Source organism: Saimiri boliviensis, chromosome 4 (genome assembly GCF_048565385.1).
Source record: "Saimiri boliviensis isolate mSaiBol1 chromosome 4, mSaiBol1.pri, whole genome shotgun sequence".
Classification (NCBI taxonomy): Eukaryota; Metazoa; Chordata; class Mammalia; order Primates; family Cebidae; genus Saimiri; species Saimiri boliviensis.
In genome coordinates, this window is record NC_133452.1 from 10,602,200 (window position 1) to 10,746,378 (window position 144,179).

At 42.6% G+C, this 144,179-nt stretch overlaps 1 pseudogene; it reads left to right on the forward strand.

The window, feature by feature from the left end:
• The first annotated feature begins 92,394 nt into the window (after window positions 1-92,394).
• LOC101040157 (large ribosomal subunit protein eL8 pseudogene) lies at window positions 92,395-93,198 on the forward strand (annotated as a pseudogene).
• Window positions 93,199-144,179: the final 50,981 nt, after the last annotated feature.

The window sequence follows — 144,179 nt, forward strand, 5'->3', positions numbered from 1 at the left end:
TTGTTTTGGTTTGCAATTCTCTACTGATGTATGATGTGGACCCATCTTTTCAGATACTCGTTTTATCATTTGTATGTCTTATTTGCGAAGGTGTCTGTTTAGATCTTTGGCCCATTTTTAAATTGGGTTATTCATTTGCTCATTGCTGAGTTTTAAGAGTTCTTAGTATATTTTGTATCACAGTCCTTTCTCGGATGTGTCAGTTGCAAATATTTTTTTCCCAGTTTGTGGCTTGTCTTCTCATTCTCTTGAGAGCATTCCTTTTAGAAAAGAATTAACAAGGTTAAGGGGAAAATCTTACTTATTTATTCATTTTTTAAATTGACAAAATTGTATATGTTTATTTTGTATGACATGTGCTTTGAAATATGTATACATTGTAAATGGAGCTAATTAACATATGCATTTCTTCACATACTTATTTTTTGTGTGTGTGTGGTAGAAAGAGAAAAATCTTAAATGTTTCTGGGCAGAAAGAATGAGAAGAGCCTGCCTGGCCCTGGGCTTCATATTTGACACAGGTGATCGTCATCCTCCTGGAAAATTCTTTCCTTTTGTTCCTGCCTGCCAATCTCTTGGTATCTCTCCTTCAACATGTTCTTTTTTTTTTTTTTTTTAAGAAAAAACCCAGATATTTATATATTAAAAATATGAATATCTATTGACCTGGAAATTGTACTTCTTGGAATCTAATCCATAGGGGAGGGAAAAAAACACCAGAGGCAATGACACATGAGTCAGGACAGGATGTCTCCAGTGGCCCACCTGCAGAAAACCTGTAGACAGAAGGCAGATTTATTATTAGGAAAACGGTCAAACAATTGATGGGATATATTAAAGTATTATGCAAGCATCACAAAGGATAAATAGAGCTAAACCAGTTGATTTGATGGTGTTGAGTAAGAAAAGCAAGATTCAGAAAATGATGTTTAATACGTTGAGTTGAATATCAGTCTTTCCACGTGTAGTCTATGTTTACATGCATAAATACCTGTAACACTAGAAAGTAAGCTCAAGCAACAAGAGACTTTGCTTATTGTTCACCACAGTATCCTCAATGTCTAGAAGAGAGTGAGAAGTGTAAAGGTGGAGAAAAAAATCAGAAAGGCAGATACTAACCTGAGGTATTACCAGTATATGAACAAATGGGTAAAAACAGTCCAAGAAAACAAAATTTCCCCTCTCAAACCAAATAGCATATGTATTACCACACTTATATGTTTATGTTAAATTCTATGTATGTATGTTTGAAGAAATTTTTAGAAAGCAAAACAAACCAAAAAAGTTCATACAAAGTTTACATTTTACTTTATTATGTATTTTGCTTGTGCAAAATGTTTATCTTCATTTTAACTTAAAAAATGTTAAAGTAAAACATATTCAGTTACTTACAGGGAACCCTCTCAAAAGATTCCTTCTCAAGTCAAACAGTGACTGTGATATTAAAGAATGATTAATATTTAGATGTGGGAGCAGTACTGTGCTTATGTCAAACCACAGACCCTCAGCAAACTCCTGATCTTTTTGAAACACATACTGAGGTATTTGGATGAAATGACAGGGTATGTGAGTTTTGCTTTAGTGTGGCTGGAATGGGGTAATGGCACATGGAAGAAGATTGTCATGTGTTGACAATTGTTCACGCAGGAGGATGGGTTCATTATATTATTGTAATTATATGATTGCAATGATATACTATTATACCATTGAAATGATACACTATTACACTATTTGAATGATAGACTCTTTTGATATTGAAATTATATCTTATTATGCTATTGAAATTCTCCATATAAAATGTTTAAAACTAAAACCTTACAATTTCCAATGATCAACTCTCTTTATCTAGCTTTCAAACTTATATTTTACAGTAAGAATCTATTTTAGAAAGTACCTCAAATCTTAACTGTTAGCTTTGTACTTGTTAATTCAGATTATTATTTGGAGTATTATTACTTCAGAATAATATCTGTTCAATAAATCAACTTTGAGAGTCATTCTTGGCCGGGCGCGGTGGCTCAAGCCTGTAATCCCAGCACTTTGGGAGGCCGAGGCGGGTGGATCACGAGGTCGAGAGATCGAGACCATCCTGGTCAACATAGTGAAACCCCGTCTCTACTAAAAATACAAAAAATTAGCTGGGCATGGTGGCACGTGCCTGTAATCCCAGCTACTCAGGAGGCTGAGGCAGGAGAATTGCCTGAGCCCAGGAGGCGGAGGTTGCGATGAGCCGAGATCGTGCCATTGCACTCCAGCCTGGGTAACGAGTGAAACTCCGTCTCAAAAAAAAAAAAAAAAAAAAAAAGAGAGTCATTCTTTATTATTAAGGCAAAAGCAGAGATCAATTTACCTAATTTCACTTTTTTCTTTTCTTTCTTTCTTTTTTTTTGAAATGGAGTTTCAATCTGCTGCCCAGGCTAGGGTGCATTGGCACAATCTCAGCTCACTGCAGCCTCTGCCTCCCAAGTCCAAGTGATTCTCCTGCTTTAGCCTTCCTAGTAGCTGGAATTATAGGCATGCACCACCACCACACCTGACTAATTTTTTATAGTTTTAGTAGAGATAGGGTTTCACCATGTTGACCTGGCTGGTCTTGAACTGCTGACTTCAGGTGATCCAGCTGACTTGGCCTCCTAAAGTGCTGGGATTACACACGCCTGGCCTAATTTCACCTTTTGTCAGATGATTTTCTCTTTTTCACTTGAAAAAGGTAACAGTTCCACTCTACATGGGAAAGTTTTGATACCCACTTTTCCTGGCTCCACCTTCCGTCAGTGTAGTATCAAAATCACTTTTTGTTTTCTGTACAAATTTCTTAAAATACAGACATCTTAAACGGTTCTTTTGTGTTATTTGATCAAAAAAGGTCCTCCTTCTAGTAACCAGCCAATCACCCAACAAAGGCAGCCAATAAGGCAATCAATCAATCAATCAATTAGTGGCATTATGAGGAACAGAAAGGCAGGAGACAGGTTCTCTAACAAGAACTTGCACTTTTGCCAAGGAGATGAATCTAATTATTGTCATTAGCTGATAAGTTTAGGACTAAATTCTGTGGAAAGACTGCAGATGCCAAAGCTGGTCCTTTAATGAATGCCTCTTCCACTACCCTTTTGTCCTGAAGACCAAAGTTTTTCACAGGCGTTCTTTCTACCCTTGATGCTTAGGATGGCTCCACAGGAACAAGTGGCTGGAAACTAATATATAACAGATTTCCATTTCCCTCCTGCCACCCATTCCTTCATCTTTAAAATGAAGGTGTGACTAAGAATGACATACTTCTATGGATGCTAGAAATCCGTCAGGCCTAGGAGGCGTCCAGGGCCTTCAGTTGACTCTTACCATAACCTGCCAGACCACACCTCCACTTCCGGCAGGGCAACGCTTCCACTTCCGGCAGGGCAACGCTTCCGCCTCCAGCAGGGCGGTGGCTCACTCCAGAGAAATTACCTCAGAACAGGACGAATGTGTTGGGAGAGGGTCGGCGTTTGTTTTCGAGAGAGTCATTGGACCAGAATAAAGGGGTAAGAGAGTGAAATCAGAAAGACTTAGAGCATTTGGAATTCTCTCGGTTCCGACTTCTATACGGTGCCCTCGTAAGGCGGCCGATTCTCTTTTTTTCTGAAGCTCCCAAATCTCTGGTTTGCCTGTTGGTCTTTTTGTTTTCAAAGCCCACACCTTGACTGATGATGCAAATCACTTGTTAAACTTTTGTAAGGTTTGGTGACGGGTTTCTCTTAGGCTGTTGTTTTGGTTGTAGACAGCAGAAAACCCAAATGAAGTGGCTTATGCGGTAAGACCGATCACCTCGCAGACAAGAGGTTATGTTGGGTGAGCTGTTTGTGTTCCTAACTCTCCTCCAAACTGTGCGCCTCTATGCCCCCACCTTGCCTACCTAAAGATTTCGTTTGTTCCATTATCACCCTTCCCGTCTTCAAAATCCAGTTTCCATTCTGCTGAATAGTGTTATACGTAAGCAAGGCGACACACGCCAAAATCCTGAAAAATAATTTTTAGAATCTATTTATGTTTCATGAAACCCAAAGTATCCAAAATATTATATTTCAACATGTAACCAATCTTTATATCACAAATGAAATATGACTAGATTATGACTCGGTAAGTACAATAAAGAGGAGAAAGTAAAGCAAGTGGACAGAGGGTGATGGGTGAGGAGGGGGCTATTTTCGCTGGACTAGTTTGCACGGACTTTGAGCAGACACAAGAAGGAAGTGAGGACGGAGCCAGGAGAACAGAGAGCACATGGGAGGCAGCCTCAGCTGAGGGAAGGCAGTGCAAAGGTGTGAGCAGGGACTCCTAGGCAGGCCTGGGGTCTAAGGAACACCAAGGAGGGTCATGCTGCTTGAGAGAGGTGAAGGGAAGAAGGAGGGGCTGACGTCAGAGAAGCAGGGTCTAAGGTCGACAGGAAGGGACTCCCAGGGTACTGCAAGGACTCGCTTTTAACCTGAGCAAGGTGAGCAGCATGGAGGGTTTTGAGGAGGTGAGTGATGTGATCTGTTCCACACCAAGTGGGCAAGACAGGAAGAGAAGGGGGATCCTGCAGGTGAGTCGAAGGCTGCAGCGAGGCTCCAGGTGAGACGTGGTGGCGCTTTGAACTAGAGTGGCAAGGAGCTGTCAGAATCTGGACATAATTGGAAGATTTTTTGGTGCTTGGGAAATGTCAGGGAAAGAGAAGAGTTGAGGATCCCTCCAAGATTTGGGGCTGGAGAAAACAAAAGAATGGGGTTTGCAACGTGAATTTTGGAGCTGGACAGGCATTTGCATCCTGGTTCCACCACCCATTGGTGGACATCTCTCAGCCTCGGTTTCCTCATCTGGAAAATGGGGTTTATATTATCTACCATGTTGGATTACTGCAAGAATTAGTGAAAATATGTGTACCGTTCTTAATACTGTGCCTGGCACATAGGGAGCACAAATAAATGGTCATTATTTTCCTCAAATCTCAAGTCTCAGCTGGCCCTGCTGCTGGGCAGGTGGTTCATAACTGGTTTCCTAGGTGCTGTTGTTATATTCTGAAGCTCCCATTTTCTAAACCACCATCTTGGAAGCCCTTGCATATCATGGAAACTCATTTCTGGCTTATTGATACACCAGTTGGGTAGATGTGAGGTATATTATCCATTGTCTTAGGGTTCAGAATTTGCTAAAATCACAGGCTTGTGGGTGTGATGTCATGTTAGTAGAGACATGCTTTGCACTACAAAGGACATCTCAGTGTGTAGTTGGAAGTGCTCATTCAGAAGACCATTTTGCCAGATACCATCTACCAGTTCCTGAGCCTGTGGGTTGTCAATGATCACACTCTTACCAGCCCTGCCCAGCATTCTCAGGTTTACCGACACTGAAGCTCCTGGATAAAGGTCTATGAACTGATGCTGGAGGTGGAACCTGCCCTTTGGGATCCACCAGCTCACTCTGAAGGTGACAACTTCACCTCTGAGGAAGGGAGCTTTCTGTAGACATTAGTGAGACACACCCAGGCTGAAGCTCTGCCCACTCATCTCCACCCAGCACACTCACAGCAGATCTAAGGTTCTGCTGGTGCCATGAAACATACTTCTCAGAGAAGTGATGCCTGTCCAGTACTTGTTTTTGCTTCACCTATGGGTCCAGCAGGGGCAGGTAGGGCCATCACTTGCACAGACCTGATTGCCAGATTGAACGTAGCAGACTGCGGTGCTGAAATCATTGTGGTCATCAGTGGTAAACTAGGTATTGAGTCATCCAGTGTCTCAGAGATTCTCAAAAACGCAGCTATTGTATAAAGCAGTGATTTCCAATACTTTGTAAGGAGGGAAACATTGTCTGTCACTTGTGTGGTTTATCGTCACCACTCCCCACCTTTGATTGCTGAAATGCATCTTTCGCTTTATTTTGGTAGATATAAGTTGATATTTTTTAAAAGCAAATAAAACAATGGACATTTCCATTTTAACATCAATATGCATTTTTCAAATTTTGTGACTGCTTCTACTTCTAAGTTACTCCACTCCTTTGAAGATAACGGAAAACGCCTTGCAGTAAAGAGAAACTGGATTATTTTTGTGAGAATTCATCCCTTCCTGTGTTCCGTTTCTGCCAGCTTTTAGGTTGGTTTCATAGAGAATTTGTCCTGTCATTTCACACACTGGCATTTTGTGGAATAAAGGGGAACTGGAACAAAGGTGAATTTCACCTTCCCGGGGCACCTCAAGCCTTCCCAGGAAAGAAAAGTTTTGTCCTCCTGTTTCGGCGCTCACTCATAAATGGCTGTGCATTTATCCTTAAATGTTTACTTACCAATTGTTAATTAACTTCTCATTTGCATGTCTTAGTCCTCAGTGAGAGAGTAGGCTCCTGAAGGACTGGGATATTCATTTCTTTCTTTCTTTCTTTTTTTTTAAAATACTTTATGTATTTTATTGGTATAAATCTTTGTTTTTTTTTTTTTAATTGCATGTTAGGTTTTGGGGTACATGTGAAGAACATGCAAGATTGTTGCTTAGGTACTTCTTTTGGTTTCAAGTGACAGGAATTCAATGTGTATGCCTTAAGCAAGGGATGGGCTTTCTGGGCTGTAAGTGGGAAAGTCAGGGATGCCCCAGAGAAATCTGGTTTTGTTTGCCGGGGCTTGTTCTCATTCTGCATTTCTCATCTCCACTTTTCCTTCTGTGCTGGTTTTCTTTTCTCTTATTTTAGGTGGTTTCTACATGGTAGGTGGTGGGGTGGGCAGAGGAGTGAGTAGACCCAGTTGCACACGGTTACAGACTTTTATCACCCAACTATTGTTTAAGGAATCTGGCTGGCCTTTGTCGCTGGGTCCTGGGAAGAAGCTTCTAAACTGTTGGAATTTAACGAGTCATAGGAATGCCTTTGTTATTCATTGTGGGCTGCTTAGACCACACCTGATTTATACCAAAGAGGTGACTCATGGTCAGCCTCTAGATAGTTTCAGGATGGGGGCTGCTTAGCCAGAAAAGCCAACCTTTAGAGAGCTGGGGCTGTGAGCCAGAGATATCAGCCAACCTCCTCAGAGGGTAGGGTAGTGGAGGCTGGGTTCAATCACACAGCTGATGACTCAGGCTATCAGACCTACAGAAGGAAACCCCAATAAAAACTTTGGTGATCATACGTCCGTGTGCTGGAGGGTGATGCCTCCTGAGGACATGGGAGCTTCAAGTTTGGAGCCTCCCTGACGTCAGCCCATGTGTCTCTTCATTTGTGTGGTCCTTATTTGCATCTTTTTGCTATCTGGAATCCTGAGTATAGTGTTTTCTTAAGTTCTGTGAGTTATTACAGTGAATTATCTAACGATTATTCTTGATCATTTGTGGGAAACTTTATATTTGTAGCGGTTGTTCAGGAGTGTGGGTAGCCCTGGGACTTCTGAACTTGCAGCTGGTGTCTGAAGTGAGGGCAGTCTGTGGAGGATTGTGCCCTTAACACAGAGCACAGGATAGTTAGTGTCAGAACTGCATTGCACCAGCTTGGCAGATGAAGAGATATCTTTTCCTCTTAACATCCAAATGGAAAGCTCCATGCTAAGACTTTGAACAGACGGGGTAATGCTGCCGACTTTGAGACTGGAGCTGAATTGTACGGGGAGGAACGGTCCTGCAAAGGAGGGGGATGCTGTAGGAGAGGAATTGGGAATGGTGCTGGGTGAGAGGGCAGTCGTTGTCTGCCATGGCACAGAGCCCACCTAATTTGATGACCTCCCTCAGCATATTGCAGAGATAGTTGGTGTTTACCAAATGCCCACTTGCCTCCTTACATATGTTGGCCTTCTTTGCAGTTAGGTCAGGTTCACATGATTACTTCTGGCCGATGGGCTGTGAGTAGAACTGATGGGGGTCAATTTCAGGCAAAGGTAGTTAAGAACCTGGAGTCCTTTCCCATCTCTCTTTCTTTGCTGCTGTGACTCCAGCAGCCAAATGTTCCAGACGACACACCACAAGACAGAGGAGGGCCACCACCACCTCATGTCAGTCTTTTTTACTTTTTAAGTTCTGGGGTACATGTACAGATCTTGCAGGATTGTTACATAGGTACACACGTGCCATGGTGCTTTGCTGTCTCCATCCCCCCGTCACCTAATGTTAGTCCTCCCTAATCTCCCCTGCTATCCCTCCCCTAGTCCCCACGTCCCAACAGATCCCAGTGTGTGATGTTCCCCTTCCTGTGTCCGTGTGTTCTCATTGTTCAACCCCCACTTATGAGTGAGAACATGTGGTGTTTGGTTTTCTGTTCTTGTGTCAGTTTGCTGAGAATGATGGTTTCCAGATTCATCCATGTCCCTGAAAAGTACATGAACTCATCCGTTTTTATGGCTGCATAGTATTCCATGGTATATACATGCCACATTTTCTTTATCAAGTCTATCATTGATGGGCGTTTAGGTTGGTTCCAAGTCTTTGCTATTGTAAACAGTGCTGCAGTGAACATACATGTGCATGCATCTTTATAATAGAATGATTTATACTCCTTTGGATAGATACTCAGTAATGGGATTTCTGGGTCAAATGATATTTCTATTTCTAGATCCTTGAGGAATCACCACCCTGTCTTCCACAATGGTTGAACTAATTTACACTCCCACTAAAGTGTAAAAGTATTCCTTTTTCTCCACATCCTCTCCAGCGTCTGTTGTCTCCTGATTTTTTAATGATTGCCATTCTAATTGGCATGAGATTGTATCTCAATGTGGTTTTGATTTGCATTTCTCTAATGAATGGTGATGATGAGCTTTTTTTCATGTTTGTTAGCTGCATAAATGTCTTCTTTTGAAAATTGCGTATTCATGTCCTTCACTCACTTTTTGATGGGGTTGTTTTTTTCACATAAATCTGTTTAAGTTCTTTGTAGATTCTGGATATCAGCCCTTTGTTGGATGGGTAGATTGCAAAAATTTTTTCCCATTCTGTTGGTTGCTGGTTCACTCTAATGATAGTTTCTTTTGCTGTGCAGAAGCTCTTAAGTTTAATTAGATCCCATTTGTCTATTTTGGCTTTTGTTGCCAATGCTTTTGGTATTTTAGTCATGAAGTCCTTGCCTATGCCTATGTCCTGAATGGTTTTGTCTAGGTTCTCTTCTAGGGTATTTATGGTGTTAGGTCTTATGTTTAAATCTTTAATCCATCTGGAGTTAATTTTTGTATAAGGTGTAAGGAAGGGGTCCAGTTTCAGGTTTCTGCACATGGGTTGCCAGTTTTCCCAACACCATTTATTAAACAGGGAATCCTTTCCCCATTGCTTGTTTTTGTCTGATTTGTCAAAGATCAGATGGTTGTAGGTGTGTGGCATTACTTCTGAGGCTTCTGTTCTGTTCCATTGGTCTATATCTCTGTTTTGTTACCAGTACCATGCGGTTTTGATTACTGTAGCCTTGTAGTGTAGTTTGAAGTCAGGTAGCATGATGCTTCCAACTTTGTTCTTTTTGCTTAGGATTGTCTTGGCTGTGCAGGCTCTTTTTTTGGCTCCATATGAAGTTTAAGGTGTTATTTTCCTATTCTGTGAAGAAGGTCAATGGTAGCTTGATGGGATAGCATTGAATATATAAATTACTTTCGGCAGTATGGCCATTTTCATGATATTGATTCTTCCTAACCATGAGCATGGAATGTTTTTCCATCTACTTTTGTCCTCTCTTATTTCTTTGAGCAGTGGTTTGTAGTTCTCCTTGAAGAGATCCTTCATGTCCTTTGTTAGTTTTATTCCTAGGTATTTTATTCTTTTTGTACCAGTTGTGAATGGGATTTCACTCATGATTTGGCTCTCTGTCTGTTATTGCTGTATAGGAATGCTCGTGATTTCTGCACATTGATTTTGTATCCTGAGACTTTGCTGAAATTGCTTATCATCTTAAGGAGATTTTGGGCTGAGATGATGGGGTCTTCTAAATATACAGTCATGTCGTCTGCAAATAGAGACAATTTGACTTCCTCTTTTCCTATATGAATACCCTTTATTTCTTCTTCTTGCCTGATTGCTCTGGCTAGAACTTCTGATACTATGTTGAATAGGAATGATGAGAGAGGGCACCCCTGTCTAGTGTTGGTTTTCAAAGGGAATGCTTCCATCGTTTGCCCATTCAGTATGATATTGGCTGTGGGTTTGTCATAAATAGCTTTTATTACTTTGAGATACATTTCATCAATACCTAGTTTATTGAGAGTTTTTAGCATAAAGTGCTGCTGAATTTTGTCAAAGGCCTTCTCTGCATCTATTGAGATAATCGTGTGGTTTTTGTCTTTCGTTCTGTTTATGTGATGGATTACATTTATAGACTTGCGTATGTTGAACCAGTGTTGCATCCCCGGGATGAAGCCTACTTGATCGTAATGGATAAGCTTTTTGATGTGCTGTTGCAGTCGGTTTGCAAGTATTTTATTGAATATTTTTGCATCTATGTTCCTCATGGATATTGGCCTGAAATTTTCTTTTTTAGTTTTTTCTCTGCCAGGTTTTGGTATCAAGATTATGCTGGTCTCATAAAATGAGTTAGGGTGGATTCCCTCTTTTTGTATTTTTTGGAATAGTTTCAGAGGGAGTGGTACCAGCTCCTCTTTGTATATCTGGTAGAATTTGGCCGTGAACTCTTCTGGACCTGGACATTTTTTGGTTGGTAGGCTATTAAGTGCTGCCTCAACTTCAGGCCTTGTTGTTGGACTATTCAGGGTTTCAACTTCTTCCTGGTTTAGTCTTGGGAGGGTGTAAGTGTCCAGGAATTTATCCATTTCTTCTAGATTTGCTGGTTTATGTGCATAGAGATGTTTGTGGTAATCTCTGATGGTAGTTTGTCTTATTGTGGAATTGGTGGTGATCTCCCCTTTACCATTTTTTATTGCATCTGTTCAATCGTTCTCTCTTTCCTTTTTTATTAGTCTGGCTAGTGGTCTATTTTATTATCTTTTCAAAAAACCAGCTCTGAATTTATTGATTTTTTGAAAGTTTTTTTGTGTCTCCATCTCCTTCAGTTCTGCTTTGATCTTAGTTATTTCTTGCCTTCTGCTAGCTTCTAAATTTTTGTCTTGCTCTTCTAGTTCTTTTAATTTTGATGATAGGGTGTTGATTTTAGATCTTTCCTTGCTTCTCATGTGGGCATTTAGTGCTATAAATTTCCCGTAGACATTGCTTTAAATGTGTCCCAGAGATTCTGGTACATTGTATCTTCATTCTCATTGGTTTTGAAGAACATCTTTATTTCTGCCTTCATTTCATTATTTATCCAGTAGTCATTAAGGATACTGTAGTTTTTCAGTTTCCATGTAGTTGTGTGGTTTTGCATGAGTTTCTTAATCCTGAGTTCTAATTTGATTGCATTGTGGTCTGAGAGACTGTTACAATTTCTGTTCTTTTGCATTTGCTGAGGAGTGATTTACTTCAAATTGTGTGGTCTAGTAAGTGTGATGTGGTGCTGAGAATAATGTATATTCTGTGGATTTAGGATGGAGAGTTCTGTAGATGTCTATTAGGTCTGCTTGGTCCAGATCTGAGTTCAGGTCCTGAATATCTTTGTTGATTTTCTGTCTTGTTGATCTGTCTAATATTGATAATGGAGTGTTAAAGTCTCCCACTACTATTGTGTGGGAGTCTAAGTCTCTTTGTAGGTCATAAGAACTTGCTTTATGTATCTGGGTGCTCCTGTATTGGGTGCATATATATTTCGGATAGTTAGCTCTTCTTGTTGTATTGATCCCTTTACCATTATGTAATGCCCTTCTTTGTCTCTTTTGATCAGAGACTAGGATTGCAACCCCTGCTTTTTTTGTTGTTGTTGTTCTTTATTTGCTTGGTAAATCTTCCTCCATCCCTTTATTTTGAGTCTATGTGTCTCTTTTCATGTGAGATGGGTCTCCTGAATACAGCACACTGATGGGTCTTGACTTTTTATCCAGTTTGCCAGTCTGTGTCTTTTGATTGGGGCATTTAGCCCATTTATCTTTAAGGTTAATATTGTTATGTGTGAATTTGATCCTGCAATTTTGATACTAGCTGGTTGTTTTACCCGTTAGCTGATGCAGTTTCTTCATTGTGTTGATGCTTTTTACCATTTGGTGCTTTTTTGCAGTGGCTAGTACTGGTTGTTCCTTTCCATGTTTAGTGCTTCCTTCAGAAGCTCTTGTAAGGCAGGCCTGGTGGTGATGAAATCACTCAGCAATTGCTTGTCCATAAAGAATTTTATTTCTCCTTCACTTATGAAGCTTAGTTTGGCTGGATATGAAATTCCGAATTGAAAGTTCTTTTCTTTGAGGATGTTGAATATTGGCCCCCAGTCTTTTCTGGCTTGTAGGGTTTCTGCTGAGAGATCCGCTGTGAGTCTGATGGGTTTTCCCTTTGTGGGTAACCCAACCTTTCTCTCTGGTTGCCCTTAGCATTTTTTCCTTCATTTCAATCCTGGTGAATCTGATGATTATGTGCCTTGGGGTTGCTTTTCCTGAGGAATATCTTTGTGGTGGTCTCTGTATTTCCTGGATTTTAATGTTGGCCTGCCTTGCTAGGTTGGGGAAGTTCTCCTGGATAATATGTTGAAGAATGTTTTCCAGTTTGGATTCATTCTCTCTGTCACATTCAGGTACACTGATCAAATGTAGATTAGGTCTTTTCACATAATCTCATATTTCTTGTTGGCTTTGTTTATTTCTTTTAACTCTTTTTTTCTCTAATCTTGCCTTCTCATTTTATTTTATTGAATTGATCTTCAATCTCTGATATCCTTTCTTCTGCTTGATGGATTCAGCTATTAAAACTTGGGTATGCTTTGTGAAGTTCTTGTGCTGTGTTTTTCAGCTCTATTAAGTCATTTATGTTCTGCTCTAAGCTGGTTATTATAGTTAGCATTTCATCAAAGCTTTTTTCAAGGTTCTTAGTTTCTTTGCATTGGGTTAGAACATGTTCCTTTAGCTCAGAGAAGTTTGTTATTACCCACCTTCTGAGGCCTGCTTCTGTCAGTTCATCAAACTCATTCTCCATCCAGTTTTGTTACCTTGCTGGTGAGGAGTTGTGATCCTTTTTTGGAGGAGAGGTGTTCTGGTTTGTGGTGATTTCATTCTTTTTGCACTGGTTTCTTTGCATCTTCATGGATTTATCTACCTTTTTCTTTGAAGTCAGTGACTTTTGGATGGGGTCTCTGAGTGGATGTCCTTTCTGTTGATGTTCAAGCTATTTCTTTCTGTTTTTTAGTTTTCCTTCTAACACTCAGGCCCCTCTGCTGCAGGACTGCTGGAGGTCCACTCCAGACTCTGCTTGCCTTGGAATCACCCATGAGGGTTTCAGAACAGCAAGGATTGCTGACTGTTCCTTCCTTTCATAGTTTTGTCCCAGAAGTGTACCTGCCAGATGTCAGCCAGAGCTCTCCTGTATGAGGTATCTGTTTGGATATATGGGGGTCAGGGAGCTGCTTTAAGAGGCAGTCTGACCCTTATTAGAGCTCCAGTGCTGTCCTAGGAGCTCTGTTGTTCCCTTCAGAGCTACTGCACAGGGATGTATAAGTCTGCTGCAGTGGAACTCACAACCATTCCTTTTCCCAGGTGCTCTGTCCCAGGAAGGTGTGGCTTTATTTATAAATCCCTGACAGGTTGCTGCCTTCTTTCAGAGATGCCCTACCCAGCAAGGAGGGAGTCTAGTCACAGTCTGCTTGCAGAGGTGTTGCTGAGCTGCTGCAGGCTCTGTCCAGCTGCCGTGTGAACTTCCTTGTGATTTTGTTTATACAGGTAAGGTTAGAACTGCCTTGGTAATGGTGGACTGCCTCAGTAATGGTGGATGCCCTTCCCCTCCACCAAGCTTGACCATCCTGGGTTGAGCTCAGACTGCTGTGCTGGCTGTGAAACGCTCAAGCCAATGGGTTTCAGTTTGCTGGTCTTTGTGGGGTTGGGATGTGCTGAGCCAGATCACTTAGCTCCTTGCCTTCAGCTCCCTTTTTTTCAGGGGAATGGGTGGCTCTGTCTCACAGGCATTATATGCACCAGTTAAAACAGCTGCCCAGATTTGTGCTGGAAACCCGTGGCGCTTGTTGGCCTGGTGGGAATCTCCTGGTCAGTGGGCTGTAAAGACCATGGGAGAAGTGCAGTATCTGAACCAGAGTACTGGAGTGGCTGGAAAAGTCCCTGATGGCCTCTGTTGTGGTAGGTGGGTCCTCTGGCCCATTGCACTTCCCAGGTGAGGCAGTGTCCCACCCCGCCTCGGTTTGCCCTCCTTGGGCTACACTCACTGTCCAACCAGTCCCATTGAGATGAACTTGGAACCTCAGTTGGAAATGAGATCACTTGCCTTCTACATCACTTTCGCTGGGAACTGCGCTCCAGACTGCTTCCTATTCGGCCATCTTGGTGGAAGTCCCCCATGTTGGTCTTAAACTGTGTTAAACCCAGTGAGATTTGAGAGTTGTGGTAGGCAGAATAATGATCCCCCAAAGATCTTAGGTCCTAATCCCTGGAACCTGTAAATGTTACTTTACTTGGAAAAATGATTCAATACTTTGCAGGAATAATTAAGTTAAGGATCTTGAGATGAGATTATCCCGGATAATCTGGGTGAGCCCTAAATGCCATCACAGTGTCATTACAAAAGAGAGGCAGAAGGAGATTAGTCACACACAGGACAAGATTATGTGTCCCTTAGAGGCAGAAACCGGAGTGATGTGGCCTTAGCCAAGAAAACATATTCTCTCATAGTTCTGGAAGCCGGAAGTCTGAAATCAGTCCCACTGGGCCCAATTCAAGGTGTCTGCAGGGCCAGCCTCCCTGTGAAGCTCCAGGAAGACTCCTTCCTCTTCCAGCTTCAGGTGGCTCCAGGCATTCCTTGACTTGCTGCAGTCTTTGCCTCCTCCTTCGCACGGGCTTCTCTGTGTCTTCTCCTGTAAGTCTGTGTTATCTTCTCTCCTTATAAAGATACATCACTGGATTTGGGGCCCACCCAGAAAATAAAAAATGATTTCATCTTGAAATCCTTAAGTTAATTTCATCTTCAAAGACCCTTTTTCCGAATAAGTTGACATTCACAGGTCCTGGGTGGACGTAGCTTCTGGGGGCCGTCATCAACCATCCTGAGATACCAATGCCTCTGAGAACAAGTCTGGGATGGGTTGTGTCTCAAAAATATAGACTCATAAAAGACTTTGTTCAATGAGCAGTTGCTGTTTATCTAAATAACATATTCTTGAAGGAATATGAACCCTATCTTCTTGTTAGTACAGATATTGACTGATGATTGCTTTATGGCAAACACACAAAACCCAGAACTGCCTGTGTATTGTTTGTGAATGTTTTGCATTATGTTAAACCTATGTCCTAGCCACTATCCACTTTCTTGGCTATGTGTTATTGGCCGGAAATGTCATCAGTATGTCTGACATGCTAACACTGCTGATGGCAGTTGGGATACCTCAGTTCTTGTCTTCTTAGTTTAAAATAATTTAAACAAGAGACATACTGCAAAGGAGATGTAGCATAATTTATTGCAAAAGAGAAAGAATATTTTGAAAGTTAGGGGCAGAATGGCAATATGCCCTGAGAGAGATTGGATTTAGGGTGGGCTGCTCATAAGGATGAGACAGGAGAGACTGACACTAGGAAGGCTCCCTTTATGGGAGTCCTACATGATTACTCATTAGGAAGTGGAGAGAGGTGTTGCTGGTAAGCACGTTCTGGGTGGTCCTCTGGGCGTACATACACAGTAGCTGTACATGCTTGTTCACATATCTCAGTTCTCATTAGCATCTTATAGCTCTTCCCAGGCTGTGTTTTTTACTGTTAAAATGAGCAAAGGGTCAGTTTGAGGACAGGTAAAATCAAAGGGCACATGCCTTCTATAGTGGAAATTCTCCACTGAAGATAGCTTTGCTTAAAGGAGCTCACTAACAATGTGAATGCTGAGGGTTAATTATGTAGATTGTATAGTCACCATGGTTGCTGTATCCTGAGGACACTTGACTACCTAACTTTCCTCAATCCCATTCTCATTATGATGGTTTGATTGATTCCTGCAATAAAGATGAAGTGTGGCTGGGCACGGTGGCTCACACCTGTGGTCCCAGCACTTTGAAAGGCTGAGGTAGGAGGATCATGAGGTCAGGAGATTGAGACCATCCTGGCCAACATGGTGAAACCCTGTCTCTACTAAAAATACAAAAACTAGCTGAGCATGGTGTTGTGTGCCTAAAATCCCAGCTATTCGGGAGGCTGAGGCAGGAGAATTGCTTGAACCAGGGAGTCGGAGGTTGCAGTGAGCCAAGATTGTGCCACTGCACTCCAGTGTGGCAACAGAGTGAGACTTCATCTCCAAAAAAAGAAAAAAAAAGATGAGGTGCTAGGTGAATAGGTCATGACTAAATTCTAGGCTCCAAATAAATCAAAGGACATCACAAACATGGCGTGTTTACTTAGGGCACTGGCCCCAAACCAGAGGTTGACCTAAAATACCATTCTAAACATCTTGAAGTCTGAAATCATTTGGTTCAGTTGAATAGAGTGACATTAGGCGCTTCAAATTTTGATGGCTTAAATTCTAAAATTGAAGCTAGGTGTGGTGGCCCACACCTGTAATCCCAGTATTTTGGGAGGCTGAGGTGAGCAGATCATCTGAGGTCAGGAGTTTGAGACCAGCCTGGCCAACACGGTGAAACGCTGTCTCTACTGAAAATACAAAAATTAGCTGGGTATGGGGGCAGACCTGTAATTCCAGCTGCTTGGGAGGCTGAGACAGGAGAATTGCTTGAATCTAGGAGGCAGTGGTTGCAGTGAGCCAAGATCATGCCACTGCACTGCAGCCTGGGTGACATGAGCGACACACCATCACAAAAATAAAAATAAAAAATCATGTATTATTTGCTCCAAAGAAGCACAGAAATTTAGAAAAGTATCTAAAGGTTTGAACTGTTTTTTGGTATCTCCATTTAAAATATTTTAATTTTAAAACAAAATATTTTGATTTGGGGTCAACTTATAAATCAGGCTCAACCAAAAACCATAGAGAGTCTATGGTTGAGGTAGAAAGAATTCTACATCCTCTGGAGACCTCAGCACCATTCCTGGGTCTGCAGCTGGATTGCTGTGTAAGCTGGTGTAAGTTACTTAACCTCTGTGAGCCTCATCTAACACTCATCTAACGCAGTGAAAGTAGAGTGTTAGAGTAGTTGATTTTATTTTATTTTTTTTTGAAATGGATTCTTACTCTGTCACCCGGGGCGGAGTGCAGTGGTGCGATCTAGGCTCACTGCAACCTCTGCCTCACAGATACAAGTGATTCTCCTGCCTCAGCCGCCCAAGTAGCTGGGACTACAGGTGTGTGACACCACATCTGGCTAATTTTTTTATTTTTAGTACAGATTGGGTTTCACCATGTTGGCCAGGCTGGTCTTGAACTCTTGACCTCAGGTAGTCCACCCACCTCGGCCTCCCAAAGTGTTGGAATTACCGATGTGAGCCACCATGCCATGTCTAGTTGATTTCTAAGATTCCTTCCAGCTCTAAAATCCTGATTCTCTAAAAGGGGGTGATTTTATAATGGCCCACCCAGGTGAAAGTGAGCTCTCTGAAACATGCCTCCTCTCAGAGCTAAGAGAGCATGCCACTGCAAGCCATCTCAACATAACCACTGACCAGGGCAGGCCATGAGGTACAAAAATACAACAGAAACTTGGACTGGCACTGGTTTATTTCCAAGATGTGTTTTTCCATTTTCTCTGGAAAGTTTGCTCTTACATTCAGTCAACTGGTAAGCAGCACTGAGGCCCTTCTTCTTGGGGAAGTCTTTGGAGTCCTGGTCCCCTGCTGAGAACACCTCCTATTCCTTATTTCCTCCATAAGCTCTTCTAAGGGAATGCTGGCTATGGCTGAGTCCCTACTGTGTCTTGCTGCAGTGATAAAGGCTCCTTCTTCAGGGCCCTGGTCAATTGGCCTGGACACCTTTCTGTTCTGTTGGGAGGTACGGTGTCCCTCCCAGCACACGAAGAGTGTGTCCACAGAGGACGCCCAGGGAGAGGGGAGTGTGTCTGAGGGGAATGGCGGGCTCATGATAAACTAGATGAGGGAGGCGTTGGACGGTTTCCTGATGGTGACAACATACAGCCACTTGCAATATTTTGCCAAAACAATATTCCATAGCTCAAGGAATGTCACGGCCTTCCAAGCCAACTGCCTCACATGCTCAGGCCCAGATGACTTCATGTGGATAGTGACAACTGGTTGTGCTGTAATAAATGGCTCTTCAGCTATTTAGCACAGGGCCTGCCAGATTTCATGTTTTCTCTGTTTTATAGGTTGGAGGTATGGAAACCAGAGGCTTTCCTTTGAGAAATGCATTTTTCAAACTTGGGAAGCTTAGGGGAATTTCAAGTTGTGTTTTCTTGGTTTTGTTTTCCTTATGATGTTTGATACCCTTTGGAGGGGAAGAACAAATTATCCTAATTTTGTGACCTCCCCACTTTGAAGATCCCCAGAGAAGATTGGTATGCCTGGCCCTGAGAGTGATGAGTACACCGATAGGGATCTGAAAGTAGTTTTATTAAATCTGGGTGTCGCATGGGTGCTGCTTAGCGCCTTCAGGTGCTTCCAAGATCAGATGCTCTTGGCAACGTGGGACCCAGAGTGTGTCCAGGGTAGGACTGAAAATCACTAACCCTCCCAAGACCAGGAAAATCTCCACTCGAGTGAGAAGAGACAGTCAACAGGTACCAACACCAAGATGACAGACACTGAAACCAACTCAGGAGGATTTTACTAAAGAAGAGCTTAATTATGGAAGCAAGATAGTTGTGAGGAATGGTTTTCAAGACGTGGGAGTGTCAGCCTTAGAGTTGTCTAGAATCAGGTTAAATTTGAGAGAGGCAGAGGAAAGCAAAATGCAAATAATTGGAGCAGAGCTAAGACCCCTTCATTAACCAGGTAGAGACCAGCAGGTCATGCAACCAGGCCAAAGGCAGTGAGTGACCTCCTACAGTTCTGCACAGGTCAGTTTCCAAAGCATCACTAAGATGAGGGAGCAAATGAGGGTTCAGCTATGGGGCCCAGGCAGTGCTCAGGGACAGTGCAGACCAGGCGACTACCTGGAGAAGATGGTTCATTAGGGGTGAGGGAGATGAGGAGTCCCACCCAAACTCAGGAGCCACTCACTTGGAGCAGAGTGGGTCTTTGGCAGTCAGCTAGTTTTGGAGGTTTTTCTATGAGCTAGAATGCAAATATCTTTGTTCTCAGCAGGATCCAACCTGTTGTGTGTGTTTGGATTTTATAGTATATGGACAAAAGGGTTGATATAGGGATGAATACACAGGGTCACGGTGCTTCCTTGGTGTCTCGCAATTTACTGACCACAACACACACACAAATACACATGATTCAAAGCCTTTATGATTAGCTGCAAGAGCACAGAGGAAGGATTCATAACCTGACTCATTCGTGTTAAGCTTGGGGTAGAATCAGTGGTTTGTGTATGTCAGAGGAACAAGTTGCATCTCAAGCTCCTGTGACCAAGCTGTGGCATGGCTGTCATCAGCCCTGCTCTCCCACACTGAGATTGTCCTCAGCATCATCCCAAACTCTACCTGGAAAGCAACTCTTCACTTTCTCTCTCTCTTTTTTTTTTTCTTTTTCTTTTCTTTCTTTCTTTTTTAAAAAAATTATCTCTAAGTGAGAAAGTGCCTACGGGTCTTCATTTCAATATCAACCTCAAATCCAAAGTGTATGGGCAATAGAGGTTTCCTCCCCGCATCATTCCCAGTACTAGGATTGCCATACTTGTCTCCATTGACCTCTGTTTTCTTTGCAGAGCCTTTAGCATACACTGTACTATAAATTACACCCACACTCGTGCACGCGCGTGTGCACACATGCACACACACCAGGTTGGATAATACTGAGAACAAAGATTTTTATATTCTGGCTGACAGGAAAACCTCCACAAATAGCTGACTGCCAAAGATCCCCCTGTGCTCCAAGCAAATGGCCTTTTGGGTTTGGGCTGGACTCCTCGTCTCTCCTCATCCTTAATGGACTGTCTTCTCCAGGTAGTTGCCCACACTGCACTGTCCTTGAGCACTGCCTGGACCCCATATCTGAACCTTCACTTTCTTCCATACATTGATGATACCTTGGAGATCAACCTGTGTGGAATTAAGCTGGAGGTCACTCATTCTCCTTGGGCTGGTTGCAAGACTGGCTGGTCTCTACCTGGTCAAGAGGAGTCTTAGCTCTGTCCCAGTTGTTTGCTTTTTGCTTTCCTCTGCCTCTCTCCACTTTACTCTGATTCTAGAAAACTCTAAGGCTGACACTGCCACATCTTGAAAACCATTCCTCACAATGATCTTGCTTCCAGAATTATACTTTTCTCCAGTCTGAGACTGATCTGCATTGTGTTCATAGTTGAGTCAATGCAGCTTAAACGTCTTCCTGCGTATGTGTCGTCACCTTGGTGTCGGTTTCTATCAACGGTTTCTTGTCACTTAAGTGGGGGTTTTCCTGGTTCTTGGTATGACAGGTGATCTTCAGTCATATTCTAGACACTTTGGGTATCACTTGTGAGATTCCTGATCCCATTTACTCTTCTTTTTTGGAGGCGGTCACCCTACTGAAGTGCACTGTGTAGGTCCAGGTAGGAGCGGATGTCCAGCTCTCACTAGGCTCCACTGATATCGGCACAGCCCGAGTGGAGTGCCAGCTGGCTCTACCTTGCTTTGCCTCATTTTGCCTTGTAGCTGATGGGTGGGGGTAGAAGTTTAGCTTTTTGCTTGGACTGCACTGCTGATACCAGGGGTGGAGAGAGGGAAAAGGGAGATTGTTGTTGTATAATACAGAGTTTGACTGGCTTTTGTCCCTGGTTCCTGAGAAGGAGACTCTAAATCTTTGGAAATTCCCAAGTAAGAGGAGTATCTGTTTTTCATGAGCCCCTTGGATCACACCTTAGTTTATGCTGAGATGAGAGGGGTGGGGTTTTGGGCCAGCCTGACCTTAAGGAGAGGAGGGGGCATGGAGATTGAGTTATCATGTAACCAGTGATTTACTCAACCATGCCTATGTCATGAAACTTCAATAAAAACTCTGGACACTGAAACTGGGCTGCTCTGTCTTGACTGGAATCAGTCTGATTGTATAATTGATCAGCCAAGTTGAGACACTTGGGGAGTGAAAAATGGTTCTGTTAGGATACCTTAGCAACTGGCATGACATGAAACAGGGTCTAAAGTCTTTGTTCCTGGATAATATCAAGTAGGAATCACTTTGTCACTTTCACTCAAGTCCTGTCCACAATTTCAGGAGCCCCACTCTATCAGATGATGCTCAGGGTCTTTCTTCTTTTCTTGGCCACTCATGTGGAATTGCCATGGAGCACCTGCCCTTCTCCCTTCTGGTTATAGTACCCATGCAGGGCCGGGGATGATAACCACAAAAGTGGGGTCGGAGGCTGCCCCAAGACTAAGCTTTTTTTGCTGCTTTTGGGGCATGGTCAGTTGACCTCCTGGGAAGGCCAGCAGTCCCTGGCAGCACTTTGTGCACCGGCATTAAGATTGATTAGCCTGTGCTACTCACTTTTAGTGGCATGTGATTCTTCTGGCCACAGGTCTTTTGTCTTTAAGGTTATGTGGTGCTTATTGCGGAGCTTGTTTATTGCTTCAAGTCGTCTCCACGTCTGCTCTTAGAAGGCCTGTCTCATGGCGAGTCCCTGCTGCTTACCAGACCCTCCAAACCTGCTGGGTCCTGATCAGTGTGCCTTTATTGGATGCTGATTATTTATACTTCCTCTGGAATCAATACTATAGAGAAGGACCCTCTGCCTTTTCCAGATACTGTCTTGTCTCAGTTATGCAGAGAAAGACCCTCTATGGATATAATAGGGACTGGGCCAGTCATAGTCTAGAGCAAATTGGAATTACTCTTCAATTTCCTTAACTGAGCCAATATATATTAACTACACTAGAAATTATTAGGGGAAGGGGCAATATATATTAACTGCACTAGAAATTATTAGGGGAAGGGCCAATATATATTAACCACACTAGAAACTTAGAGGAAGGGGCAATATTTCATGTGGTTCTTAAGATTTTCAGCCATGCTGGACAGGGCATATATTAAAATCAAAGTTTAAGATAGAGACAATAAACTTAATTCCAGACTGATGTTAGACTGTCAGTATATTGACTGAAAGAGCTGGGAATCTGAATGGCATGTTAAGACTTCACTTTTGGATAAATTTTTGTACCCTTGATGTCTAGAAAACAAGCTGTCAAAAAGGCTATTTGTGTTATTTCTAAGAGACCAATTTATAGCTAATTTTGGTGGCAGACATAGTATAATACTGTTAGTGCTTAGGCTCACTACGGATGGATTATGGAGCCAGAATGCCTGCGTTTCAGTCTCAGCTCAGCCATTTAACACCTTTGTGTTTTTGATTCCTCTGTAAAAAATAACAGAAGCTACTTCATTAAGTTGTGAACATTTATATATGTGCATACATAGTACTTAGAATAAGACCTGGTACAAAGTATTTGATACAAGTTAGCTCTTACTCATTTGAATGAAAATGCATAATATATATCAGTTTTTATAGCATTTATAAAATCCACAAATTGCATAAGCAGAGTATTTTAATATGAAAAAGAAGAAACCACTAGCATTTGAAAGCATGAAAGATTGTGGTTAAAGCCAACTTAAGAGAAGCTTGCAAAGAAAATCCCATTAGACTGAGGATTGAGTTCACGAGCAGAAAGATATTGCCTTTCTAGGGTTACGGTCCAGCACTCTTTATTGAGAAAGGGAATGTATACTGGCACAAACTCTTTGAAGGGCATTTTGGTAATGTTTAGCGTTTTTTCTTTCTTTTTTTTTTTTTTTAAAGAAAGCTTATATCCTTTCGTCTAGTAATTTTACTTCTAGCACTGTGTTCAAATGAAATAAGGATGCAAGCTATATTTGTTTATAAGGATGATCATTGGGGCATCACATATAATAGACACAATTAAAAAGTAACATATCTTACAATAAGGGAGTTTTTTGTATGAAAAATGAAGTTCTGTACATTTATAATTAAGCAGCCATTAAAAGTAATGTTGAAGCAGACAGGGAGCTGTGGCTCACGCCTGTAATTCCAGCACTTTGGGAGGCCAAGGTGGGCGGATCACTTGAGGCCAGGAGTTCAAGACCAGCTTGGGCAACATGGTGAAACTCCATCTCTACTAAAAATACAAAACTGAGCCTGATGTGGGGGCGTGTGCCTGTAGTCCCAGTTACTTGGGAGGCTGAGGCATGAGAATCGCTGGTACCCAGGAGGTGGAGGTTGCAGTGAGCCAAGATAGTGCCATTACACTCCAGCCTGGATGACAGAGCAAAACTCTGTCTCAAAAAAAAAAAAAAAAAAGTAATGTTGAAGCTTATTTAATGATGAGAAAATGTTAAGAGTGTATTTTTAAGTGAAGAAAAGTTTAACAAACTCCGTTTAGTATGCTGTTCATAAAAATCTCCCCTTTGCCTGCCCGCCTCTTCCTGCTTTCCTTCCAGCACCAGTCCCAGGATGGAGGCGTGCATGCCTCCGGCATGTGGTCATCGCACCCCAGCCCGAGTCACTCCATCATGGACTGCAGAGCCAACGGTTGCCCTGTGGCCCCCACACCATGGATTTAAGCGACTGTTCATGCCCATCACGTGATAGCAAGTGAATGCTCAAACTGTTTCAATAGGAAATAAAACAGTGTTGCTTTTCTGTTCATTCTTTGATGTACTAGAAGGATGGAATGCAAAGTATTTCTCTATGCCTCTTGGAGAATTTAAGAAATTAAATCCTCTTTGCCTTTGAGGATAAGGCAACTTATGTTTGGGTTGCTAATGATTAAGACTTGAGATTTGATAGGCTGTTAATATCTACTGTGGCAAGAATAAGAGGGAGGAAAAGGTTTGAGGTAAGAAGCAGTTTATTTTGGAGAAAAAGGAGCAGGTATTGCCTTACAGTGTAAGCAGGGAGAGGTCTTTGACTGTCTGACAGCCGCATGGTCTGGTGACATGGCAGGACTTGTATCCTGAGCCTCATTAACAAAACGACTGAATCCCAAATGTGACACAAAACAGCAGAGGGGCCGTGGGCAGAGGGGAAACATGTTTCAGAGATAACATATGTGGAAGAGAGGAGCCCTCAACTATGTACTCCCCCTGCAGTGGCAGGGATTTGTATTCAACTTTAGGATTTGAAAATTTCAGAAGTGCGCTTACTGAATCTCTGCTGGGGGACACAGGGACCGGGCAGCAGTTTCAAATACTCTTTGAGACTGTTCAACAAGCTCAGTTTATAAACCACCTCTATTTCTTACGCTGTTTTTGACTTTACAGAATTATTTCAAATAAACTTCTCCAGCCTGGATATCCATTCAAATATAAATAGTTTGGGCCAGGCATGGTGGCTCACAGGTGTCATCTCAGTGCTTTTGGGGGGTAAGGTGGGAGGATCCCTTGAGGCCAGGAGTTTGAGACTGTCTTGAGCAATATAGTGAGATCCCGTTGCTACATAAAAATTGACAAAAGATTAGCCAGGCAGAGTGGCATGTGCCTGTTGTCTTACCTACTTAGGAGGCTGAGGCAGGAGGATCCCTTGAGCTGAAAGTTAGAGGCTGCAATGAGCTATGATCCTGCCACTGTTCTCCACCCTGGGCAACAGACTGTAACAAAACACCAAAAAAAACTCAAAACAGGAAACCAAATGTAAGCAGTTTATATTTCAGATGGGTGAACACAGTATCTTACAAGAGAATAACTTAACAAGAGAGGAAAATACAACAGAGAAAAACAAAAACCCCTTCCCTTGTGAGCGAGAACAGGACACTGACTAGTTTTATCTTCCTCGGACCTTCCTTCAGGGGATGAGTCAGCCCACCAAAATCCTGTTCACTTCCTTAGCTGTAATATACAAGCTTCCTTTCAACAAAGACAAAGCCGTTTTTCATCTTCGTAATTGAGTAAACAAAGTACTGTTAGTTCCTGGTGATGTGCTTTTCTACATTAAGGCAAACACTCACCATGGAATGGTGGAAACGAGAGGGTGGCAGCGAACAGCAGAAGTACTATCCCAGGTCTTTGTATCCCCAGAAGACCCCAGCTGTGGTGCAGGGTAGAGAGACTGTCAGGTCCTCCAAGAAGCTCCTGTTCCACCCACACCTGAGGTTTTGTTTGTTTTTTCGATAGATGGAGTTTTGCTCTTGTTGCCCAGGCTGGAGTGCAACGACGCGAACTCAGCTCACCGCAATCTCCGCCTCTCTGGTTCAAGCAATTCTCCTGTCTCAGCCTCCTGAGTAGCTGGGAATGTAGGCACCCGCCACTATGCCCAGCTAATTTTTGGTACTTTTAGGAGAGATGGGGTTTCACCATGTTGGCCGGGCTGGTCTTGAACTCCTGTCCTCAGTTGATCCGCCCATCTTGGCCTCCCAAAGTATTGGGATTAGAGGCATGAGCCACTGCACTGGGCCCACACCTGGGTTTATACCTCCCAGTTTTTTCCCCACTATCTTGGAGTCTGGTTCCACACCTGCCTACCCACCACGGGCAAAGAAGCTTGGCCCAGGCCTGAGTGTTAACTGCAACATGGGTGAATCGGTGGTCAGTTTTTCAGGACTGTTTTTCCCAGTAGATCTCGGTTCACTGAAACCTTCACCTCCTAGGTTCAAGTGATTCTCCTGCCTCAGCCTCATGAGTGGCTGGGATTACAGGAGCCCACCATCATGCCAGGCTAATTTTTGTATTTTTAGTGGAGATAGGGTTTCGCCATGTTAGCCAGGTTGGTCTGAAACTCCTGATCTCAGGTTATCTGTCTGCCTTGGCCTCCCAAAGTGCTGGGATTACAGATGTGAACCACCACGCCCGGCCTAAGATTTCATTTTTGATCTAAAAGAAATTCCAGGGTTTCATCATCAAAAATTAGGTTATTATTGATTTTGTTTTAGGTTCTCTTTATCAGAAGAAGGAAGTTCTCTGTTCCAAGTTTGCTGAGAGCTTTTTTAAATCATGAAAGGATGTTGATCATTGTCAGAAGCTTTTTGTATCATTAAGATAAATGTATAATTTTTTCCCTTTATATTCTTAATGTGGAGAATTGCATTGATTCATCCTACCACCTTGGCCTCCCAAAATGCTAGAATTAGAGGTGTCAGTGTGCCCGGCCTCTTTCTTTCTGTTTGTTTTCTTTTCCAAAACGAAGGCACTTAAGATCTACCCTCATAGCAAATTTCAAATATATAATACAGTATTGTTAACTGTAATCACCAATCTGCGCATTGGACCTCCAGAACTCATTCATGCTGCATACTGAACCTTGGTACACTTTGACCAATATCTCTCCCAATTCCTAGCCTTGGGAACCACCATTCTACTTTCTGCTTCTCTGATTTTGACTCTTTTAGATTCTATGTGTAAGTGAGATCATGCAGTATTTGTCTTTCTGTGTTTGGCTTATTTCACTTGACATAAATGTCCTCCAGGTTTATCCATGTCATTGCCAATGGCAGGATCTCCTTTTTTTTTTTTTGAGATGGAGTCTTGCTCTGTCACCCAGACTGTAGTGCAGTGGCGTGATCTCTGCTCAGTGTAGCCTCTGCCTCCCAGGTTCAAGTGAATCTCCTGCCTCAGCTTCCTGAGTAGCTGGGATTATAGGTACGTGCCATCACACCCAGCTAATTTTTGTATTTTTAATAGAGATGATGTTTCATCATGTTGGTCAGGCTGGTCTTGAACTCCTGACCTCAGGTGGTCCACCCACCTTGGCCTCCCTAAGTGCTGGGATTACAGGCATGAGCCACCATGCTTCGCGAGCAGCTTCTTTTTAAAGGCTGAATAGTATTCCTTTGTGTGTGCGTGTGTGTGTGTGTGTGTGTGTGTGTGTGTGTGTGTGTGTGTAATATTTTCTTTATCCATTCATCAGATAATGGACATTTAGATTGTTTCCACATCTTGGCTATTTCAGTAATGTTGCAGTGAAAACAGGAGTGCAGCTATGTTTTTGAGATCCAGACTTTACTTTCTTTGGATGTTATGTTTTTCTGAGGGATTGCTGGTCATATCATAGTCCTATTTTCAGTTTTTGAGGGATCTCCATGCTGTTTTCCAATACGGCCATATCAATTTACAGTCCCATCAGTGGTGCACAAAGATTTCTTTTTCTCTGTGTCCTCACCACACATTTGCTGTTAACTGAGCTTTGACAAAGGTGAGAAGAACGCAGAATAAGGAAAGGATAGTCTCTTCAATAAATGGTGTTGGGAAAGCTGGATATCCATATGCAGAAGAATGAAACTTGGACCTTTATCTCACACAATATACAAAAATCAGCTCAAAATGGATTAAACACTTAAATCTGAGACCCAAACTGTAAAACTAAAATAAAAAACATAGGGAAAATGTTTTTTGACATTGGTTTTAGCAACAATTTTTTGGTCATGACTCCAAAAGCACAGGCAACACAAGCAAAAATAGACAAATGAGTTTGCATCAAACCAGAAAGCTCTGCACAGCAAAGGAAAAAAAAACCAACAAATTGAAAAAGCAACCTACAGAGTGGGAGAAAATATTTGTAGAATATGTGTCTGATAAAGGGTTTATATACTAAATATAGAAGGAACTCATACAACTCAATAGAAAGAAACCCCAAATAATCGGACTCCTTGTTCTTAATCATGCAATATGCTGTTATCCTCACTCTTGCTTTTTTCTTCCTCTGCTTCTTACTTACCTGTGTTATACTGACCTCAAACAATGGGTTGGGAGGCATTTCCTCACTTTCTGTACTCTGGTTTAGTTTGTACAAAAATATAACTATCTGTGCCTTGATTGAGCTATTGATTCAATTTCTTTAATGGTCATTTCATTATTAAGGTTTTCCATTTCTTCTTAACTCAGTTATGGTAAGTTATATTTTCTCTAGGAATTTGACCAATCTTCAAGGTTATAAGTTTTATTTGTACAAAACTTCCCAGTATTCTCTCTGTCTCTCTTTTTTTTAAATATTGGCAACACTGGAAGCTATGTCCCTTATTGTGTTTATAGTTTCTCTCTTTTTATCAATCATATTTACAAGTTACCATTTTATTAGTCTTTGCCCCTTTCTACTGTATACTTCTTTTTAGTTTTGTTACTTTTTCTTCATGTCTTACTGATAGGAACAGGACGCAGGGAAATTCTGGGGAGAAGAGAGAAGGTCCCCGGTGAGAGCCCTACCCAGAAGCCCAAAAGCCTTATGCCATGCCCCAAAGTGAGAACTTACATTCCTGTTTTTCTGCTCAAATGTTGCCTTTTCCAAAACCACCCGGGACCTGCCTCCCTCCTCTTCCTGTGCCCATAAAAACCTCAGGCTCAGTAAGCAGAGAGAGGAGAAGTAGCTGAACATTGGAGACTATGGCTGGATGTCAGAGAGAAGTGGCTTGACTTCAGAGGGACAACTTGATGGTGTAGCTTTGGAGAGGAGTCTGGCTGGGGACAGCTTGACTTCAGGGGAAGATTACCTTCCTACTGTGTCCCCTTTTCAGCTCTCTTTCCTGCTGGGAGCCACTTTCATCGGCAATAAAATCCCCACATTTACCATCTTCGACTTGTTCATGTGACTTAATTCTTCTTGAATGCTGGACAAGAACTCAGGTGCTGTGAGTGCAGGTGCAAAAAGCTGTCACACTGACCCTTCTTCCTCACTGGCAGAAGGTAACTGCCTCATGTGAAAAGGCAGAGGGTCTACTAAGCTGTTAACACTTAAGCAATCCAAAGATGGCAGAGTTAAAAGAGCACTGTTAACACTTTTCTTCTGGGGCTTCGGGGGCGTAGGCATCCCCACAGACACTGCTATGGGGCCAGTATGGAGTTTGCTCTTGCTGGTGCCCAAAAGCACTTGCCCCAGCTCTCTCACCCACTCACCTGCATGTCTGCCCTCCCCGCCACAAGGGGTGGAATGCAGTAGGTTTGAATGGGTGGAGTCTGTCTCTGCTGGTGCTGAGTGGCTGGCTGAGTCCAGCACTGCTCATATACTCTAGTTCCTGCCTGCAAAGGGGTCAGGGAAATACCGTGTTTCATTACAGTTTCCTTTTCCTACTGAATTGCAATTTATTTTGCAGTTCTTTTTCTGACTTCTGGAGATATATGCTTACATAATGCATTTTCAGCCTTTATTCCTTACTAATCTAACTGTTAAAGGCCATAAATTTCCATCCAAGTTCTATTTTATCTACATTTGAAATGTTTTGATACAGTCTTAATATTTTCAATTTATACATCATTTAAAAGTGTTTCCTAATTTCAAAAAAATGTTTAATGGTGATTTAAAATTACCAATGTCTTTTAACATATGGTGATTATAGTTATTTTTGTTTTTGACTTATATGTTATAAAATGTGTTCTGGTATGATACCAATTATTTTAAATGTGTTGAAACTTGCTTTATGTCCCAACATATGGTCAGTTTTTAATGTATATTCTGTGTAACTATTGGGTGCAATGTTCTATCTGTCCATTCGGTCAAGCTTTCTAATTATTTTGTTTTTGAATAGTCTCTGTCTTAATGATCTTTTCGAATACTTGGGCTCTCAATTTCTGAGAGTATTACATGAAAATCTTGTTACTACTGTGGTAGATTTATCTATTTTTACATTTCTCTATTTTGAGGCTTTGTGATTAAGTGTATAATAGTTTCCAATTATTTAAACTTGCTGGCAAATTAAATCTTTTATTATAATATAGTGATCCTTTTTACCTTTTGCAATGTCCTTTGCTTTAAAGTCCATTTTTCCTAGAGTACTATAACTACGTGGTTTTCTTTTGACTAGTATTAACCTGCACATATATGTTTATCCTTTTCCTTTTAATGTTTCTGTTTTTATATGTTTTTTTATGTGTGTCTTTAAAAATGTCTATTAATCATTGTCTTTTAGTTGGAGAACTGAATCTGTGTATGTTTATGGAAATTGCTGATATGTCTGGGTTTACAGCTCTACAGTATTGATTACTTTGTGATTTCTACTTGTCTTATCATTTCCACATTCCTTTATCACCTCTTTCTCATCTTCTTTTCGGCTGATTGGCTGGTTTTCCTAATTTTTTCTGTAGTCGTGTAAAGTTATGCACTCCACTTCTAGTCTTTCCGTGGCCACCATGGAATTTAACATGTGCAATTAATTCGTCATAGAAGAAAGTTAATCAACATCTAAACCCTCTCAGCAAATATGTGAAGTCCTTAACATGCTTGTTTCCATTACTCCCATCTAGGATTATGCTCCTGTTATTGTGTATCTTAATTGTTTTGTTTCTTATGACCCTCAAAGAACATTGTTATTATTATCCATATTATCTCATTCTTCTTTTCATTTTATATGTCAGTCTTTTTCTGGTTTTATCCACATATTTCTCCTTTTCTTTGCTTTCATTTCTTTTTGTATCTCATTCTTTCCATCTGGGATAATATCCCTTTTTCCTGAAGTACATCCTTAAGAATTTCCTTTAGTGAGGCTCTGCTGCTATAAACTCTCTCAGTCTTTGCGTTTCTTAAAAGACTTGTATTTTTCCCTGGTCCTTGAAAGATGTTTTTGATGAATACCATCTTCTTTTCTTATGCCATTATTTATCTTTCTGTTAAGTTTGTCTGTAACAGATGAGCATTTAGAATCTACCTTAGTGTGGCGGCCTCATATGGAGACAAGCTGGACCCTTCCATAGCTCCTGGGCTTAAAGAAAACTGCAACAATTCCTCCCTATTCATTGCATAAGATGGCTCTCTTACTGAAGCACCGCAGAGCTGGAAATGTTCACATCTTGATTAAAGCACATGGTTCTAGAAGTCTTTTATTAAAATGCGGCTTTTCATGGGAAGGGAAAAATAGTTATTTCTCACAGTCAGCCACATGTGGTGAGTTAATTCATAGAGTGTTCTATGACAGGGCCAGGTAATGATGGAGTGAGGTCACGTAGGGATAAACAGGAAAATTATTCTTTTTTTCTTTTTCAGAAAATTAATTTTTAAATGTAAATTAAATTTGTTTTGTGTTTTGTAACTGGGTCTTTCTCTGTCACCCAGGTTGGTATGCAATGGCACCATCACAGCTCACTTCAGCCTCAAACTCTTGGGCTTACGCAATCCTTCTGTATCAGCCTCATGAGTAGCTGGAATTACAGGAGTGGACCATCATACCCAGCTCATCTTTCTCTCTTTTTTTTCCTTTCCTTTTCTTTCTTTCTTTCTTTTTTAGATGGAGTCTCACTCATTGCCCAGACTGGAGTGCAGTGGCCCGATTTTGGCTCATTGCAACCGCTGCCTCCCGGGTTCAAGGGAATCTCCTGCCTTAGCCTCCCGAATAGCTGGGATGGCAGGCACATGCTACCATGCCCAGCTCGTTTTTTCTTTCTTTGCTTTTTCTTCTCCTTTTTTTTTTCTTATTTTTGTTTAGGCTGGTCTTGCCATTTTTTTTCCCCCCAGGTTGGTCTTACACTCTTCAAGTTTTTCTCCTGCGTAGGCTTTTCAAAATGCTGGAATTATAGGCGTGAACCACCATGCTTGGCCCAGAAAATTAATTTTGTAGGAGGAAGGAGGACAGATATCAAACAAAGGACACAGCCCCAAGAGACCTGTCCAGACTGAGGAAACAAGGTACAATCTAGAGGGCAAAGTGCTGGAAGGAGAGCACTGGTTCCAGCGGTGGTGGCGGTGGTCAGGCGCGGGGAGTGCTGACTGCATGCTTCAGTGTGTTTCTCAATGCCCCAACTCCGACGCCCTCACACCATGCCTCCCTCTTCTTCCTCGGGAGGCATCCTCATCTCCAGTTTAACAGGAGTTTTAAAGTATTAGATAAGAACATTCTCCACTAACCTTTCCTGTGCTCTCATCTCTCTGAGAACTTGGCCCACAAGCTGCTCCTTCCCCTTCACCTGACCACCAGCTCTTTCCTCTCTTGCTTATAAGCAAGCTTAAATGAATCCCATTAAGAAACAAAAAACAAAACCCTCTAATCTTACAAATGCAATACAATGTTCACTATAAAAGTTTTGGAAATATAGAAATTTACAAGTAATTTACAACAAAAAGATAATCACCTCTAGCAGTTTTGCATGTTACTTTTTGAATTTGTTTTTTTATGTGCGTTCTCTCCCTTTTCTTACCTACAAAATGAGACTATGGTAGGAGGCGAGACATGACTGTGGAGGTGGGGCTTGGACACCTGACCTGATTGAGGACTAGCTAAAACAGGTCCCAGCCAAAGCAGCGTTCTGTAAGACACAACCACCAGTGGGCCATGTCAGTTTACCATTGCCATAGCAACACCTGAAAGTTACCACCCCTTTCCGTGGCAACCACCTGGTGAGCTGGAAGTTACACCCTTATCCTAGAAGTTTCTGTGTAAGCCACCCCTTAATTTGCATATAATTAAAAGTAGGTATAAATATGAATGAGCACTGCCTCTGAGTGGCTCTTCTGTGCATACTGCATGAAGGATATACTTGGTGCTACTGTACACTGATGCTTCAATAAAAGCTGCTGGTTAGCACCACTGGCTCACTCTTGAACTCTTTCCTGGGCAACACCCAGAGCCTTCCTGGGCTAAGCCTCAGTTTTAGGGGCTTTCCTGTCCTGCAATGTAGGATGATAATGTAGATCTAATCCTAATTTACTTTGTTTTCCTGTGGAAACATCTTTCTCTGTTGCTGTGTTCCTTCTGTCTTTGCAGGGTCTTCTTTTCCCTCAAAAACATTAAAAGTCTGTACTTCCTGTCTATACTTCCTCCATCTCATTTAGTCCTCGGGCTCTTGAAAACTGTGTTCTACACCCCCACACTCTTGGGCCCTGACTAGGAGCTGAGAGATGGTGTCGGTAGCCTTGGCAGGAATGCTTTTCATTCCTCATCTTATAGAACTTGTAGTGACAGCTGTCACTATTGGTTACTGCCTCTTGGAAACTCTCTCTTCCCTTAATTTTTATGAAAATGTCACCCTGCTTTCCTATTTCTCTTTCTTCTTAGAATACATCTCTAGCTTCTTGGTGTAGTCTTGCTTGTTAAGTGCTAGTGGTCTCCATGGATCCATTCTTGTTTTTTTTTTTTTTGTTTTTTTTTTTTTCCCTCATTCTCCAGTCTCTCGAGGCAATCAAATCTCTATCACTGATTTTATCTCAAGTTCAGACTTCTTTCATGAGCTCCAAACCCACACAGCTGGGTATATCATTGGCACATCAAACTCAACATGCCCAAAGCAAAACTCATCCCTGCATTGCAGGAGGGTTTAATGGGCCATCCTAAAAATGGCAGGTGTAGTTCTGTCCACATTCTTTTGGCTGGAACTCAGGCATACAGGTGTACCCAACAGCAAGGGAGGCTGGCTACATGCCCTGAAGGACATATTACATGGCAAGAGACATGTTACATGGCAAAAGTCCTCAAAAGAAGTGACTTCTGGGTCTATTGATGAACAATCAGAATGACAAAATCAGAGTGCCCTGGAAGTAGTTTTTCAGGGAAGTCTGACATGAAGCCACTCTGGAGATTATGCAAAGAGAGGTCATAAAACAAGGGCAGAAATTAAAAGCGCACATCAAACATGATTTGCACATCCATGAAGTCATCCAGAATGAGCTCATTGAAAGAGCATGAGATCAGGAGGAACATCTCCAAAGTGTCCAGATGGGACTCTTCTCAGCACAGGGACTCGCAGTGTTCTTTCAGGAGGACACCCAGCATAGGCTTAGGTAAGAGTTGGCATGCTTTCACTCATCACTGTCTTTTTTTTTTTTTTTTTCCATTTCAGTTGCAAGCTTGAAAATGTTTTATGCTTTTCAATTTCTGGTCATTTTCAAAGATAGCTGAAGTATTTCAGTTCTCTTTTTAATCTTGATCCCTCTCCATGACTTTCTCCATCTATTCTCTCGTCTTTTCCTGTACAGTATCTTCTAGAAAGTGTGGCCTCAGAAGATGGAGGAGGCTTAGTGCACACATGGCCTGGATGCCTGCCCTTGTGTTCCCTTCACTTCAGCCATCAGCTATTTGGTGACTATGCGGTGCAGGGCATCAGTCCCATCAGACCAACTATAGGTGCCTTAGTTAGGAAGGAAAATTCTTATAACATCTCTGAATATTTTTTTACCTGCCAAACAAATGTGAAATGAATCATTCTTCACAAACCATCCTACTTTTTTTTTTTTTTTTGAGATGGAGTCTTTCTTTGTCACCCAGGCTGGAATTCAGTGGCGCCATCTTGGCTCACTGCAACCTCTGCCTCCCTAGTTCAAGTGATTCTCCTGTCTCAGCCTCCTAAGTAGCTGGGATTACAGGGGTGCGCCACCACGCCCAGCTAATTTTTGTGTTTTTAGTAGAGGTGAGGTTTCACCATGTTGACTAGGATGGTCTCTATCTCTTGACCTAGTGATTCACCCACCTCAGCCCCCTCAAAGTGCTGGGATCACAGGCCTGAGCCACCACGCCCAGCCCCCATTCTGTTTTTAAAGATGTTTAATGAGAGATTTTTTTGAACTACTTATCAGGTAGATTTCTACAAATACAAAATAATAATGCAAAAACTCCACAGGTATTTGTTTTTTTCTTTGTTTTTATTTGACAAGTGGCGAATCATGCTTGTCATTTAAATGTAGACACAATTATTAGGTTATCTATCATATTAATGATATTTGAGTTTTTCATTTTATGCCCTTTAGGATACATGAAAACACACACTCACAGACACAGACACACACATACACACACACACCAACTACAAACATGAAGGGGAGAAAAAGCATGGAACCCAACCAAATTTCCACACTCCAGCAATGTGTCATTCATTCTTTTAATAAAGCTTTAAGAAATATCATGATGATATGAACTTGAAACATCTCAGGCATTTTCTTTGAGGCCCATGATGTTTCACTGGTGATGTAAACAGCAGAAAACAGGGGCTGCTAAATGATCAAATTATGGAGGCTCAGGGCTGTTTTTTCCCACAGGAACACACCAAATGACGATGACAGTGATCTCGCTCCACTGGAGGGGAGTGACATGCCGTGACGTAGCTGTATTCATCCACTGATGCTTGGCTGTGTTCAGTGCACTGTTTATCTAACAGAACTTCAATACACTTCTTACTAATGCTGATACTGGGATTAAATGTAATTACTCTCCACCGGCTAATCACCTCCTGAATAAGGACAATGGGGCCAAAGCACTTCTCCTGCTTTCATGATACGAACTGTAGCAGCTTGGAGATGCATTTTCCAGTTGCATCCCTGGTACAGTAGAGATCTGTTCACTTGCTTTCTGTAGTCCTACCGTGTCTTGAGGTAGAAGGAAACGGAGGTGATAATAACACTCATGGGAAGAGACAACAGAGCGTGGGTCTCCCGTGCCTCCTGAGGAGGCTGCAGTTTGTTATTTTTCCAGAACACAAATGTTTGCAGCAGACACAATAGCGTGATGACAGTATGCATTCCATGCCACATGCAGAAATGGATGTGATGTGTTTCATGTGTCTGTTGAAGGCCTTGGGGGTTATGGGTCAGGAGAGTGGAGAGATTACTTTCAAACAATGAGGCCCTTTGCTCCCAGTGACATATCTTTGAGTATCTTCTCATGGAATTTGGCAACAGTGCTGAAAGCTGAAGATTAAGAATTTATTGAAAAAAAGATAAACCAGGGACTTTAACTGCTGAGAATATCTGCAGTCATTCCTACTTGCAGACCTCCCAGTTTTATATAAATCAGTTTCTTGACAGTTTTGGCCTATTTCCTACGTAATAGGAATCTTAGAAATGTTCACATAGGTTAACCCTCCCTCTTTCATTTCTTTCCAACAATGAAGGCACATATTAGAAAGCAAGCGTTTCTTTTCTTTCTCTTAAGTGTTGTTATTAGAGAAAACGGGCTGCTCCAGAAAGTGAAGTATGAGTTTAAACTGATGGTTAGGGCAATGCTGATCCATCATAAATAGGAAATGGGGACTTTCTGTTGCACATCTACTTTATAGCACATAAAAAATGTTTTCTCAAATTATTCATATTCTTAAATTCTTTTTGGTTGTATTGTTTCTACCTAAAATTCAGGATGGCTAAACTTTGGGCTCTGTGTCTTAAGCTTTGTTTTTGGCTTTAATGAAACTCTTAATTGATAAAAAAAAAAAAAAAAGAAAAGAAATTAGGATTTAAATGTTTATTTCTTGGCTTGGTCCTAAAAATTGGTGTGCTACTTTCTTAAGGAACTTTAGAATGAAATAAACCAAATAACAACAACAAAATAAAACTTCTGTATCTTTTCCAAATAAGACAAAGGTCTTCCCTCACTGGGGAAAGATTCCAAGGATCCAGAGTAAGATAAATTGCATTACATTTTTAGATAATTATCAAATATTGATAATCTGTAATGTTGTTGTGGAAAGTGTGCTACTTAGACTGTAGTACATACACGGGCTTTGAAATAAAATAAGCCTGGATTTAAGTGCCAATTCTAGTATATGCTATGCTCCTCAAGTTTCCTATCTACTCAAAGCCTCAGTTTTCTCATCTTTAAAATGGGAATATCGATACAAATCATTCTGATCGACTGGGAGAGTTAAATGAGAAAATGTGGCTGGGTATGGTGGCTCACACCTGTAATCCCAGCACTGTAGGAAGCTGAGGCAGAGGGATCCCTTGAGGCCAGGAGTTCAAGACCAGCCTGGGCAAAGTAGCAAGACTCCCAACTCTACAAAAATTTAACAAAATTAGCTGGGAATGGTAGCATGCACCTGTAGTCCCAGCTGCTTATGAGGCTGAGATGGGAAGATCACTTGAGCCCAGGAATTTGAGGTTAAAGTGAGCTGTGATTATGCCGCTGTACTTCAGCCTGAGACAGACTGAGACCTTATCTCTAAAAAAAATGTGAAAATGTACATAAAACGTGCCATGTGCAGGTAGTAAATGCCTAATACAAGTAAGATATTCCCATTTATTTGAAACAGTCTGCTTCATACAACCACATCTTATACAGACATTCCAGAGATGCTCAGAGGAAGGAGATGGGGAAAAGTAGGTAGCTCTTGGATTGAACAGCTGGAGACTTGTAGAGGAAAGCAAATAGAAGCACCAAAGTGATGAGAGGTCAAGGAAGATGCAGAGAATTGTTTGAAGGAAATGACTCAGGCAGACACCATCTAGGAGTAAAGTTAGTCTAATTGGTCAGAACGTTCTTATTTCAGTAGTACTTGGGAAGGAGGTCAGGGGTTGGGGCATGGTTTCAAGCACCCTGACAACTACACAGTATTCTCAAAATATTTTGTATGTATCAGTTGGTGGCCCGAATGACTTGACAAATGCAAAAAACTGTTCAGAGTGGAGTTAAACATTTTTTTTTTAAAGAAGAATCTAGGAACTTTGTTGCTGCACATAAATGGGCCATAATGTGTTTTGGACACAAATAATTGGCCAGTGATTCCAGGTAGCTCAGTCCTGTTTTCTAAAGGGCATGAACCTGGATGTTCGAGAACGTAGTATAAGAGTGTCTAAGGAGGGTTGGGGATTCATTGTCACTTTTTTTCTCTCACTCGCTCTTAGCAAACGATTTCTGCCTGATCTTTGTGATCATTTGATAATTCAGGTATGAACTATTCATTTATTTATTCCCTTTCAGGAAACCTGTGGTGATGAGGGATGCTGGAATGGGCAGGGGGCAAGTCCCTGGTGAAGACTCCAGAGAAAGGAGCTGTTTCTGTGTGGGACCTGCAGGTTGGAGTGATTTTGGTCAGTGTCATCCTTTCGTCATCTCACTTGAAAATGGGCAGGGATGCAGGGCAGCCTGGGGCCACCTACAGGAGTTTCTAGTGGCTGCCTGTTTCACCCAGTATCAAAAGAAATGTGGCCTCTCATAAAAGGGAGGGGAGTTTTGACATGAGCGTTTGCTTAACATTTCATTGAGTCAGTTTATGGTATATTCCATAAAAGCATACTAGAAATTATTTCTCCCTGGGGCTAGACTCTATGGACTTGAATTCTCTTTTACTGCCTAAACTGGTAGAAAATCTCCTTCACTAAAAGAAAAACAGGAAGGAAAGAAGAAAGGAAGAGAAGCCCACAAACATCCAGAAAACAATTAACAAAATGATAGGAGTAAGTCCTTACTTATTAATAACAATATTGATAGTAAATGGACTAAATTCTCCAATCAAAAGATCTATGTGGCTGAATGGATAAAAAACAAGACCTAATGATCTGTGGCATACAAGAAACACACTTCACTTATAATGACACACATAGACTGAAAATAAATGTATGGAAAAAATTTTCCATGCAAACAAAAATGAAAAAAGAACAAGAGCAATTAAACTTATATCAGACAAAGATCAGTTTGAAGACAAGAACTATAAAAAGAGACAAGGTCATTGTACAATGATAAAAGGGCCAATTCAGCAAGAGAATATAACAGTCGTAAATATATATTCACCCAATGCTGGAGCATCCAGATATATAAAGCAAATATTATTAAAGCTAAAGAAAGAAATAGACCTCAACAGAATAATAGCTAAAGACTTCAGCACCCTACTTTCCACATCAGACACATCATCCACATAGAAAATCAACAAAAATATTGGACTTAAGGTTACTGCACTATAGACCAAATGGACCTAATAGATGTTCATTGAACATTTCATTTCATGGCAGCAGAATATACATTCTTTTCCACAGCTCTTGGCTCATTATCAAGGATAGGCAATATATTAGGCCAAAAAACGAGTTTTAAAAAATTCAAAAAAATAGAAATAATATCACATATCTTCTCTGATCACAGTGGAATAAAACTAGAAATCAATAACAAGAGGAATTTTGGAAACTATACAAATACCTGGAATGTGCTCTCAATGACCAGTGAGTCAATGAAGAAATTAACAAAGAAATTAAAAAATTTAATAAAACAATTGAAAATGGAAATACAGCATACCAAAACCTACGGGATACAGTGAAAACAATATTAAGAGGAAAGTTTATAGCAATAAGTTCCTATATGAAAAAGTAGAAAAACTTCAAATAACCTAATGATGCATTTTAAAGAACTAGAAAGCAAGAGCAAACCAAACCCAAAATTAGCAGAAGAAAAGAATAATGATCAGAGCAGAAATAAATGAATTTGAAGCAAAAACTATACAAAAGATTAATGCAATAGAGTTGGTATTTTGAAAAACAAAAAACAAAAAACCAACAAATAAATTTTAGCCAGATTAACTAAGAAAAAAGGAGAAGACTCAAAATCAAAGATGAAAAAGGAGACATTACAACTGACACTGCAGAAATTCAAAGGATTATTAGAGACTACTATGAGCACCTATACGCCAAAAAAATTGGAAAACCTAGAAGAAATGGATGTTTCTAGACACATGCAACCTACCAAGATTGAACCATGAAGAAATCCAAAACATGAAAAGACCAATAACAAGTAATGAGATTGAAGCTGTAATAAAAACTCTTATAGCAAAGAAAAGCTCGTGACCTGATGGCTTCACTGCTGAACTCTTCCAAACATTTATAAAAGAACTAATACCAATCCAACTCAAACTATTCTGGAAAATAGAAGAGGAGGGACTACTTCCAACCTCATTCTATGAGGCCAGCATTATGCTGATACCAAAATCATGCAAAGACACATTAAAAAAAAAAAAACAAAGAAAGAAAAAGGAAAAGAAAAAAGAAAAGAAAAAAAAAAAACCTACAACCAAATAGACACATTAAAAAAAAAAAGAAAAAAAAAAACCTACAGACCAATATCCCTGATTAATATTGATGCAACCTGAAGATTCCACCAAAAAACTATTAGAGCTGATAAACAAATTTGGTAAAGTTGCAGAATACAAAATCAACATACAAAAATCAGTAGTATTTCTATATGCCAACAGTAAACAATCTAAAAAAGAAGTCAAGAAAACACATTTACAATAGCTAGCAATAAAATAAAATACCTAGGAATAAACTTAACTAAGGAAATGAAAGATCTCTCCAATGAAAATTGTAAACATTTGTGCAAGAAATTGATGAAGACATATACAGAAATGGAGATATCTCATGTTCATGGATTGGAAGAATCCATGTTGTTAAAATGTTCATACTACCCAAAACAAGCTACAGATTCAGTGAAATCCATATAAAAATACAAATACCAATGGCATTCTTCAAAGAAATAGAAAAAATAATCCAAAAATTTATTTGGAACCACAAAAGACTTAGAATAGTCAAAACTTTCCCAAACAAAACTGGAGAAAGCATTATGACCATACCTCTACAATACAGAGCTATGTAACTAAATAGCATGGTACTGGCATAAAAACAGTAGATTAATGGAATAGAATATAGAACCCAGAAATAAATCCATACACCTAAAGTGAGCTCATTTTCAACAAAGGTGCCAACAACATACACTGGGGAAAGGAGAGTCTTTTCAATATATGGTGCTGGGAAAACTGGATATCCCTATGCTGAAGAAGAATGTAACTAGATACCTTTCTCTCACTATACAAAAGTCAAATCAAAATGGATTAAAGACTTAAATCTAAGACCTCAAACTATGAAACTGCTAAAAGAAAACATTGGGGAAATTCTCTAGGACAATGGTTGGGGCAAATATTTTTTGGGTAACAGCCTACAAGCATAGACAGCCGAAGCAAAAAATGGACAAATGGGGATCACATTAAGTTTAAAAGCTTCTGCACAGCAAAGGAAACAATCAACAGAGTTGAGAGACAGCCCACAGAATGGGAGAAAATATTTGCAAATGCTCCATCTGACAAGGGGATTCAAAACCAAAATATCTAAAGAGTTCAAACAACTCAATTGGAAAATATCTAGTAATCCGATTTAAAAATGGGCAAAAAATTTGAATGGACATTTCTCAAAAGAAGTTGTACAAATGGCAAACAGGTTATATGGAAAGGCTCTCAACGTCACTGGTTATGAGATAGATGAATGTTAAAACTACAGTGAGATAGTGTCTCATCCCAGTAAAAATGGCTTTTATCCAAAACAAAACAAAACAAAAAAAACAAAAAAAAAAACAAGCAATAAAATAATGAATGCTGGTGAGGATGTGGAGAAAAGCAAACTCTTATACACTGTTAGTGGGAATTAAATTAGTATAGGCATTATAGAGAAGAGTATAGAGGTTCCTCAAAAGACTAAAGCTAGAACTAGCCATATGATCCAGCAATCCTACTGCTGGGTATTTATCCAAAGGAAATGAGATCAGTATGTTGAAGGGGTATCTGTACTCTCACATTTGTTGCAGAACTATTTACAATAACCAAGATTTTGAAGCAACCTGAGTGTCCACAAACAGATGAATGGATTTTTAAAAATGTGGTCCATATACACAAGGAACTACTATTCAAACATAAAAAAGAATGAGATTCTGTCATTTTCAACAACATGAATGGATCTGGAGCATAGTATGTTAAGTGAAATAGGCCAAACACAGAAAGACAAACTTCTCTTCTAATTCATTTGTGGGAACTGAATATTAAAATAATCAAACTCACGTAGACAGTAGAATGATGGTTACCAGAGGCTGGGAATGGTAGTGGGGGTGTGGGTAGTGGGGATGGTTAATTGGTACAAAAATATAGTTAGAATAAATACTAGAAGAACTAGTATTTGATAGCACAACAGGATGATTGTAGTCAACAATATTTTACATTTAAAAATAACTAAAGAAGGGCATGGTGGCTAATGCCTGTAATACCAGCATTTTGGGAGGCTGAGGTGGGTGAATCATGAGGTCAGGAGTTCGAGACCAGCCTGGCCAACATGGTGAAACCCCGTCTCTACTAAAAATACAAAAAAAAGTAGCTGGGTATAGTGGCAGGTACCTGTAATCCCAGCTACTTGGGAGGCTGAGGCAGGAGAATTACTTGAATTCAGGAGGTAGAGGTTGCAGTTAGCCAAGATCACACCACTGCACTCCAGCCTGGGGGACAGAGTGAGACTCCATCTCAAAACAAAACAAAAACAAAACCTAAAAGAGCATAATTGGAATGTTTGTGACACAAAGAAATGATAGATACTGGATACCCTGTTTACCCTGATGTGATAATTATACATTGCATGCCTGTATCAAAATACCTCATGTACCCCGTATACACTATGTACGCACAAAAATTTTAAGAATGAAAAGAAGACTACATCTGTATGGCTATTAATGTCAGGCTGAGCTGCTTAGATCAGGATTATCTTACTTCCCAGACAAGGAACTCAGCCTGACATTAATAAGGAATGTAAGGAACCCCTTCCCTGCATAGGAGCTGAAATAATTTCCAGGAGATTTTTTGATAGCTCAGGTAAAAGAAGTCCTGGGCCTTTTGGACTTTGGTGGCAGCAAGGTGTCCACAATCCTTGTGCCTTCCATACGTTGATTTACCATGTGTGGCTTTAATTTTCAAGGTGACGTCATTATCCCATCCCACTAGCTCCAGACCCTAAACTTTCTTCCACATGACAGGAAGGTGGAAGGAGATGGGCTTACCTTCCTAGTAAAGACATTTTCTAGAAGTCACGCACAACATCTTTGCTTATATCTCACTGACTGAAACTTAGTCACGTACCACCCTTACCTTCTACAAAGGCTGGAGAATCAATGATCCCAAATAAAACATGGGGTTCCTACTTCTCAGGAAGAAGAGGGCCATTGAGACTGGGGGGCACTTAAAATTCACTGCTGGACCATGTATGTATAATCATGACCTAACTAGTGTTGAAATCAGCTTCATGTCTTATCATTTATCAAATAATTCCTAGGAATGTCATAAATATATTCTTTCTGGACATTAGAGTCTCTGACATATGTAAAAGACACAACTCCTAGCAAATTGGTGAAATGGAGGTCTACTTTAGTGCCATGGTAAATTGTTAGTGTAAGTGAATGCATGTTCCTTTGTTACCTTATAAAATTACTACTGCCAAAAGAATTTCCTGATTGCACTGATATCGATTAAGGTGTTTATCAAATTTATTTATTTGATACTATTTGCAAGGATTTGTGCTAGGCCCTGTGGAGAACAGTTTCCTTGAAGGAGGCTATAGGAATTGAGTAGAATAGTAAAGATTATTTTGGCCAGGTGTGGTTGCTCACATTGTAATTTCAGTACTCTGGGAGGCCAAGGTGGAAAGATTGCTTGAGGCCAGGAGTTTGAAACCAGCTTATGCCACATAGTGAGATTCTGACTCTACAAAAAATTTTTAAAAATTAGCTGAGCATCATGGTATGCATCTGTAATTCTAGCTACTCAGGAGGCTGAGGTGGGAGGATTGCTTGAGCCTGGGAGTCTGACAGTGCAGTGAGCTATGATTGAGCCACTGCACTTGAGCCTGGGTGACAGATCAAGATCCCATCTCTAAGTGGGGGGAAAAAGGTTATCTCATGCAAACTTTAAAAGTGGACAATAAGAACATAAATGGAATTCTAACAATCAAGTTATTTTAATTGAATTTCATTTTTCTTTTTCTAGGGCATCTCTCAGAACCAGCTGCGGTTCAGAGAACTCCCTATTCAGGTTATTAATTGATGCTGCTAAGCTGAGATATTATCCCATGTTTACCTTTAATTGGCATATTACATGCACATGATTTCTTTTTTTTAATACTAAATGATTATTATGTGAAATTTATTTATTTATTTATTTAAATTGCATTTTAGGTTTTGGGGTACATGTGAAGAACATGCAAGATTGTTGCATAGGTACACACATGGCAGTGTGGTTTGCTGCCTTCCTTCCCCTCACCTGAATCTGTCATATCTCCCCATGCTATCTCTTCCCACCTCCCCACCTCCCTGTCCCTCCCCCATTTCCCCCCAATGGACCCCAGCATGTAGTGCTCCCCTCCCTGTGTCCATGTGTTCTCATTGTTCAATACTCACCTGTGAGTGAGAACATGCGGTGTTTGATTTTCTGCTCTTGTGTCAGTTTGCTGAGAATGATGGTTTCCAGGTTCATCCATGTGCCTACAAAGGATGCAAACTCATCATTTTTGATGGCTGCGTAATATTCCATGGTGTATATGTACCACATTTTCCCTATCCAGTCTATCGTCGATGGGCATTTGGGTTGGTTCCAGGTCTTTGCTATTGTAAACAGTGCTGCAATGAACATTCGTGTGTAGCACATGATTTCTTACATGTAAACTGTACTTAAGTGCTTGAGTATGTTTTGAATATTGTTCATTTTCCTTCACAGAAGAAAATAACTATTTTCCATGAACAAAACATTGATGAAGATCAAACTTAACAACTGCTTTTCATAACAAATTTCAGGGGCAGCATTTTCTGCTAAGAGTCTGTTCATCTTCAGGAAATCAGTTCATTCACACGGGGTGCCCATGAGGAAGTTCTGAGTGAAGTGAGGGAGAATTCTGGTGAGTGAGAGCGTCCGACTCTTCCTATTCCATGAGAGTGGGAACTCTTACACTGAAGGGCAAGAGCAGGTCAAAGGTAGCTTACACCAGATCTGCTTGACCAAGAAGAGCAAAGGAGAAGGGGCAGGTGGATAATTCAAGGGCTAATAAAGAAAGGAGATTAATTAGAACACAAACAACTAAATGCATCCAGTGGCAGGTGCCGAGAGGGACTTGTGTGGTGGCCATCATGTCCCCACCTCTGTACCTGTAGGGTTTACCTGGTATCTATATGGCAGGCTGCATTAGTTTACCTAATTATATTTCCTTTATCCCATCCATGGGGTTTCCTTAGGCAAATCATTGCGTGAAATTGTAACTTTTTAGAATGGCAGCCATGAATCTCTGCCCAGTCATTTTCTTTGATAGTGTCTGTGGTTCTGGCATTAGGACAAGCTAGGTCTGGCTGCATGTGTTGGGGGACCAATATCTTTTTATATACTACTTACTTCTGATATTTTCAACATAATTTACTTTGTACAAAGCTATAACAATGCTATAACAATCTTATTTATTTATTTATTTTCACCTGTAAGTAGAAATAGCAATGAGCTGGTGAGTTGATAACGTTATTTAGTAAATACAGAAGTGAAGGCATGAGCTATTTGCTCAGCAGGAGTATGCACACGGCACAGCTTGAGTCCAGTTCTTACCATGGTTCATTGTTGAACTTTCTCATAGAGAAGGTCCATCCTACACTGGAATATTCCAGGAAACATTCTGTTTTTTTCTTGTTAAAAGACTTTGTTTTTTAGAACACTTTTAAATTCACAGCAAGCAAAATGCAATGAAAGATTCAGAGATCCCCATATCCCGTCTGTCTCCACTCCTGCACCCCCTCCCCTCCATCTCCATCCCACACCAGAGTGATCAATTTGTAACAGTCAATATGCCCGCACTGATGTCATTATTACTCAAAGCTGATCGTATGCCTAGGCTTCACTCTTGATGTTATACATCCCATGGGTTTGGACAAATGTATAATGACATGTGTCCACCATTGTAGTGTCATACAGACTAGTGTCATTTCCCTGAAGTTCCTCTGGGCTCCACTGATTAATTCCTCCCTGCCCTCAGCTCCTGGCGAACACTGATCTTTTTCCTGTGACCATAGTTTTGCCTTTTCCAAAATATTGTATAATTGAAATCCCATAGTATGTAGCTGAGAGTTTCATTTAAAAAAAATACAAACTTCACGGTGTTTGCCAATCAATGGGACCCGTTTAGAACATGAAAGTGGTTTCATGATAATAAGCTTTTTAAAAAAGAGTGTTCTGTTCTTCTAGACATGTTAGATGAGAAGCTCCATTTCCTAGTGGGTCTTTGGCTCATTGTCAGCAAAGTAACTACTGAAAGTGCAGCAGCTCTGGGAAGATGAGAGAGATCGGGTGTATTAGGCTGTTCTTGTGTTGCGGCAAAGAAATCCATGAGCCTGGGAAATTTATAGAGAAAAGAGGTTTAATTGTGTCACAGTTCTATAGGCTCCAGCATCTGCTTCTGGTAAGGACCTCAGGAAGCTTACAATCATGGCAGAAGGCGAAGAGAGAGTGGGCACATCGCATGGCGAGAGCCGGAGCAACAGAGAGAGAGAGAATGGGGAGATGCCACACACTTTTAACAACCAGATCTCACAAGAACTTCCTCACTATTGTGAGGACAGCACTGAGCCATTAATAAGGATCTGTAACCTGTGATCCAGAAGTCTCCCACCAGGCCTCACCTCCAGCACTGGAGGTCACATTTCAACATGAGATTTGGAGAGGACAGACACCCAAACCACATCAATGGGTCTCAGCAAGGGGCTCCATCAGCTGCCTCCGACTTGTCTGGAAGGTGGCAGACGTGGGCAGTTCCTGCCTTGCTGAAGAGGGCTACACCGCTGAGCGAATGCTCTGAAGCAGAGGGGCATTTGGTGCAGCTGCAGTTGTCTGAAGTGACTTGTGTATTCAACCTTGCAGATCCTGAGCTATGGGGTTGTTCCTATGTAGTTTGATGTGGTGTTTGGTCCATGAGTGAACACTGAGGTTGGTCTACTTCTTCGGGGACTAAGGGATTCACCTGCTGCTGAGAGGATGCAGCCAAGGCAGGCATCCTGGATTCTGCCTCCTGATGCATGGATGACCTCGAAAGAGATACCATTAAAAAGTCACCCACCTATCCCTTCCTCACAGCCTCCTTTTCTGTATTTTTCTGCAACAACCAGGACAAATGTTCAGGCCCTGTTACTGCAGATTAACACCAATGGGAAATTTCCTTTTCTTTACTCTTTTATGGCTCTGTTTTCTCTGTCTGCCTGAGATGCTTTGCCTCATTTACTCCCTTTTGGGTGGATTAGGAGAGGGTTCTATGATTTTTGTTTTGGTTCATTTGAGAAGCTTCCAGGTACTTTGACAATCTCCTCTATCATACCTTCTGCAGAGTGGTCCGGTTAGAATGGGCATCTTCAGAGGGAGGCAAAAGCCAGATACACCTGGCCAGAGGAGGTGTCAGAAGACCATGAGCTGCTGGGGTTGGTCAGTGCGTGGCTTTGATCTTGTATTGTAATGATCCCCATAACAGAACCCTAGATGGTGGGACTGAGCACTCGGTTCTGTAATACAACACTGTGCTGATTCAGTACTGTAAGGGTTGTCTGAAGCAAGTAGCTCAGAGGCCTTTTCATGAGAGAGAAAACCACCAGAAATGCTGATTTTGTCCATTGGACAATAGAGCAAGCCATCAGAATAGCTGATATTGATCCATCAGAAAATTGACCCTGGGCTATAGGTAAGTTTAAGGTCATTCAGTTTGCGTGGATGCAGAATCACTGTATTCCCATTATGCACCCTTCAATCTACTCTTCGTTTTTTTTTTTTTTTTAAAAAAAGAACTTGACTCTAATTCTGCCCTTCCTTGGATGCCTGTTATAATATGTGGCTTACCTCTTCTTCAGCCCTCTGATGTTAGCCTGAACAGGAGAGGATCAGCTCCCCGGAGGTGGGATGCCCTGTGTCAGTGTTCAGGAAGTATGGAGAAGCAGGCACCAGGTTTCACCACACACTGGACATTGCTTCTTCAAGGCAAATAGCACACTTTAGAAGAGATGAACACAGAGAGGAGGTGATAGGGAGGACCCACACAGGGTGCAATGTGCTTAATCAAAGCATCCAGCCCCAGAATCAGGCTGCCTGGGTTCAAATCCCAATTCCTCCTCTTGCTAGAAACCTTACTGCAGATTACTCTCTGAGGCTTGGTTTCTTCATTTTTAAAATAGAAATCACAATGGAGCTTTCTTCTTGTGGGGATTATGAAATTACCCATGCAAAGCTCATAGTGTAAACCCTGAATAAACAGGAGCTATTATTATTGTTAAAGGGCGGGGCAAGGAGTCCTCAGAGCCTTGTTTCCATTCCTGTCTTAGCCTTTGTTATGGGTTGTCCTGATGGCTCTTCACATTCACTGCCAACTCCAGATCAACCTCATCTGATGTTCTATTCCTCCTTGTCTGGCAGGCAAGGCTGCCTGTACAGCCATTTTCACCCTGAGTCCTGGATTGATTTACAGTATCCATGCCATCTGCCATGCGTGCTGTGAAGGCAATATGCTGAGGCTGTCATCACTGCCCTTACTGTACACCCTGTAGAAGGAAGGATTTCATTATGAAGAACCCTCCCCAACAGGTTGGGTGCCAGCCCTCTGCCCACTGAGTTCTGATCCTGAGCAGGGCTGCTGGACTTCCTCTGTTTCCCTGATGTGGGCATCTTTGCCTTAGCCTGCCTGACTTTGCACATCTCTGCCCTTCCATTGAACTCTCCCAGGTCTCCTGTTGGCTGGGGTCATGGTCCTGACCACAGACCTCAGCCACACCACTCCATAGATCAGACTGAGAGTGTACCCTCCACACCTGCTAGTCAACTCCCTTAACCCAGTGGGGCCTGAGGCCAGAGCTTCATTCATGCCTCATCTAGGGTGGGCAATGTGTGGGTGAAGTCATGAATTCAGGTCAAGTTGCCCTCAAGGTAGGCAAACCAGGATCTGTGTCTGGAACTGCAGGGTGTGAGGTCAAGTGGGCAGTGGGTGGAAAATCAGAACGTGGAGCCAGAGCAGAGGCTTACGGACTCCGCTTCTTGCCTCTTTGGTCTTTGTCTTGTGTTTTGGTATTTCTTTGGCAACTTGGTCGTGTGGCAATTTTCAACCACATCCCTTGGAAGTGTCTCCCTTAAATCTCTTTTATGGAATGATCTAGACAGGGTTCCACTGGACCGACTGCTCATCAGGCTGAAGGCATAAATGTGCCAGCCAACGAACCTCTTCAAGATGAAGTGACACAGGAACACATGGCGGACACGTGGAAGGCTCGTGTAAAGTTTCATAAAGATGAATGTCTAAAGCAATGTGACATGTCTGCCATCACTTAACTTTGAACGTGTCGCTTCGGAACTTGAAACTGTGGTCCCTGCATCTCTGCAATGGGCGCTCTTTCCTTGCAGTGCTGGAACTTCGCCACCGGGGGCAGCAGCTCTCAAAGCCCCCTCGGGCGTTCAGACTCCAAGAGGATCGCATATCCTCAGACCTGCATCCCGGCGGTGAACTCTCCAACCCCTACTTGCATGAAAACCACATATTTAAAACTGTATGTATTGAAAGTTTTACAGTATATTTTAAAAATCCAAAGTTTTTAAAAGAAAGGAGCTCCTAATTCTACTAGCTTCTATATTGATGTCATTAAAAAACAGTTATCATTTAAAACCACTGAGTCTAAAACTGCTCTAATATTTGACCTCAGAGCAAAAATTCAGTTGGTCTTAGTCTATAGATACGGGACCTGCAATTACCAGTGACCCCTGTTCCCCAAATGAGGGATAGGAGATTTATTCACTATGCTTAGATTATTCAAGCTGATCTTAATCAGTATCTTTTTTTTTGAGACGGAGTTTCGCTCTTGTTGCCCAGGCTGGAGTGCAATGACGCGATCTCGGCTCACTGCAACCTCCGCCTCCTGGGTTCAGGCAATTCTCCTGCCTCAGCCTCCTGAATCAGTATCTTTAATTAACGGGTCATCTATGAGGCAGCTCTCTGTTTTATGACTGTTAGTTCTCCCTGTCATGCGAAGATAAAGGAAGAGAAGAGGCTGCTCATTTAGCTCCATTACACCAAGCTCTGACTTCTCTGAAATCAGAAGGGAGGGACTTTCCACTTCACTCTTAAGTCAGAGGGAAGCAGCTCTTTCTCATCAGCATGTCTCCTAAGAGAAACTGGTGGAGGGCTCAAGGGCAGGGGGTCCTTGCAGCCTCCGAAACAGAGCCCCACATTCTATGTGTAAATGGGAATGTGTATTTTCTGTAAAGAGGGTCCAACGCTTTCCGTGAGGAACTCACAGGGGTCTATAACCACGCCCACCCCAAGGGTGACGTCTCTGGGCAGTGCTACTGGTAACACATAGGTGGACGCTATATTGATCAGTTTTCTATCAGCTGATAGAGCGCATCTGCAACCTTTATAAACTGCTTCTGAGGCCGGATATTCCAGGAATCATTTTCTGAAGCTAACTTGAACCTCCTCCCAGATACTATTTGGAACAATATTTAGGAAATTTTAAAACAGAGTTCTGCTACTTTAATGATATCATGCAAGCCAGATAATTTTCTAAGCTTAAATTTTAAATAGAACATTTAATTTATAATTTTTGACTATGAAAGTAATACATTTATTGTACAAAATTAAGCAAATATAGACAAATATAAAAGTAAAAAATTCACTTTTTAATCTACCACTGAACTTTTGAGAACATTTAGTTGTATTTTAAGATTAAATTCTAAGTTTACACATACAGGGATAGTATCAGAATGCACAGAAAAATATATTGTGAATTTTTCCTATTTTGTAAATATTTTCTGACATTATTTTAGTAGTTGAGTAGTTATTATAGTTTGGATATACTGATATATATTCAACTAATTACTGTATTAATATTATTTTCCAGTTTTATGTAATTAGATGAACACATAAACATAGGCATGTAAACAACTAATATTTGGTAAGCAGTCGTTTTTTAGTTACTATGCTAACATAGTGTACATGATTTTGATTATTTCTTTTTTTTTTTTCTTTCTTTTTTTTTTTTTTGAGATGGAGTTTCACTCTTGTTACCCAGGCTGGAGTGCAATGGTGCGATCTCGGCTCACCGCAACCTCCGCCTCCTGGGTTCAGGCAATTCTCCTGCCTTAGCCTCCTGAGTAGCCAGGATTACAGGCACACGCCACCATGCCCAGTTAATTTTTGTATTTTTAGTAGAGACGGGGTTCACCATGTTGACCAGGATGGTCTCGATCTCTTGACCTCGTGATCCACCCGCCTAGGCCTCCCAAAGCGCTGGGATTACAGGCTTGAGTCACCGCGCCCGGCCTGATTTTGATTATTTCTTAATATAACTTGTGATTTGATGTTACTAGCCCATTTAATGGATCAAGAATTCCATTAGGCTTAGAGATATCCAATGCCACAGAACCATTAAACAAAGAAGCTAGAATTAGAGCTTCTTTGTTAAATCCCATGTGGAATTTTGGACTAAAGCATATGATTTTTTATTTTTTATTTTTTTTTGAGATGGAGTCTTGCTCTGTTGCCAGGCTGGACTGCAGTGGCACAATCTCGGTTCACTGCAACATCCACCTCCTGGGTTCAAGTGATTCTCCTGCCTCAGCCTCCTGAGTAGCTGAGACTACAGGTGCGCACTGCCACACCCAGCTAATTTTTGTATTTTTAGTAGAGATAGAGTTCACCGTGTTGGCCAGGATAGTCTCAATCTATTGATGTCATGATCCACCCACCTTGGCCTCCCAAAATGCTGAGATTACAGGCGTGAGCCACCGCACCAGGCTAGATAGGAATATTTTTTAAGCCTTTTAAGACATAATCAAATTGTTCTTCAGCTGTGAATTTACAGCAGTACTTCCATTTTTAACAGTTTCTAGGGAGAGAAACTCTATAACATCTCTTAATAGTCCTGACACAGGAGCAGAAAATCAAACACCGCATGTTCTCACTCATAGGCGGGTGTTGAACAATGAGAACACATGGACACAGGGAGGGAGCACTACACACTGGGGTCTGTTGGGGGGAAATCGGGGAGGGACGGGGAGGTGGGGAGATGGAGAGAGATAGCATGGGGAGAAATGCCAGATACAGGTGAAGGGGAGGAAGGTAGCAAATCACACTGCCATGTGTGTGCCTATGCAACAATCCTGCATGTTCTTCACATGTACCCCCAAACCTAAAATGCAATAAAAAAAAATTAAGGCCATCAGACTTTTTTTTGTCCAATAAATTAAGTACCTTAAAAATTGTATATATTTAAAGTTTACAACGTATTTTGATATACCTTTCATCTTTTCCTTCTTCCTTCCTTCCTTCTTCCTTTATTTCTCTTTCCCTTTCTTTCTTTTCTTTTCTTTTTTCTTTCCTTTCTTTCTCTTTTCTTCCTTTCTTTTCTTTTCTTTCTTTCTTTTTCCCTTCCCTTCCCCTTCATTTCCCTTTCCCTCTCCTCCCCTCCCCTCCCCTCCCCTCCCCTCCCCTCCCCTCCCTTCCCCTTTCCTTCCCTCCCCTCCCCTTCCCTTTCTTTCTTCTCTCCTGTCCTTCCTCTTATCGTTTCCTTTCTCCTGTCCTGTCCTTTCCTTTCCTTCTTTTTGACAAAGTCTCACTTTGTTGCCCTGGCTAGAGTGCAGTGGCTTGCTCTCAGCTCACTGCAGCTGTGGCCTCCTGGGCTCAAGTGATCCTCTCACCTCAGCAGTCTGAGTAGCTGGGACTACAGGCACATGCCACCATGCCCAGCTAATTTTTGTGTTCTTTTGTGGAGATGAGGTTTTGCCGTGTTGCCCAGGCTGGCCTCAGACTCCTGGGATAAAGCAGTCTGCCTGACTCGCTCTGCCAAAGTGCTGGAATCACAAGTGTATTCCGCCATGCCCAGACTGATGTATTTATTTTGATATACATTTACATAGTGAAGTTATTACTGTAGTCAAGCAAATTAGCATACCCAGCATTCCATGTAGTTACCGTTCTCTCTCTCTTGTCATAAGAGTATTTAAACGCTACTTTCTTGGCAAATGACCAGTATAAAATACTATATTATTAACTATAGACTTCATATTATACATCAGATCTCTTATTCATTCTACATAACTGCAGCTTTGTACATTTTGCCCTACACCACTCTATTTCCCTGTGCCTCTGATAACTGGTTTTCATTCTCTGTCTTCATGTACTGTATGTGATTTCTTCAATTAAGCAGAAATATAAAATGACACAATATTTTTCTTTCTCTGTCTGGCTTATTTCAATGAGCATAATGGCCTCTAATTTCATCCATGTTGTTGCAAATGGCAGGGTCTCCTTTTGAAAGACTGCGTGATACTCCCCTTAGTATAAACCACAATTTCTTTATTCCTTCATCTGCCAAGAGACTCTTTGGTTGTTCCAACACTGCTCTTGTCTGGATACTTCTTCCCTCCAAAGCTCATGCTGAAATTTAATGACCATCATATAGTAATAAGAGGTGGGACCTTTGAGAGGTGATTAATATCCTTATAAAAGGGCTAGTTTTGCCCCCACTTGTCCGTTTGCCCTTCTGCCTCCCACCACATGATAATGCAGCAAGAAGACCATGGTCAGATGCTTGTGCCTTGATCTTGGACTTCCCAGCCTCTAGAACTGTGAGAAAAGTAAACTTCTGTTCTTTATAAATTACCCAGGCTCAGATATTGTTACAGCAGCACAAAAGAGACTCACACACGTATCTTGACTATTATGGTGAATAATGCTGCAATGAACATGGCGTGCAGATAGCTCTATGAGGGGTTGATTTCATTTTTTTTAGTATATACACAGAAGTGGGTTGCTGAGTCATGTAGCAATTCTATTTTTAATTTTGGGGAAAACTTACATGTTGTTCCATACTGATGGCACTAATCTACATTCCAACACCAGACATTTCTAGATTAACCAACTTCTGTTTGGCTTTTTGTCTCTTATTGATTCTTTTAAAAAGTGAAGAAAATGATGGCATCTTTAATACTCTTTGAGTAACTGTAAAACAGTCCTTTAAAGATATATTTTTAAAAACATATATATTTGCATCAGGCCTTTTTCTAAAAAATTTTGGGATGGTCACAGTAGTGCTCAAGGCTTGTTTCCTGTAATTCTTTATCTTTTCTATGTAAGATGTGTTTTCCATTCCCTCTCACTTTTTTCCTTTTTCTGACTTGTTTTAGTGCAGCTTTTTAAACATGCAAAGATCTGAGTTGGATTTAATACTATAGGAATTGAGACCAAAACTGATGGTAATGGAAACATGATATTTTGGCTTTTGAAAGTAGTTGTGTTCTCATAGTTGCATTTCTTCCTGCTGAGCTATACCTTTTGAATCTTTATCCTCTATGCATATGTGATGATAATTCGAAACCTCATTCCTGGAAAACTTCAGGTTTTTCCCCACTTTGAGCCATTTGTCTGAATTCATTTGGGTGCCTGAATCCCGCCTCTCTTTCCCAAGATGCCCACTCCCCTGCTTCACGCAGCAGCATCTACCACACTAATTGTGGGGATCCTCCATGCTGTTCCAGGTCAATGACAGAGAAATAAAACTGCACAAATTATGAGGCTGACCTCTGGCAGACATTGCTGGACACGTTCTCTGGACGCTGGTCATAAGCCATGGATAACTCAGTGTTGGATGCAGAAGTATATGGTTGTCAGCCAGCCCCAGACCACGTGAAACCCGCCACCAGCAACTCATGCTTATTTCCAAAAGTGCAAGGAGGAGAACCAGAACATCAGCTCTCTCCTGGAGGATGAGGAGCTCTCTCTGCCACCACCCTTCTCTGTGATGGCAGGAAGTCGAGGTCTTCACTGCATCTTAGCTGCATCCATCCATCCATCCATTGCGGGGCTTGGATGGCTTTCTTTAAAGCTCTGTGTGGTTCTAAAAATCTCCAGTTCCCGTAGAAAACTGACCCATGTTCCAAGCCTATCTGCCTCTTCAGAGGCTTTGTCTCCTCCACCTTTACCCTTCTCTCCTGCGTCTGCCCCCTCCCCTTTTCAGACCATCTCTCGTAGGCTACCATAAGCTCCCATCTCTTCTAGGTAGAAAGCACAAAATCTTCCTGGATTCTGCATGATGCCTGGCTACCTCTCTGTCTCTTCTTCATTACCTCTATAACCCTTTTAACTCCACCGCCCTCTTTCTTCCATCTGGATTGAGATGGTAGAATTGTTTTGGCTAAGGCAAGCTGTCACTTTCCATGTGCAAAGTCCATTGAAGAGTTTATAACCTTATCACACTGGATTGATTTCCCAGCAGCGTTTGACATGATGACTCTTTCCTTCTCAACACTCGTCTATGTCGCATGCTTGTCTGCCTTCCACCCCGCAGGCCATTTCTTCCTCCATCTCCCTCCCGAGCTCATCTATCCACTCTAATGGCTGGTGTATCTAAGGCTCCCATCTCCTACCCGTCTCTCTCCTGCCACATTTCCCCCTAGATAATCTCATTTTGGTCCTCGTTTTAACCTGACCCTAAACACATGTTAATGGTTATTCCTGTCTGTACCCCTGACCACCCCACAATCTTTGAACACGTTTTCAGCCATCTCTGAGCATCTTTCCCACAGGAAGCTTAGAAACAAAGTGTCTAAATCCATGGCCTTCCCTCCAGAGCTCTTCTGCTCCCTGCAGTCCCTCCTTCATGGGGTGGTACCATCATGTGCCTCCTCAGGCTAGAAATGCCAGATTCTTCCCTGTCTCCCGTTTCCCCTCCAGTCAACCTCTCTGCTCTCCTACTGTAACCCCTAACTCTCAGAATCTGCGTCACTGCTCTGCAGCCCTGCCAGCGCCATGGCACCAGCACTGTCCCCTCTCCCTGCCAGTGTCCTGCCCCCACTCTCTCCCCGGAGCCTGTTCTCCACATGGTCACTACAGATCAGCCCGAGAAGACGATGGCTTCTCAGCCTCTCTGGCAAGCTGTTAGGGGTCATGTATGTCTTTGTAAAGTTTGTGAAAAATATACAGATATTCTGAAGACAATTGCAAGGGCTTCAGATAACTCCGTTTCTGGACACTGGGTTAAGACCTTCTGCCCTACAGGCTTGAGTTGCTTGACATGGTAGGTGGAGACTTTGCAGGTCCAGTCTACCCTTCATGGTCCAGCCTTGCCCCCCTCACTCCCAGACTCATGCATTGTGTTCCAGCTCCCCCAAACCAAGTGCAGGCCCCTAAGCCCCCAAACCAAGTGCAGGAGCCTAATCCCCCCCAGGCCGTCTCCTGCTTCCAGTGCTGTCCACTGGGCTGCTTCTGCCAGGAGTGCCCCAGGCCTCTCTGCCTGGCTAGTGCCTGTGCCTTCTTCAAGGATCAATTCCTTCTGGAATTCTTCCTTAAGCCCCATTCTCTCCCCCTGACCCCCACTTCTACCATCCTCAGTCTCTTTGCTGAGTCCATTGTGCCTTCTTTGAAACTTCAAAACAAGTAAAATAACACAGCAGTGGGGTATGTAGGATCATCCAAAGCAATGCGTAGCTTGCTCTTAGCATCCTGCCTACAGAGGCAGAAGTATTCTCTCTGTCCTTCTTACGAAAGGGTCTGCAGGGGTTGGTCCAGCCCCTTGGAGTTGTTGGCAGTGGGGCTAAACAAAGGAAGATTTTAGAGCTTCAGTCCCTCGGATCTCTCTTTAGTTGGCCAGAGCTTGCTTTCCCATATTGTATATGATTAGTCACCGAGGTGGAAAATTGAATCCATCTGTGAATGCTGGAAGAGGAACCTTCAAAAGGGTGAGGCCAAGGGTTCAGCCATGAGCAATTCCTAACCTAGGAGACTTTTTCAACATTGTCCTTAGTAAACGAATAATGAAGATTAATAAAGAATGTGTAATCATTATTCTTTTCCTCTCAGCTCAGCCCTTCCTTCACATCACCATAAAAATTGATGCCACACACCCTCCTGGTGCACGCTACTGTCCAGGAGGGGCACTGGGGCCTCTTGGGTCAGAGGGTGGCCAGGAATAGATGCTGTCAGATACATTGAGACAGAACACACATTGAGAAATGGATGGGAGATACTTTTATGATGAAATGAGAATAAAAGGCAGTGAAAAATTCCCAAGGGTGAATGAGCTGTGGAAGCAAATAGAAAAACCATTATTAAGTGGGCAGAGGAGAATGGGACATTTGGATGGAAACTGTTGACCCAAATATGGAATTTTCAGACATTTGTCTCTGGCATGTATTATCTTTAGTATAAAAATAGCAGTGACGTTAGGTCATAGATTTCTGAAGCTTTGGGAAGTAGAAGGTAATTGAGACTACAAGGTAGCAGAGATCTTTTAATTCCTGCTCTACACTGGTAGAAGGGTGACCTTGAACTGTCATCAAAGCTCCAGGCCTCAGTGTCCCCATCTGTACAGTGGGGAGCTGACCTGTGTGATCTCACACATCACTTCCAACTTGGAAATTCTGTCATTCTGTGACTATGGATAGAATTGCAGTGCCTCAGGCAGTCTAGAAATAAACTATTACACAAAATTAAAACGAGATAAGCTAACAAAATTAGGAGAGGCTCAGTTAACCACGGGGGGTTAGCCTTCAGCTAAATGAGGAAAGAGGTTGTCTTATTTTTGTGTAATTTTGTTTTATTTTGTCTGCCTTCCACTCTGTGTGTTAGAGCCCTGCCACCCTGAGTCCCCTCACCCCAGACACGGGAGCTGTCATGGCCCCCTCTCTCTGACTGTCAGGACCCCAGCCCTTGGGCCCCACTCACTCTGATTCTTGGAGTCCCAATACCTGAGGTCTCCATCAGGAGGTGTTGGCTAGGGGTTTGGTAGTCAGGGGAGCTGCCCCTTTCCCAGCAAGCTCAGCTCTGTCCCAAGCAGGAGCAGCACAAGAGCAGGCTCTGCAGCAGGCAGAGAGCCCGGCGGTCTCTGGGCACCCACACCAGACTCCCATCTTCGGGCCTCGATCTCGCAATTCCATCACTGACAAGTGAAGTCAGTTGACTTATATCTATGTTAATAGGACAGTGCCAGTTTTCCTCTGCCAATCCGAGAAGGCTGCTGAGATGCTGCAGTGCATGCATGTGAGATGGCCTCATGGCCTGCAGATCCCTTCCTGGTGTCGGGTGGTGTTCTCGGCATTCTTACTGACCCAGGCAGAAGGTGTGCCAGCTGTGCAGTAACAGAAGGAGATGGGAAGCAGGCGCTCTGCTAGAATCATGCTTCTAACCACCATGTGAGAAACTGGCGCGCTGGAGAGAGTGAGATCCTCCCCTGCCCTGCATCACACATATAAGTGCCATTCGTTTTGCTCCAGCTCTGTGCTGCTGGCTTTATATAGCATGGCTTTCCAGTGGGCAGGCTGGGATGGACCTCAGAAAGATGAAGGCATTTGTCCAAGTTTGCATGGTTGGTCTGCAGGAAAGCAAGACTTCAGGCCCAGTTTTGGTCTGGTTCTGTCTGACTGCAAAGCCCCCAGAGCTCACAGCTCAAATTCCGGGATCTGTTGTTCACAGAGAAAAGTTTTAGCATCTTCCAGCATCTGAGCGTTGGGCATGTCAGGCACACTCCTACCCCTGGACCTTTGCACTGACCATCCCCTCTGCTGGGAATCCTCTTCCCTTGATTATTGGCATGGCTCACCCTCTCCTTTCCTTAAGGCCCGCTTACCCATGATGCCCTTCCAGACTATTTAAAGTCCCAGCCTCTCAGCCCATGCTGCATCCCTCTCCCCTTCTCTGCTTTGCGTCTCTGCTCAGCATTTGTTGCCACCGACACCCTTCATACCGGCATTCCTTAGGGCTGACTCTCACTCTCCAAACCTAGGAACTGGGCTCCAGTTTGGAGAGCAAGGGATTGAATTTCACTTCTTTGTTTTGTTTACCACTGCCCTCCACTGTCTCCATGGGGCCAGCAGTGCCACCGCCTGGACCAGGGTCTGGGGCCCAGCAGGTGCTGCTCGATGGGCACTGAGTGCCCGTGTATGTCCACCACAGGGGCTGGAGTGGCAAGGGCAGGTGTGCAGCGAGGGCGAGACACAGCAAGGGTTCAACAGCAGACTGAGTGGAGGAAGTTCTGGCTTTTCTCCCCAGAGGCACTGGGCTGCCCGGGACCATCAACAGCATCTCTCCAAGGTCGTGAGTCCCCTACCACCGAGGCAGGAAGGGAGCTGCGAAGGCACGGAAGGAACTCACAAAAGCTGCAGCCCAATCAGTACTCATTTTTGTAGCACAGAGCCGAGAGCGTTTTCCACTCATTCACAACTTTATTCTGAAAGTTGGTCTTGAGTCCCTGGGCACCTATGAGGTGTTGCCATAATAGTGCCAAGACCATCAAAGGTGGTGAGACAGACTGGGGGACGTGGTGTGCTCAACGCAGAGGGGCCCCAGGTAAAGTCTGTCTCTCCCTGTGTCCGTGGTTCCCTGAAGTCTATCTCTAGAACACCTCCACCCCATGCTGCTCGGCACTTGTGAGCTGACTAGTTCACTACTGGGTTGTGAGGTCTGATCACAGTGGAGTGGATACAAGCATGAGCATGGGGACCAGAACGCCTGGTTAAATCTTCGCTCCAACATTTACTAACAGTGCGTCATTGGTCACATCACTGAAAGTGTCCTGTGCCTCTATTTGCTCTTCTGTAGAACGGGCGCATTAGCATAGTCTCTTTAGGGTTATTGTGAGGATTAAATAAATAGAAATATATAGACACATTGGACCTGAGCTATTACATGTTGTCTAGTAATAGACATCTGCATAGCAGAGTGGCTGCTACATAGTAGGTGCTCAGTGAGAGTCCACTGGAGAGCTGGGAGGAACGACGGGATAGAAGCACATTTGGAAGTAGCTAACTTCACTACTGAAGCAGATGTCAGGGTGGAGGCGTGGCCCTCACAGCACAGCTCTCAAACAGGAGTGGGTTTTTAGTCAGCCTCTGGCAGCCTGATCTCAAAGCCAGGGCCCGGGAAATAAACCAAGACAATTTCTGGTGATTAAAACAGAAAAGGGGATGGACTGAGTTTGTAAATATAACTGCAAACACACACTTGGTAACTAAGCAATTTGGCAAAGATTCCCACCCTCGAGACGGAATTTTCCCTTTGAAAACTAAATAATAGCACACAACGATGATTTCATGCAGGGCCCTGGGTGTGGGTCTGAGAGGGGCTGTCTTTTCACGGATGGCCTGCAAGGCCCTGAGAGTCAGGTCACACACAAATGTAGGGTCCCAGTCACTACTGGGCACAGTGGGTGGCAGGTCACTCCAGACTGGGGTCTTTCCATCCTGCCCCTCTGTGGCCACTGCTCTGTTGGGCCATTGGCCCTGTCTAGATTTTTTTTTTTTTTTTTTTTTTTTTTTTAGATGGAGGCTTGTTCTGTCACCCAGGCTGGAGTGCAGTGGTGCAATCTCAGCTCCTTGCAACCTCTGCTCTGCTCCCGGGTTCAAGTGATTCTCCTGCCTCAGCCTCCTGAGTAACTGGGACTACAGGCAGGTGCCACCATGCCCCACTAATTTTTGTAGCAGAGACAGGATTTTACCCATTGGCCAGTCTGGTCTTGAACTCCTGACCTCATGATTCGCTTGCCTCAGCCTCCCAAAGTGCTGGGATTATAGGCGTGAGGCACCATGCCCAGTTGGTCCTATCTAGATTTGATCCCCTGTCTGTCTTTCTTTCTCCTTCCTTTCTTTTCTTTCTTTCTTTCTTTCTTTCTTTCTTTCTTTCTTTCTTTCTTTCTTTCTTTCTTTCTTTCTTTCTTTCTTTCTTTCTCTTTCTTTCTTTCTTTCTTTCTTTTTCTTTCTTTCTTTCTCTTTCTTTCTTTCCTTCCTTCTTTCTTTCTTTCTTTCTTTCTTTCTTTCTTTCTTTCTTTCTTTCTTTCTTTCTTTTCTAAATTTAATTTTTTTTTTAAGACAGAGTCTCTGTTGCCCAGCCTGTAGTGCAGTGGTGCAATCATGGCTCACTATACCCTCAAACTCCTCGGCTCAAATAGTCCACCTGCCTCAGCCTCCCGAGTAGCTGGGACTACAGGTGCATACCACCACGCCTGGCTAGTTTTTAAAATATTTTGTAGAAATGGGGTCTTGCCAAGTTGCCCAGGCTGAGCTTAAATGCCTGGGCTCAAGCTATCCTCCCGCCTTGGACTCCCAAAGTGTTGGGATGACAGGCATGAACCACCAGGCCCAGCTTTCCCTGCATTTCCCGCTAGGCATGCACTACCAGCTGTGGTTTTCTCAGTTACATTTATAACCCAGGCATTTTGCAAGCTTTTGCACGTGTGTCTTTGCTCTTTCCCTGCATTAGGGGTTATTTGGAGCCAAGGGTGAGAGGACAGAGGTGCAGGAAACACCTAGCGGCTGCGCCATCTCCATCCTGCACCAGAAGCACGATGCTTTCACTTCTTGACCTCACAGACCAAGGGCAGGTGTCCTGCGCCTGCCCTCCATTCTCGCAGCTCAGGGTGCTGGGAGCTGCTCTGCTGATTCTGCGGGTCTCCAGAAGAAAGTCTCTGCTCATGAAGAAGGAATAGCTCCCCATTACACCATGCTGTTCTGTTTTCCTCAAGGGAAATCACTTCCTCACAGAACGTTATGTTTCTTCCATTTCTCCTTCAAACAACCGTTGTCCTCTTACATCACTTGTCATCACTGACCACAAATTGACTCGTAGAACTTAAATCACTTACCCAGGAGCCTAAATATGGGAACTTACTACACAGATAGATTAGGATACCCAAGTTCAAAATCGATCATGTTTTTCTTTCTTTCTTTCTTTTTTTTAGGGTGAAGAAAACATCCTGTGAGTTCATCTATGACTAGTTTAAGTTTTTTTCCGGTAAGTTGCACTTAAGATCATATTGGGCAGGGCTGATATTAGAATATTCATCTTCTACTCAAACCCACGACAGAGAAGTTGATCAATTTCCAGAACAGCTCTATCTGTTTATAAAAATTGCTGAGGTTTTAAGGCCAGGTTCTTTCAGAAATATCCTCCTATTCTAAGAATCGAAGATTCTAATGAATCTTTGAGCCATATTTTATATAGATGGAGCCGGAGTCCTTATGGGATTAGTGAGACTCCAGTATTTTTCTCTCTCTTTTTTTAGTGGATTGTGAGCACCGGAGTTTGAGTCCCCAGGCAAGGTATTTGGTAGGGCTGCTGTTAGTACAGGCCAAGTATTTAGTGATGTTTCTGGATCCAAGGATTCCTGGGATATGCACATGTGTATCTACACACACACACACACACACACACACACACACATACGCGCACACACACACAGGGCATGTTTGCTCCATAGATCACCAGGAGAATAACCGTGACAGGGCAAGTGTGGTCTCATATGTGTGTGTGGGGGGTGCTGTGACCCCAGACTCAGTGATTGCTGGTCATGACAGTGTCCAGGCCTCACCATCTGTGGCCTGAGCTCTGACTCCAGGCACTCTGAAGAACACAACAGAGCTCTCATCTGTGAGCCATATGAAATAGATACACAATTCTCACAGTCCAATTCTGCCCTCTCTGTAGCAGGGGACAGGTTAGCATGACCACACCTCAAGGAGCTAGCTTATCCAGGATCATCCCTGCCCTTGTGGGGAGCCAGACGTTCCTGCATGTTGGGATTTGACAGGTAACCCAGGCTTCATCTGCATCTGATTTTTTTGGGGGCATTTTTCTTCCACGTGTCTGGCATTTCCATCGTTAGTCACCCATTTTGGGGGGATCCTTCCTTCTAAATCATTTTTGGTAAAATGCACTCACGGTCTCTGCATCATATTTGCTGGCTGATATTAGCAGAGGTAGGACCATGAGGGAAGAAGGTGCGCATAGATGATGAGGTTATGTGTGAGTAGAATATGTAGATCTTAAACAACAAGGACAAAGGAGGGCAGGAGACACTGGCAGGGAGTGGAGACAGATGGGATACGGGCACTCCAAGAGCAGCTCACATTTAAACCTCCTGTTACCTCCCTCTCCTGTTCTAAGCCCAGATGGACCTGTGGGAAGAGGCTGGAGACACAGCCTGGGGTAGGCTAGGGAGGACGGCCACTCAGGACCCCCTGGAAGCGCCTTCACCCTCTAGTACTCTTTAGGACCCAGACCCATGTGTACAGTGGGTCCCTTTTCTGGCTAGAAAGAAGTTGATGTGTCCCCTGTAAGAGGGGCCATATATCAAGTTTGGACATAGGATTTCATGAAAAAGTTCCCTCAGTGCATGGTGCTTTTGTGTTTATGGTAAGGTTTCAGTTATGCTACTGTGCTCTGAGAGATGACTATTACTACTTCTTTGTTTCTTGCTCAATCACGGAACTTGCCAGTGATTATGGCAGAGATCAAATCCAAGCAACTTCATTCCTTTTTTTTTTTTTTTTTTTTTTTCCCAGACAGGGTCTCACTTTGTTGCAGGCTGGAGTACAGTGGTGTGATCAGGGCTCACTGTAGCCTCAACCTCCCTAACCCAAGCAATCCTCCCCCCTCAGCCTCCTGCATAGCTGGGATTGCAGGCATGCACCACTATGCCCTGCTATTTTTTTTTTTTATTGTTGTTGAGTTGTTGAAACAGGGTCTCCTTATGTTGCCCAGGCTGGCTTTGAACTCCTGGGCTCAAGTGATCCTCCCACCTTAGCCTCCTGAAGTCCTGAGATTACAGGTGTGAGCCACTGCACCCTACCCAGACATTCTGATTCTTGATTTAGTGATGTTTCCAGAAACTTGTTTCTTCTCAGATGTTGGGGGTAGGTAAGTGATTAAAAGCACAGAGAGGTTGGGTGCAATAAGAAGCCAGGCTTCAAGAGTCCACTTATCAGGCTGATGACGGCCACACTTTTCATGAGTTTGGCCACTTCTTCCTCTCTGAACTCTCAGACACTTCCCAATACTAGCTGGAAAGTAAAATCCTAGGCTACCCTCAGGTACCTGTGTAGGAGATGTGAAAACAGAATTTTGCCATTATTGTGCTGGACAAAGGAAAACACTAATAAATAGAAAATCTGATCACACTAGTATCTGAAGTACCCAGCACTCTACCTGGTATATAGTGTAGGTGCTCAAAAAAAGGTCCCTTTTTCTTTTCCCAGAGGAGATGCATACTGTTATTAAAAAAATCATACCTTGAGCATAAGTAGTAATGCGCTGATAATGATTCTCTAGAGAAAAGAGCCCTAATGGGTAGCCTTTGCCAAATTCAGTGTGTGAACACCCTCACCAGGCTGCTTTCAACTAGTCACGGGAAATTGTGGAACACAGAGCTGAAAAGAAAGGTGTGGTTGGCTTTTGCAGCCCAGCACCAGCCCAGCACACCGTGGGCCCACGTCCTGAATTGTGAATCTAACAAGACATAAAGTGTTTCTGAGCCAGAGAGCCAGGCACTGCACCTTCCGGCTGTGGTGCTATAGCCGGTGTGTGTAGATGGTGATTCTTAGCTCAGAGAACAGTGGGAAGAAGAATGCAGTGGCAGGAACCCCTGATCAGGCAGGTAGAGAGGGCCGGAGAGAGGAGAGCTCTCGGAGGTGCTGAAGACCTGGAGCTCATCCCCCATCTGGGAACTAGTGTTTGTGATTTTATCTTCTGGTTTATTTTGAAAACACACAATCAAAAGTGAACCTCAAACTATATAACCTAGGAAAACCTCCTGAGGGTCTTGCAGAAGCTTCCACATATTGTAACATGGCAGGGTGTGATAACTTTCAGCCAAGACAGAGCAACAAGGACTAGATCTGCCTTCCTCCCAAAAGCAGCTAATAGACCAGACTGACCAAATGCAGAAAATGATGATGTTTAGGCATTGGACACCAGGGAGTGAAGCGATCTGGAAGGGCTCCCTGAGGGAGGGAAACAGACAGAGTTCTGTGATCCCGCAGCTTTCTGCCTCAAGAGAGTTAAGGGAGGGGACCTGTGAGGAGCTGGCGGACTCCCTGACTTTGGGAGATGGAGTGTAGATTACAGGGAGGCCAAGATGGCTAGAGTTTAAGGGAAGAGTCTCAGAAATGAGAGCTGCATAGAGAGAAAACACAAGAGATGTGAAGAGGGTCCCCTTGAAGAATTTGGCTGAGTCCTTGAAAGCATACACAGGTGAGCCAGTTGCTAAAGGCTGAGAAACCACTGGAAAGGAGGAGAGTTCACACCGGGGCAGGGATGGTTGTTTTCCTATCAGCCAGAGAAGAAAAGCCTTGTAATTCATGGGGCATTGGGAAGACACAGAAGAGCTTTGACTCAGCGATGGGGGGAAATTAGCCCTAGATTGAAGGCTGCTCTGGTCCCCCTTTAAAAAGCTTAAAAGTAAGCCTCAAAATGATTAAACTATTTCAGAGTAATTTAACTGTCTTCCAACACAAAGTTCAAAAATATTTATGGGAATTCATTCTATCTAGCATTCAACAAGACAAAATTTACACTGTTATCCATAAAAATGATCAGCTCTGCAAAGAAGCAGCCAAGAACAACTCACAAGGAAAAGAAAGTCGATCAGTAGAAAGAAGCCTGGAAGTGAGGCAGATGAGACTCTTCAATTAGACAGGGACATTAAAATAGTTTCCGTAACTGTATTCCTTATATTTAAGATGATAGAAGCAAAAGATATTTTCTATTAGTAGAGACATGGAAGATATTCGCAAGACTCACCCGGAACTTCTAAATATAAAACATATAGTGTCTGAGATAAAAAAAATCTGCAGGAGGAATTAACAGCAGATTAGTCACTGTAGAAGAAAAAAGTCAGTGAACCTAAAGATACAGCAAAATGAAACACAAAGAGAAAAAGTATGGCCAAAAAGTGAACAGTGCATCAGTGAGCTGGGAAACGGCACTGAAGTGAAGGGGAATGGCTGCTGGGGAGAGCATCGGGGAGGAAGCTAATCAGACATTCCATGGGGACCAGGAGCTAGTCTAGACCCCAAGCACAGAGCACCCACCTAATGGAAAAGTGGCCAGACTATTCTACATGTAGGTCCTGGCCCTCACTTCTTCTCACAGGACAGGGCCACCAAACCTGGGACTCCAGCACAACCACCCTGCCCCTGCCTGAACAGTTTAATCGCAGACAGCCCAGCAGTTAAAGTAACACCCACATGCAGAGATGAGAAAGAACCAATGCAAGAATGCCAACATGCAAATGACCAGAGTGTCTTACGGCTTCCAAATGATCACACTAGTACTCCAAGAAGTGTTCTTAACCAGGCTGTGTTGGCTGAAATGGCAGAAATGGAATTCAGAATATCGATGGGAATGAGGATCATCGAGATCTTTCAGAGAATTGCAAAACCCAATTCAAAGAAACTAAGAATCACAATAAAATGATCAGGAGCTGAAAGATGAAATGGCCAGTATAAAAAAATAACCTAACTGCTCTGATAGAGCTGAAAAACACACTACAAGAACTTCACAATGCAATTACAAGTATTAACAGCAAAACAGACCATTCTGAGGAAAGAATCTCAGAACTTGAAGACTGGCTCTCTGAATAAGTCAGTCAGACAAAAATAAAGAAAAAGGAATGAAAAGGATCAAACAAAAATCTGAGAAATACAGGATTCTGTAAAGGCCAAATCTATGAAATTCTGGCATCCCTGAAAGGAAAAGGAAGAAACCAAACAACCTGGAAAACATATTTTAGGATATCAGCCATGAAAACTTCCCCAATCTTGTTAGGGAGGCCAACAGTCAAATTCAGGAAATAACGGAAACCGCCCCCCAAAGATTCTACAAGATAATCCCCATAATCATCAGATTTTCCACAGTCAAAATGAAAGAAAGAATGTTAAAGGCAGCTGGAGAGAAAGGGCAGGTCAGCTACAAAGGGAACCCCACTAGGCTAACAGCAGACCCCTCAGCAGAAACCCTAAAAGCCAGAAGATATTAGGGGCCTATATTCAACATTATTAATGAAAAAAATCGTCAACTAGGAATTTTATATCCAGCCAAGAATTTCATATTCAGCTTCCTCAGCGAAGGAGAAGTAAAATCCTTTTCAGATAAGCAAATGCTGAGGGAGTTTGTTACCACCAGACCCACCTTACAAGAGATCTTGAAAGGAGCACCAAATGTGGAAAGGAAAGACCTTTACCAGCCAATACAAAAACACATTGAAGTACACAGACCTCAATACAGTAAGATCATTATAAAGCAACCACACAAACAAGCTGGCATAATAACCATCTAGCAACACAATGATAGGACCAAATCCATACACGTCGATGCTAAACTTGAAAGTAAATAGGCTAAATGACCTATTTATTTATTTATTTATTTATTTATTTATTTATTTTATTGCATTTTAGGTTTTGGGGTACATGTGAAGAACATGCAAGATTGTTGCATAGGTACACACGTGGCAGTGTGCTTTGCTGCCTTCCTCCCCTTCACCTATATTTGCCATTTCTCCCCTGCTGTCTCTCCCCAACTCCCCACCCACTGCTGTCCCTCCCCTATTTCCCCCCAACAGACCCCAGTGTGGAGTGCTCCCCTCCCTGTGTCCATGTGTTCTCATTGTTCAACACCCGCCTGTGAGTGAGAACATGCGATGTTTGATTTTCTGCTCTTGTGTCAGTTTGCTGAGAATGATGGTTTCCAGGTTCATCCATGTCCCTAAAAAGGACACCAACTCATCGTTTTTCATGGCTGCATAATATTCCATGGTGTATATGTGCCACATTTTCCCTGTCCAGTCTGTCATCAGTGGGCATTTGGGTTGGTTCCAGGTTGTTACTATTGTAAACTGTGCTGCAATGAACATTCATGTGCATGTGTCTTAACAGTAGAACGATTTATAATCCTTTGGATATATACCCAGTAATGGGATTGCTGGGTCAAATGGAATTTCTATTTCTAGGTCCTTGAGGAATCACCACACTGTCTTCCACAATGGTTGAACTAATTTACACTCTCACCAACAGTGTAAAAGTGTTCCTATTTCTCCACATCCTCTCCAGCATCTGTTGTCTCCAGATTTTTTAATGATTGCCATTCTAACTGATGTGAGATGGTATCTCAGTGTAGTTTCGATTTGCATTTCTCTAATGACCAGTGATGATGAGCATTTTTTCATATGTTTGTTGGCCTCATGTATGTCTTCTTTTGTAAAGTGTCTGTTCATATCCTTCACCCACTTTTGAATGGGCTTGTTTGTTTTTTTCTTGTAAATCTGTTTTAGTTCTTTGTAAATTCTGGATATCAGCCCTTTGTCAGATGGGTAAACCGCAAAATTTTTTTCCCATTCTGTTGGTTGCCGATTCACTCTAATGACTGTTTCTTTTGCTGTGCAGAAGCTGTGGAGTTTTATTAGGTCCCATTTGTCTATTTTGGCTTTTGTTGCCATTGCTTTTGGCGTTTTGGTCATGAAGTCCTTGCCTATGCCTATGTCCTGAATGGTTTTGCCTAGATTTTCTTCTAGGGTTTTTATGGCATTAGGTCTTATGTTTAAGTCTTTAATCCATCTGGAGTTAATTTTTGTGTAAGGTGTCAGGAATGGGTCCAGTTTCTGCTTTCTGCACATGGCTAGCCAGTTTTCCCAACACTGTTTATTAAACAGGGAATCCTTTCCCCATTGCTTGTTTTTGTCAGGTTTGTCAAAGATCGGATGGTTGTAGATATGTTGTGTTGCCTCCGAGGCCTCTGTTCTGTTCCATTGGTCTATATCTCTGTTTTGGTACCAGTACCATGCTGTTTTGATTACTGTAGCCTTGTAGTATAGTTTGAAGTCCAGTAGTGTGATGCCTCCCGCTTTGTTCTTTTTGCTTAGAATTGACTTGGCTATGCGGGCTCTCTTTTGGTTCCATATGAAGTTTAAGGTTTTTTTTTTTTCCAGTTCTGTGAAGAAGGTCATTGGTAGCTTGATGGGGATAGCATTGAATCTGTAAATTACTTTGGGCAGTATGGCCATTTTCACGTGATTGATTCTTCCTAACCACAAACATGGAATGTTTCTCCATCTGTTTGTGTCCTCTCATTTCGTTGAGCAGTGGCCTGTAGTTCTCCTTAAAGAGGTCCTTTACGTTCCTTGTTAGTTGTATTCCCAGGTATTTTATTCTCTTTGTAGCAGTTCGTTCTTGATTTGGCTCTCTTTAAGTCTGTTATTGGTGTATAGGAATGCTTGTGATTTTTGCACATTGATTTTGTATACTGAGACTTTGCTGAAGTTGCTTATCAGTTTCAGGAGATTTTGGGCTGATGATGGGGTCTTCTAGATATACAATCATGTCGTCTGCAAACAGAGACAATTTGACTTCCTCCTTTTCTATTTGAATACCCTTTATTTCTTTTTCTTGCCTGATTTCTCTGGCTAGAACTTCCAGTACTATATTGAATAGGAGTGGTGAGAGAGGGCAAGTTTGTCTAGTGCCAGATTTCAAAGAGAATGCTTCCAGTTTTTGCCCATTCAGTATGATATTGGCTGTTGGTTTGTTGTAAATAGCTTTTATCATTTTGAGATGTGTTCTGTCAATACCTGGTTTATGGAGGATTTTTAGCATAAAGGGCTGTTGAATTTTGTCAAAGGCCTTCTCTGCATCAATTGAGGTAATCATGTGGTTTTTGTCTTTGGTTCTGTTTATGTGGTGAATTACATTTATTGACTTGCGTATGTTGAACCAGCCTTGCATCCCGAGGATGAATCCTACTTCATCTACTATCCTATCCACCTACTATCATGGTGGATGAGCTTTTTGATGTGCTGTTGCAATTGGCTTGCCAGTATTTTATTGAAGAATTTTGCATCTATGTTCATCATGGATATTGGCCTAAGTTTTCTTTTCTTTTTAAGTCTCTGCCGGGTTTTGGTATCAGGATGATGTTGGTCTCATAAAATGATTTGGGAAGGATTCCCTGTTTTTGGATTATTTGGAATAGTTTCAGAAGGAATGGTACCAGCTCCTCTTTGTATGTCTGGTAGAATTTGGCTGTGAATCCATCCGGACCTGGGCTTTTTTTGGATGGTAGGCTCTTAATTGCTGCCTCAACTTCAGACCTTGTTATTGGCCTATTTAGGGTTTCGACTTCTTCCTGATTTAGGCTTGGGAGGAGGCAAGTGTCCAGGAACTTAACCATTTCTTCCAGGTTTACTAGTTTATGTGCATAGAGTTGTTTGTAATAATCTCTGATGATGGTTTGAATTTCTGTGGAATCTGTGTTGATATCCCCTTTATCATTTTTTATTGCATCTATTTGGTTATTCTCTCTTTTCTTTTTTATTAGTCTGGCCAGTGGTCTGTCTATTTTGTTGATCTTTTCAAAAAACCAGCTCCTGGATTTATTGATTTTTTGAAGGGTTTTTTTTGTGTCTCTATCTTCTTCTGTTCTGCTCTGATCTTAGTTATTTCTTGTCTTCTGCTAGGTTTTGAGTTTTTTGGATCTTGCTCCTCTAGCTCTTTCAATTTTGATGGTAGGGTGTCGATTTTTGATCTTTTCTTGCTTCTCATGTGGGCATTTATTGCTATATATTTGCCTCTAGAGACTGCTTTAAATGTGTCCCAGAGATTCTGGTATGTTGTGTCTTCGTTCTTGTTGGTTTTGAAGAACATCTTTATTTCTGCCTTCATTTCATTGTTTATCCAGTCAACATTCAATAGCCAGTTGTTCAGTTTCCATGAAGCTGTGTGGTTCTGAGTTAGTTTCTGATTTCTGAGTTCTAACTTGGTTGCACTGTGGTCTGAGAGACTGTTTGTTATGATTTCCATTCTTTTGCATTTACTGAGGAGTGATTTACTTCCAATTATGTGGTCAATTTTAGAATAGGTGTGATGTGGTGCTGAGAAGAATGTATATTCTATGCATTTGGGGTGGAGAGTTCTGTAAATGTCTATTAGGTTTGCTTGTTCCAGGTCTGAGTTCAAGTCCTGAATATCCTTGTTAATTTTCTGTCTTGTTGATCTGTCTAATATTGACAATGGGGTGTTAAAGTCTCCCATTATTATTGTGTGGGAGTCTAAGTCTCTTTGTAAGTCATTAAGAACTTGCCTTAAGTATCTGGGTGCTCCTGTATTGGGTGCGTATGTATTTAGGATCATTAGCTCTTCTTGTTGCATTGATCCTTTTATCATTATGTAATGTCCTTCTTTGTCTCTTTTGATCTTTGTTGCTTTAAAGTCTATTTTATCAGAGATGAGAATTGCAACTCCTGCTTTTTTTTTTGCTCTCCATTTGCTTGGTAAATCTTCTTCCATCATTTTATTTTGAGCCTTTGTGTATCCTTGCATGTGAGATGGGTTTCCTGGATACAGCATGCCAATGGGTTTTGGCTTTTTATCCAATTTACCAGTCTGTGTCTTTTGATTGGGGCATTTACTCCATTTATATTTAGGGTTAATATTGTTGTGTGTGAATTTGATACTGCCATTTTGATGCTAGCTGGCTGTTTTGCCCATTAGTTGATGTAGATTCTTCATTGTGTTGATGCTCTTTACCATTTGGTATGTTTTTTAGAGTGGCTGGTACTTGTTGTTCCTTTCTATGTGTAGAACCTCTTTCAGGAGCTCTTGTAAAGCAGGCCTGGTGGTGATGAAATCTCTGAGTACTTGCTTGCTCACAAAGGATTTTATTTTTCCTTCACTTACGAAGCTTAGTTTGGCTGGATATGAAATTCTGGGTTGAAAGTTCTTTTCTTTAAGGATGTTGAATATTGGCCCCCACTCTCTTCTGGCTTGTAGGGTTTCTGCTGAGAGATCTGCTGTGAGTCTGAAATGACCTATTTAAAAGGTACAGAGTGGTAAGCAGCATTAAAAAGCAAGACCCAATGGCATGCTGTCTTTAAGAGACCCATCTCATATGCAATGCCACCCATGGGCTCAAAATCAAAAGAGAGGAAAATCTACCAAGTCAATGAAATAGAAAAGCAAGGGTTGCAGCCTTAATTTCACACAAAACAGACTTTGAATCAACAAAGATTAAAAAAGACAAAGAAGAGCTTTACATAATGGTGAAGGGTTCAATTCAACAAGAAGACCTAACTATCCTAAATATATATACACCCAACACAGGAGCACCCAGCTTCATAAAGCAAATTCTTAGAGACCTACAAAGACATTTGATCTTTGACAAAGCTGACAAAAACAAGGAATAGAAAAGACTTTCTATTCAATACATGGTGCTAGGATAACTGGCTTGCCATATGCAGAAGATTGAAACTAGACCCCTTCCTTACATCATATACAAATATCAACTCAATATGGATTAAAGACTTAAATGTAAAACCCCAAACTACACAAATCCTGGAAGACAACCTAGACAATACCATTCTGGACATAGGAACTGGTAAAGGTTTCATAATGAAGACACCAAATGCAATTGCAACAAAAACAAAAGTTGACAAATTGGATTTATAAACTTAAAACTTCTTCAAAGCTGAAGAAACTAACAGAGTAAACAGACAACCTACAGAATAGGAGAAAATATTTGCAAACTATGCATCTGACAAAGGTCTAATTTCCAACATCTATAAGGAACTTAAACAAATTTACAAGAAAAAAGCAGCCTCATTAAAAAGTGTGCAAAGGATATGAACCAACACTTTTCAAAAGAAGACATACATGCAGCCAACATATGGAACAAAGTTCAATATTACTGATCATTCGAGAAATGCAAATTAAAACTACAGTGAGATACCATCTCGCACCAGTCAGAATGGCTATTATTAAAAGGGAAAAAAATAGCAGATGCTGGTGAAGTTGTGGAGAAAAAAAATGCTTATACACTGTTGGTCAGAGTGTAGGTTAGTTCACCCATTGTGGAAACAGTGTGGCAATTCCTCAAAGAGCTACAAACAGAACTACCATTCAACCCAGCCATCCCATTACTGGGTATATATCCAAAGGAATAGAAATCATTGTGCCATAAAGACACATGCACTTGAATGTTTATTACAGCACTATTCACAATAGCCACGTTGTAGAATCAACCTAAATACCTATGAATGGCAGATTGGATAAAGAAAATGTGTTTATATATCATGTACTATGCCAAAAAAAAAAAATGAGATCACGTCCTTTGCAGGAGCTTGGATGGAACTGGAGGCCATTATTCTTAGCAAACTGACACAAGAATAGAAAACCAAATGCCGCATGTTCTAACTTACAAGTGGGAGCTAAATGATGAGAACACATGGTCACATAGAGAGGAACAACAGACACTGGAGCCTCCTTGAGGGTGAAGGGTGGGAGGAGGGAGAGGATCCGAAAAAATAACTGTTGGGTACCAGGCTTAGTATCTGGGTGACAAAATAATCTGTACAACAAAATAATAGGCATGAGTGTACCTATATAACAAACCTGCATATGTACCTCTGAACCTAAAATAAAAGTTTAAAAAATAAATAAATAAAAATGCTTGGACCTATGCCAGGTCTACCAAATCTGGATTTCTCAGGGAAGAGCCAAGTGTATCTGTCTAAAGTTTTTACATAATTTAAAAGTTACAGAAAAGATGCGATAATCACACAAAAATTCATAAATGACCTTACCCAGATGATCGAAGTGTTAACATTTTACTCCATTTGTGTGTGTGTGCACTGTTTCTCTCTCCATGTATTTAGTATATGTGCACATATATTATATCTATGCATATTCTACGTATATATTTATATTTGTGTATAAGCTTTTCTTCTGAGCCATTTAGGAGAAAGTTACAGATATGATGCCTCTTTACTCTTAAATACCCTTGTTTCATAAAACTAAGGAATTATGCACAGTGTGATTATTAAAATCAGGAAATTAATATCAACACAATATTATTATTTAATTTTAAAACCTTATTAGATTTTGCCAGTGGCCCTAAAATACCTTTACAGGAAAAGTAAATTCAAAGTGGTGTACTCCATTGCCCTGCCTTGTTAGCCTCTGTTAATCTGGAACGGTTCCTGAGACTTCGCTTATATTTCATGACATTGGCGCTTTTGAAGAGTGCAGATCACCGATTTTGCAAAATGACCTTCAATTTGGGTTTGTGTGATGATTCCTTGTGATTGGATTCAGGTTGTGCACCCTGGGCAGTTGTGCAACAGAAGTGAACATGCAGCCTTCTCTGAGCCTCAAAGAAGGAGGATCCTGCTGCTGATCAGTTCCATCACTGACAATGGAATCTCTCATTTGGTTAAGGTGTCCCTACCAGATTTTGCCATCATAAAACTATTTTGAATTGCTCTGTAATTAATACGTGTCTTGAAGAAAGATGTTGAAATAATGTAAGTCTCCTGGAATCCTGATAACATGCAACCACTGGTTTTGGCATTCCTTAAAGGGAAATCTCCACTTTTAATAAGGTTTTCAGGGGGTTCTGGCAGCCCCAGCCTGGCTGGTCTGAGCAGCAGTTCTGGGAACCTCGGCACTCCCTGCGCGGTGAGCTCTCTGAGCTCACCGTGGTCTGTCTATCTGCGCAGATTGCAGAGCTTTGGTCTGTCCCTCCGGGCAGTCCCAGTATTTGGCCTACTGTCTGGTTCACAGCAGGGTCCAATGAATGGGTGTGGAAAAAGAGAATCAGAGGCAACTGTGTGTTCTCTCTGGGGTTGTGTGTCATTATTGGTAACATAAGGGTGGTAACTAGTTAAGCCTTGACATTTCATGATTGTATAGGTTTTGACATCCCCCACTGAGGTGGTTAATTCCATTATACAATGCTTTATTTCACATAGTAGACTGGGGTTATTTTTGTCATTGGAAAAAAAAAAGAAACCAAGATATAGTCCACAGCTCAACACAAGCTGTAGGACATGAAGGTTGGAATGAGTTCATTCAGATTCATTCATTCAGCAGATGTTCATTGCCTGCCTTCAGTGTACCAGGCACTGCTACAGGGGTTGGGAATCCACTGGTCACAGTGGACATGGTCTTGCCCCATGAATGATGCAGCCCAGCAAGGCTAAGAACTGCCCCTTTACTCTGTTCTAGTCTAGCACTTGCTGATGAGTGAGGACAGGTTCCCAGGAACAATACCGCACCATGAATCCTGATGCAGATACAGCCCAGGAGCCTCCCAGGAGGTAAGCAAAGCTGTATGATGTCTAAAAACGACCTCTCAGGAAGAAAGCCATTCAGAGTTGCTTGTTAAATTTCTCATTAGCATTACTCTTCTAAACTTACATACTTTGTATGGAAAATACTTTTTGCATTGTTTTTAAAGTAATGAGAATCTGATTACAGTCCAGTTTTACTTCTCAAACCAGCCTGTAAGGTGAGAGCCAAGATAAATGCTTGAAACTTTCTGACTCATAAGTCAAGTTCAAGTCACTTATATACAGATGAAGTTTCCAGAATAAAATTAGTGAGGTCATGATAGTGAGTTAATTACCATAGTGCTGGCGTGTACATTACAATTTAGATGAGTAAACTAATGTCCTGCAATAAACATTTATGAAAAATACAGTTTCCTGAAACAAAATAGTGAGGAAACGCAATTTTTTTCCATAACAAGCATGCAAAGCAAATGTAACTTAGAGATTAAGGGTTGCATTCCTGAACAGAGAGTAATAAGGCTTTTAGAACTTAAAAATCAATCTCTCAGGAGAACGTCTTGCAAACAAATTAGCCTCCTTTCAATTTGACAAGATACCAAATAAGAATTTGTTAAACTGGTTAGTGTTTATATTCTTAAGTGTCCCTGAGAAGTTTGACTTCTTAATATTATCCACCTTCTATTGTAACCTTGTAATGAGATGTATAAACCACTAACTCTGTGCTTTGTATTCTCGAAATACTTGTGTTAAGGTTTCCTCATTCTCTCAGAGTATGTTGAAGCTATGGCCTCTGCCATCAATTATACTCTTAAGCAAAGCTGAATATGAGAATATAGCACCTTGCAAGGAGCTGTGATTGCACCACTGCACTCCAGCCTGAGACATGGAGCGAGACCGTCTCAAAAAAAGAAAAAAAGGAAAGAAACAGAATAGAGCACTTACTGTTTTCTGTTTCTACACATCATATTTATTGATGTGCAGATATTCTACTTCTTAAGTCTTTAGTACTCTGTTGTTTATCACATCCGACCTATCAAACTACTTACCGTATTTCACACAAAGCTAATAGTGATACAGTGTGAGTCACGTATTTCAGGGGTCCTTGCTTTTCTCTATTTCTGCCTCTTTACATGATTCCTTTGCCTTCTGGGTCTGATCAAATCTGTCACATTCTTCAAGGATGTTTCTCTTTGTAGGCTTCCTCAGCCGCTCCAGGTAGAAATAACTTTCCAAGCATTATACTTGCACAATGACAACATTCTGTGCTAACATGTTGGTTTCTCCAGCTAGAATATTTGTTCCTTGATGGTAAATATCCCATCTCCTTCATTTTTGTGTCTATGGTCCATAGTCCAATTCGTGGCATTTAGGAAGTGTTTGGTAAAAGTTAGTTGAATAAATACAACAGTGAACGAGGGAAAGAGATTTCAGAAGAAAATGCTTGTCTGAGTCAGTGGTGATGGCCAATGGCCAGGCATTGATGGGAGCTGGGAGGATATATTGCGTGTGTTGTGAGAGTTAGCAAGGATGGGAGGTGCCTGGGCCTGTCTGTCAGGGGCATTCGAACCAGAGCAATTCCATCTTGAATAGGAGCTGGGTAAAATAAGGCTCAGACGTGCTGGGCTGCATTCCCAGAGGGTTAAGACATTCTAAGTTCACAGAATGAGATAGGAGGTTGGCACAAGGTACAGATCATAAAGACCTTGCTGATAAAACAGTTGCAGTGAAGAAGCCAGCTAACACCTACCAAAACCCAGACGGTGATGAAAGTGACTGGTCATCCTCACTGCTACAATCCCATCAGCACCATGGCAGCTTACAAATGCCATGGCAACATCGGGAAGTTACTTTATATAATCTAAGAAGGGAGGCGTGAATAATCCACCCCTTGGGTAGCATATCATCAAGAAATAACCGTAAAAATGGGCAACCAGCAGCCCTGAGGGGTTGCCTGTGGAGTAGCCATTCTTTATTACTTTACTTTCCTAGTTAACTTGCATTCATTTTGTGGACTTCCCTTAATTTTTTCTTGCGCAAGATCCAAGAACCCTGTCTTGGGGTCTGGATCCAGACCACTTTGCAATAACACCGCCAGTTTCCAGCAGTTCTGCTCTCTTGCCTTAGAGGTAAGTTCTTTCCACTGGGTTGTCTGAAACAGGAGCTTTCTGGAGGCATCTTCTCCTGGGTGACAGAATGCAGATTGTTCCTGTCTTGGTTCCTTGATATTTCCTGTGGACACTCCCATGTTCCCAGCAGAAATCCCCCCAAAATTCAAAGAATAGTTAAACCTACACCATGGAATCCGAAATTACTTATAACATGCCAATGTGATATTTAATTAAATCTGACAAATGAGCTACATGAACTCACCCTCCTTTCCATCTGAAGCTCCTCTAAATAGACAGGAAACGTCTATGGACTTTCAAGTACAAAGAATGCCAGAGTGGAGATAGCAGTGTTCAGGCACATCTTCAGAAAAAGCAGCTGGCAGAGAGGTATCTGCTTTAACAGAGGAAAGAAACTTACAAAATAGTCGTCACAAAGGAGGAGCTGGGAGGAGCCAATCAGACCCAAGTCTCAGACCCTTGTCAATGACACTGAGACTACGTGAGACACATGTGAACCATCAGCACAGATCACTTTTGTGTTCCAGATGATTTTCTGGATTTACTTAATTAGTTAATTGATTTTTGGGGAACACATTATCCAGCTGCCCTAAAACCTATCCTGTCTAGTTAAGAGGATAATACCCTGGTTGCTGCATTCCCTGCATTTAGAGTTTCACGATTCTCCCCTGCATGGTATTTAGTTTCCCCAACATCACTTCCTGTGCAGTTTTTATCATCTGACCCTCTGGACATCATGGTGAGGTCAACAAGGAGGTGAGAAAATGGGCTCAGGAAGGTCAGCCTTTCTGGCCAACCTGGCCCACATGCCCTCTTTTTTGAATCTTTGAAGCACAAGCAGTGTGGGCATTTCTCTCTTGGGTTTCTTGCCTCTGCTGAGGTGTCGCTGTAGGGGTGGGGATTTGCGCTCGCACTTACCATGGGGGACTTCCACCCCTCAGTAGGTCAGGAGCCCTAGGTGGTGGACCCATCTAGAAAGACCGATTTGTCTTCAAAGAGCCGCCCTCTGATAGAAGGGCCCCGGGGGCCACCAGGATGAGCCTTCCTCTGCAGGATGAGCTGCCATGTTGTGGGGAGGGACTTTGGCTGCCTAAGGTTGAGTGTGCAGCCTCAGTTAGTAGCAGAACCCCCATGAGTTCTGAACCCCTGGGAAAAATCTCTTTCTAACCTCCCTTTTTGTTCATCCCAACTTCTACCTGAGAGTGGCCCTATGGATAAAATGTCTCTTCTTGCCTGAGTGTCCTCAAAAATTTGGACAGTGATGGCTCCCTTAGTCCCACCTACATCTCAGGCCAAGTTCCAGCAAATCCTAATCACTCAACCTTCCAAAAGGACACAGCACAAAGATCTTCATAATAAAAACCTACCTGTATTTCTCCACAGTTTGGACTTTGTAGAGACTCTGAGTCTCCACTCATGGAGGCACTGAAAGGGAAGTGCCTCCCTTGTTCCACTTGATAGTGCTGAGAATTCCAGGTCCAAGTGCTCATTGGAAATGATGATGTCCTCCCATGTGGCTCCTGGCCCTATGATAGGAGGATTGGCCCCTAGCTCTCCCCACCTCAAAGGCGAGGGCACTTACCTTCTCAGTGTCTGTTTGGGAAGAAGATCTGGTGTTAAGTCAACTGATGGAAGAGGATGGAGTCTGGATTGGTTACTGTAATGAATGTCCAAAATAATCAGTACGGGCAAGTGCGTTTCTGCATCAAATCAGTGCTTCTTTTTTTGAGATGAAGCCTCATTCTGTTGCCCAGGCTGGAGTACAGTGGCATGATCTCGGCTCATTGCAACCTCTGCCTCCTGGGTTCAAGTGATTCTCCTGCCTCAACCTCCTGAGTAGCTGGGACAACAGATGTGTGCCACCACACCTGGCTAATTTTTTGTATTTTTAGTAGAGATGGGGTTTCACCATTTAGCTAGGATAGTCTTGATCTCCTAACCTTGTGATCCACTTGCCTCAGCCTCTTGAAGTACTGGGATTACAGGCGTGAGCCACCGTGCCTGGCATCAAATCAGCAGCTTCTTAAACCAAGGAGCTGTGTCCTCTACTCCCAGATCCCCAAGCATGTGTGGTCTTCTGTTGCAGGCCACCTAAGGGGCAGAAGTTCTTTTTTTCAGGGGCAGCTAGGAGGAGTACAAGAGAGCACCCCACTCCCCGACTAGCCTGGCAGTCAGACGGGAATGATCTGATGTACATCTCTTTAAGAGCATTGAAATGCTAACATTTGCCAAGCATATCCTTTTCCACCTTCTTGTTTGTTTAGGAAAGTAGTTGTGATATTAAATTTTACGTATCAACTTGGCTAGACTATGGTGCCCATTTGTTTGGTCAAACCCTAGTCCTTAGTCCAGGCGTTGCAGTAAAGGCATTTTGTAGATGTGGTTAACATCTATAACGAGTTGACTTTAAGCAGAGGAGATGACCCTCCACCATGTGGGTGGGCCTCATTTGATCAGTTGAAAGGCATAAGAGCAAAAACTGAGATTTCCAGGGAAGAAGGAATTTTGCCTCAAGATTGAAACATAGAAATGCTGCCTGTGTTTCTAGCCTGCCAGACTGCCCTAGAAACTTCAGACTCCGAGTCTGTGACATCAGCTCGTACCTGAGTTTCCAGCCTGCTGGCCGGCTCTAAGGGGTTAGGTTTGCCAGCTGCAACAATCTCAGCAGCCAATTTCCTAAAATAAATCTCTTAACATAAATGTCTTATTGGTTCTGTTTCTCTGGAGAGCCCAGACTGACACAGAGGCTGTGGCAGACACACAACTCAGCGGTATCTAAAGGAAGGACTGCTTCCGGGACAGTGGACCAAAGGAAGCGCCCTTGTTGTCTGTAAAATCTGAACGGGGCTGTTCTGCTTCACCAGGTTCTATGACAGAAAACGAACTCAAATCCCAGGCTTGAGGCAGAGGTGGTACCTACAGCAGCGAACATGTCCGGCAGTATGTGACTGAGCGAAGCGTATTATCTCATCTCATTAAAAAACAGACTTTTTTTTTTTTTTTAGAGCAGTTTTAGATTTACAGGAAAATTGATCAGAAAGTACAGAGTTCCCACACACTAAGCCCCCTGCCCCCATTTTTCCTTGAGATTCACACCCTGCCTGAGCATGCTACATTTGTTACAGGTGATGAGTCAGGCTTAAGAATTACTTTTAACGGAAGTCCAAGGTTGCATGAGGGTTTATTCCCCGCGTTGTATGGTTCTAGGTGTTTTGACAATGGCATTAATACAGTGTCATACAGAATGCTTTTCCTGGCCTAAACCCCCCCACCCTGTGCTCCGTCTGTTCATTTCTCTTCCCTATTTATTTAATTTTCAAAAAATATTATGAGATAAAATTTAAAAAAAATTTAATTTGAAAACTTGATACAATAATTGTACTTATGGAGTACATAGTAATGTTTTCATACATATAACGTATAGTGATGAAATAGAATAATTAGCATATCAATAACCTCAAACATTTATCATTTTTTTGTGTTGGGAATAGTCAAAAATCCTCTTTTCTAGCTATTTGAAAATATATAAGCGGTTGGACAAGGTGGCTCACGCCTGTAATCCCAGCACTTCGGGAGGCCGAGGCGGGTGGATCACTTGAGGCCAGGAGTTTGAGACGAGTCTGGCCAACATGGTAAAACCCAAACTCTACTAAAAATACAAAAAAAAAAAATTAGCCAGGTGTGGTGGTGCATGCCTGTAATCCCAGCTACTTCAGAGGCTGAGGCAGGAAAATCACTTGAACCTGGGAAGCAGAGGTTGCAGTGAGCTGAGATCATGCCATTGCACTCCAGCCTGGGCAACAGAGCAAGAGTCCATCCCTCTCTCTCTGTCACTCTCTCTCTCTCTCTCTCTCTCTCTCTATATATATATATATATATATATACACACACACACATATATACACACACATATACACATGTACAAATATATACATATATACATATATAAAACAAATTATTGTTAACTAGAGTCAGTCTACAGTTATGGAATACTGGAATACAGCTATGGAATACTGGAACTTGTTCTTCCTAGCGAGCTGTAATTTTGTATCATTTAACCCATCTCTCCCTAACCATGCTTTCCGCTACCCTTCCCAGCCTCTAGTGCCCATTTACAGGTGAATAAGGAAAATGCATTGTGTATACATAGCAGAGTACTGTTCAGCCACAAAAAGAATCAGATCCTGTCATTCATAGCAACATGATGAAGCTGGAGGACATGACTTTAGGTGAAATGAGTCAGGCACAGGAAGATAAATGCCACATCTTTTCACTTACATGTGGAAGCTTAAAAAGTTGATCTCATAGAAGCAGAGAGTAAACAGTTACCAGGGGTGGAACTTTATAGGTGTTTTTACAACCAAGACTCGGACTCCGCAGGTTTCTCCTCCGTGAGACAGAACGATTGCATCCGCCTCCTGTGCTGCTGGGAGAGCCCAGGGAGTCAGTGCACAGGAAGGCCCTAACACAACACTGTCAGGCCGCATGCATACAGGGTCTGGTGCAAACTTTAAGTTATCAGACTGGTTTGCTTACATGGTGGAAATAAGATTTTCCCTCTTAGGAGGCTGATTGGTTTTACCTCTTGGCTCAGGAGAAGAGGAGCTGTAGCTCTGGAAGAAGCTGGAGATTTGAATTCGCCTTTTATTTATTTATTTTACTTTTATTTTTATTTTTTTGAGACGGAGTTTCGCCCTTGTTACCCAGGCTGGAGTGCAATGGCGCGATCTCGGCTCACCGCAACCTCCGCCTCCTGGGCTCAGGCAATTCTCCTGCCTCAGCCTCCTGAGTAGCTGGGATTACAGGCACGTGCCACCACGCCCAGCTAATTTTTTTGTATTCTTAGTAGAGACGGGGTTTCACCATGTTGACCAGGATGGTCTCGATCTCTCGACCTCGTGATCCACCCGCCTCGGCCTCCCAAAGTGCTGGGATTACAGGCTTGAGCCACCGCGCCTGGCCGGAATTCGCCTTTTAATAATGACAAGAAGGGGCAGGAAGATGGTTCCAAGGAAAGGCAGCACCCAGCAGTCCCGTCCTCTCTTCCAGAGTAAGCTCCACAGACTTCCAACTGTTGAGGCGGAAAGGCGGCCTGACGGCGATTGGCAGTGCCCACAGTGCCCAGTCCTGGATGGTGGGGGATGGTAGCAGGGGGCGAGAGGCAGGGTTGGGCCAGGTGGAGCGCGTGACCCTCCACTCTGAGGCCTGGCTGCAGGCCAGAACATGCCACACTGCAGCCTCTCCCTGATCCTGGCGCATCGTCCCCGTTCTCCAAGGCTCCCTGCTGCCCTCACTGAAAATGCGGCCTCACCCTACCTGTGGATGGCTGGATTGGGGCCCTGACATCCTGGCTAGCTGTTGGCTTTCTCTGGGGAGCAGAAGGCTGACTCTGCAGAGGCCTCTAGGTCCAGGCTGGTGCAGTCTCCCACGGCAAACCTGACTCAAGAGTTACACCTTCCTGGCCATCACCTCCAGAACGCACCCAACCTGGGCCACCCCGTAGCCCCTCACCAGGGCTAAACCCCCAGCCCCAGCTTCCTCATTAACCCCCAGCCTTCTGAGGAGGCCTCATGATGTGTGAGGCTGTGTGAACAGGAGCCACCAGAGTGTCTGGGAGTTCAGTGAGGGCAGGGACGTGTCTTCCCCGTCCCCATCATTCATATAGCAGAGTGCAGAGGCCCCTGACCACAAAGATGCAGGAGCTTCTAAAAGCCACCCAAGGAGCTTCTAAAGAGATCTGTGCCTCCTCCTTCACCTCCGCTCCACTTGGAGGTGAGGATTCCAGAGGTGAGGGCAGGATGACTGGGCATCTATATTATGAAAACCTACCCAGGCCACTCTGGTACACACCAGGGCTGGGCCCCCTGCTGTCGGGGGTGGCTCAGCAGAGCTGCGCTGCTTCCATGACATGAGAGACCCTCCAAGACAGAGAGGCTGTCTTGGGGAGAGGACAGGCACCCTAATATTTGAACTGGGACCTTCCCTTCTCCTTTCTGTCCCTGCCTCATGCAGTGGAGGGCAGGGACCCAGCCTGGAGTGTTTGGGGATGAGGTCATGGTCAAGGAGAGCTCTGGGCGCTGGGCTCGGGCTGCCTGGCCAGACTCGGGTGGGTGGGGCAGGAGCTGGAGTTGGCGTACTCGTTCAAAGAGAGTCTGTTTTTCTAAAGGAAAAAGAATCATGCTAAGGAGCCTGGCACCCTCCTGAAGTCCCTAACAGGCCCCATTCTGACTGGGAACTCTGGCTGTGTGCCTTCTGCTCCAGCCTGGGGCCAAGGAGGTCCCTGAAGAGAGGACTCTATGCTGCTTAGGCTACCTCATCAGCCCAGGCAGGACTCAGGGGCTGCCTCGGCAACGCTTCCCGAAGCAGACCCTCTGCCCTGTCACCCTGCACCTGCACCGTTTCCGAGGCCCCTGCCTCCTGCTTCACGGGGACGCAGGGGCCCTTCTTTACAGGATGGAAGCTTCGGAGTCTCCACTCACTTGTTCACCTCACTTCTCACTCGCAGATCTCTCAGCTGGCTGGGGGAGCGCACACCCAGGCCCTGACAGTGCGAAACAGGCTTGGTGCTAAGTTTCAGCTGCGACACTGTCTTCCAACGAATAATCCGGGCTACAGATTCTCGGGCGGGAACATGACTTCCATCTATCTGCGGGGACTTTGCCCTGACACTCTCAGATGTGGTGCCCTGGGGTCCTGTTCCTATTGCTGGGGCCCTGCAGTTTCCAGCCAAGGGCGTGGGCATAAGCCATTGTGTGTGGATTCCAGGCAGGGCTTTCAGCCTGGGCTGTTTCTCTCGGGAGGTGATGTCTGCACAGGTCTGGAGTCCAACAAGGCAAGCTCACTGAGGGTTCAGGAAAATTCCTGGGCACAACTGCCCTGAGGGAAAGAGAGACAAAGGGAGACAACTTGGTGTGTGCCACTCACTGCCCCTGCAGACCTGCCCTCAGCCCATACCCTGTCCATTCCACGGTGGGCACCAGAAACCTTGGCAGGGCATCAGGCTGGCGGCCAGGGAGCGCGGCACTCTGGTAGACGTGCTGGCAGCAGCAGCTACTGGGGCTCGTGTCAGTTGCTTCTTTTGCTAGGGAGCGGAGTAGAGAAAAGAAAAATGGTGGGTGTGGCGCCTTCCACGGAGACTCCTATTTCTGGAAGGCTTCGAGGTGCTGCCCAGAGCCAGCAAGCATGGAGCTGGAGAATGCGCCCACACTGCGGCCACCCACCCAGGTGGTGTGAAAGCATGGGCACCTGAGGGACAGCGCTTAGACACACGGGACACCTCCCAGGGCTGGTCCCAGGAGTGCACACAGCCCCAGCTCGCCCTTCGACTTTCCTGCTTACTGGGAGCTGGGCACCTGGCTGTTTTGAGCAGGCTCAGCACAGCCTTTGCATTCTCGGGAGGAAACCTGGCCTCGCAGAGATGCACCTACCACAGAGGTGCACGCCCTGTGGTAGGACTTGGAGAGTTTGAGGACAGTTCAACCTGGAAATTTTCCTCTATGTCGGTTTGACAGTGTTGGGAACTCTGCCAGGAGGAGTGCCTCGTTTGCACAGCCCTTGTCTAACTCCAAGAAGGGGATACTCCTGGATCACAGCTTTCATAAATAGCTAGGTATTGTTCACACGGTGACGTGTGATCTGGAAGAGGGTTTAAAGGCTCCTGCTCCTGGGCGCTGCCTTCCACTGCAGCTTAGGGAGGGTGTTCCACATCTCCTTATGGCCTTCATTTTCAGTACCGTCACCTTGGCTTTGTAGGTGCTTACATTTTTGTTCATTTTTAAAAAGAGCTACCTGGGTTAGGTGTGTGTAGAAGGTTAGTCAACATTACCTGAGCTGATACTTACCATTGATAATATATTCTATGACTCCTCATGCTATTAAAGCACTGACTTCCGAGACCAAATTTGCTGCCTGTCGGCAGGAACTCTCTTACTCAGGGCTGACCTCTGCATTTTCAGCCCCAGTGCTGGCTCTATAGCATAAAATTGATGCATTCTGTTGAATGAGTGTAACCCACAGATATGAGTAAGGAATATGAAATCTCAAAGGTCCAAAAGACAATTACTTAGCAAGTGGATGTCTTTCTTTCTTTCTTTCTTTCTTTCTTTCTTTCTTTCTTTCTTTCTTTCTTTCCTTTCTTTCTTTCTTTTATTTTATTGCATTTTAGGTTTTGGGGTACATGTGAAGAACATCCAAGATTGTTGCATAGGTACACACATGGCAGTGTGGTTTGCTGCCTTCCTCCCCATCACCTATATCTGGCATTTCTCCCCATGCTATCTCTCCCCAACTCTCCACCCCCTACTGTCCCTCCCCTATTTCCCCCCAACAGACCCCAGTGTGTAGTGCTTCCTTCCCTGTGTCTACGTGTTCTCATTGTTCAACACCAGTCTATGAGTGAGAACATGCAGTATTTGATTTTCTGCTCTTGTGTCAGTTTGCTGAGAATGATGGTTTCCAGGTTCATCCATGTCCCTACAAAGGACACGAACTCATCCTTTTTTATGGCTGCATAGTATTCCATGGTGTATATGTGCCACATTTTCTTTATCCCATCTACCATCGATGGGCATTTGGGTTGGTTCCAGGTCTTTGCTATTGTAAACAGTGCTGCAATGAACGTTCGTGTGCACGTGTCTTTATAGTAGAACGATTTATAGTCCTTTGGATATATACCCAGTAATGGGATTGCTGGGTCAAATGGAATTTCTATTTCTAGGTCCTTGAGGAATCACCACACTGTCTTCCACAATGGTTGAACTAATTTACACTCCCACCAACAGTGTAAAAGTGTTCCTATTTCTCCACATCCTCTCCAGCATCTGTTGTCTTCAGATTTTTTAATGATCGCCATTCTAACTGGCGTGAGATGGTATCTCAATGTAGTTTTGATTTGCATTTCTTAGCAATAAATGTCCACATGAGAAGCAAGGAAAGATCTAAAATCGACACCCTATTGTCAAAATCGAAAGAGCTAGAGGAGCAAGATCAAAAAAAAACTTAAAACCTAGCAGAAGACAAGAAATAGCTAAGATCAGAGCAGAACTGAAGGAGATAGAGACACAAAAAACCCTTAAAAAAATCAAATCCAGGAGCTGTTTTTTCGAAAAGATCAACAAAATAGACAGACCACTAGCCAGATTAATAAAAAAGAAAAGAGAGAATAACCAAATTGATGCAATAAAAAATGATACAAGTAGTGCTCAACTTACGACCATGGTCGGGACCGCGGGACGGTCGTAACACGATTTGGTCGTAAGTTGAGTAGGCTCTATGTACAGTTGAAATGGTGCACGCGGAGATGCACTGTCGTACGCCCAGCTGGGCAACGTTTGCACTGCCAGACGTGAAGCAGTCGTGGCTAGCGATTGTGGTCGTAAAGTCGAATGGTCATAAGTTGCATAGGTCATAAGTCGATCAATACCTGTAAAGGGGATATCACCACAGATCCCACAGAAATTCAAACCATCATTAGAGATTATTACAAACAACTCTATGTACATAAACTAGTAAACCTGGAAGAAATGTATAAATTCCTGGACACTTGCCTCCTCCCAAGCCTAAACCAGGAAGAAGCCGAAACCCTGAACAGACCAATATCAAGGTCTGAAGTTGAGGCAGCAATTAAGAGCCTACCATTCAAAAAAAGCTCAGGTCCAGATGGGTTCACAGCCGAATCCTACCAGACATACGAAGAGGAGCTGGTACTATTCCTTCTGAAACTATTCCAAATAATCCATAAAGAGGGATTCGTTCCCAAATCATTTTATGAGACGAACATCATCCTGAAACCAAAACCCATCAGAGACTCAACAAGAAAAGAAAACTTCAGGCCAATATCCATGATGAACATAGATGCAAAAATCTTCAATACAATACTGGTAAGCCAATTGCAACAGCACATCAAAAAGCTTATCCACCATAATCAAGTAGGATTCATCCCAGGGATGCAAGGCTGGTTCAACATACGCAAGTCAATAAACGTAATTCGCCACATAAACAGAACCAAAGACAAAAACCACGTGATTATCTCAATTGATGCAGAGAAGGCCTTTGACAAAATTCAACAGCGCTTTATACTAAAAAACCCTCAATAAACTAGGTATTGACAGAACGTATCTCAAAATAATAAAAGCTATTTACTACAAACCAACAGCCAATATCATACTGAATGGGCAAAAACTGAAAGTATTACCTTTGAAGTGGATGCATTTCTTTCTTTTATTTTTAAGTGGTGTCTTTCTTTCTTTCTTTCTTTCTTTCTTTCTTTCTTTCTTTCTTTCTTTCTTTCTTTCTTTTTTTTTTTTTTTTAGATGGAGGCTCTCTCTGTCATCCAGTCTGGAGTGGTGAGATCTGGTTTCACTGCAACCTCTGTCTCCCGGGTTCAACCGATTCTCCTGCTTCAGCCTCCTGAGCAGCTGGGACTACAGGCATGCGCCAAACACCTGGTCAATTTTTCTTTTTTTTCTTTTTTTTTTTTGTATTTTTAGTAGAGATAGGTTTTTGCCATGTTGGCCAGGCTAATCTCAAACTTTTGACCTCGGGTTATCTGCCAGCCTTGGCCTCCTGAAGTGCTGAAATTACAGGCGTGAGCCACTGTGCCCAGCCTAAGTGGATGCATTTTAATCCCAGACATAGGAAAGATAGGAAGCAACCTGGGGAAAAGAATGGTGAGGATTAGGGACTTCATCCAGCCCGACGGGCTTGGCTTTCCCTGTGCAAACCCAGGAAGAGTTAAACCCTCTGGCCATAGCTCTAGAAGTCTTGGTGAGCATCTGGCATTCTGCTGAGTGTGTTTGACTTGGAGAGGGCTCCGCCTCTAGCAATTCTTGCTGTTGATAAATCTGTACAGTAGAAAGAACTTAAGCAAAAGGAAGCTGATGAAGACTGTGCTTGAGGCTGAGAGATTCTTGTGTGTTAAAGACTGAAAGGTGGGAATTTGTAGATAAGGGAATTGAGCTCTCGCTGGAGTTGGGATGGAAGGTCTGAGTCCAGCAAGTGAGCAGGCCAACTTGGACCTGATGCAGCACAGACAGAATCAGGACGTGGAGTTTGGTAGAACAGCCCAAGCTTGGGCAAGACCAGATCAGAGGTGGCGGTGTCCAAACCACACTACGGATGTGTCTGTATGCTTCGTGTGATTTTTGGTATGCAACTGTGTTTCATTTGTTTTTTTAATCCCTTGGCCTGTGTTCACTACACATTAATTAGAAGCGAATGCATACTTTGTCTTCTAGTGGCTATCACAAGATTTGGTTTCTCGCTTCCAAAATAACTTCATTCAGTCCTTTGGTTTTATTCTTTTTGGTTGGGATTTTGGGACTGACACTGACACATCTTTCACACTTTTTGTGGGGGTTTTACAGGCTTCTTTACAAAGTCTTAAGCACTTTGAGGAAGCATGTAAAAATTGCTCTGTCTCCCCTAACCCAATTTTTAAATTTCTCCCACCCCCAATTGTTGTGTTCATCTTCCTAGTATTCTGGGACTGTATGAAGAGCAGACGTGAATTGACTTTTCAGATGGAGAAAGCAAGATACGGAGCAATTCAGAGAATCGCAGAGCTAATAATGTGTTGGAAAGAGTTTTGTCTTCTAAAAGCTACATACATATGAACTAGTGCTATTGTCGGGAGAATTTAGAAGTTGCTGTGTTCTTGATGGGTCTGCAGAGAAGTGGGAAACAGGAAACATGCATTTGGTTGCTCTGTGAGCTGATCTTCTTTCTAGAGCATATATATATATATATTTCATCTCTAAGGCACCATCCTTTCTTCCCAGAAATTCTTTCAATAAGTTGTGTGTGGCCTGCAGGAGATCTCAATAATCATTACCTTTGATTGTACCACCTGTAAGTAAAAGCTTGATGTAGGTGGGATTTTGGGATCTAGTATTTTATGGGTTTTTGTTCAATTTAGAGAAGACATTCAAACTTTCAGGCCTGCAGTATTAGTATACAATACAGTCCTACTCTGAGATGATTCTTAAATTTTAGACAAAGTCAGAAAATCATTTTCTAAAAGTCACTAAGAAAAGTCAACATAATGAATGAACTTAGACATCTGCAGAAGGTTCCTACCGAAAGAGGTGATTTGTTAATGTATCACCAACAGAAACTTGGGAAACACTTAAGTTCGATTGTTGTAATAAGATATGGCTTCAGGAAGACAGGTTGAGAATTTGACCTAAAAGAAGATGATAAGACAGGTGATGGTTTTATAACTTGCCTGTCAGGATATGATGCTGTTAGTGGTGATTTATTTAAAAAGGAATAAAAGAGTATGGGCATTTGTGTTTATTTAATAGCACATGAAGTAAAGAAGGAAGCCTCACGATTTTTCGTTGTTGCTTTGGTTTTGTTTTTCCTTTTTTATTTTGAAATGATTTTTAGATTTACAGAAGAGTTGCAAGAATAGTACAAATAATTCCATATACCCTTCACTCAGATCCCCCAAATGTTACCATTTTGCCACATTTTCACCTCCCTCCCTCCTTCCTTCCTTCCTTTCTCTCTCTCTCTTTCTTTTTTTTGGAGTTTGCTAGAATTCAATGGTGCAGTCTTGGCTCATTGCAACCTCTGCCTCCTCAGCTCAAGTGATTCTCCTGCCTCAGCCTTCCAAGTAGCTGGGATTACAGGCACACACCACTGCGCCCAGCTAATTTTCGAATTTTTAGTAGAGACGGAGTTTCACCATATTGCCCAGGCTGGTCTTGAACTCCTGACTTCAGGTGATCCACCCGCCTTGGCCTCCCAAAGTACTGGGATTACAGGCGTGAGCCACCACATCCAGCCCACATTTGCTTGCTTTGTTTCTCTCTCCTGCTGTGTGTGTGTGTGTGTGTGTGTGTGTGTGTGTGTGTGTGTGCTGCATTTCCCTAAGAAACATCTAATTTTACTTAAGTTGTTTATTGGCTGGGGAAGGCAGTGTGAAGTGGGGTGGTGGGGGTGGGGGGTATGCTGATGGAATTTTGGGGGAGGAGGATTAATGGATCTTGAAATTTATTGCTTTGTCTCATTATTTACAAGTATTTTATCTTTTTGCAAAGAAATGTAATCTGACATCTTGCTTGCTATGGACTCTAAGATTTCTCAGTTAAAGCATGTTTGCTTTCATTGGAAAGGAAATACTGTGGTAGTCTGTGGTTTTCAGGCTGTTGGTGCTTTTGGGGATACCCAAAAAGAGAGGAATGTAGAGATTGTTTTGAGTTTTAGTGTAGTAAGCTCAATGTTGCAGGCTTTAGCTCTTTTGGGTTTTTCTGAAACCTGCATCTTTTCTGAGGATTATGCTTACAGGTGCTCCTCTAGGAGGGAGGCTAAGTCCATGAGGAGGTGAGGGATGGAGGTGCGTTAAGTCCGTGAGGCGGTGAGGGTTGGAGGTGCTTGCAAGGCAGTATCACCTCTCACATGATGGAACCGGATCTGGTTATAGAATCACAAAAGCAAAGGCACGGTCAAAAAATAGTGGTGTTCTGAACAAATTCTCATAGTATATAGAGTGTTAAGCTTATTACTTTTAGCCTGGCACGTTAAGCCTCAACAAATAGTGCCTGGGTACATGATCATTATGGTTTTAAACACAAAAAGTCATCTTTTTGAGTGATATTTACTCTTTTCTGTGCTTTGGAGGCTCTCCCAGCTAACGCCAGCATGATGAATCACTCATTTTATGTCGTTTTACAAAGTCTCTCATGATTTAGTGCAAATGGACTGATTTTCTGAGGGAGAAAAGAAATTAAGAGTCATTTGCATTCATCCAGAAAAAGAACCATTTTTGACTTTTTACAATGGAAAAACATGCAAAAATGAGAATGGCTTTGAAAACAATTTATAAGATGAATTGGCTGTCTAAGGGCGTGGATAACTAGAGGGACCCTGGGGAGAGAGAAAAGGGAGGGAAGGCAATGTGCAGGGTGGCTTGTCAGTCATTGCTGAGGGACCAAGTGATGCAGAAAAGAAAATGAGACCCAGGAGAGAGGGACACAGGATGGTTGGCTGGCAGAAGCTGAATGTTTTTCCTTTGCTAGACTTTTATCCAATATTGAACAAATTACTGCATTTAGCTCACTGGGTTGCCAAAGCCTTTCACTACATCAGACCAGCACAGTACTTCTTTATTACCTTATAGCAATAGCAATGTTATAAAAATGAAAAAATTGCTTGAAAGTGTTAAAGAGATTTTTCCTTTGGTAATGGTGGTTGGGTAATTCAGACCATTCACTCCATTGAAAACAACCACCCAAAATTTGAATAACACTTTAAAAAAATTCCTCAAAACTGGGAGAGCTAATAAGATAATGAGGAATTACTGGGTTAAAATTCAGAACATGAAAATCCTGGTGAAGAGCCATGGCTCACATCTGTAATCCCAGAATTTTGGAAGGCTGAGGTGGGCAGATTGCTTGAGCCCAGGAGTTCAAGGTCAGTAGGGTCAATGTAATGAAAACTCATCTCCATAAAAAATACAAAAAATTAGCCAGGTGTGATAGCACATGCCTGTAGTCCCAGCTACCCGAGAGGCTAAGGTGGGAGGATGGCTTGAGCCTGGGAGGTTGAGGCTGCAGTCAGCCATGATCATGTCACTCATCACTGCACTCCAGCCTGGGTGGCAGAGTGAGATCCTGTCTCAAAACAAAACAAAACAAACAAACAAAAGAAAATCCTGAGATGGCCTTGGCATTGGGACTGCTTTTGACCACAAGGCAAGTGAAAATCTGAAAGATACGGTTAAGAGAATAAACAGTAGTTTCTTTAGCCCTCTGAGATAGGAAAGACATGAAGTTGGAAGCCAGGGCCCACCGAGATAACTTTCCCATGTTTTTGCCTGAGATTAAGCAAAGCAACACCCTAAGATAAGGGTGAAATGGAAATAAAACAGGTCTTCTATGAACTGTGTGTGGCCCAGCTGTATATCATCCAGGTGATGAATATCTCAAGTAATGAAACTGGAATAAACAATAATGAATTGATAATGCCTTCAGGACCTGGTAGAAGCAAATGAAAATCAAATCTGGAGAAAAGTAACATCATTTGAGGCTTCCACAAATAAATTACTTCAACAAATAATTTAAAATATATAATGTCAAGCACACAATAAAATAAAACAAAATAAAATTAGACATATTAAGGTGTACTGAGAAAGAACCAAGAACAATAACTAACAAACACAGAAGTATACCAAATATAGGAATTATCAGAGAGACACTGTAAAGCAATTGTACTTACTATTTTCTCTCCTTCTCTCCCTCCCTCCCTCCCTCCCTTCCTTCCTTCTTTCCTTCCTTCCTTCCTTCCTTTTTTTCTCACTCTGTCACCCAGGCTGGAGTGCAATGGAACAATCTTGGCTCACTGCAACCTCCACCTCCTGAGTTCAAGTCACTCTCCTGCCTCAGCCTCCTGAGTAGCTGGGATTACAGGCACATACTGCGATACCTGGGTAATTTTTGTAGTTTTAGTTGAGATGGGTTTCACCATGTTGGTCAGGCTGGTCTCAAACTCCTGACCTAATGATCTTCCTGCCTCTGCTCCCAAAGCACTGGGATTTCAGGTGTGAACCACCATACCCAGCCTTTGTACTTACTGTTTTCAAGGAGAAAAAAGGTAAGCTTGAAATTTTTGACAGAATATTGGAAACTATAAAGTGTGACATAGTAGATTTAAGTAAGAACCAAGAAGCACTCTAGAATTTACAAATATAACAACTCAATTAATAACTCAATGAATAGATCCAATGGCAGATTAGACATAGTTGAAGAGAATATTAGTAAACTGAAAGGCTGTTTGGAGGAAAGTATAAAAATGGCACATATAAAGGCAAAAGGTAATAAGAAAACCTAAGACACATAGAAGATATAATTAAAAGGTTTAAATACATGTGCAACTGAATACTGTGAAGGAGCTGAGTCTAAGAATTGCATAAGCAATATGTGATAAAAATAATGGCTGAGCTCTGTCTTCCCGCCGACCAAGATGCCAAAAGGAGAGAAGGCCAAGGGGAAGAAGATGGCTCCGGGCCCTGCTGTTATGAAGAAGCAGGAGGCCGAGAAAGTGGCGAATCCCCTGTTTGAGCCCAGGCCGAAGAATTTCGGCATTGGAGGGGACATCCAACCGAAAAGAGACCTCACCCGCTTTGTTAAATGGCCCCGCTGTGTCAGGTTGCAGCGGCAGAGAGGCATCCTGTACAAGCGGCTGAAAGTGCCTCCTGCCATCAACCAGTTCACCCAGGCCCTGGACCGCCAAACAGCTATTGAGCTGTTAAAGCTGGCCCAGAAGTATAGGCCCGAGAGACGGCAAGAAAAGCAGCAGAGGCTGTTGGCCCGTGCCGAGAAGAAAGCTGCTGGCAAAGGGGACGTCCCCACCAAGAGACCACCTGTACTTCGATCGGGAATCAACACAGTCACTGCGTTGGTTGAATAGAAGAAAGCCCAGCTGGTGGTGATTGCACACGACACGGATCCCATCGAGCTGGTGGTCTTCTTGCCTGCCCTTTGTCAGAAAATGGGAGTCCCTTATTGTATTATCAAGGGGAAGGCAAGACTGGGACGTCTAGTCCACAGGAAGACCTACACCACTGTTGCATTCACCGAAGTTAATGAGGAAGACAGAGGCGCCTTGGCCAAGGTGGTGGAAGCTGTCAGGACAAACAGTGACAGATATGAGGAGATACGCCGACACTGGGGAGGCAAAGTCCTGGGTCCCAAGTCTGTGGCTCACATCGCCAGGCCTGGAAAAAGCAAAGGCCAAAGAACTTGAAAGTGATTCGGGGTGAAATGTACATAGTAGAGTTTGCTGTAAATAAAAATAATTTAAACGATAAAAAAAAATAATAATGGCTGAGAAGTTTTCTGAAAGACATGAATCTATAGATTTAAAAAGCCCAAGGAATTCTAGTCAGGATAAATAAAAAATATATATTACAGTGAAATTGTAGATGACTAAACCTTTAAAGCCACCAGAGACAAAGAAATAAAGATTACTTTTAAAATGCACAATAATTACACTGATAGCTATGTTATAAAGCGTAATAATAAAAATCAGAAGATAGTTGAATCTCTTCAGTATATGGAAAGAAAATAACATCATTCCAAGTAAAAATATCCTTCAATTATGAAGATAAAATAAAAACATTTTCAGACAAACAAAGCAGAGAAAGTTTGTTACCAGCAGACCTGCTGTAAAGAAAATATTAAAGTGACTTCTTCAGGCAGACAGAAAATAATCCAAGATGGAAGATTGGGGATACAGAAGAACTGAAGAGCAAGAAAAGGATACATATATGAGTAAATCTAAATGAACATTGAGTTTATTATTTGTTGACTTTTTTCCCCTTTCCCACTTTTATTTTAGGTTTAGGGGATACATGTGCTGGTTTGTTACATGGCTAAATTGTGTGTTGTGGGGTTTGGTATACAGTCGATGTTGTCACCCATTTAGTCAGCATAGTACCCAATAGATAGTTTTTCAATCCTCATCCTCCTCTCACCCTCCACCCTCAGGTAAGTTCTGGTGCCTATTGTTCCCGTCTTTGTGTCCACGTGTACTCAATGTTTAGCTTCCACTTGTAAGTAACAACATGCAGTATTTGGTTTTCTGTTCCTGCATTAATTCTCTTAGGATAATGGCCTCTAGTTCCAGCCATGTTGTTGCAAAAGACATGATTTTTTTCTTTTTATGGCTGTGTAGTATTCCACAGTGTATATTTACCACATTTTATTTTTCAAGTCCACTGTTGATGGGAATCTAGATTGATTCCATGTCTTTGCTATTGTGATTAGTGCTGTGACGAACATACATGTGTATGTGTCTTTATGGTAGAATGATTTTTATTCCTTTGGGTGTGTACCCAGTAATGGGATTGCTGGGTTGATGGTAGTTCTGCTTTAAGTCCTTTGAGAACTATCCAGACTGCTTTCCACATGGCTGAACTAACTTTCATTCCCACTAGCAGTGTGTAAGCACTCCCTTTTCTCAGCAACCTTGCCAGCATCTATTATTTTTGACTTTTTAATAATAACTCTTCTGACTGGTGATAGATGGCATCTCATTTTGGTTTCAATTTTCATTTCTCTAATAAATAGTGATATTGAGCATGTTTTCTTATGCTTGTTGGCCACATTGAACAGCAAGTTTATAAAACAATAATAACTAATGTCTTGGGATATATGTGTCTGCATGCTATTGTCTATTGATCTTTTGACATATGACAACAAAAACCTTTAAGTTGGGAGTAGGCTAAAAGGATTTTAAGTATTCTACGGTCTTTGTATTGTCAAAGAAAGGGGTAAAAGTACCAATTATCACTAGACTTTGATAAGTGAAGGATTTATGTTGTAATTTCCAAAGCAACCATTAAAAGCATAATAAAGATATAAAATTTTCACATAAAGATAGAGGAAAAATTGAACGATAAAAAAATAAGCAGTTCAAAAGAAAGCAAGAAAAAAGAAAAGGAACACCGAGCAGGGAGAATAAAGAGAAAGCATGTTATAAAATAGTATATTTATAGCCAAATGTATCAGTAATTATATCAACATAAATAGACTAAATGCTCTAATTAAAAAACAAAAATGTTTGGACTTGGTTAAAAATCAAAACCAAAATGATACTCTGTTTTGAGGACACAAATGAAAATGTAAGACTAAAAATGTTTAAAAATAAAAGATTATGAAAAATTATGCAATATAACCCGCAGCCAAAAAAGACTGGTAAAGTTATCAACATCAGGCAAAATTGACCTTAGGGCAAAATAAATGATTAGAGATAGAGTCACTTCTTGTTGATTATGAATGTAACCCATCAAGGTGCAACAGTAATTTAAGGTTTGTATGCAGCTAATACTATGACCACAAAATATTTAAAGAAAAAGTGATGGAATAGGAAGGACATATGGATGAATTCACAATTGTGCTAGAATTTTGCAATGAACCTTTCTCAGTAATAAAAAGAGCAGACAAAAAATTCAGTAACCCTGTAAAATATTTGAAAAACATGACTTAAAACCTCTTGATCTAATGGATGTACAGTTGTCCCTGGGTATCTGTGGGGGATTGGTTCCCAAAGCCCCTGCTTACACCCAAATCTGAAAATGCTCAAGCCTCTTATGTAAAATGGCACAGTATTTGCACAGGACTTGTGTATACCCTCACGTATACTTTAAATCATCTCTAGATTACTTATCATAACTAACACAATGCCCACACATCGCTCCATCTGCATGGACTCAAATTTTGCTTTTTGGAGCTTTGTGAATTTTTTTTTTTAATCAGAAAAAGACTTTGGAATATTTATCTCTGAGTATTTTTAACTTGCAGTTGGTTGAATCTGCAGATGTGGAACCCAAGAATACAGAAGGCTGGCTGTGTGCATATAAATAAAACATAGCAAAAAACAGTAAGAGAATACACCTACTTTCCAAGTACACAGTAAAAAGCTATAAAAATTTACCATATAGATCACGAGGTGAAGAGATCGAGACCATCCTGGTCAACATGGTGAAACCCCATCTCTACTAAAAAAAAATACAAAAAATCAGCTGGGCATGGTTGTGCGTGCCTGTAATCCCAGCTACTTAGGAGGCTGAGGCAGGAGAATTGCCTGAACCCAGGAGGCGGAGGTTGCGGTGAGCCGAGATCGCGCCATTGCACTCCAGCCTGGGTAACAAGAGCAAAACTCCGTCTCAAAAAAAAAAAAAAAAAAATTTACCATATAGTGTGCCACAAAACAAGTCTCAACAATTTTAAAAGATTAAAAATAGAATATGTGATGTGACAGCAGTTTAGTAACAAAAGGTAACTAGACAATCACCCTAGGTTTAAAAACTAAGAAATACTTTTAAATAACCCCTGGTCAAAGAAAACAAATCTTAACAAAAATTCTATTTTTCAAAACATGTGGAATGCCATACTTAAAGGAAGTTTTCACCTTAAAGTTACATATTAGAGGGCTGGATGCACTCTCAGCACTTTGGGAGGCAGGGCTGGGGGAATGCTTGAAGCCAAGAGTTCAAGACCAACCTGAACAACATAGTGAGACTTCTGTCAGTACAAAAAAAAAAAAAAAAAAAAAAAAAAAAACCTTTAAAAATTTAGCTGGGTATGGTGGAATGCATCTGTAGTCCCAGCTACTCAGGAGGCTGAGGTGGGATGATCGCTTGAGCCCAGGAGTTTGAGGTTGCGCAGAGCTATGATCATGCCTCTGCAGTATAGTCTGAGTGACAGAGTGAGGCTGTGTCTCTCTCTTTCTCTTTCTCTCTGCATATTTGTGTGTGTGTGTGTGTGTGTGTGTGTATGTGATGTGATCACAATAACAAAAATATAACTGGAAAGTCACCCTAGGTTTAAAAACTAAAAAAAAAGGAAAAAAATATATAAATAGATGTACTTCTAATATATATATATATTCTCTCTATATAAATCTATATAAATGTATAGTTCTAAAATATATAATTTTATATATTTATATGTAACATATATATTAGAAAAGGAAATAGACTTAAAAAAACACTCCGTGAAATAAATATTCATCTTAAGAAACTAGAAGGAGAAACCAAAATGAATGCAAAGAAATTAGAAGGAAGTAAATAATAAAAACAAGGTCAGAAAATAATGAAATAAAACACACACAGAATAGGGAACACCAACAAACCAAATGTCGTTTTTTGAGAATGTGACTAAAATGGAGAAATCGTGGGTAAAACTGATCAATAAAAACTGAAAGAAGGCACAAATAGCCAATCCTGGGAATGAAAAAGGGGGACGCATGCAATGTTGCTTAAATAAGAGCAAGTTAGGGGGCGTCGAAGGGAAGGGCCATCCCAGGCGGAGAGCCGCATGTACCCGGGACAGCGCTGAGGAAACGGTCCATTCACTACCAGAATTGCTGGAGTAAAGGGCATTGCTTCTGTAGGGGACAGCAGGATGGGAGGCTGGAGTGACCAGCAGGGTCCAGTTCAGCGAGGGTAGGCTGAGGAATCTGAGCTTTATGTTGAGAGCCAGAGGGACCACTGGAAGTGGTAAGGCAGGCGAGAGGAGGTGGCACAACAGAATTCTCCTTTAGGATGATTGCCCTGGCTGCAATCTGGGGAAGAATTAGGAGATGGGGTGGGATAGGAGAGGGCAGTGGGAGGACAGGTGCAGCCATCCAGGTGAGAAGAATCAGGGCCTGAAGCCAGGCAACGATGTCAGGAATGGAGCGGGTGAGGAGCTGAGGACAGAGGGCAGAGCTCCGGAAAGCACCGCTATTTATGGGGTGAAGGACGAATGACCAACAGCAAAGGGAGTGGAAAAGAAGTTGAAACACTTGCTGAGGAAGGAGGGAACTCCCAACGGGAGGAAGCCCATGGCGAAAGGTGTGATGTGCATTGTATTTGGCAATCAGGTCATCATTGGTGACATCAGAAATAGCCCAGTTTCAATGGACTGTGAATAAAGGGGGCTCTGGAGGCTGGGGTGCTTGGGACAGAGGCTGAGCTGTGTTGAGAGGAAGGACAGAGTGCGGCCAGTGGAAGGCAAAGTGGGATTGCAGGTTGTTCTAAAGGAGAGAAGATGCCGCTTCCCGGCTCCCCTCTTGCCTCTTCCACCTGAAAAATTAGTCAGTGACTCTCATTATGTGACTAAGATTTTCCAATGATGTCAATTCAGGTCACTCAATTTTCGCCTTTCATTCCATATTAATAGGGACATGATTTTCAACCTGGCCTCACTATTTTTCTTTGTGTCTTGTTTATTTACCACATAAGGAGATGACACAAATGTGTTTAGCCAGAGAGATAAATTTAAAAGATCGTCGTAGCTGTTTCTGCCAAGGAAGTTTACATCAGAAATGGCCAGTTTTCACGTCAGATTGATATTTCTAAACCCCAGGTTTCCCCCCTGTGACATATTGTAATTGAGAGATGCCCAGACAGATGTTTTCTGTTAGCTAGACTCAGTTCCAAAGGTTTCTTCATAGGCTGCTCTGAAATAATCCCCAAGGAGCCCCAGGGGCCAATAATCTCCATTTTTCTATTGCATATGAAAATATTTCAGTCTGCTTATGTGAGATGAATTTTGTTTCTGAACAGTATTATTATTAAAAATGGATCCTAATCACCTTTTCTATGCATATTATTTAAAAAATTAATTTGTTTGCCTTATTTTACCTCTTGTTGCTGGAAAATTCTACTCATTCCTCTGTGGCTGCCAAATTATTGATTCATTTTTAGTGGTCTTTGAGATCCACTCTCCCAAATCACACCCTGTTGACCTGTGAAGTGCCTGAGAAGAGATACCCAGACTGTGTTCAGGCGCGTAGTCACACAACAGGTCGGATGTTTTCTCGTTGGACTGGTGATCCAAAAATGAAATTTTAAGAGTGGAAATGGTAGAAACATTGTTTCCACAATGAGACCTGGAGAAATCGTTGTATAGACTCTATCAATATTGCTCGAAATCTTGAATTGTTATGTCTCAAAAATCACTCTGAAGTCAGAGCTCACTGTGAATAACCGCTTGGAAAATAAAAATAACTGTCTCTCCTGGGATCAGAAGCACCTGACCCAAAGAATAGGAGGGGGGCTACTGACGGAGAGGGATGGATAGGCTTGCCCAGGGTCTACAGTTCCAGAGGTCTGGAGCCCGGGAGTCTACAATGGACTTGCCAGTGACCTTCATGTGACCGTGGGGGTCTTTTGGCTTCCAAGGGTCCTTGGGTCGCTCAGCAGGAATCTGGATGAGGAGGTGCTGCTGGGGCCTGCAGGCCCGATGTCAGTGGTTCTCACCAGGACGCCTTGGCAGCATGATATAGGGCTCTCCTTATAAAGTTGGAGTTTCTTGTTCCAAAACATTCAGATTTCTTGTACTTTCTCCTTATGGGTGGAGGTGAGGGCAGGTTTCCTGGCCTAGTGGACAGAGGCTGACATCACCCAGGCCTGAGTCTGGAAAGGAGAGGCCAAGAGTGTGGTCTTCAAGGGTAGCTCATGGCTTGGGGAGAGCAGGATGCTGGGATCCAGGCTGCACCCCGTGTCCCTTCCTTCATTCATTCACTTTGCAGAGAATTGCCGAGCACTTCCTAGGTGACAGGTGCTGTATTGAGCACTAGGTCAACCCTGGTGGACAAAACAGACACAATGTCTGGTCACTGGAACTTCTGTTCTACTAGGAGTGACAGAGCCTGGATACCTAGGCAAACACAAACCAGTGTCATGGAGTGTCGCCATAAATTCCATGAAAAAAAAGGCACAAGACACCATGGATGAGAATAGGAAGGGATCAGGGGTCATCCTTCTAGTGATGGGGTGAAAACTCAGGGGTCAGGCGGTGCCTCTCTAAGGGTATGGCATTGGCCAGAATGACAGGAGAAGGGAAGGGGTGGGTCCCAGCAGGGGACAGAAAGTGTGAGGCCTGACTGGAGAAATGCCTTGATGGGAGGGAGGAACCCAAGGAAGTTCAGGAGGCTCCAGTGGCAGGTGATGGGGGGAGACTGGGGAGGGGTGAGGTTGGGAGTAGGCTTGGGGGCCAGGCCCTATAGCCATGTGTGGGCCCTGGAAGGAAGCTCTTCTTTTATGCCAAGGACAGGGGAAGCCACAGGATCGTTTTAGCAGGAGAAGAACATACTCCTACTTACAGTTTGCTTTTTGCTCAATCCAGGTCTCACTCTTTCCCGGACTGGAGCTGGCACAATGCCAGCTCACAGCAGCCTCTAACCCTTGGCCTCAATTGATCCTCCCTCCTCAGCCTCCCAAACTGCTGGAGTTACAGGCGTGAGCCACTGTGCCTGGCCTCTACTTGTATTTTCAAAAGACAAATCTGGCTGCTTTATGGAGAATGGCCTGGGACTGGTGAGCAACCACGAGGATGTGGAGAACAGAAAGAAGTGGGCTCGGCGCCCTCCCGCGTGAACTCTGCGCCCTCTCACGTGGACTTGGCACCCTCCTGCGTGGACTCGGTGCCCTCCTGTGTGCTTACTGTGCTTCCAGGGCTGCCCGCCTGAGAGGGAAGAGCGCCTGTTAGTCATTGTGCAAGAGGGCCTTGGCAAATTACTTTTCCAAGGAGTGTTTTCCTTTACTTCAGTAGTGGATGAAGGTGCAAACTCAACGAGTAGATGTAAATTAACACATTCTCATGCCTCTAACAATTCAAATCACATCTGCCTGTGAGTGAGGTGGGTCCTGGATGCAGCAGAGGCCACAGACAGAGGTCAGGTCCCCGGGCAGACATGACATGATGGGCTGGGTACTCACGGCGCTGTGGGCACGCACCCTGGCACTAAAGCCTCCATCCCAGAGGCTGGACTCCGTGGGGTTCTCACACTGGCCCCTGGGCCGACACTGCTGATGGAAAGGTACAGTACTCGGTGGGGTTGTGTTTCTCCTGGGAGGGGAAACCATGTGTATCTCCAAAGAGCCACTTGCCAGCCAGTCAGACAGTGAACTCACTCTGCTTGTTTAGGAAAAAACAGAAGAACCACTTGATGAAAACCCAATTTTCCTTTAAAAATAAAAAAAAAAAAAGAAGAAAATGAGAAAGCTGGTTCAAAATCATTGACTTTGCAAGGAAGGACAGATTTTCCAAGAATGCAACTGGGGTGAGGCTCTTTCTGAAGTTGGAAACGAATCAGATGTTAGTGGCCTAATGGGACACAAAACACCTCAATGTTCCTTGGCGCTGTTCAGAAAGCATGATACCATTGATTTTCTCATTTTAGTAAGCAACGTAGCGCCAAGCTTAACATGCAATAGCATTCACACAGCAGAGATCTATGGGGTCAGCAGAGGGAAACCTCTCCTCTCGGCTTCCTGTTCCACCGCTGAAGCAGGCTAGGGAAACACTGACCATCTATAAGAGAGGACCGAAAAATAATGACAAGACAGCTTAGAGGAAATCTTGCGATGTCTCTTTGAGCCTGTGGGAAACTCCTCACTTTCCCACAAATGACGAGATACAGTTTAGAGGAAGACAGGAACAGGAGGAAGCTCTTCTACGCTACTGAGCCACACGTTAGATGCTTCCTAACCTGAAGGTTTCTGAGGCATTGCAGTACTTCCCAACAGTGCTGACTTTATTTGTCAAGGGTTGTGGTTCACTTTTGGAGAGACTTTTTCTTTTCTTCTTTTTCTTTTCTTTTCTTTCTTTTCTTTTCTTTCTTTCTTTCTTTTTTTTTTTTTGAGACAAAGTTTTGCTCTTGTTGCTCAGGCTGGAGTGCAGTGGCGTGATCTCAGCTCACTGTAACCTCTGCCTCCTGGGCTCAAGCAGTTCTCATGCCTCAGCCTCCCGAGTAGCTGGGATTACAGGCATCCACCATCATGCCCAGCTAATTTTCATATTTTTGGTAGAGACGGGGTTTCACCATGTTGCCCAGGCTGGTCTCGAACTCCTGACCTCAGGTGATCTGCCTGCTTTGGCCTCCCAAAGCTCTGGGATTACAGGCTGGAGCCACCATGCCCAGCCTGGAGAGCGCATTTCTTCCCCAGCTGCCACTTCCTCCCTTTCTGACCTCTGCTCCCTCTGAGGACCCACCTTCTTTATGCAGCCCCTCCTCCTGCCGGGTACATGGCCACCACCCCAGCCACTGATCCTGGCTGGAACGGCTTGGGTGGTGGTCCCTTTTCCTCCTATCACAACAAAAGCTCACCAGTTCCACCTCCTTTCTCCACACTAGTCTCTGTATGAGGTGCCACCATTAATCAGACCTGCTGAGCCGGGCAACCAGGCATGGCTGTTGACAGGCATCTTGTTGAGGTCAGTGAAGAACAAAGCTCTACTTGTTTTTAAAAGCCGACCTTATTTAAAAATTTGCCCTTAAGAAGCAACCAGATGGGATTCATTCTTCTCAAGGTGGACCTTTGTTCTTGAGCAGCACCCAAGCGATACACGGAAACAATCCAAGCGATTCCAAGGATACACGGAAACAAAGGGGCCTGCAAAGCTTTGGCCCAGGGGACACACTCGTTGCTCCACTTGGGGTGAGTCCATGCGTCTGAGCAGCAGGAAGTGGGGTCAGTCCAGAGAGTCAAAGCCTAGGAGGTGAAGGCTCTTCATTTGTCTCTGTCCCAGATTCAGGGTCTCCTGGTTCCTGTTAGTGTCTTGTGAAAGGTTTAGACACTTCTAAACCAAAGCCGAAGTAGAGGAAGAAGCCGTGTTTAAGCAGGAGATATTTGCACGTTCTCTCCTCTCCCTGTAGACCTAAATCATATTCTTTCTCTGAGGCCCAAAGCTGCATCTCCTTCATGAAGCTTCCGTGAACCCTGTCTGCCTTCTCTCCTGTGTTCTCCAAGCCTTGCTCTTCACTCATAACTGTTCTCCATTACCAGCTGTTTAAGATTTTTCTGGGTCAAAGGGTGAGATTGTTCTGGCTCAACTTGGTCAAGCGGGGGAGCCTCATGGTTCCTTGAATCCCCTTCCCCGGATTAGAGTTGGCTAACAGAGATCTATGTGAAATTTGGAAGGCAAGGTTGAAGTGGTGACCATTACTCTCAGAAGCCATGTCTGGTGACAGACACGGAGCTGTCCGAGGCTCCCAGGTATGCCAGCTCTCCTTCCTTCCTTCCAAACTGCTGGCCTGCTGACCAATGGCAGTTCCAAGCCCAGCACGAGACTGGGGACCCACAGCGGTGGATGCGACTGAGGCGCAGCTTCCCTGACCCCTCTCCACGAGCCCCGCTTTGTGGCCTCAAGGGGAGGCTGCCTGCCCTTGGCTTCTCAGGTTTCCCTGCGAGCTCGGATTCTCTACCATGCAGGTGCATGAGGAGGTCTCGCTGGTGACTCTTTGGAGATTCTCCAACTTTGCCTTCCAAGTCTTCACTTCCTTAGCTTCTACGTTTATGTGAGGTTTAATTCCAGTTAAATCCGCTATCCCTAAAACATGGTGTTTTCCTGATTGAACCTTGATGGATACGTCAGTCAACCCTCCCAGTCCTTGAGCCTGCTAAGGGAAGGGCCACACCCTTTTTTGAACTTTTTAATGATGTCCAGGACAATGCCAGTTACAAGTAGGTTGTCAATGATACTTGTTGATGGCTAGATGGGAAAAAAAAAATGTCCCCTACAAATTATTTTGGATAAATGACGTCTTCTCATTGCTTTCCTTCTCCCAAAACTGGAAGATGGAGACCCCGAGACAGTGTAGAAAGTTGGCTGCTGGATTCCTGGGCAGGAGGTCTTTTGGCTACAGGTGAACGCTTTTCCTGAAGGTGTCAGCTCTTTGATGTGAAGAGCCAGCATTACTTCTCAGGGCTCTGTCGCAGGAAAATGAAATGCAAGCTCATGATTGAATCTGCTCCCTTTTCCCCTATCCACCCAGCTGACCAATTTTCAGAGGTAAACTTTTTCAGAAGAAATCCATCTCTGGTCGTGCCCAGGCCCTTGTTTCACATGTGGCTGTCAGAACTATTAGCTTTTCATGTGAGGAACGGTATGGAGACTCCTGGAATTTCTGGTGTTTCTTGTGCTCATGGAATGAATGTGCAAGTCTTTCCAAGAGGCAAGACAAGATCTGGAGGTGTGCCAGCTCAAAGAGTAAGTCAGACAGGTGACACGCAGTCTGCATTCCTGCCTTCTTTTCTTCTGGTCACAAGCATGTTCTGGAGCTTTACAAGCTTCAAAGTCTATGCTAAGTACTGACAAAACAGAGAGGGCAACCTGAAGGTGGAAACGATGCACATGGCAGAACTGTGATGTCAAAAACAATGCTTCGAATGTTTCATTGTTCAGAATGTTTCGTTGTTCAGAATTACGTTTGCTATAGGTTTGGGGTAGACATCCAGGAAAGAAGTTCCATTCTAGTTCTTGTTTTCTTGAATGTTTGTTTTAAATCAGTGTTACACTGTTATCAAAAATGTTTCTGCATTTATTTAGATAATCTCTCTCCCTCCCCTCCTTTCTCTTACCATTGATCTTTTAATGTGGTCAATTACAGAGTTTTTAGTGTTGAGTCACATCTTCATTTCCTGAGAAAAATCCATGATGTCTTAATCTTACTTCGTTACATTAATCTTACATGGCATAACATTACTTTGTTATAGTAATCTTACATTGTTGGATTTCATTTGCTTATTTTTTGTTCAGGAGTTTTACATGATTTTAGAAGATTTAATAGGATTTTGGGAGAGTGACTTCAAAAGCACTATGGGAACAGAAGAGAAGTGAGAATGAAAACCCTCTCCACTTTGAGACACGTTCAAGTTGCCTGTGTCATAAATCCCCTCTGGGGCCATCTGTTTGTATGTGGTGTACAGTGGAAGTAAATAACTCCAATGCTTACGCCCTGGTATCACTTTTACAGTATGTGGTGTACAGTGGAAGGAAGTAACTCCAATGCTTACGCCCTGGCATCACTTTTACAGTATGTGGTGCACAGTGGAAGTAATGCTTACACACCTGGCATCACTTTTCTTCTCTCACTGGCTAGGATCTCAAATATATATTCATTAAAGTGATGATAGTGGCCATCTTGTCTTGTATCTGATTTTAAAGGGACTGCTTCAAATGTTTCATTATTCAGAATTATGTTTGCTATAGGTTTGGGGTAGACATCCAAGAAAGAAGTTCCATTCTATTTCTTGTTTTCTTGAGTGTTTAAGTCAGTGTTACATTGTTATCAGCAATGTTTCTGCATTTATTTAGATGATCTCTCTCTCTCCCTCCTTTCTCTTACCATTAATCTTTTAATGTGGTCAGTTACAGAGTTTTTAGTGTTAAGTCACATCTTCTTCATTTCCTGAGAAAAACCCATGATGTCTTAGTCTTACTTACACATTGTTGGATTTCATTGGCTTATTTTTTGTTCAGGATTTTTACATCTACACAATTAGCAAGACTGGCCTTTGTCTTTCTTACCCTGTACTAATCTGGTTTTGGTATCAAGATTTCCTGTGTTTATAGAATACACTGAGAAATATTAGCACTGTTTCCTTTCATTGAAATAGCAAACACGGGAATGAATTATCCTTTGATTGGCAGAATATGGATATAAATTCTCTGGATCTGTTATCTTGCTGGGGGTTAGATTTTTTTTCTTTAACCTGAAGATTCCATTTTTGTAATGGGTACAGGACTGGATCTTCCACTTACTCTCAAGTCAGCTTTGAAAAGTTTCGTTTATCTAGGAATTTGTCAATTATGTCTAAGTTTTCAAATGTATTGGTAGGAGTATTTTTTTCCAGTTTAATATTATTATTATTATACTTTAAGTTCTGGGGTACATGTGCAGAACGTGCAGGTTTGTTACGCACACAGGTATACACATGCCATGGTGGTTTGCTGCATCCATCACCCCTATCATCTAAATTAGGTATTTCTCCTAATGATAACCTTCCCCCATCACCCTGCACTGCCTGCTATCCCTACCCAGTCCCCCAACCCCGACAGTTCCCAGTGTGTGATGTTCCCCTCCCTGTGTCCTTGCGTTCTCATTGTTCAGCACCCACTTATGAGTGAGAACATGTAGTGTTTGGTTTTCTGTTCACCAAACATCCAAAACCAGACTGGTGGATTGGGTGGTATGCTGTTTTAGTGATGACCATTACACATGATTTTTCTTTTTCTTTCGTACTTTAAGTTCTGGGATACATGGGCAGAATATGCAGGTTTGTACATAGGTATACATGTGCCATGGTGGCTTGCTGCACCCATCAACCCATCATCTACATTAGGTATTTCTCTTAATGCTATCCCTCCCCTAGGACCCCACCCCCTGACAGGCTGGGTGTGTGATGTTCCCCTCCCGGTGTCCATGTGTTCTTATTGTTTAACTCCCTCTTATGAGTGAGAACATGCAGCGTTTGGTTTTCTGTTCTTGTGTTCATTTGCTGAGAATGATGGCGTCTAGCTTCATCCATGTCCCTGCAAAGGACAGGAACTCATCCTTTTTCATGACTGTATAGTATTCCATGGTGTATATGTGCCACATTTTCTTTATCCAGTCTATCATTGATGGGCATTTGAGTTGTCTTTGCTATTGTGAATAGTGCTGCAGTAAACATACATGTGCATGTGTCTTTATAATAGAATAATTTATAATCTTTTGAGTATATACCTAGTAATGGGATTGCTGGGTTAAATGGTATTTCTAGTTCTAGATCCTTGAGGAATCACCACACTGTCTTCCACAATGGTTTAATTAATGTACACTCCCACCAACAGTGTAAAAGCATTCCTATTTCTGGTGTGGAGTAGTTTTTAAAAGTATCTTATTATCTTTTAATGCTGTCTTGAATCTAAAGCTATATTTCCATTTTTGTTCCTAAATTGCTTATTTGTGCATTCTTTCCTTTACAGAAATTTATTTGTTTTTATTAATTGAAAAAGTATAATTATTATTTATGGGGTACAATGTAATATTATAATATCTGAGTAGACTCCGAAATGATTAAATCAAGCTAATTAACATATTCATCCCCTATGAAATTTGTCTATTTTATTATTCTTTAAAAAAATTACTCTCTGGTTTTGTTGATTTTTTATTATTTCTCTTGCTATGTTAATTGTGCCTGCTACATCTTAGGGTTTCTGTCCTTTATCAATTCTGGAAAATTCAGCCATATCTTCAGGATTTGCCTCATTTGTATTTCCTGTCACTCTCTCTTTTTTTTTTTTTTTTTTTTTTTTGAGACAGGGTCTCACTCTGTCGCCAAGGCTGTAGTGCAGTAGCATGATGTTGGCTCACTCCAATCTCCACCTCCTGGGCTCAAATGATCCTCCCATCTCAGCCTCCTGAGTAACTGGGACAACAGGTGTGCACCACCACACTTGGGTAATTTTTAAATTTTTTGTGGAGATGAGGTCTTGCTATGTTGCCCAAGCTGGTCTTGAACTCCTGGGCTCAAGGGATCCTCTTGCGTCAGCCTCCCAAAATGCTGGGGTTATAGGATTGAGCCACCATGCCCGGTCATGGATTCCCTGTCTTCTCACGCTGGATTCTGGTTAGGCGTCTGCCAAGTCTCCCTGCATCACTTCCATCCTTTCTTATTTTCTGTCCTTGACTTGGTTTATTGCATTCTGGCTAGATTTTCTTTAAAACTTATCTTTGAATTAATGAATTCTGATTTTAGCATGGTCCAGTCTTCTGATTAATCCATTAGGTGTCTGAGAAAAAAGAACTGAATTAACTAAGAAGTGGAAATTTCAAAGCAGCTGCACTGCCACAGCCTGCTCTGGAATAAGAAGACGATATGCTTCTCCACTGAGCAACTTGCTGGGGAGACCCTTCTCTGTGCTCTTGAACACCTCAAAGCCACTGCCACTTGACTGTTGCACCCAATATTTATTTGTTACCTCCTTTTGAAAACCCACCCCCCAAATCACCTGAGTTCTAACATTAAACACAGGCCCAGCGCTATAAGAATTCCCCTTTGACTTCATTTCTCAAGCTGTTTTTGAGACCTTATTTTCCCTTGCCTGGAAAGAGTATGAGTAAACTCAGTCAGCTTTGTTGACACAAGCTTTCCTGGTAATTTTTGTGAGGACACTAACAATTTCTTATTTACAACAAATGTATTTTTTTCATTTCTAAAATATCTGTTATCATTTAAAATAGTCTTGCTGATTTTTTAATTTTTATAATTCTATACTTCATGCCTTCAAATATTTTTCTACAGAGTTTATCTGTCTGATGATTTTAATATCTGAAGATCTCGTATGAGGGAGTTCTTACGTTGTTTTTGTTTCTTTAAACTCATACTCATGGTAACTTTTTCTTTGTGAATTTGATCTTTGATTGTTGACTCAGATTTTTTTGCACTTTGTATGTGGGAATCCTGAGAGCTTCAACTGGGGATGTTACTCCAGAGATTTGTACACCTGATGCCTTTGTTTAAAGCTCATGGTTTCCTGTTCTGATTTCAGCTCAAAGACTTTTTAAAAACAACATTTTGTTTTTTGAGATTCCCCTTCAGCCATATTTTAAAAATAGCATAAAGTCAATTTTAGCAGGCTCTACCTGTTTAGAGGGAGAGGTCTTCTCAGTCCTGTGGATGCAGCCCACCCTGTCTCTTACTCTCTTCCAATCCTGTTTCCCTGGTAACTCAGCCTGATGGAGCCCATGGAGTAAGTTCACCTCTAGTGTCATGTTTTTCTGGACCAGTAGTGAACTATAATTCTACACTGATTATACATAAAAGTAGATGAAGAAAGAAAGACTGTTCTAGCAAGCATTCTTGGTACTTCTCTGTAAATGTCGCAGACTAAGACTTGAAAAGTTTTCAGGGTTGTAAGCTTTCTCCCACACAGCCCAGAAATAGTATGTGGTTCATCTTGTGCCTACTTCCTTCTAGGGCAGATTTTAGACTGTCCTGGGGTCAAACCCTTTTAACTCAAAAGCATTCCATGTTGGAACTAACTATAGAATGTTAACACTGAGAATTAGATTTCTAACCCAACAATCTAGGATGAGAAGTCCTATTCATTTTAAGCATGAAAGCAGGGAGTGAGATGTGGCCAGCTGCACTCACCACGCTGATGTGCTCACCACCGAAGTCTTCTGTAAATGCCAATGCTGGCCTGGGCCGTGCCTGCGTGCATTTCTGTGTCAATTTTTCTTTTTTCCCATGTCGTTTCTTTCCCTCCTGTCTTACATCTTCTTTGTCCCTTATCACCTGTTCTCTCTCCATCTCTTTTCACTTTGTTCAAGATGTAATTAAGTTACCTAATAGGATGCATATTAAAAATAAGCGAGAACAGAGTTCCGGTTAACCAGGTTTGAACACACTGGGTATCTTTTCTCCCTTCTGAAGTCCCATTAAAATGATAGTGTAGGAGTAACACATCATAAACCTACAATAATTAAAAGAAAAAGAGGGAAGATTTTTGCAGCTACAAGTCAGTACTTTGAAAATGGAAAGAAAAGTGAAGAAAAATAAATGGCTTACATCTCAGAAATGACTGCCACCTAAGCTCTAGATGGAAGGTTGAGAGGGGTGGGAGATGGGGTGGAAAGAGAACTTTCTTGTCATAGAATTCCGGAAAAACTCAGAAATTAGAGCATTGTGTCAAGATGCAGGCGGGTCTAAAACAGAACTGTTGAAGGCAAGTTTTTAAGGAGAAATAAGGCTTCAGATTGCTCCTTCCACCTCATATAAGGAGACAATCATGTATTTCTTATTCTGAGACAAGGTGAGAGGTTTATTTGGGGCACTTTGAACTGAATAAACTCTGGATTTGGGGACGTCAAGTGTAGCTGAGGAGTGTGGATGTGGAATTAATACTGAAAAACAGGGATAAAGTGGAAATCAACATCCCAAATTGTAGAATCCCCAGTTCTACTCCCAAGACTGATAGTTGGGTTTACAACCTCAATTATGAGGTCAGAAGTCCTCTTTCAGAAACTGACCCAAGATGAAATATTTTAAATACCGCAATTTATGGCTTTATTGAAAATCATTCTATAGTAAAGCCATGTCTATAAGCCTTGCTTTTTTTTGAGCTGGATTCTTGCTGTGTTGTCCAGGCTGGAGTGCAGTGGATAGTCACAGGTGCCATCATAGTGCACTGCAGCCTCAAACTGCTGGACTCAAGGAATTTTCCTGCCTCAGCTTCCTGACTAGTGGGACCACAGGCATATACCACTGTGCCTGGCTATAAGCTCTGCTGTTACAGTGGTTCCAATGCTCTTCTTAGTGTCTTATTTGTAAATACGAACAGACAGCCAAGAGAAACCATGCATCTATATAAAGCCTTTAACTGAGTAACAGAGATTCAAACAGAAAGAAAAAACAATGCAGGACACAGACAACGTAGGCACAAAATAATATGAAGAAAATAAATGTAACGAATGACTTTAGAGTGATAAAAGAAGATACTGCCTATGGGGAACAAACATAGGATGCTATGGAAAAGAATCAAACATAACAAGAAAAGGAATTTATACATCCCAATATATGACAGCCAAAACCAAAAAAATTAGCTGGTGAAGTTGACACATATCCAGAAAGAAATATGGAAGGACAGGGACAGGAAAAGTGAGTGGAGGGAAAAGAGAAATAAATAGAGGATCACCTCAGAAGATCCAAACTGTAGACATTTCAGAAAGAGGAAAGATGGAATGGAAGAGAGAAACAAATCAAATTTTTAAAAATTTAGACAATTAAGAAAGCATTTCCAGAACTGAATGTGACCAGCCAGATAAAAAGTGTATTCTGAGCATCTAGCATAATGCCAAAAAATAAAGCCCACACCTAGGTTCCTTTTCACAAAGTTTCAGAACTCCCTGAAAAAAGAGTCAAGAGAGAGAGAGGAGAGAAAAGAGAGAGAGAGAGAGAGAGAGAGAGAGAGAGAGAGAGAGAGAGAGAGAGAGAGAATGAGAGAGAGAGAGAAACGAACAGCGGAGCAGAAGATTGCCTGTGAAAGTTAGAGGGAAAAATAAATCCCGCCAGTCTTTAACAAGATGGGAAGGACCCAAGGAGGCAAAGCAGGAGACGGTAAGCCTGTGCTCCCCATGCCCTGGGCACCTGGGGCGCAGGCTGCCCCCTACTCTGTGCCACTATTCCCACCTCTCCTGTAGCCTCAGAACTGACCCCTCTGGGCGTCCTTCTCTCCCAGTGAGTCCACCCCACATGGGTAAGTGTCGGTGTGTTGTGGTAACCATTGAGGCCATCATCATGGCCACCACCATGACTGGACTCTTTTGGGGACACCAGTCTTGCTGTCCTAAGTACACAGCTTCATGAAGCATCTCAACTGGACAACTTGGATGCATTTGGACATATAAGTGTTGTGCTTTTTTTGTTTTATTACTTTATAGTCAATTACCTGGCAAGTCAGAGGCAGAACTGGCTTCAGGAAGATGGACCTGCATCAGGAGGCTGACACACATAGAGGGCTGTGTCTGGCCATGGCGAGGAGTCGGGGGTTGGGGCGGGGTGGAAATGTCTCTGTGTCTCACATTTAATGTTCTGTGGCTTTTCTCTCTGCTGGTCTGTAGAGTCCTTGAGCACAAGGACTCCATGTTCTGTGAGATGGAAACCCAGCTACTTAGTTGGAGGCTGAGCCTCCTGAGGGAATTCACAAAATGCCCTTGGATGGGTTAGGATCATGATTATGGACGAACATTCTCTCAGCATTACAGTCTAAAGGGTGGTGGGCCCTCTGTTGTCCCCATGCCCTGAAGCCCCATTCCATTCTCTGTCACTCTATTTTGGTTCTCACATTCCGTAAGTGTAATTGATTTGCTCAAGAAAGTATTTAGGGTATTCATCATAATGTCCTGTTCACAGGGGTAGGTGAGTAATTCGTTTTCTGGAAAAAAGACATGCTGTTATGACCGTGATAAATTATATTAAAAACATGAAATACTCAGCATAGGTACTTTCTGAATGTTCTCTTTTGGGATTAAAAAAGGCAAGGGTGAAGTTATAACATTCTATTTTTCTCTAAAATTGAACGAGTCTTGAGATTTACTTGGCAACCGCATGTACAAACTGGCCCATTCTTTGGAGTAGATGAGAACATTCATTTCTATTCATCCTCTCAAGAAAAACACATTCTGTGACCAAGCTGTCACATGACTTAAAATCTTGTATGTGCACACACCTTCACAGCAGTCTTCTCCGTAGTCACGGTGCTCTTCTAAATTACTGATCTGACATGACGAGGGGATTAGCCCAGCTGTTTATTGTGTCAGCTCTCAGGTTTACATTTATCATTTTTGACTGAAAGGAATAAAAGTGAAGAGCTATAATGAAATCAGAGGGGAACAGGATCACTGCTCTTTTAACAAAATCTAAAATATAGATTCCTTAGAGAAGCAAAAATTCAGCTGTTATAATTAATTGCTTTATGAGAGCTAATGATGGCTTAATACTTCATTAGATTAGTTTAGAATGGAAACAATTTTTTTTTTTTTTTTTATTGCATTTTAGGTTTTGGGGTACATGTGATGAACATGCAAGATTGTTGCATAGGTACACACATGGCAGTGTGCTTTGCTGCCTTCCGTCCCCTCACCTGTATCTGTCTTTTCTCCCCATGCTATCTCTTCCCACCTCCCCACCCCCCGCCCCTCCCCCATTTCCCCCCAACAGACCCCAGTGTGTAGTGCTCCCCTCCCTGTGTCCATGTGTTCTCATTGTTCAACACCCGCCTATGAGTGAGAACATGCGATGTTTGATTTTCTGCTCTTGTGTCAGTTTGCTGAGAATGATGGTTTCCAGGTTCATCCATGTCCCTAAAAAGGACACCAACTCATCGTTTTTCATGGCTGCATAATATTCCATGGTGTATATGTGCCACATTTTCCCTGTCCAGTCTGTCATCAATGGGCATTTGGGTTGGTTCCAGGTTGTTACTATTGTAAACTGTGCTGCAATGAACATTCATGTGCATGTGTCTTAACAGTAGAACGATTTATAATCCTTTGGATATATACCCAGTAATGGGATTGCTGGGTCAAATGGAATTTCTATTTTTAGGTCCTTGAGGAATCGCCACACTGTCTTCCACAATGGTTGAATTAATTTACATTCCCACCAACAGTGTAAAAGTGTTCCTATTTCTCCACATCCTCTCCAGCATCTGTTGTTTCCCGATTTTTTAATGATCGCCATTCTAACTGGTGTGAGATGGTATCTCAATGTGGTTTTGATTTGCATTTCTCTGATGACCAGTGATGATGAGCATTTTTTCATATGTTTGTTGGCCTCCTTTATGTCTTCTTTTGTAAAGTATCTGTTCATATCCTTTGCCCATTTTTGAATGGGCTTGTTTGTTTTTTTCTTGTAGATCTGCTTTAGTTCTTTGTAAATTCTGGATATCAGCCCCTTGTCAGATGGGTAGACTGCAAAAATTTTTTCCCATTCTGTTGGTTGCCGATTCACTCTACTGACTGTTTCTTTTGCCGTGCAGAAGCTGTGGAGTTTGATTAGGTCCCATTTGTCTATTTTGGCTTTTGTTGCCATTGCTTTTGGCGTTTTGGTCATGAAGTCCTTGCCTACACCTATGTCCTGAATGGTTTTGCCTAGATTTTCTTCTAAGGTTTTTATGGTATTAGGTCTGATGTTTAAGTCTTTAATCCATCTGGAGTTAATTTTGGTGTAAGGTGTCAGGAAGGGGTCCTGTTTCTGCTTTCTGCACATGGCTAGCCAGTTTTCCCAACACCATTTATTAAACAGGGAGTCCTTTCCCCATTGCTTGTTTTTGTCAGGTTTGTCAAAGATCAGATGGTTGTGGGTATGTTGTATTTCCTGTGAGGCCTCTGTTCTGTTCCATTGGTCTATATCTCTGTTTTGGTACCAGTACCATGCTGTTTTGATTACTGTAGCCTTGTAGTATAGTTTGAAGTCCGGTAGTGTGATGCCTCCCGCTTTGTTCTTTTTGCTTAGAATTGACTTGGCTATGCGGGCTCTCTTTTGGTTCCATATGAAGTTTAAGGTGTTTTTTTCCAGTTCTGTGAAGAAGGTCATTGGTAGCTTGATGGGAATAGCGTTGAATCTGTAAATTACTTTGGGCAGTATGGCCATTTTCACGATGTTGATTCTTCCTAACCATGAACATGGAATGTTTCTCCATCTGTTTGTATCCTCTCTTATTTCGTTGAGCAATGGCTTGTAGTTCTCCTTGAAGAGGTCCTTTACGTTCCTTGTTAGTTGTATTTCTAGGTACTTTATTCTCTTTGTAGCAATTGTGAATGGCAGTTCGTTCTTGATTTGGCTCTCTTGAAGTCTATTACTGGTGTATAGGAATGCTTGTGATTTTTGCACGTTGATTTTGTATCCTGAGACTTTGCTGAAGTTGTTTATCAGTTTCAGGAGATTTTGGGCTGAGATGATGGGGTCTTCCAGATATACAATCATGTCATCTGCAAATAGAGACAATTTGATTTCCTCCTTTCCAATTTGGATACCCTTTATTTCTTTTTCTTGCCTGATTGCTCTGGCTAGAACTTCCAGTACTATATTGAATAGGAGTGGTGAGAGAGGGCATCCTTGTCTAGTGCCAGATTTCAAAGGGAATGCTTCCAGTTTTTGCCCATTCAGTATGATATTGGCTGTTGGTTTGTCGTAAATAGCTTTTATTGTTTTGAGATACGTTCCGTCAATACCTAGTTTATTGAGGGTTTTTAGCATAAAGGGTTGTTGAATTTTGTCAAAAGCCTTCTCTGCATCAATCGAGATAATCATGTGGTTTTTGTCTTTGGTTCTGTTTATGCGGTGAATTACGTTTATGGACTTGCGTATGTTGAACCAGCCTTGCATCCCCGGGATGAATCCTACTTGATCATGGTGGATGAGCTTTTTGATATGCTGTTGCAATCGGTTTGCCAGTATTTTATTGAAGATTTTTGCATCTATGTTCATCATGGATATTGGCCTGAAATTTTCTTTTCTTGTTGAGTCTCTGCCGGGTTTTGGTATCAGGATGATGTTTGTCTCGTAAAATGATTTGGGAAGGATTCCTTCTTTTTGGATTGTCTGGAATAGTTTCAGAAGGAATGGTATCAGCTCCTCCTTGTATGTCTGGTAGAATTCAGCTGTGAACCCATCTGGACCTGGGCTTTTTTTGGGTGGTAGGCTCTTTATTGCTGCCTCGACTTCAGACCATGTTATTGGTCTATTCAGGGTTTCGGCTTCTTCCAGGTTTAGGCTTGGGAGGTTGCAGGTGTCCAGGAATTTATCCATTTCTTCCAGGTTTACTAGTTTATGTGCATAGAGTTGTTTGTAATAATCTCTGATGATGGTTTGGATTTCTGTGGAATCTGTGGTGATATCCCCTTTATCATTTTTTATTGCATCAATTTGGTTATTCTCTCTTTTCTTTTTTATTAATCTGGCTAGTGGTCTGTCTATTTTGTTGATCTTTTCAAAAAACCAGCTCCTGGATTTATTGATTTTTTGAAGAGTTTTTTGTGTCTCTATTTCCTTCAGTTCTGCTCTGATCTTAGTTATTTCCTGTCTTCTGCTAGGTTTTGAGTTTTTTTGATCTTGCTCCTCTAGCTCTTTCAATTTTGATGATAGGGTGTCAATTTTCGATCTCTCCTTTCTTCTCATGTGGGCACTCATTGCTATATATTTTCCTCTAGAGACTGCTTTAAATGTGTCCCAGAGATTCTGGTATGTTGTGTCTTCGTTCTCATTGGTTTCGAAGAACATCTTTATTTCTGCCTTCATTTCATTATTTATCCAGTCAACATTCAAGAGCAAGTTGTTCAGTTTCCATGAAGCTGTGCGGTTCTGAGTTAGTTTCTGCATTCTGAGTTCTAACTCGATTGCACTGTGGTCTGAGAGACTGTTTGTTATGATTTCTGTTCTTTTGCATTTGCTGAGGAGTGATTTATTGCCAATTATGTGGTCAATTTTAGAGTAGGTGTGATGTGGTGCTGAGAAGAATGTATATTCTGTGGATTTGGGGTGGAGAGTTCTGTAAATGTCTATTAGGTTTGCTCGTTCCAGGTCTGTGTTCAGGTCCTGGATATCCTTGTTGATTTTCTGTCTGGTTGATCTGTCTAATATTGACAATGGGGTGTTAAAGTCTCCCACTATTATTGTGTGGGAGTCTAAGTCTCTTTGTAAGTCATTAAGAACTTGCCTTATGTATCTGGGTGCTCCTGTATTGGGTGCATATATATTTAGGATCGTTAGCTCTTCTTGTTGCAGTGATCCTTTTACCATTATGTAATGTCCTTCTTTGTCTCTTTTGATCTTTGTTGCTTTAAAGTCTATTTTATCAGAGATGAGAATTGCAACTCCTGCCTTTTTTTGCTCTCCATTTGCTTGGTAGATCTTCCTCCATCCCTTTATTTTGAGCCTTTGTGTATCCTTGCATGTAAGATGGGTTTCCTGGATACAGCACACTGATGGGTTTTGGCTTTTTATCCAATTTGCCAGTCTGTGTCTTTTGATTGGGGCATTTAGTCCATTGACATTTAGGGATAGTATTGTTATGTGTGAATTTGATGCTGTCATTTTGATGCTACCTGGCTGTTTTGTTGGTTAGTTGATGCAGATTCTTGATTGTGTTGCTGCTTTTTTACCATTTGGTGTGTTTTTGGAGTGGCTGGTACTGGTTGTTCCTTTATATGTGTAGAGCCTCTTTCAGGAGTTCTTGTAGAGCAGGTTTGGTGGTGATGAAATCTCTGAGTGCTTGCTTGTTCACAAAGGATTTTATTTTTCCTTCACTTATGAAGCTGAGTTTGGCTGGATAGGAGATTCTGGGTTGAAAGTTCTTTTCTTTAAGGATGTTGAATATTGGCCCCCAGTCTCTTCTGGCTTGTAGGGTTTCTGCTGAGAGATCTGCTGTGAGTCTAATGGGCTTCCCTTTGTGGGTAACCCGACCTTTCTCTCTGGCTGCCCTTAGAATTTTCTCTTTCATTTCAACCCTGGTGAATCTGACGATTATGTGCCTTGGGGTTGCTCTTCTTGAGGAATATCTCTGTGGTGTTCTCTGTATTTCTTGGATTTGAATATTGGTCTGCCTTGCTAGGTTGGGGAAGTTTTCCTGGATAATATCCTGAAGAGTATTTTCCAGCTTGGATTCATTCTCTTCTTCACATTCAGGTACACCTATCAGACGTAGATTAGGTCTTTTCACATAGTCCCACATTTCTTGCAGATTTTGTTCATTCCTTTTTGCGCTTTTTTCTCTGTTCTTGCCTTCTCTTTTTATTTCATTGAGTTGGTCTTCGACCTCTGATATCCTTTCTTCTGCTTGGTCAATTCGGCTGTTGAAGCTTGTGCATGCTTCACGAAGTTCTCGTGTTGCGTTTTTCAGCTCCATCAATTCACTTATTCTCCTCTCTATGCTGTCCATTCTCGTCAGCAGTTCGTCCAATCTTTTTTCAAGGTTCCTATTTTCTTTGCGATGGGTTAGAACATGTTCTTTTAGCTCATTGTAGTTTCTTACTACCCATCTTCTGAAGTCTGATTCTGTCATTTCATCACCCTCCTTCTCCATCCGGTCTGGTTCCCTTGCTGGTGAGGAGTTGTGATCATTTTTAGGAGGAGAGGTGTTCTGGTTTCGGGAGTTTTCATCCTTTTTATGCTGGTTTCTACCCATTTTTGTGGGTTTATCCACCTGTTGTCTGTCTCTGTCCCAGGGAGTTGGGGCTTTATGAGTTTCCGTTGCACTACTGCCTTTTTTGATTTTTTTTTTTTTTTTCAGGTCGGACCCGCCCAGCTAGCAGCACGCCTAGCCTCTGCCTGCCCGCAGGGGCTTTGCTGAGCTGCTGTGGGCTCCGCCCAGCTGCCCTGAGCTCTTCCCTGTAGTCCTTTTTATATGGGCGTAGTTAGAACTGTCTCGGCAATGGTGGCCCCGCCTCTGTTATGGCGGACTCTCTCTGTTGTGGCAGGTTGCCTCGGCAACGGCGGGTTGCCTCGGCAACGGCAGCCTGCCTCCGTAGCGGTGGAGAGTCTCAGTAATGGCAGAAGCCCCTCCCCCACGGAGCCGTACCGTCCCGGTTCAGCTGTGCTCGGTTTGAAGGGCTCAACCCAGAGGGTTTCCAATTACTGTTTTTGTTTTCGTTGTTGTTGGGGGTGGAGGGGTGGGACCAACCGAGCCTGATCACCTGGCTCCCTGACTCAGAGTCTTTTCTTTTAAGTTGAACGACCCCGCGTTCGGGTCGCCTGCTGAAAAGGCGCCGGGATCTCCCGTGCTGCGACTCACGGAGTCGGCTCGAACCGCGGCGCCGGCTCCTGGCGGATTTTTTGCCTAGGAATCTCCTGGCCTGACTCGCTATTTCAGATGAATGGGCTATTCTGCCGTCTCAGGGCTCTGCTCGCCAGCTAAGAGGGATCCCAGACCAGTGGCTTTTGTACGGAGAACCGCAGCAACAGGGAGTGGTCACAGCAGCCGCGCGGGCGGAATCAGCCCCGCGGGGGCCAAAACAGCCGCACCGGCTGGGACTGCGACGCTGGCGACCCCTCTGCCTGGGTATCTCCTGGTCTGTGGGCAATAAGAGTTCGTCTGGAAATGCGGCGTCCACTCACCCTCTGCACTTTCACTGGGAGCTGAAGTCCTGAGCTGTTCTTAGGCGGCCATCTTGAAAGTCCTCTGGAAACAATTTTTTGCATTTCCTTTAAGGCCATGTGACTTCACATGATTTATATAAAATTATTTAAAAATCTGCATTTTTCCTAAATTCTAGAGCTAATGCTCCTGGAACTAAATTATTATTCTTATTTTTAAAATTATTAGTTTGTAAGCTGGGCAGAGGCATGAGTCCAGAGTCCCAGCTACAGAGGAGGCTGCGGCAGAGGATCACTTGAGCCCAGGAGTTAAGAGTCCAGTATGTATCTGTTTCATTGTATGTAGAACATACACACATTCTGAGACCAACTTTTAACTTTCTTTTAGCCATTTCATCTTCTCTTGCAGGTATATATATCTCACTTGGTTGGGTCAATCTTGGGAAATGTTCAAAGCCTAAGTTTTTGTTCTCTTGCTTAAATTATGCTCACTTAGCAAATGTGTGCTCTGTTGAATATTTTATAGACCTTCTGTTACTGCAGAGGTATGAATGGAAAAGATTGAGCCTGAATAATGAGTGAAGCTGGATGTGATCCATGTGTTTAAAAACATGTGCTCTGATGTAACAAAAAATTTTGATTTTTTTTTAGGAGCAAATTTGAAAAAATTTTAGTCATACTTTGGTAGGATAAAACTAAGAAGGTTCATTTTTAGAAGATTGCTTTCAACTTCACTTGTTAGAAGCCTACTACAAGAATGAAATTTGTCAGCTTGGCAACTGGTTAATTTGGTTTTCAAAAGTTTTGCATGGTGTGACATTTGGTGTGACATTTTAAATTTATCCTACTTAGTTATTATTTGGTTTCTTGAATATGAGATTGAAGTTTTTTCATCAATTTTGGAAGGTTATTTTGCCACTAAATCTTCAGATGTTGCTGTGACCTCATTTTTTTTTTTAATCTTTCCCTTTTAGGACTCCAATCTCATTGTATGTTAACTCTTTTCACCATGTCCTAATTAACTTGTGCCATTTTCTGTATTTTTCCATTATTTTTATCTGGATATTTTCTGCTGCTATCTTCCAGTCCACAAATCCTCTCTTCTCTTGAGTCTAATTTGCCATTAAAGCCATAAGTATTTAATTTCAGTTATTATATTTCAGTTATAAAATTTCTATTTCTAAGAAACAGATTTCACTTCTCTAGTTAAGTTTTCCATCTTGTCACCTATTTTCTTAATATACCAATCAGAGTTATCCTAAATTCCATATCTGATAACTTCAATATTTGGGTTGCCTGTGAGTATCTTTCTGTAATTTCTTTTTTCTCTTAATCTGTAGTCATTTGATCTTCCTTTCTAGGATCATGATTTTTGATCAAATGCCATGATTATTTATGAAAAATTACAGAAATTCTGGGTAATTTTATCTGCCTTCAGAGAGATGTTATTTTTGCATTTGACAACAAGTTAGAGTAGGGACAGGTCACCTAAAGCCATGTGACTTCACATGATTTATATAAAATTATTTAAAATTAGTTCCAGTCTGGATTGAACTGATTAGAAGCTGACTTCAGTCTTCACGAGGCCTAATGTATTTGCAGTTCACCCATATTCCAGAGTTTAGCAGGTTAGGTGTCCCAGTGGAACACCTGGGTAGGGCTTGACTTTTATCTCCATACGATCACTGAAGGATGTGCATAACTTTTTGGCCTCTTGGGCACTGATTACAAATCTGTAAAAGATTTAGGAAAACACTTGGCAAATATCAGGCTTAGTTCTCTGGACCTCCCTTCTCTCTGGGACCCTGACTGCTCAACCACAATTGCTATGTGCCTTGGCAACCCTGGATTCTAATTTTTAGCTTTACAGTTTTGTGAGACAGCCGTAAGTCTGCTCACCTTCTCATTCCCTCTCCCCTTGGTTTTTCAGACATTTGGCCAACATTATTTATAAATTAGCAAATTATTCAAGGGAAAAGTGGTGCAGACTGTCAGCCTCATCAGTGTGGGTCTCTCTCTCTCTCTCTCTTTCTCTCTCTCTCTCTCTTTCTCTCTCTCTCTCTCTCTCTTTAGGATTTTAGTGCCCTAGGTCCTGGCTGCCTTGGTACCTCCCCAAATCCTTTACCTAGATGCTTTTTCTTGTAGGTTTTATAGTATCATGTCGTATTCAGCTTTCTAGCCATAATTTGTGGGATTGGTGTGTTACAAGTTAGTTCATCATATTCACTTCATTCATTCATTTATATGACATATTTACTATGTGTGCTTACTCCCATTATGGATATAAAGATGATAAAACAGACTCTTTGGTTACTAAGAACCACCATCTACTTCAGACCAGTGAACAAATAAAAACAATACAATGGGAAAATCCTAAGAGAATTAAGTACAGTGTGCAGTGGAAGCACAGCGTGCTTAGATAAGCCTTGGGTCAGAGGGTGTTTCATGGAAGATCTAATGCTGGAATTGAGTCTTGAATAATTAGAAGGCAACAATAGTTGAAGGGGTCACCTGTGAGTTTCTGCTACACAGGATGACTGCATTGAATTTGACAATTGCCCAAGTGCTCAGCTTACCTGGTCTGTTTTTCTTCTGGATTGAAATGCTCAATCTCTGTTCTTATGTTAATATCTCAGTACTAGAAAATTAGAGAAATATGCTTTTGGTCAATGATGGGTTAATACCTTTATTCAATGTCATATGCTGTCCTGGATTAGCAACATAAACACTCCCATAGATCTCAGGGCAACTGAAGATGTAAATCTGAGTCTTGACCGTAGGCATTCTCCTACCTGGATTACCCTTTTTACTAAGTAAGCACCTGTCTTAGTTCAGGTGTCTGTAACAAAGACCCATAAACAGGGTGGTTTAAAAAACAAACATTTTTTTCTCACAGTTCTGGAGGCTAGAACTCCCAGATCAGGTGCCAGCATGGTTGGCAACCTCTTCCAGGTTGCAGACTGCCAGCGTCTCCTCGTGTCCTCACATGGCAGAAAAAAGGAAAGGACGCTCTCTGGAGACTCTTTGATAAGGACACTAATCCTGTTCCTGAGGGCCCCACTCTCAGACCTAATTACCTCCCAAAGGCCCCACCCCCTAGTACCATCACATAGGGAGTTAGGAGTTGAACACATACGTTTTGGGGAGGCACAAACATTCAGTCCATAACAGTCATCATTTCTGTTGATGGTTCTACCTTTCCAGTTTCTCAGGTTGGAAAGCCTTGAGTAATCTCCTCTTGCTTTTATCCTCTAATATCTCTTATTTTACCAAGGTTTCTTTACAAAGGAGTCTCTGATTTGTGGTCTCTGGCCATTGCTCATTTACAGATAAACTTGACATCTTTCTATGAGGCTTCTCCAACTCCAGGTCTTGCCCTTCCAACTGCAGGTTGCTTTCAAATTAATCTTCCCAAACCAGGGCTTTCATTACATTATTCTTCTGCCCACAAATCTATCTTGGCTGTTTATTGCCTCTCATATAGAGTCTACTATTTTGTCAGATGCTGGGGAATTGCCGTAATCTGGCCCATCTTATTTATCTAACCTTATTTTCCTTTTTTTTTTTTTGAGAGACGGAGTCTCACTCTTGTCACCCAGCTTGCAGTGCAGTGGCCTGATCTCAGCTCACTGCAACCTCTGCCTCCCAGGTTCAAGCAATACTCCTGCCTCCCAGGTATCTGGGATTACAGCCATGTGCCACCATGCCTGGCCAATTTTTGTATTTTCAGTAGAGACAGGGTTTTGCCATGTTGGCCAGTCTGGTCTTGAACTCCTGACCTCAGGTGATCTGCCTGCCTCCACCAGCCTCCGCCTCCCACCACCTCCCAAAGTGTTGGGATTACAGGCGTGAGCCACTGCATCTGACCATTTTCTATTATTCTGTTTATTCTATTAAACCTGGACTTTGTATGCTAAACTGGGAAGATCAAAATGTAGAAATTCACACAGAATTTGGATGAGCTACACTAAGCATTCAAGAGGCAAAGCACTTTTTAATCTGAAATCCTGCTTTGCCTCTGTACTGTGTATTTTCCTTCAGGTTAAAGCCTTAATGATTTATAAGAGCTTCTTCAGCAGTTTGCGTTTCTTATCTGAAAGTAGAGGCTTCTGGTTGTTTTCCGCATTTTCTGTCTGTAGCTTCCTGTTATGATTAGGGTATAGTGAGAGAGTTACAGATGGAATTCTTTGTCTATCTTCTATTTTGCTACTTTAATTTATTTGATAGGTATATGCTGGGTTTTGGTAAAAATCTTAGAAATAATTATGGCACCCAAATCTATTCCCTTACCAAAGGGAATCCTGGGGATTCCAGCCATTCTAGAGGTGTTCGTCCGGGATTGTCTAACTGCAAACTGCATTATTCATTGCAAGGCGTAAATGGAGACGATATATATTCTCCTGATAAATAATTTAGCTACTGTGGGTCATAACAGTTTATAATACGTTACTGTGGTGGAGCAGACTGGGAGGAGGTGGGAACGTGTTTGGAGTTCCATGTATGTTGAAAGTCATCTTCCCCAGTTTCATTATGCAGAGAAGCAAGTGAAATCTTTTTCTAGTGTTCTATGAGTCATATTAAATCGTATTATTTACATTACTGTGTACCCCAGGGATACTCAGTAGACGTCTAGGGGCTGAGAGTCCTGGTTGCATGAACACACCAGGCCAGTTTCTTCATTATCTTCTGCGATGCCACGTTCAGATTCATCTCCGAGTCCTTGTCCCGGCCATCCCCATTTTGTAACTCATGAAGACCAGCATTGATCCGCTTTTCTTTTTTCTTTTTTTAAAATTATACTTTAAGTTCTGGGATACATGTGCAGAACGTTCAGGTTTGTTACATAGGTATCACGTGCCATGGTGGCTTCCTACACCCATCAACCTGCCATCTACATTGGGTATTTTTCCTAATGCTATTCCTCCCCAGCTTCCCAGCCCCCTGCTACCCTTCCCCTAGCCCCCTTCCCCTCCAATAGGCCCTAGCATGTGATGTTCCCTTCCCTGTGTCCATGTGTCCTCATTGTTCAACTCCCACTTATGAGTGAGAACATGTGGTGTTTGGTTTTTCTGTTCCTGTATTAGTTTGCTGAGAATGATGGTTTCCAGCTTCATCCATGTCCCTGCGAAGAACATGAACTCATCCTTTTTTATGGCTGCATAATATTCCATGGTATAGTGTATATGTGCCACATTTTCTTTATCCAGTCTATCACCAATGGGCATTTGGGCTGCTTCCAAGTCTTTGCTATTGTGAACAGTGCCACAATAAACATATGTCTGCATGTGTCTTTATAATCGAATGATTTATAATCCTTTGAGTATATACCCAGTAATGGGATTGATGGGTCAATTGATATTTCTGGTTCTTGATTTTTAAGGAATCGCCACACTGTCTTCCACAATGGCTGAACTAATTTACACTCCCACCAACAGTGTAAAAGTGTTCCTATTTCTCCACATCCCCTCAGGCATCTGTTGTTTCCGGACTTTTTAATTGATTCGGCTTTTCTTTTTTTTTTTTTTTTTTTCAGACAGAGTTTCGCTCTTGTTACCCAGGCTGGAGTGCAATGGCGCGATCTCGGCTCACCGCAACCTCCACCTCCTGGGTTCAGGCAATTCTCCTGCCTCAGCCTCCTGAGTAGCTGGGATTACAGGCACGTGCCACCATGCCCAGCTAATTTTTTGTATTTTTAGTAGAGACGGGGTTTCACCATGTTGACCAGGATGGTCTCGATCTCTTGACCTTGTGATCCACCTGCCTCGGCCTCCCAAAGTGCTGGGATTACAGGCTTGAGCCACCGCTCCCGGCCCCCTGATTTGGCTTTTCTATGAAATTTTCCCAATGATCCTAGGCTCTTTGCTGAACTCACTTTTCATCTATAGCTAGGACCTCATGGTTCAGTGTTTACATGTCTCCAAAGATAGATGCTGTGATAGCCATTAGTGCTTTTCAACAAGGATTCCTGGTTCTCACTCATTCTCAGGCACATGGTGGGATTTCATTCCACTTCCCACTTGGAGTGAGGTGTGGCCTTGTGATTTACTTTGACCATGCAATGTGAGTGGAATTGACCTGTGTAATTTCTGGGTGGAAGTAGGAAGAGACCACATGAGTAGCCACACTTCTTTTTTTCTCTGGCACTGCAACCAATTGGGGATGCTCTGTTGGCGTAGGTCACTGAGTGACAATGGTGAGTGAAGCTCCTTGATGATCCATGTTAGATGTGGAGCACAAACGAGGAAAGAACCTTTGTGTAAGCCATTAAGTTTTGGGGGGTCTTTTGTTACTGCAGCATAACAAAGCTGCTCATCCTGACAATGCAGGAACTTCGATATCTATACTTTGAAATCAATTGCTGAGAGGCCAAAGACCTTAGTTACTTCTTTTTTTATTGAATTTTAGGTTTTGGGGTACATGTGAAGAACATGCAAGATTGTTGCATAGGTACACACATGGCAGTGTGGTTTGCTGCCTTCCTTCCCCTCACCTGTATCTGTCATTTCTCCCCATGCTATCTCTTCCCACCTCCCCACGCCCCCATCCCTCCCCGATTTCCCCCCAACGGACCCCAGTGTGTAGTGCCCCTCTCCCGGTGTCCATGTGTTCTCATTGTTCAACACCCGCCTATGAGTGAGAACATGTAGTGTTTGATTTTCTGCTCTTGTGTCAGTTTGCTGAGAATGATGGTTTCCAGGTATTGAATTCTTTTTCGTTTTTAGGCACTGACATTTTCTTTGGAGGTACTGGAGTTACTGATGGATGATTAAACTATATGCCATAATATAAGGAAGGATAAAGTTCTGTATAAACTTTTCCTTAATCTAAAGAAAGGCTCTGAGAGAATCATTATTCCAAGAGATGCCTTCTTACATTTTTAATAACTAATATCAGGGATCTTAGTGAAAGGAAAGATCTGTGCAAGGAAAAGTTTGGTCTAGAACACTACTTTATAAATTTCCCAAAAGCTTACCATCAGCCTAGATCACATAGGAAGGAGCCACAAATATTTGTGTAGGTGGTTAGAAAACATAGGCTGTTGTCTAAGGAGCTGTGATGTTTCTCTGACTCGGACACATTCTTGGCTCCTATTGTCATGGCACTCCTCCAGGACCTAGCTCCCAGTTGATCAGCTTTCCCTGGGTGCCAGATGCATCAGCTCAAGCCCAGGGCCACTAGGGAGCTGCCCTCAGTGCTTCTCACGGAGGGTTGCAGCTGTGTTTGCATTTGGAGAGAATAGGACTTACTGGTGAATTGATAGCTGAATTGCTCAATTTCCCTTTTGGAAAGGCTGGGTAAGCTCTCTTCTTTGGGTAAAGTTATAGACCTCCTGGATCTCAATTACTGCCCTTGGCTGACATGTTTCCTTGTTGGGTCCTATCCCAGGAGCTACTGGGCTGTTACACTGTAGATCATTTTTATAAAAGCACTGCAGCCAACAACGTATCACAAGGAAATGTATCTGCAATGGACACTCCAAATACTGGGAAACTCTCTACTTAACCATCACTTCCCGCAGTTTGGTCCTCTCCAACACCATTTGGTTCTGCTGATGCCCCTTGTCACAGCTATGGCTAAGATTTCAGTCTCTTCAAGCCCGGACCCTTCATACAACCTTCCTGGTCAGGCTTCCTGTCGCCCCATGGCCTCTTTCCTCTTCCTTCTCCAGGGCCTCATGTGGACTGTTCTTGATAGAACTCCTTGGTTGCAAGTAATGGCTAACTTAGGAAAGTGGGATATCTAAAACTTAAGGACAGGAAAGTGGCTGGATCTCGGGACTAATTGGAACCCAGAAACTTAGAAGCCACCAAAATAAATATGTATATATATATATATATATATATATATATATATATATATATATCTTCCTCCTTCCTGCTCCCAGTGCGACATTCTCCTGTGCTTAGCAAGCCAGGGCCTCTGCATTTGCATCGTGGGAACCATGAACTCCAACCACTGCAGCACCAGGAGAGGGGCGGGTCATGGGAAACAGTTATCCATGGAAACCCTGGAGATGCGGGCGGGGTGGCTGGAAACACTTCCTAGGAGAATGGGGGTGTTTGACAAATCATAGGTGCCTGTTGCTCAAAATAGTAAGGAGAATCCTCCTTCAGTGGCAATGCTGGTCACACCTGCTGTGCTTTAGTCAGCAGCGCTCACCCAACATGCCTGTTTCAGATTCTGAGCCTTTATAGATATGACTCACCGTCTTGAAGTACTCCTCCTTAAGTAGTGATGTTCACCCTCTCCTACAAAATGTACTTTCTGCACGAATATTTTCAGCCAATCTCGCTGTATCCAGAAATTCCTCCTGGTTTTGCTTACTAGACTTGGGTGCGTACATGAATATGTGTATACAAATACAGATGGCAGTTGTGGTCTTGCTCTTCCTGTAGATATTGGTAGAAGTGATCGAAACCCTCAACCCTTACAGTTTTGGAATCTCCCAGCCCTCCTGAGCTTCCAGTGAATTGCCATGGGGGCTCATTCCTCTCACGCAATCTCTATTCTGCACAGAATTGATCCTGGCACAAAAACCACCTCCTTCGGGTTCTCATAAACTAAAGCAAGCCAACGAATAGCCATGTGCATAAAGTATATAACATGATTTGGATCTGTGTCCCCACACAAATCTCATGTTCAATTCTAATCCCCAGTGTTGGAGGTGGGGCCTGATGGAAGAAGATTGGATCATGGGGGTGGAATTCTCATGAATGGTTTGGCACCATCCTCCCTGGTACTCTATGGTGAGTTAATTCTCATGAGATCTAGTAGTTTAAAAGCGTGTGGCACCTTCCCTCACTCTTTCTTCCTCCTGCTTCAGCCATGTAAGACATGCCTGCTTCCCTTTTGTCTTCCACAATGATTGTAAGTTTCCTGAGGCCATGCTTTCTGTACAGCCTGTGGAACTGTGAGCCAGGTAAGTCTCTTTTCTTTACAAATTACCCAGTCTCAGATAGTTCTTTATAGCAATGTAAGAACTGACTAATACAGAAAATTGGTACCAAGGGTTGGGGCATTGCTATAAAGATACCTGAAAATGGGAAGCAGCTTTAGAACCAGGTAATGGGCAGAGGCTCAGAAGAAGACAGAAAGATGAAGGAAAGTTTGAAACTTTCTAGAGATTTGTTGAATGGTTGTAACCAAAATGTGGATAGTGATATGGACAATGAAGTCCAGGCTGAGGAGGTCTCAGATGGAGATGGGGAACTTATTGGGAACTGGAGTAAAGGTCACTCTTGCGATGTTTTGGCAAAGAGACTGGCAGCATTGTGCCCTTGCTCTAAGGATCTGTGGAACTTTGATCTTGAGAATGATGATTTAGGGTGTCTGGCAGAAGAAATTTCTAAGCAGCAAAGCATTCAAGATGTTGTCTGGCTGCTTCTAAAAGTCTATGCTTATATTCACAAGGAAAGAAATGACTCGGACCTGGAACTTATATTTAAAAAGGAAGCACAGCATAAAAGTTTGGAAAATTTGCAGTCGGACCATGTGATAGAAAAGAAAAACCCATTTTCAGAGGAAAAATTCGAAGTCTGCAGAAATTTGCATAACTGAAAGGAAGGCAAATGCTGATAGCCATGACAATGGGAAAAAGGCCTTACAGGCATTTCAGAGATCTCCAAGGCAGCCTCTCTCATCACAGGTCTGGAAGCCTAGGAGGGAAGAATGGCTTCCTGGGCCAAGCCCAGTGCCCCACTGCCCTGCACTGCCTCAGAACACTGGTCCCCACATCCTGGCTGCTCCAGCTGCAGCCATGGCTCAGGAAGGCCCAGGTACAGCTAAGGTCACGCTTCAGAGGGTACAAACCATAAGCCTTCACAGTTTCCAGGTAGTGTTAAGCCTGTGGGTACACAGAGTGCAAGTGTTGGGGCTTGGGAGCCTCCACCTGGATTTTGGAGAATGTATGCAAATGCATGAATGTCCAGGCAGAAGCTTGCTACAGGGGCAGGGCCCTTATGGAGAGCTGCTCCTATGGTAGTGCAGAGGGGAAATGTGGGGTTGGAGCCCCCACACGGAGTCCCCACTGGGACACTGTCTAGTGGAGCTGTGGGAAGAGGGCCACTGTCCTCCAAACCCAAAATGGTAGATCCACCAGCAGCTTGCTCCTGGCCCCTGTAAAAGCTGCAGGTATTCAGCGCCAGTCCTTGAGAGCAGCCACAGGGGCAGAGTTGCTCAAGGCTTTGGGAGCCTACTGCTTTTACTAGTGTGTCCTGGATGTGAAACATGGAGTCAAAGGAGATTATTTTGGAGCTGTAAGATTTCATGGCTCCCCTGCTGGGTTTCAGACTTGTGTGGGGACCTGTAGCCCTTTCTTTTGGCCCATTTCTCCTTTTTGGAGTAGGAGTATTTACCCAATGCCTATACCCTATTGTATCTTGGAAGTAACTAACTGTTTTTTATTTTACAGGCTCACAGGTGGAAGGGACTAGCCCTGTCTCAGATGATACTTTGGACTATGGACTTTTGAGTTACTGTTGGAATGAGTTAAGACTTTGGGGGACCGCTGGGAAGGCATTATTGTATTTTGAAATGTGAGAAGGACATGAGATTTGGGAGATGCCAGAGGCTAAATGATGTGGTTTGAATCTGTGTACTCACCCAAATCTCTGCTCAATTGTCATCCCGAATGTTGGAGGTGGGGCCTGGTGGAAAGTGATTGGATCATGGGGAAGAGTTCTCATGAATGGTTTAGCACCATCCTTCCTTGGTACTGTATAGTGAGTAAATTCTTATGTGACCTGGTTGTTTAAAAGCAGGTGGCACCTCCCACCATCTTTTTTTCTCCTGCTCTGGCCATGTAAGACATGCCTGCTTCTCCTTTACCTTCTGCCATGACTGCAAGTTTCCTGAAGCCTCTCCAGCCATGCTTCCTGTACAGCCTGTGGAACTGTGAGCCAGTGAAACCTCTTTTCTTTGTAAATTACCCAGTCTCAGATCGTTCTTTATTGCAATGCAAGAATGGACTAACACAGTATATATGGGCATCCAGCTTTATAAACACTGTCAGTGTGGATGGAGGCAGGGGCCCTGCCTCAGCAATGCACATGGTTCCAAAGGAAAAGGCACTTATTTATCAGGGCCCAGCCCTTCTGTTGTGGAAGTGCTTCCATTCCTCTTCCCTCCCATCCTCTTCCCTCATCTCTTTCTATCTCTGAAGCAAAACTTAGAGATAGCTCTCTCTTTCAGGCCCACTTGCTGAAAGGTCAGTTTAGAACCAGCATTTGGGGGGAAAGTTGGGTCCAAGCTGCCTCAATGGTGGTTGGCTGCCCAAGCATAAGACCAGATGAGCTACCTTCTTCCCAAGTATTAAATCCTGATCCAGTATGCTGTGACCAGGTAGCACGGACAGACTTCTGTATGAAACACAGAGCATGGGGTACTGGTACTTACAGGGAGAGGCCAGGTAGGGCCACACTCTGGCAACAGGGCTGCTTGCAGCAGGGTCATCGGCCCCACCTACTGCAGGTCAAGACCAAAGGTGACTCAGGATGGGGGTGGATGGAAGGAAACAGCATGTGGACCTAAATGTTAATTTGAGTTTCTTTCTTACAGCTACCAGGAAGAATATTCCCGAGCAAGACACAGGGTTTTCACCATGATGGGTGGAATCTGAGCTACCTTCAAACTTTTAAGGGGGGAATATGGTGACTGCCAGGAGAGGAGTCCCAGTTGAGCCACATGGACCAGGGATGGGGGACAAGAAAGCTTGTCAGCGGGACCGATGTACAGATGGGGTGCATAAGCTCCTCACTGGGGACATTATGTGGGGGAACGATCCCCTCATAGTTCAAATGTTCAGCTCACTCAAGAGTGCGCCAGAGCTAACAACCACCATTGTACTCACAGCTCCCAGGCCCTGCTGATCCAGTGGACTCTTCAGAGATTTATGGCCCAGCTCCCAGAAACAAAGATGATTTTATGTAATTCTTCCGCTTCTCCTTTTTTCCTTCCTGCCTCTCCCTCTCTCTTTCCTTCCTCCCTTCCTGCCTCTCTCTCTCTTTCTTTCTTTCTTTCTTTCCTTAAAAAGAGGGATTCAGAATTCTTTTGGTCCTCTGACTCCAGATGCAACTTCATTCATTCATTCATTCATTCATTTGGTCAGTATTTGAAGTGCTGTTGACAGGGGTGGGGTCATATAGCCCTCACATCTAGATGAGTAGGCCCAACACAGCAATAGGTAAAATTTTAAAAAACACAACCTAATTAAATTCCAAAGTGGAAAGTCTGTGCCAGTGGTTTTAAAACTATTTCCCCGTGAAAATCACTAGGGAAACTTTAAAAAAGTAGACATTTCTGAGTTTCAGGCCAGAATCAGCATCTCTAATGTTTAGCTTTAAAAAAATGTTACAAGCTTCCCAGGAAATTTTGATGTAGCTTGCCCAGCACTGCACTGTGAATTGGTGTTCGGAATGTGCTGTAGATGAGACACCACCTCTGTGAAGTTGAGGATCTAGTGATATCTGACTAGCAGGGTTGTCATGCTCACCTAGCATGCTAATGAGGATGATGTCAGAGGGAGCCGGCCCTGGGCACCAGACAGACACAGAGAGCTGTTTACTTACTCCCACAGACTCTGAAAGTCAAGAATCAAAAATGGCACATCTTCTCTCAATGCCCGGAAGTGATGACTGAGGCCTGTTGTACTTTTATTTGGCGCTAGGGCTACTACGGGACTTCAGCTTCCATGCTCGCGTGTTAAAGTTCCTTCTGTTTTCCCTTTTACCCAAATTCACTTGTGTAGGGCAATGGTACAGGACCAGCGCTCTAACCTCTGAGCTATGGAGCCCCTGCCTGGGTGAGGATATTAAAGACTTGCCTCCACAATGGTTGAATTAATTTACATTCCCACCAACAGTGTAAAAGTGTTCCTATTTCTCCACATCCTCTCCAGCATCTGTTGTTTCCCGATTTTTTAATGATCGCCATTCTAACTGGTGTGAGATGGTATCTCAATGTGGTTTTGATTTGCATTTCTCTGATGACCAGTGATGATGAGCATTTTTTCATATGTTTGTTGGCCTCCTGTATGTCTTCTTTTGTAAAGTATCTGTTCATATCCTTTGCCCATTTTTGAATGGGCTTGTTTGTTTTTTTCTTGTAGATCTGCTTTAGTTCTTTGAGTTCACGTCCTTTATAGGGACATGGATGAACCTGGAAACCATCATTCTCAGCAAACTGACACAAGAGCAGAAAATCAAACACCGTATATTCTCGCTCATAGGCGGGTGTTGAACAATGAGAACACATGGACACAGGGAGGGGAGCACTACACACTGGGGTCGGTTGGGGGGAAATGGGGGAGGGGCGGGGGGTGGGGAGGTGGGAAGAGATAGCATGGGGAGAAATGACAGATACAGGTGAGGGGACGGAAGGCAGCAAAGCACACTGCCATGTGTGTACCTATGCAACAATCTTGCATGTTCATCACATGTACCCCAAAACCTAAAATGCAATAAAAAAAAAGAAAAAAAAAAAAAGACTTGCCTCAAACTTGTGACAGATTCTTGAAAAGTATTGGAAAATAACTCAATAATAACAACACAGTCCTACTTCAAACCCTGTGTTCCCTAAGAGTGCTTTGTTCCCCCAAAGTATTTTCAAAGCATCTGTCATTGCTTTGGGGTAGGCTTTTAACGCTAACATCTTCATAGCTGGCACTTCATTTCTGGACCCTTTGGCTTTTTAAAAAATCTGTTTAGTCATACATACAGATCATACCACCATCACTCAAAATAACTCACTCAGGGTGACTGCACAGAGTCTCTCTCAGCGATTTTAGTAATAACACAATAGCAGCCATGTTGGTGCAGTCGGACCCTTAGATATTCCTTTCTAAGTCATGCAGTACACATTTGAGAAACCAGATTAAAATACGACAATTACCCCCAAACCCTTTATTGCTATAGTTCACTCCTGGATTTTCTTCTCAACTATGGGTAAATAGAGGCATAGATAAATGCGTCTGCTGCTTTAAGGTGACAGAGCTACAAATAATCCGATTTTTCTCTGTGTTTTGACAAGTTGAATAGTCATAGAAAATTCTTATAATAGCATTTATAACACAGAAGACACACATCCTTCCTCCTTCGCTCCCTCCCTCTCTCCCTCTCTCCCTCCCTCCCTCTCTCCCTCTCTCCCTCCTTCCCTCCTTCCTTCCTTCTTTCCTCCCTTTCTTTACTAAATATCCATATTATGCTAGGTATTGTTTTAGATTCCAAGCCAGACAGAAAGGTAAACAAAATATAGTCATTGCCCTTAAATGTTTTAAAGCCTTCTGAAACTTTTCAAGAGGAAAACCCGAGAACTATGTAACATTGCTTCATCAACATAAAAGAATCTGAAGATGGTACAGAATGTTTTGGGGCATGACTCCCTGATTCCTAGTTTCTTTCTCTGTAGAGTCTTTCTGTTCAAGGCACAGGTGTAGAAAGACATGAGATTCCTGGCCTCCCAAAGTGCTGGGAGTATAGGCGTGAACCACCATACCCAGCCAAAATGATTTTTCTTTTTAAGTTAATGGTTGGGAAAAAAAAAAAAAAAAGAAGAAGCCAGCTGTAGTGGCTGATGCCTGTACTCCCAGCACTTTGGAAGGCCAAGGTGGGCACATCACTTGTGGTCAGGATTTTAAGACCAGCCTGGCCAACAAGGTGCAACCTCTTCTCCACTAAAAATATAAAACATAGCAGGGTGTGGTGGTGTGGACCTGTAATCCCAGCCACTCAGGAGGTGGAGGCAGGAGAATTGCTTGAACTGGGGCGGCAGAGGTTGCAGTGAGCTGAGATCATGCCACTGCTCTCTAGCCTGGGCAACAGAGTGAGACTCTGTCTCAAAAAACAAAACAAAACAAAACAGAGACAGTCCAAAAAGCCTGAAATATTTACTAGTTTGCTGACTTCCATTCTAGAAGTAACTGAGTATAGGGGGAAGTCAATCATAAAAAAAAAAAAAAAAATGGCAGCTACAGCATCACAGCATCCCGCAAAATGGATGAGGTGCTGAAGAGCTGGGTGAACATGTCACCTTTCTATTTTTTTGAGCAGTCCTGTTTCCCTTCCTGGCAGAAAGCTGGGATGACCCTCCTCAGGTCTTAGAAGATGCAGAGCTCTCAGATTATAAAATGGTACACACTGTCTCTGTCTCTAGATAAACGCACACACATATTATATATTTAATTTAATTTACAGTAACCTGTATATTATATCTATATATTATTGTGACTTAAATTAGAAAAACTGAATAAGGGAACGAGCATTACAGATCCAATTATAATATGTGATTTAAACACAAAAGGAGCCTGGACTGGTCTTCCTCTCCCAGTCAAGTGTAGCTACGGCATCAATTAAGATTTAGATGATGTTCTCAGGTCTGGGGAATGAATTGCTGAGTGCCAGGAAAATAATGCTCAAGTGTCTGTGCACGCATGGAGCTAGCTGGACGCCGCTTAAACAGATTTCCTTTGTGTAACAAGCATCTGAGCTCTGCAGAAATCTCTTCTTAAAGTCATCCTGAAGTCCCTGAGTCCTCAGATTTCTGTAGTATCTTACCGTCTTTAAACTCCTCTGTTAACATAAAGATTAAAGGTTTTTGCTCATACTGTCTATGTGTTTGAAAAATGCTCAAAAATACTGAAAGATGGAGAAATGCACTTGCTTTAAAATGAGTGTGGGATACTTTCTTCTTCCAGCCTCTCTCTGGGGTTGACTCCAGCTGACTCCAGCTCTAACCTGGCCTTGCAGTATGGCCAACAGTTTAGTAATGTCGAGCTTGACCTAACTAAGTCTGATTTTTACTAAATCGAGAACTCTACTAGAAGATGTAAAAGTGTGAATGATTGTTGTTTGCCACTTTGAAGCAAAATAGCAGTGTTAAATCAGAATATTCTCTCATCTTAGAGATGTCACTAACATGTGACATTTGAATGCTCTTTCAGAGAAATGGGATTACCCTGAATATTTTTCTAATATTTCTTTAATTGTCACAAGGTGAGAAACAATGGGCACCGTTTTAAGGGCTTAATATGCATTAATTTAATTCTCACATCTTATGAAGCAGGTGCTGTTGTGAGCCCCATTTGATAGGGGAGGAAACTGAGGCACAGAGCCGTAAATGGTAGAGCCCAAATTCGAAGCCTGATGATTTAATTTCAGGGCTTGTACTCTTTGCTAGCTGACACCTGACATTCCTAGAACCCCTAATAATGTTAGAAGAGTGATTCTCAACCCTAACTGTAAATGCTTTGTGATTATATGTAAAGGTGGAATTGGGTTCCAGGCTCAGAAAATTCTGAACAAGTTTGTCACCTGTGTAACTGTCTGGTGGGACATTGAAAAGTTGCACAAGATCATCTTCTCCACTGTGGGATCTCTAGTACTCCAGGTCTCACCCACTAAATGCTGTCGCACCCCATCTTCGTGACTATCAATAACGAGACTAGCCTCATGGTGAAACCCCATCTCTACTAAAAGTAGAAAAATTAGCTGGCGCGGTGGCAGGCGCCTGTAATCTCATCTACTCAGGAACTCAGGAGGCTGAGGCAGGAGAATTGCTTGAACCCAGGAGGCGGAGGTTGCAGTGAGCCGAGATCGAGCCATTGCACTCTAGCCTGGGCGACAAGATTGAGACTCCGTCTTAAAAAAAAAAAAGTAAAATAAAGCCCCTACACATGTCCAAAATACTCTCTAGGGGGCAGTATCCTTCCATTGAGAACTATTGGTTAGGCTTTTGATGGTCACTTTGAAAACGACATTTCTCTAGAGTAAATCAACCTGGATAAGAGTCATATCCACATGCAAATGTCTGTATTTCTACATGAGCATGAAGAATCGAGCGCACTGTGGCGGGGATACGAATAATGTCTCCCTCCCTTCCCAGCTAAGGGAAGCCAGCCCTTGCCTGCACTCACAGCAGGCTGTCCCCCACGGTGGCACAGATAAAGGCGACTTGAGAGAGCGCCCTGCTGCTCTGGTCGTGTGTGATGTTAGTGACTCCGTCATAAGAACCGAAGCTGATGCTTGACTGGAGTGTGCTAGCATCCAATCACTTAGAAGTGGATCTTTCGGAAAGTATATGGGATTGATTTTTGGAAGCGATGCTGGAAACCGGCTGGCGAAGGTAGACTGAGCTCCCTTTTCCAATATGCGCAAGGGGCGACTTCTCCGGAGCCTGCGTGTGTCGGGGCACTCTCGGGTTTTCATATCGAGCCTGATGTTCCCACTTCCTTTTGATGCTCTTGCTGATGCAGAAAATCGCTGCTTGAGGGATGAAATAGTTCCCAATGACTTGGAAATTGTGATGGTAACTTGTAGTTGTGGAATCATGAGTCGTTACCACAGGCCCCACAAAGACCCACAGTGCACGCCAAAGTCAGGCACCAAAACCATCCCCGTGGTGTGGAAGAAGCACGTGGTTCCCTCATTTTGAACACACTCTGTTTTAAAGGTATGAATAATGTCTCCTTCCCTTCCCAAATTATTTTCTCCCAGGGAAACTCCACGTTCTGACAACTTCACAGGTGCAGTCAAGTATTTTTTTTTTTTTAATGTCATAGGCCACTGAGGAGAGCTAGGCCCTAACTCTTGTGGCCCCAACCCACCCTGCGGGGAGGTTGGTGTGTGGCTCCTGTTTGGGGACTGAGGTGGCAGGCGGTTACATGACTCCGCCTCCTCCCCCAGTTCTCTTGGCAAGGCTGTTGGCAGAGTGGAGCTTGACCCGCTCTGGACTCCGAAGTTCTCATTTGCTACATTAGGCTGCTTCATCTGGCTCCAATGGGAGGATTCTTGGAAAGTTCTAAACTGAGTTACAGCCACATTTTAGGCTGCCATTAATTGATTGTTCAGAGCTAAAATTAGAGAAAATAATTATGATGTATTTACCATGTCAGAACCACCAATATTTAAAAATATTTCATGAATAGAATTGCTGGTGTGAAATATACTTGCTTAACCATCCTACCACTAATGGAAAATCTTGGACTGAAATTCTTGATTTCAGGAAACAAACTAGAAATTTCAACAGATAGTAGTTTGCCTCACTGAATAGACACAAGCTTCAGGACCCAATAGGCTGGTTTTAGGATCTTGGTTCCTCTGTTTACCAACTGAGGACCCCAGTAAGTCACTACCTCTCTGGGTCTCAGGTTTCATATCTGCAAAGAGTGGTTAAAAATAACCACTTTGCAAAATAGTCTTTTGCACAAGGCTAACTGACAGAGAGAGAAAGAAAGAGAGAGAGAGAAATAGTTAAAGACCAAACTTAGTTTTGTCAACAGCCTGGAATAGTAATTGGAAAATTAATTTATTATGCCATTTGTGGTTAATTAAACTAAATGTTTATTTAGCTAGTTATTGTGTTTTGATAATGGCACCCCCAAAAGAGAACATTTTAGATGTTCTAAATTAGGTTTTTGTATCAAAAATTTTGACACGGTATTAAAATGTGTCACCTAATTTTGAATTTTGAAAATTGCGTGGATATTCATATAACCACAAATGTTTGTACACAATTTGTACACAATTCAGTGGTCCACAGACCACTGAATTCCATGCAAGGATCCCTTGATGATCTATGGACCTTGTGTTTGAAATCCCAGGATACTGCCTACTGAGAGATAGCGTTTACGCTTGGGGTTCTAGATTTTGGTAATCATTGCCAGGATTTGATTTTATTGTAAGCTAACATACACAACAAATTTCTTGTTAAAAGAGAGCAAAGATCATGAGAAAACAAATCTCCTCCAAAATTATGCGTTGTCTGCTTGTTCTCTACAAATGCTTGGTGAAGGAGGAGGGAAATATTTCAGAGAGGTGTTTACTATATTGGGTATTCTTAACAAGCTGTGGTTTCGAACAGCCCCCTGGGGCAGCTCACTTTGTCTCATCACTTGGAATGATCTCTGCCAGTGTGGGGCCTTTTACAGAGAGGAGGGGTTGGGTCAGAGATGGATATGAGCTATTAAATCGTGTGGTTTCTGGGGACTTGGCCTCCTGGTGGCTTTGTTGTTTCTGGATGGTTGGTATTGGGAGGCTAGGAAAGAAAAGGTGTATGAATCTGCCTGCTGCTCAGAAGAGATTGTTTCATTTCTTTTGCGTTGCATATGTGTCTAAAACTTACTCCATGAGCTATGAATATTTGTCATTCCTGCCTTTTGCCAATGGCTTTACCAGATCGGTACCTATCTGGGATTAACATTACTGGGAGAGAGTTTTGTTTGGGCTGAACTAAAGGACTTCAAGGCTAGTTGTGGAAGTGAAGGCACTAAGGGGAAAGAAAATCTATACACGATCTTGGCCAAAGTCACTTTGCCTCTCAGGCTTTAGTTCTTCCATTCTAAAACTAAAGCCACTGATCACCCACTTAGTAATTTTGCTCAATGCAACACATTTATTGAGAGCTGCTATTTGCCAGGAATGTTCTAGGTTCTTGGAACAGATTAATAAACACAAATCACTGTTCCCATAAGGGGGAGTGGGTGGGAGGATTGGGATTGTAACTGTTGACAGAGTGATCTAGAGAAGGAGGCATTGGACAAGGACTTGACCAGCGAGACAGGACAAGCTTTCGAGGCAGAGTGAACAGCAAGGACAATGGCCCTGCATCCAGGGTGATCTTCATCCTTGGAGGAGCAGCAAGGGGGCCAGTGTGGCTGGAGTAGCAGGGCAGGTGTGGAGGGGAGAGTATGAGGTGGAAGGCCCAGTGGAAGGTGGAGACAGCTCCGCAGATGCCCTGCTTGGCAAATGCTGCTTGGGCTGGGTTTAAGCCCCATTCATGCCTGAGGCCCTGAGCAGCTTACAGAATGTGTGGAATTGGGGCAAGGGGTGGCCCTGAGTAGTCCCTCATCAATTTATCTAAAAAGGAAAGACGGAAGTCCCCTTTTCCTAGGCCATGGTGGCTTTGGCTTCAGTGGGATTGCCGACAGCCTCTGTGCACACAAGTCCAATTTCTGAAGCCACACTACGTCTCGCTCCTTCCATGCAGGCCCATGCTTCCACACAGAAGGCTCCCAGAGTCTCACATGTTCACAAGCGACCACAGTGGTCTTTCTGGTTCCCCAGGGCATCATTTTTCTTTGCCACTTCCAAAGCTTGCCAGCATCACTGAGAGCATGTTGTTAACCAGAGGTGCCTCTAGGTCTTTGTACCGAGCTCTTGCCCCCAGGGTCAATTGTCTGTCCTATCAATCAACTGTCTGTCCTAGGGCATGATGGGCAGCACAGGCTCTCTCATGAGGGTTCCTGACCCTTGTGGCAGACTCTGAGCTGGGACCCCTGTTGTAGAAGCATCCAGAGTGGAGGGAGCAGAACATGACTATTGGAGTCAGAAAAAACAAGACCTACACTGAACCCGTTTTGCAATTAGCTTTTAGTTTTAGTGCAGTGAATTGGCCGTGCAACGATGGGCTTGTTGCCTAACGTTTTGTGTTTAAAATGGGAATCATAATAGCACCTCATCCCTACTCATGACAGTTTTGTTAGGAGTGAATGACGCAATTTATATTAAGCACCTGGCACAGTGGCTGGCACATACTAATCAATCTATAAATATATAATTTAAACCTTCCATATTTTCTGGAGCAGAAATGATCTAAAATATTTTCTTGAGAAGCAGGTGTGAAGTACAAATTAGTACAACATTTCTATAAGTTGGTGATGTATAGCAAGAGATTTAAAAGGTTTTTATCCTATTATGCAGTATTTCTGCTTCTTGATCATACTGTGGAAATTTCCAAAACTGCGAACAAAGATGAATGTGTAACGATGTTTGCCACAGTATTTTTAATAATACTAAAAAAAACTACATGTTCAATGATACGTGTAGTGGGTAAAAATAATTATGTATTCTATTTCTACTGTGTATGCAGAGATAGAATATTATCCAGCCATTAAAAATAAGCTCTACGAAGGATCTTTAATGATATGATAAAATCCTTGTAGCATAGCTTTAATTGGAAAGTTTGGGATGCAAAATTATATACAGTGTAATACTCAAGTGGATAAAAAAGTATCCTCTGTTACTGATAAAGACTGAGAAGGAATATGAATGAAAATATCAATAATGGTTATTTCTGGGTGGTGGGACTGCAGATGTCTTTAGCTTCTTCTTTGACCTTTTTAAAGTCTCCAAAATGAAAATGGATTACTTTTTTAAGAAGTAAAAAAGCAATGCGCTTTAAACAGTGTGGTAAGTATACACATACTTATCAGACCATGTGTCTGGAATTTTATTTGGAAAATATGGTTACAGTAAATATAGGTCAACTACTTTCCAAGATTTTTTAATTGGAAACTTTTGAAAAAACTTCAAAATAAAGTATTTCCTGGGCTATATCTGGATGTGAGGGGAAAATAAAATTTTAAAGGAGATGGGGTAATGCTTTCAACATTCCCATGTACAAATAACTATCTTCTTGGCTTTGGGGATGATATTAGGGTGGGGTTTCTTTTTTCTTTTTCTTTTTTTCTTGCAATAACTCAAGAGGTCTCCAGGATCATCAGGGCCAAGGAACAAACTTAACTTTAGAGAAACAGCTTTCCCTGACTTCAGCATTTTATCAGTTTGGCAACAGGAAATGCAGATGGAAACTACTTTTTTTCTGGGAGCGACATTCCTTGACTGATATAGCTAAATCAGGCAACCATATTTCAAATAGTGGCCTTTATTTTTAGAAGGCTTCAAATAAAGAAACTCCCAGTACAAAAATAACATTAAAATGGCATAGTTCAGCACTTCTCAAGCTTTAGCAGTCACAAGAATCACCCGAGCAGCTTGAAAAAATGTGGCTGGAGCCGAAGACTCTGCAGTTCCATCTAGTTCCTGGGTTGTGGTGGTGCTCCCAGGCAGTGGCGGTATTTCCAGGTGGTGGTGGTGGTGCTCCCTGGTGGTGGTAGTACTCCCAGGTGATGGTGGTGCTCCCAGGTGGTGGTGCTCCCAGGTGATGGTGATGATCCCAGGTGGTGGTGGTGCTCCCGGGTAGTGGTGGTGCTCCTGCTGCGGAAGGAGAATCACACTTTCGTAGATTTCCCAGGCAGAGATGAGGTGCAAGCTGGGATGTAGCCTTATCCCTTCACAAAGACTGCCATGGAGCATCACAGGCCCTAGTGCAGCTAACTGTGCATCAGAATCACCTCGGGTGCTTTCTAAATGCACAGGGACACACCGCAGCTCCAGCTCACAAGGTGTTGACCAGTGGCCTCAGGCATCCCTTTCTTAGAAGCTCTCAGGTGATTTGGAGGCACAGCTGTCCAGCAAGAGTTGAGAGCACCTCTCCTGTCTCCTTCTCAGCCCCTGGCTGTCCAGTTTTAGTGTGTGGCGGGGTTTCTGTACCTCTTGGCTGCCACTGCAGCCAAAGGTACCTAAGGAGCATATTTTCAGCTGTAGGTATCTTTGTTCTAGAAGAATCCCCAGAATGAGATAGAGGGCCCTGACCCGGCTCTCCCAGCCCCACTGCCGAGTGGGCATTTCCCAGGCATACCTCCTGATTGACCCAATGAGCAGCCATTTGGAAAACATTTGCAGATTAAAGTAGAATCTGGCATTTTTATGATACCCACTCAATGCATTAGGAAACTAGTAGAGGATTTAGAAAACATTTATGGCTTGGGAAAACATGACTCTGAGAAACTCCAGAAAGTTCTAAATTTGGATTTTCTTTCCAAGATAGAAGTTAATAAATGCTGAAAATTCAGTGCCCTGCCCTCTTCATGAATAAAATGGAAATAGCCAGGAAACTGTATACAAGAAAGTGGTTTAGATTCTGAAAGGATAATTTTTTTTTTGGAGGCAAACAATTGTATTGATGTTTTAGTGGAGAGATACAGAAATATAGTAATTCACAACAGCAAACAACATAATGAGAATCTCTAGTCAACTGTTCCTCTTTCTCCTGAAGTTGCCCTTCAGGGGCCAGGCACCAGGCTCAGGGTACTTTCTTGCTCTTGACACTACTCCCTTCTCCTCATAATTCGGTTCTAGCCACAAACGTGTAGCTCTCTCTCTCTCTCTAAAAAAAGGCCCTGTAGTTAACAGGAGGTCACTGTCAGGGTAGCCTCTGTTCGCTGTTACTTGCTCACTCTGCTCAGGTTCTCACCCCGCCCACATCTTGATAATCACATCATTCACCCAACCAAAGTAGATCTCTCTCCAGTGGAGATTCTGCTAATATTTTCTTTATATTTGTCACAAGTATATAATACAGTTTTAAATTGTACAGATGATCACCCTATAAGGGCAGAATCTAAGTCTTTCCCGTCTTTGTATCTCTGGCAAAAGCATTCGGCATGGAGCTCTGTACATAGTGGACCATTCAATATGTATTTGCTGACTTGAAATAGCAAACCCAGAAAGGAGATATTTACTTGGTCACCTAGACAGAACAGGTTTCAGCAATCAGAATTCAGATGAGACGGAACTGGGAGTACAGGCGCTTTGAAGCAATAGGACATGAGCCAGTGAGGAGTGGGATGGAATATCATAAACGAAGGCCAAAGGCTTTGCAATCGGGGCAGAAGAGCAAGAGCACAGGCTCAGGGTGTGCGCAGACGTAAGGAGAAAGTGATTTCGGTCACATGTGAAGGACCAGATGAGAAGAGGGAGCTGGGATTACTTCTGCTCACCAAACATCCAGAACCAGACTGGTGGATGCGGGTGGTGTGCTGTTTTAGTGATGACCATTACACACAATTTTTTTTTTATACTTTAAGTTCTGGGGTACATGTGTAGAACTTGCAGGTTTGTTATATAGGTATGCATATGCCATGGCAGTTTGCTGCACCCATCCACCCATCATTTATGTCAGATATTTCTCCTAATGCTATCCCTCCCCTAGTCCCTCACCCTGCCGGCAGGCCCCAGTGTATGAAGTTCCCCTCCTTGTGCTCTTGTTCTCTCTTGTTCAACCCCCACTTGGAAGTGAGAACATGCAGCCTTTGGTTTTCTGTTTCTGTGTTAGTTTGCTGAGAATGATGGTTTCCAGCTTCATGCATGTCCCTGCAAAGGACAGGAACTCATCCTTTTTAATGGCTATATAGTATTCCATGGTGTATACGTGCCACATTTTCTTTATCCAGTCTATCATCAATGGGCATTTGAGTTGGTTCTGATTCTTTGCTATTGTGAGCAATGCTGCAATAAACATACACGTGCATGTGTCTTTATAGTAGAATGCCAGTATTGGGATTGCTGGGTCAAGCGGTATTTCTGGTTTTAGATATTTGAGGAATAGCCACACTGTCTTGCATGATGGTTCAACTAATTTACACTCTCACTAACAGTGTAAAAGCGTTCCTATCTCTCCACATCCTCTCCAGCATCTGTTGTTTCCTGACTTTTTAATGATCACTATTCTAACAGGCATGAGATGGTGTCTCATTGTGGTTTTGATTTGCAGTTCTCTAATGAACAGTGATGAAGAGCTTTATTTCATGTTTGTTGGCCTCATGAATGTCTTCTTTTGAGAAGTGTATGTTATATCCTTCACTCTCTTTTTAATGGAGTTGTTTGTTTTTTTCTTGTAAATTTGTTTAAGTTGTTTGTAGATTCTGGATATTAGCCCTTTGTCAGATGGATAGATTACAAAAATGTTCTCCCATTCTGTAGATTGTCTGTTCACGCTGATGATAGTTTCTTTTGCTGAGTGGAAACTCTTTAGTTTAATTAGATCCCATTAGTCAATTTTGGCTTTTGCTGCCATTGCTTTTGATGTTTTAGTTATGAAGTCTTTGTCCATGCCTATGTCCTGAATGGTACTGCCTTGGTTTTATTCTAGGATTTTTATGGTTTTCGGTTTTATGTTTAAGACTTTGATCCGGGCTGGGCATGGTGGCTCACGCCTGTAATCCCAGCACTTTGGGAGGCCGAGGCGGGCGGATCACGAGGTCAAGAGATCAAGACCATCCTGGCCAACATGGTGAAACCCCGTCTCTACTAAAAATACAAAAAAATTAGCTGGCTGTGGTAGTGGTAGTGCCTGTAGTCCCAGCTACTCAGGAGGTGAGGCAAGAGAATTGCTTGAACCCAGGAGGCGGAGGTTGCAGTGAGCCGAGGTCGTGCCACTGCATGCCAGTCTGCCACCTGGTGACGGAGTGAGATTCTGTCTCAAAAAAAAAAAGTCTTTAATCCATCTTGAGTTAATTTTTGTATAAGGTGTAAGGAAGGGGTTCAGTTTCACTTTTCTGCATATGGCTGGCCAGTTTTCCCAGCACCATTTGTGAAATAGGGGATCCTTTCCCCATTGCTTGTTTTTGTCAGATTTGTTGAAGATCAGATGTTTGTAGATGTGTGGCCTCTGTTCTGTTCCATTGGTTTGTGTTTCTGTTTTGGTACCAGTACCACGCTGTTTTGGTTACTGTAGCCTTATAGCATACAAGCCCTGTAGCCCTCTTCTTCCCAGTATTTTCCCGTCCCCAGTCTGTATCACCTGTACCATCTGGACAGCTGGTGATGTATGTTGCTGCAAGGGTACCTCCTTTGCTTCTTCTGTGATCTGCTTTGTTCTTTTATCTCCAGGAGAAGCCATTCATCAGGGAAGTAGAGAAGTGGGCCCCAGCAGACTCTGCTTCATGTGCGGCCCCACTCAGCAGCTGTCCCCCGCTGCCGGCATCAAGCATGCTTCTCTCTTCTGTTCAGTGCAGTTCGGGCTTTTCCCTCTGAGACGTGTTAGCCACAGCAGAGCCTCATATATAAATTCATAACCTTTTTGGCAGAGAATGTTCCTGCTTCCTTTGAACACAAAGTTTTCACACTTGAACTGCCTGTACTTTGAGCTACATGAAGGTGGAGCATGAGCTGACCCAGTAGCTGGCAGCCCCCAGGGGACAGTGTCAGTGGGCAGAGCCCACTGCTATGTGGAGAGAAGACAGAAAACCCTGCCTGGCTCCCATCTCCCCAGTC